We start from the raw sequence: 120,885 nt of genomic DNA on the forward strand, positions 1-120,885 counted from the left end.
CGGGGCCGCCCCCTCGCCCCCCGCCCGCCGCTCCCGCGGCCCGGCCGGACCCGCGGCTGCCCCGGGGGGCGGGGGCGCGCCCGGGACCCCCCGCTCGGGGCCGGTACCGGGGTTTGGGGGGGGTCCCGGGGAGGGGGGCGGCGGGAGGGGGGGGGGCGCGGGGCAGGGGCCGAGCGGCGGCACCGCATCAATCACCGTCCGCCCCGCCCCCCGCGCTGATTGACGCGGCCGCAGCCAATGGGGCGCGCCCATGCCCCACGCGCAGCCAATGGGCGCGAGGGAGGGCGGAAGGTCCCCGCTTGAAGGCGGCGGAGCGGCGCAGGTAGGAGCGGGCGGGGGGCGCGGAGCGGGCCGGGGGCTCGGGGGGCGGCCGCGCTCGGCCCGGGGGTCGCGGCCCCCGCCCCGCGGGCAGCGCCAGCCCCGGGCCCCGGCCCCGCCGTCCCGCAACTTGGCCGCGGGGGCCGGGCCGCGGCGGGGCCGGGGGGGCGGGCGGCCGCTCCCGCCCGGGAGTTGGGGGTCGCGGGCAGGGTCGCGGCGGGCGCCGGGCCCGGGGCGCCGGGAGAGCTCCGCCCCGCCGCGCTGCCCCGGGGGGCCGGGCCCGGCCGGCTCCGTGCGGAGCGGGGACCCCCCCGCCCGCCCCGCGCCTCCATTTTAGCCCGGGGAAGCGAGGCCGGGCCCGGGGGGCTTCGAGAAGGATCGGGGGTGGCGGCAGCCCCGGCCCCCCGCGCCCCGGGCCGCGCTGCGAGCGCCGCCGGGCCCGGCCCCGCCGGCCGGCCCGGGCCGGGATGGAGGTAACGGTGGGAGGGGGCGGCGGGGCCCCCTTGTGACAGCCCTTTCTGTCCCCAGCTCCTGCACTTTCCCACCTCCTCGAGTCAATAAATAAGAAACTTACATCCCGCCGGCGTCGGCGGAGGCTGCGAGGATCCGGAGGCCGTCCCCGTGCTGCCCACCTGGAGCGCAGGTGTGAGGATGGGCCTGGCCAGGATGCCCAGCAAGGTACGTGCCGTGTGCCCCGCTGCCCGCGCTGCTCGGGGCTCCCCGGCCCGGCCCGGCCCGCCCGGGTGTGCTCAGGTGCCCCGGCAGGTGCTGGGCTGGCTCCCGACCGTGCCGGATGACGCTGGAGCCCTGCACGTAGTTTCTTGGCTGATGCAGAAGTTTAAAATGGAGGTTTGGTGTTATGGCTGGAAGTGTGGATTCATCCTGTGTGTGTACAGGGTGTTTGCTCTCTCCAAAGCCATTCCAGTGCCTGTAGTGAAGAGATGTGGAGGCTCCTCTGGGGAGCATGTGTGTGTATTTACAGGTGTTACCTGTCCTTGTGTGCAGCAGCATCGAGACATCAAGGTATGACTTGCCCAGAAAGAGAAAGATTTCCTGCTTTTTTTTTCCTCTCTTTATTACATTCATCCTTAAACCCTAGGTTTACACTATAAGGTCTTTTTAACTTGCTGGTTTGATCTGGTTTGTATATGTATTTATAGTATCCAAAGAGTTTTGCGTACACCTATCAAAGGGGTCTTGGCTTTGTCCTGTGAAAACCAAAGGTCTGAAGCTGGAGTTTCTTGCTCACATTTCTGGTTTCCCTGTGTGTGAGGCAGCCGTGGTGCTGCTGGGTCTGGAGTGGAGCCTGGTGGGGCTTTGCTGGTGCTTCTTTAGAAAAGTGACCTCTTGCCTTGCTGATGTTATTGCACATTAAAAGTGTGTCCTAAACACTCAGGTACAGGAATTGAGTTTGGTGCATCTGAATAAAACCTGAAGAGATGTGCTAAAGGGAAGGATATTTCCTTCTTTTCATAAATCTACAAGCCAAAGCAGCCTGACTTGAGGTCAATTATTGAGGCTGAATTTAGACAAATTCTCTTGTAATGGGAAAACCAAAAATCTTATCTCAATCCGTTCACACTGACCTTACACAAATCTGCTGTGGTATCTGATCTCCAGTTGGCCAACACAGCAGCAAAGCTCTTGCTCTTTGTACACAGAATAACAGTGAGTTGTTTAGTGGGCTTTAAAAATGGAATTAAATCTCCCTGTTGTGGTTTTGGAGGCTATGGTGAAATACCTTGGAAATCTGTGTTGCTGCAGCTCCTGCTGACACTGCTGGGAATTAGGAGAGAACTTCTCTGGAGCGTGTTCTTCATTTCCAAAGTGCCACGTGCTGATGTGTTGGGGTTTGACAGGTGTGGCTGTGTGGAGCCTCACCCACACGGGCACTGTGAGATGTCCCATTTGTCCCCATCCTCAATGCCAGCTCCTTAGTCTCATGCTGCAGTCTGGGAAGCTGTGGAGGAGAAAACCCAGTAAGGTTTCAGAGAGCTGCAGGCCCTGTGGGATGGGGAGATGGGGCTGCTTTGGGAGGCTGTGGGAGGGCAGGGAAGGGCTCTGGGTCCTTTGTGCCTCCTGTGAGCTGGCAGGAGCCGAGGAAGCTGCTGGGGCACTGGGGCTGTCCGGCTGTGTGGCTGTGGGGTGTCCAGCCCTGTCAGGGTGTCTGTCTCTGTCTGGCCCTGTCAGGCTGTCCAGCCATCAGGATATCTGGCCCTCTATGGCCCTGTGTGGCCGTTGGGGTGTCCAGTCCTGTCAAGCTGTCCGGCATGTCCGGTGTGTCCTGTAAATCTATCACAGCCTTCCAAGTGGGTTGTCTGGCTGTCAGGCTGTCTGGCCATCAGTGCATCCGGCTGTCAGGCTGTCTGGCCATCGGGCTGTCCATCCGTCCGTGTGTCCAGCCATCGGTGTGTCCGCCCGCTGCATCCCCCGGCAGCTCTGCTGAGGGGCGTTTGCTTCTCGAGGGGAGGGTCTTGCTGGACCTTGATTTTTGGGAGTGTGTTGAGCATGTCACAGCTTGAATTGCTCTACAGCTCTGCCAGGACCTGTCTGAGGGCTGTTCTCACCGTCCCCCCCAGGAGCTCAAGCTCCTGGCAGCTGGTGTTGTCACACTTTTGCAATGTTTTGTTGGCACAGAAGGGACCAGCTCAGTTACAGCCCTTGGGTTCTGTGGAGCTCGTGACCCAGAGCTCCTCAGAGGAAGGAGGTTTGTGGGAGCAGAGGAGCAGGGAGCTCTCCCTGGGAATGTGCTGCTCCAGCTCTGGCTGTGCCGTGCTCACAGAACAGGGACTCCTGCCTTCTCCTTCCCATTGCCATTTCCCTGTGGTTGCCTGGGCTCTGATTCTCCCATGCTGGATTTTTCATAGGAAATATTTCATAGGAAATATGTCTTTTTTATTTCCTAGGAAATATGTGTTTTATAGTGGCCATCCACCTTTCCCACGTTCAGGATGTTTCCCAAACTGAAATAGCATGGTTTTAGGTTCAAAAGTCATAAATAATAACACCTCAGAGTTATTTTATGTACAGATATGCATGTACTTCTTGTATAGAGACTGTTCAATTTTTGAGGATGATCCAATCAGAGCAAATAATGAGGATTAATAGGTGGAAAGATGAGGTAACAATTAGGTGTGAGTATCTGGGTACACAGCCCTCACCAGCTATTGTGGTTTGAGTGTTCTGGATGCTTGGCAGAAGAGGACAATTCAAAGGATGATGCTGTAAAAATGGGGTTTCACTGTGGACAGCTGCTCTTGTTCATGGGGGGCATCTCCAGGTCAGGAACATCCAGTGTGAGGGACAGGTTGGTGGCTGGTCCAGGAGTGACCAGTTGTGGCACAGTTTTGAGTGGGAAGCTGAGACTGGCAGGGCCACACAAGAGGCCAAAGCTGTGTAATTTTACACTGCACAATTTTTGCTACTCTTCTCCAGATCAAGCTGGACCATGGAAGCTGCAGCTGTGTCTGTGCTGCAGGAAAATCCAGACCTGCACTGGAATGTCAAGCTGGAATCTGGGCTCTTGGTTTGTGCCTCAGCAGAAAATCCTGATCAGAAGCTTTATTGCACAGGAATTTCTTTTAATTTCCTTCACAACAGATTGTCCTCACTCTTCTGTGCCAGTATAAAACCACATTTGTACCTGCTTCTGCTTTTTAGCTGAGCTCTAATTCAAAGTAGATTAAAAAACCAATAATACCAGAGGTTTGCATGCCATTGTAGGGTCCTGGGTTCCTAAAGTTCTCTCCAGGTGAGACGAGATGAGGAGAGAGTGTGCAGCAGGGCTGTGGGGATGGGGAATGGCCATCACTGAGGAGACAGCTGGGACTGCACGGGACAGCCCAGGAGTGGAGCTGGTTGTCTGCAACTCCCTGCTAGGGCATAAAACCAGCATTAGTCTCACTGCTGTCCTTAGCTGAATATTTTTCTTGGAAAAACACTTAGGTAAAGCTGTGTTTTGAGCATTTGTGTGGTCACAGAGACCTCTGGGTGTCTCTGGCTGCAAGCCCAGGGGGTCGCACACACCCTTAGAAAAATGATGAAATGTGAATTTCCTGGCCCAGAAAACCCAGTTGTAAGGAGAGTGCCGTGATGTGGTTTGTTGAGCAATATATTGGATTTTAAAGAGTAACCGTAGTGCCTTGACTGTATCTCCAGATGGTTTTTAGAGGAAGGGAGCGTTGCTCAAGCACGTGGTGGGATTCCTGTGCAGGAGTTCTGATCCCTCCCAGCTCAGCGTATTCTGCAATTGCTTCTGTGGTATTGAACCGCCCTGTGTGGTGCTGGGGCTTGAATCACGGGGAGGAAATAAACTTGTGTGTGTGTGGATAGCACTGGAAAGAGGGTTCCTGCTTACCTAGCTCTGCAGTTGAGCAGGACAGGTTTTGTTTTCACTCAGTGCATCTCTCAGTGGCGGTGAGCACAGCTGGCACTGCTGTGGCTCTTTCCCTTTGCAGGCAAACCATGGCATAAAGCACTTTTATCTTGGCAGAGCTGCGTTCCTGCTGTAGAGGCAGCAGGAACGTGTTCTGTCTGAAGGAAGAGCCTTTGCCTGGCAGGGATTGCAGCGGGTTTGTGGCACCCTGAGCGTGCCAGGCTCTGTGCTGGGCACAGTCAGTGTCACCGCCTGCCAGGGGCCAGGCTGAAGGTCACAGAGGGGAAATGGTTTGTGCGGTCCCAAAGGAATTCTTTCTTGCTCTTGGTGTGTGATGGAGCTGTGAAGGGCAGGATCGGGGGCAGCAGGAGCATCGGTGCCCGGGCTGCCAGCCCTGCGTGCCCCGGCCCCAGACCCTACCCGGAGCCGGGGGGACAGCCCCGGAGCCCGGCTGGGGCACAGGGGGCTGCTTCGGCAGATTTCCTGGGCAGAATTTCTTTAGCAGATTTTCTTTGGACAGATTTCCTGGGCGGATTTTCTTTGGGCAGGTTTCCTGGCAATACCGCCGGGGACCGTGGCAGGAGCAGTGCGGGCCGGGCCGGCAGCGAGCTCCCGGGGCTGCACTGGGCGCGGGAGAGCGTGACGTGCAGTTTTGCGGGGAAACGCTTAACCGGCTAACGTTGTTTGTTTGATTTTTCCGGGGAGCGGGCTCGCGGTGGCAGAGCGGCAGAACCGTGCATTTTGGGCAGGAAACGGTTAAAGCAGCGTTAAACCAGCGGCGTTGCGTGTCCTGTGTGTCCCCGGCCGCGGGCGGACTCCAACTCCCGGCGTGCCCCGCGCGCCGCCGCGGGCTCCCCCTGGCGGTGTCCGGCAGCGGCGGGGCCGCGGCGGGCGGACAAAAGGCGGCGGGTCCGCCCCTCCCTCCCCTTCCCCGCCCTCCCTCCCCGGCGGCGGCGGCGGTGCCGGTGCGCGCCCCTCCCTCCCCTTCCCCTCCCCTCCCGCACTGCAGCTCCTCCGCGCGGCCGCGGCGGGCGCTCGGCGGGGCCCCCCGGCTGCGGGCGGGCGCGGGTTGCGCTGCGCGGCGCGGCCGCCGGGGGCGCTGCGGCGGCGCCCCCCGCCCCCCCGCCTCCTCGCCGTCCTCCTCCTCCTTCCCCCCGGTGCATTCTCCGGCTGACGGGAGGGGGAGGGCAGGGAAGGAGCCCGGCCGCCATTTTCGAGCCGCGCCGCCGCCGCGCTCGCCCGGAGCAGGGGGGGACCGGGCGCGCCGACGAGAAGCGCCGCAGCGCCCGCTCCGCCCCAGCGCTCCGACCCGGGGGCGGGGGGGCCCCGCTCCCCCCCTCCCCCCCCACCCCCAGCACTGCGGCCGCCGAGGGAGACGGGCGAGCCCATCCCCCGTTCCGCCGGGGCGGGCGGGGGGGGCGCCGGGGGTGGCGGCGCCGCGGCTGCCGCCCCTCGTCCCGGGGGGGCCCGCTTGGTTTGTTTGCGAACTGCGCCCGTTTCGCCGCGGCCGAGCCCGCCCGGACCGCGCTCGCCGCTCGTCACGTGGTAGGTGCCGCTCGCCCCGCGCCCGCCGCCCCGCGCCCGCCGCGCCTCCCCCGCCGCCCCTTTGTTAGAGCCGCCGCGCCCCGCCGGGCCCCGCCGCCGCCGCGCCCCAACTTCTGCGAGCCCCCCCCCGCGCTGCCCTTCCCCTCCCCGGTGCGGCGGAAAGTGCGGGGGTCGCGGCAGGAGAGCCGCCCCGCACCCCCCCCTCCCCTCCCCTCCCCGCCCGCCGCCCCCGGTGCTGCGTCTCCCCGGGGCGGGGGGGGCGCCGCGGGCGGGGGGCGGCGGCGCCGCTCGACATTGCAATCCCGGCGCCGGGGGTCCCGCAGGGTCGGGCCGGGGCCTCTCACGTGGCCGCTGCCCCCGGGGAGGGGAAGGGACGGACGGGAGGGAGGAAGGGGGGGCAGCGTTCCCTAACCTGGTGGGAAAAGGGGGGCTGGGGTGGGGGGGCACACGCGAAGTTTTAAAAGTAAACAGAAAAAAAAAATTAAATTGCATAACCTCAAAGCTTGCAAAACGCGTGGAGGGAGCAGGTCCCGCGGCCCCAAATCCGCCTGGAAAATAGGAGCGGAGCGGTGCCGGTAATCCCGGTGGGCTGTCACCGGCGGGAGCCGTGTCACCGGGCGCTCTCCCTGCTCCCGGGGTGCACAATAGCGTCATTTTCCAGGTGGCTTCGAGCTCCAAAACCATTTCCCTGTATTTACTTTCTAGCCGCATATTTTGTATTTTATTTATTTGGAACCGGCCCTGCCGATCCAGGATTATTTTGCCCCAAACAAGCTGGAGGAGTCCGGCTATCCTGAAATGCTTTCCGTGATCCATACGTGTGTTTACTTCCATCACGGGATTAGCATCTTCCAGTGCTTGGTTACGGAGAAATTTCCATCATTTGGGGTATAAATGGGGGTTATGTAGGAGGAAAAAATAAAGCAGCTAAATATATTGGGAACTAAACTTATTTTCCCCCCAAAAATCAGACCCACCTTCCAAACCGAGGTGTCATCTCTCCTCTCCTTGAATTTGTGTCCAGGTGGAGCAAAAGGCAGGCACTCCATAGATTATATTCCCTGTTATGTAAAATGCACTTGAATGACAAACTGTAGTTTTCCATGAAACCGGTCAGGATATGGGAGGAACTGCAGGTTTTTTATTTGTTTTGACTGACCATTATATTTTGAACTGCTTTGGGCCACGGCCGTGTCGCTGGTTACATCATGTCGTGTGTTGCGTTCGGGCTGCTTTGTGCCTGTGAAAATAAGGTGAGGAGGCAGCAGCCGGTCCCGGGCCGGGCGGGACTCGCCGTGGGTCGGTGCCGCTGCTGCGGGGGATGATAAAACACCGGGGCTGCCCGGGGTGTGAGCGTGGCTGTGTGTGTGCCCCGAACCCCTGCCAGCCCGGGCATCTGCCTGCGTGCAGGCGTTTTCTTTTTAAAACCATATTTGTCCTTTTTATAGCCTTTGTTTTCATGGAGGAACCTCTGATGCTCTTCCCTGCTTTAGCGTATCCTCTTGGATTTCCATTCTGGCACGGGAACAGCGACGCTCCTCAAGCTGATTTTATATATATATATATATTTTCTTTAATTGAGAAGTCAGCAGCGTTTTAAATCGGCCGAGGGGGCGGTGGAGCAGAGCGGGGCCCGGGAGAGCCGGGGGAGCCCCGGGTCGGTACCGAGCCCGGTTCCCCCTCGGTTCCCGGCTCGGCTTCTGGCCCGGTTCCCCTCCCGGTTTCTGGCCCGGTTTCCGGCCCGGTTCCCCCTCGGTCCCCGCTTGGTTTCCCGGCCCGGTTCCCGGCCCGGTTTCTGGCCCGGTTCCCCCTCGGTCCCCGTTCGGTTCCCGGCCCGGTTCCCCGCCCGCCCCCGCGCACCAGGGACGGGCGGCCCGGCTTTGGCGCGGCAGCGGGGATGGGGACGGTGTTTTGGTTCTTTTTTTGTTTTTTTTTTTTTCCCTGTATAGCCGCACTGCCAAGGTAGCACAGCTGTGTGGGGCTTAATGGATTGATATGCTGCAGGAGCAGTTAATTGTGGAACTTGGTTGTGGTACTGTTATAGCTGATTTGTAATGATTTAGCAATGAGGAATGACTTGTGTTCCCTCGTCAGAGGTGATAAAGCAGCAGATGACCAGGCAGATGTGGCTGTGGGTTTCTCTTACGCCTTTTTTCCCCCTCTTTTGCCTTTTATTTTTTTTAAAAAAGCTGTATTTCAGTCCCATTTGCTGTCGGAGATCATCCGGTAACCGGAGAGCTGGTGAGAGTGTGACATCATGCGAGGCAGGGGTGAAAACTGAGCGGTTCTGTGACCAAAGTCACTTCCTTTTGCCCTGTTTATAACTCGTGTTTTGGTGAAGGCCACTGCCATTATCTAATGAACGCCCAGAACAAAGCCTGTCTCTGGAGTTCCAGCACTCCACCCTTCCCTGCTCGGGCTCCACTTGCTGCCTGTCCTCAGGAACCTCAAAAGGCTTTTCCAGAGAGGATGAGACTCAATGGACAGCAAGGTAAAGATAAGGCTTGAGGATTCTTAGGCCCAGCCCAAGGGGAAGGGTAAAGCTTGGGGAGTGGAGAAAGGGCAAGCAGCACATGTTTTTATTTCTGGGCTTTTCCCCCACCCCCTTCCATACAATTTTTCTCTTATGGAAAATTGCCTTTTTCTAGCACCATTTTTTGAGAGTAGGTCAGTGGTATCTCAGCCTGAACCCAAACAGCACCCGATTTTGCGTTTTTCTGTTCGTTTTTTTACTGGACTGTGAGAGAAACAGGTGGGTCAACTTAGGCCTAAATGGGAATTTAATTCCTGGAAGGGTCTCAGGTGGATCACGTGGTGATGAGACCAAATAATGAGTAAGTTCTGCACGCCTGCCTCTCTTCCCAATGTTTATCCTTCCTTTAAAAAGAGCTCTGAGCACTGGGCAGTTGCAGTGGCAGGTGATCTGAGAAGCAGCGTTTCCGTTGCTGCATTTTATAAATACCACGTCCCTGCTCATGACTTCCAGGAATACAATGTCTATCTGGAATGAAAAGCAGCAAAGACTTGGTTTGAAAACCCTTCCCCGTAAACAGGAGTTTGGCTGCATGTTGGAGGATGCAGTTTTCTGTGACAAATCGTTTAAATTGGAATAAAAGCTTTCTGTTCTTTCTCAGCTGGGCCGGGAGTTGTCATACCCAAATCAGCAAGAGTCTGGGTGATGCAGAACTTGAGTAAACATAATTCCATTAAACCCTGCACATGTCCTTGTCAGCCTGAGTTCAGAGCTGTGTTTTTGGAAGAGGAGAGGTTGGATAAGGTCTCGTTCAGGTTTTTTAAAGAAAGTTAGAAAACCAGTCTGGATTTCTTCTGCCACGAGGTGCAGCCAGCAGGTGATTGCCAGAGTTTGGAGAGTGAGACAAATGAGAAATGGGAGATGTTAATAGTTGAGAAGACTTAATTCTGGAGCTCTGACAGTGCAGTATCTGAATTTAGTGATGAAACTGTGCTGTTTATCTGATAAAATGAGGGAGAAAGGTAACAAAATTGAATCTCAAGAGGGGAAATGGGGGTAGCTGTCAGCCTGAGCAGGCCTCGTCCTCATCTGTGCCTGAGTCAATCTCTTGCTGCAAACTTGTTTTTTTCACATTTGGTGGAAAGAAAAGTTTAATTGAAATATATATTTCTGTACTGGGAGCTGCTTCAGGCCTCAGAGGCCTTAGCAGAAGGTGGACCTTAAAGATTTCTAATTTTCAGCTCTCAAACGTTAGGAAGCATCTCTGTGAAATCTTTATAACTTCCTGTCAGGGTCTGCAGCGACAGGATGTGATGGGAAGGTTACTGCCAGGTTGCTCTGCACTAAATGAGGAAGAGCAAGCCCAGCTCAAGCTGTAATTAGGGCCGTGGAAGAGAACCTGTGATGTGTGAGTGAGCATCACCTTTGATTAAACTGCTTGGAGCTGGTGTCAGCCGTGCTGGGCTGTGCTCTCCTCTGAGATCAGTCAGCTGAGCTCTCTGTCCTGAGGATGCTGAACTCCAGTCAGAGCAAAATCTGTAAATTTGGCTGCCAGCGTGGGCAGGGGTCTGCTGGTTTGGGACACTGAGCTCTGCTCCCCTTTGGGCTATTTTATTTTATTTTATTTCCTCTTGAGGACACGGCCAGTTATCCCAAGGACTTCTTGTAGTGACAGCATGGTTCTAAAATACTAAGTATAAAATATGAAGTATTAAGGTGGTGCCACTTTGTGGGACAGGGGTTTGTTAAGGGTATGGCCACTTATCCCAAGGCACTCCAAAAGACTTCTTGTAGTGACAGCCAATGCCTTGTTCTAAAATACTAAATATAAAATATGAAGTATTAAGGTGGTGCCGCTTTATGGGGCAGGGCGGTGTTGAGGGTATTGGAAACAGTTCTATGCTTTTGAGCAAAGGTGGGTATGGCTGTACCTAGTGAATGAAAATGTATCTTTAAAATTAAAAGGCAATTCTGTTTTTTGTTTAACTTGCTCCCTGAGTCCTGGGTTCAGTTTTTCATATTTCCTGGGCAACTTGCCCAGATTATGCGAAAGAAAAACAAAATCTTTCTGATACTGGATGGGGGAGACCCAGATTTCACAATTAAAGCTTTCTAAAATTTTATTTTATTTTTTATTTTTTGTCTCTGACAGGCTGCTGCTTTCTGCAGATGTCCCATTATTATTTTTGAAACATATTTCTTTTGCTTTTACTCTAAACTGCAACTTTGTTCTGAAGAGTAGCTTAACAGCAATGGGTATTTTTATCTCCAGCCACTTAGTTTTCCAGGTGAAAGCATTCTTGCTTTTAATTATTCACTTTTCCAGATTTTTTTGGCAGTGATGACAGTTAATCTTGCTTTGTGGCTTCTGTTTTTCTTTCTGACATCATATTGATGAAACCTCCTTTACCTCAGATGATGCAATTGGTTTGGTTTATTTATATCCAGTGAGAGTTCACAGGCGTAAGAGAGAATTATTCTTGCAGAAGGAGATCTCAGAGTTGACCAGACCCTGCCACTCATGTGGACAAGGAAGTAGAAACAGCAGCTTTTAGTTTAATCTTGAGGGCTTCTCTTTGGAAACAAACAAAAGTGGAGCTCAGTAGTATTTCTGGTATGTTCTTACTATTAAAATTCTTGTTTTTCCCTGGGAGATTAGGTGCAAGTCTGTAGTGTTAATAGCTGTGGAATGCACTCATGTATGTGTTGTAAAAATCTGTGATTCCTGTGTATGTTCTTGACCATTTTTTAATTAATATTTAAAAGAAAAGAGCCTGTTTCCCAAATGTGGGTCACTGCAAGCACACAGTCTGCACGTGATAACTGGCTTATCAATAAGGTGATCGTCCTGTACTTGCCTGTCACGTTTCCTTAATTAAAGCTTTGAGAGTTGCTTCTCATGTAAATCCCTTTCTAAATTGGTCAACACCTGTCTTACAACTACAGAATGTTGAGAGGTGATAACAAAAGGCACGTAGAGAATCTGTTATGTGCAGTTGTAACTTCGGTAGATGGACATTGTGGATGTGGAAAATATTTGTAGGGCTCAGGGAGTTGCTGTGTGTTGTTATCTGCTGAGGTTAGCACAGATGATGTGTTTTACTTGCAAAATGAAGTGTAGAGGGATTTTATTTTACCAAGTTTGGGGTTTTTCATGTGCTTTGTTTTGGTTTTTTGACTGAAACATATTTGTAACCACACGGACTCAAGAGTTGGCTGCGCTGCTGATTTGTAGTGGGGGAGGAGAGGGGAAGTGGGAATTGGTATAATGCTCACTTCCTTGGGGGTAACTCTGCTTCTATTGCTTCTAGCAGCACCTTGGTGTGCGTCAGGAAATGGGTGTTGGGGGCAGCTTGGGCTGAAGGGCTTTCAGGGTGCAGCAGTGCAGAGTTTGGGGTCATGTCAGGGAGTTAAACCATAATCCAGGAGCATAAGTGTGTGAGGTGGGTGTGTGAGGCCAGGCAGTGCAGGGAGGGATGGAGGGCACGGGTGAGGGTGCCACGGTGGGATTGATGTGGGAAAAGAGCACACTCAGCCCTTGCAGAGGCAAACTGGTGCCTCAGAGCTCCCCATGCTTCTCACTGGAAGCACAGTGCCTGGTTCCTTCCACAAAGAATTCAGAGAGCCAAAACTTCCTGTGTTTGTTTTGGGCTTGTTTTCTGGGGTACCGCAAAAAATCACATGCTTGGAAACCCAGTTCTCCTTCCAATGTCCGATTGTAAAATTGGGTTTTAGAAGCAGAGGGTGTTGAATAAGTCAGCAGGCCGGGGGATTGTTTTCAGGGGTGTCACGACCCGGTGCTGCTCCCGGTGTAGTGTGACTGGGTGTGTTCCTGGTGCCCCTCTGCCCTCCCATCTCTGCCCCAGCCCTGTCCCACTCCTCCCTGTGCTCAGGGGTCCCCCGAGGAGCCCTGGTGGCTCTGCTGCCTCCCTGCCCTCCTGGGGAGCGAGGGAAGATGGGTGAGTTACGGTTACCCTGGTTTTACCTGCTTGCTGCAGCCTTTCATCTCGCCTCTGTTAATTACTGCTGAGTGCTCTGGCAGTGCTCTACTTCAGAAGGGAAAATGAAGAACGTTCATTCAGAATTAGCTAAAGACAGGCTGTAAACACCACGCTGGCCTTCCAGAGGCAGCTCCTCCTGGACCTGGCCATGCCAAGTCCAGCACAGGGCTTGTGCCAGGGCTGCTGGAGGCTGTGCTGGGCTTGAGCTGTGCTGGTGGAGCTGGAGCAGTGTCCTGGCACCCTGGCAGCTTGTTGGAATCCATAAAGTCAGAGAATTTTTAAGAAACAGTTAAAAAAGAGTATTTAAGATTTTCTTTTACTGACACCATTGGATCTCTAGCTACCCTGTTGCCCCGATAGCAGCTCTCTCACAGCAGGGCTGGGGCCACAGCAGAAGGTCTTGGTCACACATGTGTCACCTTGAGGGCTGGGAATTGAAGACCCTTGGCAGGGAAACAGTGAAAAGAGACTGTGGGTGCTCACGTGGATCTGCTAATACTGATGGGTGACAGCAGTTTCAGTAGAAATTGCCAGCACAGTTTGGGTCCCAGGAGCAGGCAACAGATTGGGGATAATTCTTGGAATTATTGTGAAACTTAGCAGAATGCTCTGAAAGTTCCTCAGACTGTGAATGACCTTCCCATTCTGTGACCTTTCTTTTTCTTTATTCTCCTTCCTCAGAGATGCCTTAACACCTTCTCCCCTCCAGTTCCCTGTTAGGAAGAAATTCCAGATAAGTGTAATACAGCTTTAATAACAACACTATAAACAGAGGGAGGGAACATGCTTACAAATGTTCCTTAATGTCTTTTCCAGGGTTGCTCATAAAAGTTGAGGTCTAATTCAGTGTTAAGAGCAGCCAGTGCTGTCCAGCACACAGAGAGTTTATAAGGACTTAAATAAAATACAAAAAATAGGCCCAATAATTTTTGGAGGTCATCTTTAAGCTACTAGAACAAAGCCTTATTCTTAGGGGAGGCTTTCCAGGCTTCCAGAGTACTCCAAATGCTGTCCACTCAAGGAAAAGTGGAGCCAAGGAGGTTTGCAGGAGCTTAGCAGGAGGATTTGCTGTTTCCAAGTGGGTTTGCTAACCCGGAGTTTTGCTTCCGTTTCCCACTTCTGTTAATTTAAGCTGATGACCTACAAATTAACTCACTCCAGCCTGCATCTCCTGCAGGCTCCTGACTGTTCATGAAGAGTCATTTAGCTCCAAGGAGAGGGGGATTCTGCTCTTTTTGCGCTTGGGTGTTTCCAGAGCTGCTGTGGATGTCAGGTGGGGGCTGTGGTGGAGAGCCCTGAGGCAGAGTTCCCTCTGGAAGGGAAACCCAGGTGTTTCTGCAGAACTGGGAGCCTGTTAGGGGCAGTCACCCCACTGTGTGTGTGTCTAGTGAAGGTCTTGGAAGGAGGCTGGAGGGGAGGAAGTCTTTATTCTGACAGTCTTCCTCCCTCCTCTCCCAAGGGTGTCTTAGTTACAAGTGGAAAGTTCCCTGCAAGTTCCTTTTTTTTTTCATTCTTCCCTGAATAGGCATGTTCAGTTTTTATTTATGGACCCAAATGGTGACTAAAAGCCATTTTCAGTGAATGTGGCCTAAACTTTTAGACATGCAGATCCTTTTTTAGTAAGGATAAAGTGTAGTCAATTACAGAATACTGTAAGTTCTGTGAGCTGGGGACTTGGGAAGCCTGAACCCTCCTCCAGCATCTCGATATTTCTGCTGCTTTTTTAAAGTGGGTTCCTCTGGGAGGGTATTCTTCCTTCCCTGTCTCCTCCTTCTGTCACCTAGCTGGATTTTATGGAGAGTGAGTTAGAGGGACTGTGAGCAGGGCAGGGACAGCCCTCAGCACCAGTCCAGGCTGGAGGATGAACAGATGGGAATCATTTTGGGATTCCAGGACTGTGGAGGGTTTGTGTTTTGGACCTGCTGAGGGGCTGGACAGTTGACCAATGTATTTACTCATTGGAAACCACACAGAGCAAATTTTGAGCCTTCCCTCCATGGGAATATGGGTTTGTTTCTCTAACTCGTCTTTGACTTTTCACAAAAATTCAGGTTCTAGTACTTTGATTTTCAGCCTTGATGTCTTTCTGATCCCTGTTATGGAGAAGCACCTGAATCTGATGTTGGGAGCAACTGGATGAACCCAGAAACAAAACTGGCTGTGAAATTTTCCTTGTTAAACATATTAAAACTTCAGCTAGTCCTTGCTTTTCCTGTAAAGTGGTGCATTAATATGGTCTTTGGGGTGTGTTAATGAACACAACAAGCTTATGCAAATTTATGTGAAATTAGAGGATTGGCATATCAGGCAAGAGATCAGGGCAACTTTTTATTATTAAGTTGACATGAAATATCCTATGAAAATGCTAAATAACTTCAGCAGTAAAAGGAAAATCAAGTAACTGTTTCACTGGCAGCACAGCTGGTGCTGTGGGTTATTTGAATGCAATTTAAAAAGACATTTAAAAACACTGACAGTTTTAGTGGTAAGGAAGGTGGGTGAATGACCAGAGACTTGTAGATGGGTGGGAAGAGGCTGCAGTGTAGAGAAACGAAGAGTTTTTAGTTCTTTAGTTATTTCTTTTTACTTGTTTGCTCTAGTTGGGTTAAACCCAGACTTACTCTGACAGTCAGTGTAGAGCTCCTCTGTGCGTGTGTGGGTTAATCTTTATCCATGCTCTTGAAAGAGAAATGGGAATTGCTCACACTGGAAATCACCTGGCTCATTCGGAAATGTACTTCTGGGAAAGTAGGTTTCGTATACACGGGGGAAGAGACTTTCTTGAAATCCCGGTTTCAGGGAAGCAGTGGGGTTCCTTCAGCCACTGGGAGTTTAGGCATATGGAGATTTGTTCCCCTCAAGCCCTGTCTGTGTTACATGTTATAGTCAAATTTGTCATTTTTAAGACCCCTGAGCTGGCAGTAGAAGCACTGAAAGCTATTTCATAGGTGTAGCTCAGGGATTTTAATGATGAAGTTGGTGAGCTGCTGGCATTGAGGAATAGGAGCATCCAGGGCCGGAGCTTTCATGGAGGCCTGGAAGGGTTCTGTGAAAGACGGGAGTAGCAGTTCCAGCCAGGCACCAACTGTGGGAGATGCTGGGTTCTGGAGGGCTGTGTGTTCCCGTTTCTGCTCCCTGGTGCTGCTCTGCTGAGCAGCTGGGGCTCCGTGGGGAGGAGGCCGCGCTCAGCGTGGCGAGGCGCGAGCGTCGCGTCCGCATCTCGCCGCCGTTTTCAAAGCGGGTTTTGATTTATTTCCCCCAACGCAGCGCCTGACCGTGTGTTTTGCCTTCCCCGTGCAGGCTGCCCTCGGGAGCGGCAGTGGGAGGCAGTGGAGCTGGCCTCGGCAGCGGGAGAGGCTGGACTTCCCGCGTGTCTGTGCTGAATGGCTGCGATGGCGCCCGCTCTCACTGACGCAGCAGCCGAAGCTCACCACATCCGATTCAAGCTGGCTCCCCCGTCCTCCACCTTGTCGCCTGGCAGTGCCGAGAGCAACGGCAACGCCAACAACATCCTCCTGGCTGCCAACGGCACCAAAAGGAAAGCCATTGCTCCGGAGGATCCCAGTCTAGATTTCCGAAACAACCCCACCAAGGAAGAGCTGGGCAAGCTGCAGCCGCTAGTGGCCTCTTATCTCTGCTCGGATGTAACATCTGTCTCTTCAAAAGAGCCTCTGAAGCTGCAAGGAGTCTTCAACAAGCAGACAGTCCTTAAATCTCACTCTCTCTTATCTCAGTCCTTTTTGAAAACAAGTGATCTGTTGGGGAGGCAACCAGTGTTGGAATTCACTTTGGAGAATCTAAAAACAATGAGTACCAATAGCCAGCCACCTCTCCCGCAAGCGCCTGTGAATGGCTTGGCCAAGAAATTGGCCAAAAGTACCAATTCAGACCATGAAAACTCTAGTTCCCTGAATGGTGGGAAGTGTGCTTCTCCTTCTGCTGCCCTCCAGACTGTTGACTATAACACAGGAGGTTCTGAATTGGGGGACTTGAAGACCGGCTTGACCAATTGCACTCTTCCACACAGAAGCCTTGATGCAGAGCACGCAACTCCCTTTAGCAATAATAGCACTGCAAATAAACCCTCCCTGAACTCCGCAGAGCAGCAGTGGGTGCTGGAGGGCGGCAGCGGGGACGCGCGGGTGCCCGGCGTCGGCAGCAGCAAGCTGGAGGAGCAGAAGCCCTCGGTGCTGCCCGCTCAGCACAGCGCTCTGGACTCGGAGATGAGGACGAGGGCCCTGCTGCGGCGGCAGGCGGACATCGAGAGCCGAGCCCGGCGGCTGCAGAAGCGCTTGCAGGTGGTGCAGGCCAAGCAGGTGGAGAGACACATCCAGCAGCAGTTGGGCGGCTTCTTGGAGAAAACGCTGAGCAAGCTTCCAGCCTTGGACCCCTTGAGGCATCGGAGCCAGCTGATGCTGACCAGAAAAGCAGAAGCAGCCTTGAGGAAAGCTGCGAGCGAGACAGTTACTTCGGAAGGCCTGAGCAACTTCCTGAAGAGTGATTCAATATCAGAGGAACTGGAGAGATTCACGGCCAGTGGCATGGCCAACTTGAGATGCAGCGAGCAGGCCTTCGACTCGGATGTCACTGACAGCAGCTCGGGGGGAGAGTCGGACGTTGAAGAGGAGGAACTGACCAAAGCAGACCCAGAACAACCCCACGTACCACTGTAAGTAGCACTCACTTGTTTCCTTTTGCTGGTGGGGAGCAAGATGGCAGATAAAAATACAGCTTTTGTAGGAACCCTAAATTTTGGACGGTGTTGCGTCAAAGAATTGTTAAAACTAGCGTGGTGTCGTTTGAAGCACGTACAGCGCTGAAGATAAAATTCCTCATGCTTACTTGATAATCTTTGGTGTTTTTGGAGCAGCAGGTTGTGGAAATAGTGGCTGGCTGGAGTAGTGTGAGCTGCAGATACAAACCTGGAATGTTTCTCCCCAAGATGCTTTGGTCCTGTCTCCTGAAAGGAAATGCTTGTTGTTTTCCAATGGGAATATTTGTTGTAAGCCTGTTGTGTAAAGTAAGGCCAGTCTGAATCTGTGTAGCTGACAGCATATTTACCATTGAGGAATTATTTTAATTGTTAAATGGACTGTCTGGAAAAAAGTACTCAGAAAGGATTTGGTTCAAGTGCCAGCGGAAGTGTGAAACGAGTGTGTTCCCTTCTTGAATCTGGGAAATTACTGCTGGGAATTTTCTTCTTGTCTGTGAGTTGCATTAAATGATGACAACAGCTTCATAATTATGTTGTTAACTGGATGCTGTTTGCATAAGTATTAGGTGTCAGTGTGTGTGTGGAGGAGGAAGATCCTTCTTCAGGCAAAAGGTCCTGAGACAGGTCAGGGAAGAAGGGAAATTTTTGTTCCAAACCCAGAATTTTCCCTGGGACTCCATATTTTTGCAAAAATCTTTTAAAAGGCTGTATTCTGAGTTTAGTCTGTGTGAAGTCGTGCTTGCATCAGTAGATGGACGTGTTGAACCTCAGTCTGTGTCATTAGGGTCAACAAAAAGTCCCAGCATGGGCACAGGGGTCCTGGCTGGAATGCCAGTGGCTTTCACATCCAGGCTGGAAATAATCACCAGGATTTCTGAATTCCTGCGCTGCCCTGGGGCTGTTCAGATCTCTCTGGAGAAATCTCTGAATGGATTTGGATACCTTTTGTCCAGACTGTGTTAGTGACTGGTGGAGGGCTGTGTGACACAGAATTTACTGAGCTGGGTGGGTGTGAGCTGTGGGCACTTGGTAACTCCAGCATCCTCTGAGAACACGCTCATGTGGATGAGTGCCGGTAACCAGATGTTACAGCTTTTGAATATCAAATTCCAGCTAAATGTCACATTATGTTTTGGGATGGTGGCGCAGGAAGAATTTCTGCATGTGAAGTTGTAAATGTGGTTTGAGAATGGGTTTCTCCCATTGCAAAGCTGGTAGCTGGCTGATCATGTGATCTCTCCTGGGTGGACATAAAGAGGTTCTTGTGCTGTTAGAAACAAGAATTTAGTAACTTTATTTCTGTTCTATAACATCCACAAACTTCCTGTTGGGATTAGTAATAGAATTGTGTTTCTAAGTCTTGTAGTAGTTATTGGAGGAGACATTTGACTAAAAATCTGTCCAAAATAATATTAAATTTCCCATATTGTGGGTTTCATGGCTTCACGTGTTGTCTAGCAAAGTGAAATTTCCTTGCCACTCCTTAATCCCAATAGGAAGCGCAGCATTCAGAGACACAGCGCGTGAAATTCTGTGCTGACTTTTCCGCCCCTTGCCTTAGTCATGCCTTCACGTTCTGAGCGCTCTTAAAAAGCCCAAGATTCGAAAGCTAATAAAAAGGCTGATCCCTCTGTTGTCTCTGGGTTCAGGATGGTGTGTATGCACACTGGCATCTGGGCCAGGCCCAGCAAAGCCCGTGTAAAGTTGGTGCCTGTGGCCATTCAGGAATGAGCCCTCCCTGCACTGACCGTCCTGTTGGATGGGTGCAGTGACATTGGCCAAGCTGAGCCTCAGTGCCTCTTGGTGCTTGTTAGTGGAGCTCCTCAAGTCACCCTTAAGAGCTGGTACAAGCTTCTGAGCACATGTAAATACCATTCTTCTCCAGCAGTGCTAGGAGCAGGAAGGGAAGAGCAGAGTTTTCCATTGGGAAGCTGCCTTGGGCCAGCTGATGGTACAGAGCCATGCTGGACATCTGTGTGAGGGCAGAGGCTGGAGTTTCTGTCTTTATGAATTTACTTCTTTAGAAGGAAGACATGAACCCTGATTATTTTAATTTTGATAGTGAGATGGAAAATATCAGTGTGGAATGGAGACATTCCAAACCCACCTGGATGTGTAACCAGCTTTAGGAGGCCCTGCCTTGGGTGATCTCCAGAGGTCCCTTCCAACCCCAGCAGTTCTGTGATTCTGCACACTTCTCATTGCTCAGTCATCATCCCTTGGTTCTGCATTGCTTCTGGATGCCCCTGCTTTCCCCCCCAAAAATCTGCTGTTTGCTTCTAGACCTTTGGTGAGAGTTGTGGCACCAGCAGTGTCCCAGAGCCTGCTGGCCATGAGTGGCCATGTCACTGACCACCTCAGAGATTCAAGCAGGAGCACCCAAAAGAGACAAAGACACATTTACATCATGCTTAGATAAGAGCTGACCTTTGAGTTTTTCTGGTGTGGTGACATTCCAGAACCGGTATCTGGTCAAGGACAGACTTTGAAGCATTTGTACTATTCTGACCTGCCTGATCTCAGCCACAGAGCCCCATCTCCCTGAGAAATTCTTCATTCCAGTAGTGTTAGGGATGTATCAGAGCTTGGTAGGTCCTTTTAAAGCACTCCCAGACCTGCTGCCCAGGAAGGTGCTGTCATTCAGGTGCATAACCAGGCCATCGTGTAATGCATAAACAAAGCAGGGAGGGATTTGTTACACCTTTGGGAAGCCCTGCCAGCCATGGGCTTGGTTTAAGGAGGTGCTCCTGGTTCTCAGGCTGCCCATGGGGAAGGCAGGTGTGTGCAGGCAGGGCTGGGTTGTGCTGAGTGCTTTGCTTTGTGTGCACCAAGGACCACCGTGCTGGGTAGTGCCTGCTGCCAGCTTAGCAATGCATAGGTCTGCTTCACAGCTGAGATTGCCTGGGGTGTGAGCAGTGCAGAGGGAGGATCAGGAGAGCAGGAAGGCAGGTGGGAGAATCCAAACTTCCTTGGCTGGGTGTGACTGGAGGCAGCAGCGCCTGAGAAACCTGTGCGACTGTGAAAGAGCCCAGGTGCCCCTTTGGGGTGGGCAGGCCCTGGCACAGGTGCCCAGAGCAGCTGGGGCTGCCCCTGGATCCCTGGCAGTGCCCAAGGCCAGGCTGGGCAGGGTTTGGAGCAGTTTGGGTCAGTGGAAGGTGTCCCTGCCATAGCAGGGGTGGCACTGGATGGGCTTTAAGGTCCCTTCCAACCCAAACCATTCCATGGTTTTATGTTGCTGTCAGCATGCTGGAGCTGCTTGTGAAACGTGGTTCAGAGAAGGACATGGAATTCTTCCCAGTGCTGGAGGGCTGCTGGCTGAAATCTGGTTTATGTGGCTGAGTGATAGTTTAGAAAGTCACCAAAGTCCTGTTGATTCTGTGTCCCTGTGCTAATACATTTAAATAGGAAATATTTCATGTGGCTTGTACACTTTTATAGTAGTTGCTCTTCTCAGAATGGTGGTTTCTTTGATTGTGTTGGATTTGCCTGCAGACAAGTTTAATCAGAATTTGTCAATTATTTTTGGCTGGTTGGTGACCTGTGCTATGCAGTGATGTAGACATGAGCTGGTGAGTGGTAGGTGATTTAGTTCAACTTGAGTCTGTACCATGGAAAAATTTTCTGAAAAGGTAATGAAACCAAATATTTAACTGTGACTTATCTTTTAGCTCAGGTTTTCTTATCTGGAAAGTCAGTGTTTGGTTGGCAGTTGCATTGAGCTGCTGAGAGGGAACTGCAGTTCCTAGTGACCAACTTCTCACACCCCTGGCTTCCCACAGAGCCTTTCCAAGGGTCACACAGTCCCTGCAGCGTTCACTTGTGGTTGTTATGATGCCCATGGCCACGATGCCTGAGCACACTTTAATTATTCCCATTTACTGAAGGGAAATCCCAGCACCTTGTGCACTTTGGTGTTGCAGTGAATCATTTCACAGCCCGTGTGTTGTCTCCTCCCTGCACTGCGTCACGTTGTGCTGCTGGGATTTCAGAGTTGCTGGCTTGGAGTAGTAATTAACATTTCTTTCCCAGCACTGATTTCCAAGTCCTGTGTTGGAGATGAATGCATGGGGCACTTGGGTTGGGGGTTGCTTGAGGGGTGGCTGCAGTTGGTGCATCAGCTGACTGAGAAATGGGATTTAGGGATTTTAAATTTTTTCCCTTGATTATGTTTTTCAAGCAAGAACATGATAATAAAGCCTGTATCTCAAGGCCCATTAAATAATATTTCTCAAATCCATGACTTTATGGAATTATGGTTCAGATGGCAGTTCCCACACATAATTCAGAAATCAAATCCCACACCATGAGGACTAAGGGAACTTTTCCTACTGGTCACAAACATGTTTCACTAAATGATTTATGCAGAACAATCCTAAAAGTTTGTCTCTTACTCGTTATCACTTTTTCAGTCACCTGCTCAACACTTTGGGTGTTTTTTGTTGAATTTTAGCTGTGCTTGTAGGTGCTGATGACAGCAAGGTGCCTAACTCTGTTTTTTAGCTGTTTATAAGAATTTACTTGTGTGTTGTCTGAGTTGTTAGGCTCAGCAGTGATGTGTTGGTCAGGAGAGAAGTCCTGCAAGCTCTTTCAGAAAGGGAGAGCAAATCCTGAAGTGTTTTTGCTTAGCCTTTGAAAGCAGAACAATGGAACAGCTGATTGTTCAAAAATGCTTAATCAGGTATCTGAAGTAAGTAGGACACTCCAAGTCCCTCTTGCTTTTAAGGAAAGAGGGCAAACAAGAATAGTCAGTTATTTCTGAAAGAGATGCTGGTCCTAGTACACTTTTTACAGATATTATGGGTGTCTAATAAGTTGTTTCTGACTTTTATTAGAGCCTTGATCCTCGTGCATTCTCAGTGGAGAATGGCAGGGAGGTTTGGTGTAGGTCAGTGGCCATCCACAGACCTCAGATAAGGCAGCGTGGTTGTCTTTCATCTGAGAGGGAGCTTGGTGCTTTGGTTTAAATTTATTTATCTATGCTGAAAGCCCCTTCCACCCCAGAGCAATCTGGGATTCTTGAAGCAGCACTCAGAGGTGGGTCCCACGTGCAAGGAGCAGCATTTGGATCAGCGCTGTGAGGAGGAGAACGTTTGAATTGGGTGTGTGGGGAGTTGAATGCAGACAAAGCATCTTCCTGGCAGATGCCTTTAGTGCCCCTGCAGCGTTTTGGGTTGTTCTGTTCAGAGCCAGGTCTTCTCTCCCTGCTTGTCAGGCTGGCCTGGTGTATGGAAGATAATGCAGAGGGCTGGGAATGATTTGTGTCTGCTGCTGCCAATAAGCTGCTCTTTGTCTCTCCAGCCCTTACCCAGTGGGGCAGCGAGTAACAACAGGCTCTAGTTCAGATTTTCTAGGAGTTGTGGGTGACACTGTGAATAGGGTTGTATAAATATTTACTTTACTTTTCATTGGAAAAAGCCTGTCACAACATCTGAAGCAGCAGAAAAAAAATTTTTTTTTTGGAAGTTTGTGAATGTGAACTGGTGTTGAAAACCCAGTGTGGTACTTATCTGCCTTGCTGCAGTCTCCTCTGAAATTGAAGTCAGTGTTTGAGCGAGGGAAAGGGGCCCTGTTTAGAGCTAATCTCCAATATTGAAGGCTAATGTACCTCTGTGGGGGATGGGAAAAGACTTTTACACGGTGTTACACCCGCATCTGCAAGCTGACCCAGCTCAGAGCTGCATTTTTATTCATGCTGGTACTGACAGAAGACAACAAACGACTGCATGGCTGAGATTACAAGTGGAGCAAGGGTGAGCGTGGAATTCCTTTAGGAACAGATTGTAAAGGTGCTCCCAGGTGTTTTCCTCAAAGATTTGGGGTTTCATTCTGCTGTGACATGGGCACCCCCCTTCTGTTCTCTCCGTTCTGGTTGCACTCGCTCAGCAGTGCTAGACTTCCAGCTGGGGGAAAATGTTTTTCTTGCTAAACTGGCGCTCCCCCAAGAGATTTTTCCACGGAGTGTGTTTTGGGCACACCCTGGATGTGGGGCGTTTTGCAAGTGTCTCCTTTCAAAGGCTTGGAGAGCTCGGTGTCTCTGCTGGGCCATCCTCAGATAAAACGCTTTAGGTGGGGGAGAATTAAAAGAATTGGCTTAGGTTTTATTTGCTGGATTTTGGAATGAAAGGAAGGGCTTAAAAATATGAATAGGTGAGGGCCTGTGTATTGACTAGGAATTCAGATGGGAAGTGGGAAGAGAAGCTTGAATTGCCGTTGGGTTTGTTGCAGTTGCCCTTCTCATCTCTGGAGCCAACTGGGACTGATTCAACTCTCCAGTGCATTTGGAGTTGTCTCTGGTTGTGGCTCTCTGCATTTGAAAGATCTGCTTTCACTTGAAGTACTGGAATGGTTTGCTTAAGTAAGATCCAGCTCCTTCTTTTCTTTACCTTTTTTTCTTTTTTTTTTCTGTCCTATTTCTTTTCACCCCCCTCTGACCTTCCCTGGGATAAGGTTACTTTCTGGAATGCCTGCTCCAGGCTTGACCTCAGCACTGAACAAGCTATTTATGGGAAGGGTACCTGGCACAGGCATGCCGAGTTAAGGATTTGCTAAGGATGCCTGGGATTTTCCTGTAAAATGTAAAATGTGCTGTTTCACTGCATTGCATCAGCACTGAGGGGCACGCTGCTTTGGTGAAGGGGAATGTTTAAAAGGGGACAGTCAGAGTCTTGTGCTGTTGAGACTTCCTGTTCACTGCTTTTGTTACGGGCTCCAAAAATACGGGCTCCTAAGCAGATCGGTCACGTGGAGGGTGTTTTCCCTTTTCCTGCCCCTCCCAAAGCAGCCTGAGCTCTGTGCCAAAGTGTGCCTCCCATGTGCCAAGGTGTGCCATGCCAGGGCTGTCCTGGCTGTGCTGGGCAGGGAGGGCAGAGCCAGGGAGGGTCAGCTTGGGTAGGGAGGGCAGATCCAGGCAAAGAGGGCAGCCCTGGGCAGGGAGGGTCACCTTGGGCAGGGAGGGTCACCCTGGGCAGGGATGGCAGCCTGGGCAAGGAGGGCAGATCCCCAGGTAGGGAGGGTGACCATGGGAAGAGAGGACAGATCCAGGTAGACAGGGCACCCTGGGCAGGGAGGGCAGCCCCAGGTAGGGAGAGCATCGGGCAGGGAGGGCACCCTGGGCAGGGAGGCACTGGGTAGGAGGGCAGCCCCAGGTAGGGAGGGTGACCATGGGCAGGGAGGGCAGATCCAGGCAGGGAGAGCAGATCCAGTGCCAGGTGTGCAGCCAGGATGTCTCGGCAGGGCAGAAGCAGGACAGGGAGGGTCACTGGGCAGGGATGGCAGCCCAGGCAGGAGGCAGCCCAGGAAGGTCACCGGCAGGGAGGCAGTCTGGGCAGGGAGGCAGACCCAGGTACTGGGCAGGGTGACCTGGGCAGGGAGAGGCAGCCAGGAGGGAGGCGTCCATGGCAGGGATGGCAGCCCCAGGAAGGTCACCCCAGGCAGGGAGAGCAGCCCCAGCATTGAGAGCAGACCCAGGGTGTGTTTGGGGCTGCCAGGGTGTGTCAGGTTAGCGAGGTGAGCTCCTGGCAGATGGCTGCTCTGTCCCCGTGCTCGTGGGCAAGCTCGGTGTCTCGGTGCAAAACGAGATGTTCCCTGCGATAGCGGTGGCACAGCTCGGCTGGCACATCCCGTGACGCGCCTGCTTCTGAGGCACTTCAGTCCCTGCTGGTTATGAATGAGCACAGGGTGCTCTCTGCACAACTCCTGATTCTGTGCTTTAAAGAGGTACAGCTCCTGTCTGTTCAGCCTGTGCATCCTGCCTCTGTGCATGCACTCACACAATCACTGAATGCTTTAGGTGGGAAAGGACTTCAAAGTTCACCCAGTGCCACCCCTGCCATGGCAGGGACACCTTCCACTGTGCCAGGCTGCTCCAAACCCAATGTCCAGCCTGGCCTTGGGCACTGCCAGGGACCCAGGGGCAGCCACTGCTCAGAATGGAATTCCAGAGAGTTTTGAATGTCATTTTACTGCCTCACAAGTGCCTCCTTACAGGGTGGATTTGTGAAAAGTGACTTCGTTTGGCTGCTGGCTTAATGAAATATTCAGTAATTTAAAGCAATGCCAAAAAAGCCCAAAACACCTCCCCGCACTATAATAGTGACTTTTTTAATATTAGGCTCAAAACATTTGATCATCAAATTACCCAAAGAGGGAACTAAGGATGATCAGGGTTCTCCTCATGCAGCAGAGCTTTAGGCTTTTGTATTTTGTGACATTTTTGCAGTTTCCATAGTAACACATAACGATGTTGTAAGAAATGTTGCAAGAATTTTATTTGTGTAAGGGAGGACTTTCAAATATTAATGGAAAGCAGTGTGAATTGGAGGGAAATGTGTGTGATGGGAGGCAGAGAAGGGTTTGATGTAGTGCCTGGAGTGAGCAGCCATCCGTGCATTGAACTGGTCTTGGCCAGCAAACAGGAAAATAAGAGAGCTTCAGTCATCTGGGGAATGTTTGCCACAAAGTCTTTCTGGTGCTGTAGGTGAAGCTTGGGAATATTTGCTGTTGTTCCTTCTCCTGGTCCAGATAAAGAACATTTTGTCTCCAGAGTGCTTCTCATCCCAGCCCATGTGCAGTAGGAGCTTCAGCTCTTTCCACGGTGTTGAAGATTTGGAGCTGTTACCCCCTGGCATTCATGGGGGGCTCTAGGTTTAGCTGAGATAAAATTGGATGCCTTCATTTGGAAGCCTTGAGGCAGCTCATAGGCTCAACCTGCATTTCCTGAATTCCCTGGTGGCTCCCCTTTAATACCCAGGGCTGAGCTTTGGCTGTTTCAGGGCTGGTGATGTTGCATTAGCAAATCCATTCCACTCCTGAGAGGGAACCAGAGAGGTTTTTTTGTGGTGCCATGGACAGACATCGGGACAGGGATCTGTCTGAGCAGGGCACAGCTTCAGTGCTTGAGCTCCTGGCTCTGCTCTGGCAAAATTAACCTGTTGTGCTCCCAGCTCCTCCCTGTGCTTTCATGGCAGGGAGGTGATGGCTCTTCCTGTTCTGGTGACTTTTTTCTCCCACATCCCAGTGGCCAGGGGGAGAATATTTCTGTGCAGCAGCCGTTGCTATTCCTAGGCTGGGCCAGTTGCATGAATAAAAATCGCAGCAGCTAAATCTGCCTATTTTTGTGTGAATTGGAGCCCTTCTCCATGTGACTTCTGCTATTCCCGTGCTGGCTATTGCAAAAAAATGAGACAATCAGCCTTCTGTAGATCTGCATTTTGAATGCAGAACCACTTGCAGGGCTCTTGCTCCATGTATGCAACATTTTGTGGTGTTGGCTTTTACTGTCTCAGGCTAAAACAAGAAAATTATTCTCTCTCTGCTCCTTTCGTGTCCTAGGTAGCTCTCCTGCCATTAGCAGAGATTTCTGAAAGTCAAAGGCAAGGTGCTGTTTATACTGAGACAGCAGAAAATAATGTTAAGAAACGAAGCACATTAGGAAATCTCCCAAGGCATTAACCACTTTTCCTACATCAGGGTGGATTAAATTGATACAAATTAATTTTCAAGTATTTTTCATTGTGATGGACACAGCTGAGTGTCATGTAATGACTTCTCCAAGAATCGTTGTGCATATATTGGTCAAAATCATCCCATTTTAAATAAAATAAATCTGTTTGAGTAGTAGCCAGCCACTTGAGGAAGATTCCTCAGTGTGGTGATTCATATTGTGCCTAAAGACTGCTTTCCCTGCTCAGCCCTCTCTCTCCCCCTACCATCCCCCTCTCCCTGCCTCTGGAAATGGGCAGGAAGCCCAAACCAGCTTAACTCTGACTTATTTAAGCCTACTTTTAATAAGTAATACTTGTAAAAAAAAAAAAATCTTACCTGAAGGCTCTGATTGGCATTGTGTTGTGTATTAGATGTTAACCTGGTTTATGAAGTGTGTAACTGCTGGTTTTTCTTTTTTTGGCTGCCTTTTTCCTGCATTTTAAATTCTTCCGAACAGGCTGGAATTACATCTGTCTCCAGTTACAGCGGTTCTGTGCTGGTTCTCTCTTTTGTGTGAATCTTTCACTTGTCAGAGCTGCCCCAGTGCCCCTCCTCGAGTATTCATGGCCAAGTCTTTTGAATGGAAAGAGTTCTGTTTCTTTTTGCAGCTAATTGTCCTGCATGCTGCCTCTTGAGATAGTATTTATTTCAAAATGGGATCCTCTGAGGAGCGAAAATTTTCATGACCCATCCCAGTTGTCAGTGGCACAGCTCTGCCTTTGTTTTTCGCCCTTTTCTCTCTGTACCAGGCATGCTTTGATTATGTTAAACTCCTGAAACCAAAGCCCTCCAGGCTGGGTACAGGTAAGCCCTGATCAGATTAGCTGCTCTGCAAATTGGGTTGGTTATTGTGCCAATGTTTTCCTGTGCTTGAGCAATGAATTTGTGTGCTAGGACAAGGTGCTCCTCTCTGAAAAATTAAAGGAAAAATTACTTGATTGTTTTAATGGCTTTAGTGAAAATTATCACAGAATATCTGGAGTGGGAAGAGGATCACCCAGCTCTGCACAGACCCCTGTGCCTCTTTTGCTCCCACAATAAAAAGATGCTCAAAGTGAAAACTTCGTAGTGCTCAGTGCTGCAGCTCCTGAAAGAGGAGGATGAGGAGAAAATGCAGTGGGTGTTTTGTTCGTTGTTGTCACGTCTGTGAGGATTCTGGTTGTAAATTCCCAGCTGCTTTCAGCTGTGATGCTCGGAACAGCACTGACTGCAGGGCTCCAGCAGGGAGGGAACCTCTGCAGCCCCTCACAGCCTAACGAGGGGCTCCCCACTAATGAGGGTCTGCTCTGGAGCAGCGTTACTGGAGGAATCCTCTCTTTATTGTTTTCCTCAAAATCCCTTTCATCTCCTTCTTGTCTGCTTGTTAACAACCATCTGCATGCAGAGGGCTTGGCTACTTTCAGTCTTTGCCTTACATAATTGAAATTTTCCCCCCCCTCCTCTTTTTTGGAGCTTTCTGGTAGGAGTTTTTTTTCCTCTCTGCTGTAGGTGTTTGAATTTTTCAGCTAGTCAAACTAGTACATAAAGTGATCTTCCTGTTCTGGGCTTGCTGCAGTTGGCATACTGGGGAGAAAAAAATTGGTTTTACTTAAATTTATTAGGCATGGGAGAAAACTTTGCTGCCCAGAGCAGCTGGGGCTGCCCCATCCCAGGTTGGAAGGGACTTGGAGCAGCCTGGGACAGTGGAAGTGTCCCTGCCATGGCAGGGGTGGCACTGAATGAGCTTTAAGGTCCCTTCCCAAACCCAAACCATTCTGTCATTCTGTAAAACTGTGTAATTTCCCTTCCAGTTTGAGAGACTGCAACCAAAACTTTCAAGAAAGCATATCCAGAGAAGCCTTTTCTCTTTTTTTCCTCTTTTTTTCTCTTTTTTCCCCTTTTTCTTTTTCTGCTGTTGGGTCCCACAGAGCTCTGCTGGAGTTTTAAAGTGAGTTGGATGCTCATTGCCCAGCCATTGGGGATTTTGTTTGGATGAGGAATAGTGGGATGTGCCTGTCCTGGCTGCCCTTGGGAGCTGCTGACCTGCTACAAATGGGAGTATTAATTGAAGTAATGGAGCTCTCCCGGGTTTCACTTCATCTCTGAGAGTAGCTTGTTCAAAAGCATCTTGGTTTATTTATTTAGCTGATGCTTGGTGGGATAAAGGGGGTTCTGAGAATTTGTGGTTATCTCCTTAGCTGTGGCTCATGCTGCTGTGTCAGACAGGAGACAGGTAGTTCTCCTCCTCCTCCTCTTCCTCCCTGCCACAGAGAGCAGCAGGATTAATCATCTCCATCGAACCTCTGATCAGGTTTTGACACACACTAGGGCAGAGAGCTGATGGAAAAGTGTTGTCTTCTTTCACAGAGAGGTCTTGGAGAATGTAGAAATCCATGCAGAAATTCTCTTTTCCAGTCACTGTAATTGCCTGTTAGCTCAGAGCTGGGCAATGTCACTTCTAAAGCTGCATTTATTGCACAAGATTGTGTGATAATTTCAGAGGGACATTTTCCTTTTTACCAAGGCTCTTTTCTTTTTTATTTAGATAGAAACATCCCACCCTCAGTAGTAGTCATGAACTCCCTGGCCCTTTGAGGGAGCTGACAGTGCAGAGTTGCATTGGCTGATCACAGCTCCAGTTCTTACCACAGCTTGTTCCAGCTCTTCTAATGAAAAAGAACTGTCATATCTCTTCCAGAGCTGGGAATCCTGTAGATGTGGGGAGGTGCAAATGTGTAATGGTTTGGCTGCAGGTCCTGCTTGGCCCTCTGGACCCTTGCAGGCCGTGCAGTAATGAACTCACAGCCACGGCTCTTTGTTCCTGCTACAATGACTTTTGTGTTGGCTTTTGTTGTGAAACTCTTGGCTTCAGAGGTTGTGAATGTGTGTGAAAACCTCCCATGTGTTGTTGGCTTTCTGACACGTGCAGGGAGTTGGATGGGCCGGGAGAAGGACTCTGTCCCAAGGCAGGGAACCCTCAGCTCAGGTTGGGGTGCCCCCAGATGGATGGGGAGCATCCCTGGGGTTTGCAGGGCTCTCAGCCTCTTTGCAGCACTCTTATAAAGTCCCCATGGGTTGAGAACCTCTGTTCTGTTCCTTTTGTGAACCCATTTTTAGTTTTTCCAAGCATTCAGGTCTGGATGATGTTGTAATACTCCAAACTATTCTCGTTTGCTGCCTTTCCTCATGGATTATTTGACTGAAGGTTGCCCCAGTTTAGTTTTTTGGCTCTTAAGCTGGCTTCTAGATATGTGAGTGTGACATGCTTTGTTTCTGCTTGTAAATAAAAAAAACTAAATGAAAAAAAGGCCTAGTATTCACATCTCTAGAAAAGCCCAACTCCTAGAAAGTGGTGACTGCAGGGTGAGTAATGCTCCATTCACTCCCACTCCCTCTTCCCCCAAAAGAACAGGAAAACCCTCCTGAACACATCTTTGATAAAAAATCCTCCTGATGAGATTGATGGCTTGATTTTTGAGAGACTGAGATTTGGGATAACGATGGAAGCTCTGCTGCTTGGATGAGATGTTTCAATGCCACCAATCAAAACATCTTCTAAAAATATCCCATCTTCAGGGAGAATCCATTCTTGCAAATTGGAGCCCAGTATTAAAGAATATACTGTTGGTTGCAAAGGGTCCAAATTAAAGAAACAAACTGATACTCCTCTCTCTTTTCTCCCTTTCCAACTCTTTATAGAAGTGCTGGATATTTATTGCAGACTTCACACAGCACGAAAATAAAATTAGAGTATGAGATGCTCCAAACTGTGGCGCTTGAAATGCAGTGGAGTTTGCTCAGAAGGTAGAAAGTGGCCTGGTTGCTCTGCAGATACTTTTGTTCTGTCCCTGCCTCGTGTCTTGGCATGAAACAAGCATTATCTAGTCCTTGTGAAAAGTCCTGGAGTAGAGTGTGTCTTGGCTGAACCTGATTGAAAGGGCTGAGGAAAATCTCTCCAAGAAAAATAAATTTCTGGTGGAGCAGCCAGCAGAGTGTGTGACATGAATCGCTTCTGGAGGGATGGGGGTGGTACAGAAAGGTGGTTTTGATTTGGCTCTGGGAAATATGGATGAAATGAGGGGATACAGACCATTTTTATGTGTCCTTACAGACACAATTAAGATACAACATCTCTTTATAACCTAAAATAATTCAGTTCTTGGTGTTTTCCCACCACTTCTTGTTCCCATGGCTTCTCTTTCCACCTTTTACCCTGAACTTTCTCATCTTCTCTAGATCTTGCAGAGTTGGCTATCTCAGATGGGGCAGTGTTGGCTTTCATCCCAGAGGGAGTTTGATGCATTGGTTTCAATTTAACTTTCTTGGGTGAGGTTTTGGCTATTTTGGGGCAGAGCAAAGAGCCTCATCCCCAAAGTGCCGGCAGGGACACAGCTCCACAGAGCTGCTGGTGTGGGTTCCTGGGCTGCCCCAGCTCTGGGGGTGTGGTGGTGCTCACAGGGGTCTGAGAATGAGGATCTCACTCTGTTTCAGAAGGCTGATTTATTATTTAATGATATATATTATATTAAAACTATACTAAAAGAATGGAAGAAAGGATTTCATCAGAAGGCTGGCTGAGAATAGAAAAAGAAAGAATGATAAAAGCTTGTGTCTTGGACAGAGAGTCTGAGCCAGCTGACTGTGATTGGCCATTAATTAGAAACAACCACATGAGACCTGTTGCATTCCATAGCAGCAGATAATCAATATTTACATTTTGTTCCTGAGGCCTCTCAGCTTCTCAGGAGGAAAAACCCTAAGGAAAGGATTTTCCATAAAATACCATGGCTACACGGGGTTATTGCTTTGCAGAGGTTCCTCCCAGGGCTGTGTATGTAGGGAGGGAGAGGAGCTGAAAATCACCCTTGGGTGTCAAGGGCACGGTTCTGTGCTGCTGTGTGTGCTTTCCCGGCCCGTGTGTGCTCTCCCAGCCCGTGTGTGCTTTCCCATCCCGTGTGTGCTCTCCCGGCCCGTGTGTGCTCTCCCGGCCCGTGTGTGCTCTCCCGGCCCGTGTGTGCTCTCCCGGCCCGTGTGTGCTCTCCCGGCCCGTGTGTGCTCTCCCATCCCGTGTGTGCTCTCCCATCCCGTGTGTGCTCTCCCGGCCCGTGTGTGCTCTCCCGGCCCGTGTGTGCTCTCCCGGCCCGTGTGTGCTCTCCCAGCCCCCGTGTGTGCTCTCCCGGCCTGTGTGTGCTCTCCCGGCCCGTGTGTGCTCTCCCGGCCCGTGTGTGCTCTCCCGGCCCGTGTGTGCTCTCCCCGCCCCCGTGTGTGCTCTCCCGGCCCGTGTGTGCTCTCCCGGCCCGTGTGTGCTCTCCCGGCCCGTGTGTGCTCTCCCGGCCCGTGTGTGCTCTCCCGGCCCGTGTGTGCTCTCCCGGCCCGTGTGTGCTCTCCCAGCCCGTGTGTGCTTCCCCATCCCGTGTGTGCTCTCCCGGCCTGTGTGTGCTCTCCCAGCCTGTGTGTGCTCTCCCGGCCCGTGTGTGCTCTCCCGGCCCGTGTGTGCTCTCCCGGCCCGTGTGTGCTCTCCCAGCCTGCTTTCCCGGCCCGTGTGTGCTCTCCCAGCCCGTGTGTGCTTTCCCAGCTTTCCCAGCCTGCTTTCCCGGCCCGTGTGTGCTCTCCCAGCCCGTGTGTGCTCTCCCAGCCCGTGTGTGCTTTCCCATCCCGTGTGTGCTCTCCCGGCCCGTGTGTGCTCTCCCGGCCCGTGTGTGCTCTCCCGGCCCGTGTGTGCTCTCCCGGCCCCCGTGTGTGCTCTCCCGGCCCCCGTGTGTGCTCTCCCGGCCCGTGTGTGCTCTCCCGGCCCGTGTGTGCTCTCCCGGCCCGTGTGTGCTCTCCCAGCCTGTGTGTGCTTTCCCAGCTCTCCCAGCCCGTGTGTGCTCTCCCAGCCCGTGTGTGCTCTCCCAGCCCGTGTGTGCTCTCCCAGCCCGTGTGTGCTTCCCCAGCCTGCTTTCCCTGCCTCCTCTCCCTGTCCCTCCCCGTGCCCCTGCAGGTGAGGCCGGAGCTCCCCTGTTTGCCTTTACAACAGGGAGGAGCCGTGTAGCAGTGGCAAACCTGCCACGTCTGCTCGCTGCAGACCCGCATTGTCCTTGACAAGGAAAGAGCTTTCCACTAACTCACCTTGCCAGCAAGAAATCGGATTTCTTTTTTCTTTTTTTTTTTTTTTTTGTTATTAAGAGCAGCTGAGTTGCTTGGAATCAGTGTGGTGTTTAGTGACACCCAAGGAGGATGTGCTTTTGTGAATAGAAAATGCTGTTTAATTGCTCAAGACAGCAGTTTATTCTTTGACGTTATGGAATTCCAGTCTGTGTGAACCCAGCAATGTGGCTCTGAACTCATTATTTTGATTTCTAACTCGCTGCCTTGACGTAGTAGGAAGCATCTCTCCCTTGCAGAATGAAATGCCGAATCTGTTTTAAATGAGATTAAATTAATACTGCGTTCTGGGGAGCTCTTTTACAAAGAATCAGCAGCATTCTGCTCTTCTGCAGGATTGTGTTAATCATCAGACATGAGTTGAAGGACTGTGGCCACATAAAGCTGTGTAGCAGCCCAGCAAAAAGCTGGAAAATGCTGAAGGGATAACTCAGGTATCTCTGGGAAGAGAAGCAGGCTGCAGGAATCCTGAGTCACAGAAATAAATGGAATTGAACTATGTGTTTCCCAAACAGCAGCTGAATCCGACTGTTCCAAAATAAAATGGTTTTGTTTTCTCTTTCACATGTGACGTACAGTCCTTTTATAGCTTCTGGTGTTTTTTAAGCTATAGGGAATTGTGAATGACTTGTGTGAATTTATAGTGAGTTTTGAAAGGCTTGAAAACATTTTGGAGTGTGTGTGTGTGTATGTACACACTCTGTGCGTGGTATACAACCTTTTAAACATTTTAAAGAAGCCTCTGTTTTGATTTAGATCCTAGCAGTTTGAGGCCCTTGCTCTCATCTCTGTAGCTACAGGTATGGTTAAGTTTGTTAGCTGCACGGAGGAAATCTGCAGTCTCTTTTTCAATGCAATCTCAATAGAATTTTATTAAAGCAGGTTTTAGGACAAGCAGGAGGTGAGGTGTAGGTCACTGGGTAAAAGCAAGCATGTTTTGAGAGCTTGGATATGCAATCTTAATGTGTGTGGTAGAGATCATCCATGTTGGTTAGAGGTTGTTCTAAAGTTTGACACACATCTCTTCTAGCATTTTTATCTTTATGTGGATAGCAGGATGCAAAATACTTAAACATGGTTCAATTCCTATACCTTGGTGCTTTGTTTCTGGCTTCTGCCAGAAACACCACTGGTGTTTTATCTCGGTTTTCTGACTGGCTGTGGCAAAAGCAGAGAGCTGTTAAATAAGGAGCTTTTAAAGATGGGACTTGTCAGTAAGAAAACAGCCTCTAAGCTTTGCTTAGTCAGCCTTTAGATGAAATTAAGTGGTTGCAAATTAATTTGTTCTTAATAAATTAAACTGAATGCAGTTACCAGTTTGTCCAGGACTTTGTTTATAAGGTCCAATAGACTTCTTGGAGCTTTTATTTTAGTTGTAAGTTCTGTTTTTATATCAAAGGACATAAATAATGAGTTCTTTATTGCCTTACGAAGGTCAACATCCTGTATCAGTCTGGGCTGGTGTCTCTGGGGAGGAAAGTTTTGCCCAAAACTTTTGCTGCTTTTTAGCTCACATCAGCCTCACTCTCCCCTTTTTTCTTCCACACTGGAGACTGTGGAGGCATCTGCTGCTACACTTGTAAATGAAAGAGGATATACTGGAGATGAAATATTGCCTGTGCATGCTCTGTGTCTCAAGCTGCAGTTGGAACAGCATTGCCTGTTGCCCCATATTCTCAAGGATGAGGCTTTCACAGGCTCTTAGCAGGAATAGTTGGCATATTTTGCATGCACAGATGATTCTTTAAAGTAAAATAAGTATAAATTATCCTTGACCAAAGCCCAAGTGGGTTTTCCAGCATTTTGTTTTTTTTTCCTTAGGGAAATAAGGGGAAAGTGCTGCTCTGGGAGGTAAGACTTTATCTGTGGAATGTGCCTAAACATCCTCTTGTAACTCTTCCCTGGTGAACACAGAGCATCCGTGCTGCTGTAACACTGCTTGCGCTGAGCTGAGGAGGAGCTGGGATCAGAAAGAGCCACGGTGGAGCCCTGGGGTTCACTGGGTCACTGTGGCCACCTCTGTGCACTCCCTGAGCCCTAACAGGTGTCTCCCTGCAAATATGTGCCAGTGTTTGCTGTCTGCTGGGGGAGAACAGAGTTCCTTTGTTGCTGTTTGGAGAGAGGAGGGAAGCCAGCCAAGTTCAGCGCTGCTTCATGGCAGAACACATCTCAGTGCTTTGAAGTTGTGTGCTTTGTAAAATCAGACCATCCAGACTGCAGCTCTGCAGTTCTTTCTTGCATTCACTGAAATGTGCTCCAGTTACAGACATGTTCTTCTACTAAGATTTCTTCTATTAAAATTCTGGTCATTTTTAATCCTCTTTCTGTTACTGCTCTGATGTTTGGGAGAGAGCTACTAGTTCTCTGTCGTTTTGGGGGACACACAACAAACCCAAAAATTCTGCTAATCGGTCATTTTCTTAGTCTCAAACACCACCTCTTTCAAATACCTGGGCTCTAACTTTGGACATCCCTTTAATTCCTAGGACATAAAAGCAAAGATCTTGATGCAAGAAATACTGCCTGTCAAAATAATTAATAAGAGCCTGGCAAAGGTTTTATTTCCTGGAGAGTGTTCAGCTGAACTTGATGGTTTTCCCATTCCTTTTGTGGGAGTCTCTGGATTTGGGTGCAGGTGGAAGTTGAAAAAGATCAGGGTGTCCTATATGGGGAGATTTGGGAAGAGGGTGGCAGTGGCAGCTGAGTGGTTCTGTGAAGTTTTTAGTCACTGGGAGACAGAATTCTCAGAACATGTAACAAAACATGGTCTCCCTTGATAGCAGCTGAATTTCCACAGGGGGAAGATTTGTGCATGTGTGTCCTGTTAAATCTGCCATTTTCACAGGGAGCTTTAGTGTGGGGTTGGGAGAGGGGTGCACGGTGTGCCAGGCTGCTGGAGCTGGCAGTGCCCTGAATTAACAACCTCCTCCCTGAGAGCTGCAGCTCCTGGGCATTGCCAGCACACACTGAGCTCCATTCACTCCATGGTGGATTCTCCTCCCTTCCATGCAGCAGGAATTTCTGTCCTGCAGGATGCACTGAGCACGTGATGGGGGTGCTGCCATTGGGAGGATGATTTCTTATGCCTCAAAGTGCTTCTGATCATTCCTGAAATAAATTGCTGTTATTTCTGCTCTTGCCTTGCCAAATAGCCCAAAGCTGTGTGTTCACCTTTCCCCAGCAGCTCTGGAGTTGTTGGGTAGAGCCAGTCCCCTGCTTCTGTTCCACTTTCTCTGAAAGCAGAGAAAGAAAGCTTAATGGGTAGTTTTTAATTTCCTCAGTAGACAGTTCAGAATCCATATGGGAGAGAGACTCTGTGATATCTGCATTTTTACTGCGTGGGGAAGATTTTACTTCACAGCTCTTTCCCTCTTAAACACCAAAGAGTCTGTAGTGAAGCTGTTTTATAGAGAACCATGCTTAAATGGTGCCATGAGCACTTGGATGTCTCTCTGCATGTGAGAATGTATAAAAGCTGTTACATTCTTCACTAGTGCACACCTTTCTGGGAAAATCAGTGTTAATAATCTCTCAGTAACTCTTGCAGCTGGAGTTTGTGGCCTCAGCAGCTATTTCTTTTTGCTGTGATTGTAAATACTTGAGCATCTTTTTATTCTCATGAGGCCAAGGATGGCTCCTGTTTGTCCATAGGAAGGGCTTGAATCACAAACTTGGGGTTTAAACATGCAAAACACTTGTGGTGACATAAATTGGTGGATTTTGCACAGGAGGATAAAGCCATGCTGCTGTTTGGGATGGGTGAGAGCCACCCCAGTGGTGCCCAGATGCTGCCCAGGGCACCCAGAGCAGCAGCCCCATATCCAAAGTTTGGGAATCACAGTAACAAGGACAAGATTCACAGCTCCAGCCAGGCTGGTTTTCATTAGGAGTAAAGAAAAATGTGAAGCCCTAGGAATTTTGTCAAGGCTTTTGATATGTGAGTACTCAGTGTTCTGCAAGAGGAAAATAAACTTTGATTAAAGACTAAACTCTGTTCCAGAAGCTGCCAGCACAATACAGAGAGGCTTGTTCAGATGGGAGGAGTGAGACCTGAGCTGGGTGTTTGGTTGGAGCCACTTGCTGTGGCTTTCCATGAGACTGCCATGCTTTTTGTGGAAACTTGGAAGCTTGTTTGATTGCTTCTTGCCTGAATCTCGTTTTGGAACTTGCTACACGTAAATATTTATATAAATGTTCAATGTTTATATATAATACTTTGGTTGAACCTTTTAGATCTTTTCTTTCGCTAAAGTTTCTCATTGAAGGGGTTTGGTGTCTCACTGTGAAGGTCAGAAAAATTTTATGGGCCTTAAAGTTGAACTCTGTGGGTATCCCATGACAAAAATGAGGCTGCTTTTCTTCCTTGTTTTGAGGATAATCTTCTGCCATTTAGGAATGGTTTTTGATATTATTTGCCTTTAGGAACTTGACTGTGTGGATTTCTGTCCCATGTCTCCAAAAAGCAGACATTTGTGGAGCTGTGTACTGACAAGCAGAAAGACAAAATCGGAGTGATCTGCTCTGGAAAGAATCCAAGTGTTTTAATTTGTGTGTATGTAATTCTAGTATCTCTCCTAGAGCCAAGTCTGCCCTTCTTAGACTTGATGATAATGCTTAGCACACAGAGTGTTGTAATCTTGAAAGCACTGCACAAACATGAAATAACCCGGCAGTTAAGCCTTAAACTTTTCTAGGTGACGTTTACTCAGGCATGAGAGACATTATATTATATATATATAATAATTATATATGTATAAAATTATATATATATATAGAGTAAGATGTATGATATAAATGTCTGATATATGAATAAATAGCTGGTGGTGGAGGAAGACTGAAATCCCTTTTGTGTGTGAATCACCTGATGTGCTCAGCAGCCCCGTGACCACTCTGAGCCCAGCACTGATCCATCCTCCTGGAGAGAGGCTTCAGATTTCCAGGGAGCTCAGGCTGATGTCATTGCTGTGAAATGAGGCAGCAGTGAGCTTCCCCTCCCTCTGCTTGGGAACTGGATCCCAAAGCTTTTCTGGCATCATTCCATGTTCCAGAAACCACTGTCCTCCCATTGCTGCCATGCTGCTGGTAATTACTTAATCTAGTCAGGCAAAGGGCAGAATTAGGTGAGCTGAATGATTGAAGGAAACACAGTTACAGAATAAAAAAATCCCAGACTGGTTTGGGTAGGCAGGGCCCTTAAAGCTCATCCAGGGACACCTCCCACTGTCCCAGTGCTCCAAACCCTGTCCAGCCTGGCCTTGGGCACTGCCAGGGATCCAGGAGCAGCCACAGCTTTTTCCTTTTTCTTTTATTACTTTTATTTTTTTATTATTTTTGTTTTAAAATATTTTAAATTTGAATTACTCTGCAGATACCTTTGTGAGGACCTGCAGAGGCCCTCTGCTGTTTTGTGTGGAGAATTGGGCAGCTTGGAGCTGCTGTCATTCCCAGGGCAGGAGGACACATCATGGGGTGTTAAATATCCTTGAGAACCGTTCCTGGCTCCCTCAGATTGTGGTGCAGCTTTAAAAACCTTTATCTTTGTGCTTTTGCTGAGGGTTATTGTTGCTTCCCTTAGTTCCCTTAGCAGAAGAGGTGGCCTTTTTCTTTGGTGTCTTGGCAGATTTCCTCTTAAGTCTTATTTTAGCGAGCTGAAAGAGGAAGAGAGGGCACAGGGTGCTTTTTGAAGCCATATTCACTGAGAATTTATTCCCACCAGCGTTGTAAAGTCTGGAATAGTTACTCTGAAATTCTTTGCTGTTTTGAAGCAATTAGTTTCTTGGTTTCTCAGTTGTGAAGTAGAAGGTGTTGTCCTATAAAGGAAGAATATATCCAGGAGAAGCATTGAAACACAGAAAGAAGGGTCACAGGTTTTACTCACTGCCCCAGGATTTATCCACTTTGTCTGGTGAGCTCTCTTCATCATGGAATAGCGGGTGATTGAACACAATTTCTGCATAATGAATTTTGATGTTGATTAAATTCCCTCCCCATTCCCTCACTTTTGTCCCTCTTTCTGTTCTGTAGCTTTGTGAAGTGCATGGAGAGCAGATGCAGAGATGCTCCACTGCTGCATTATCAATTGATCAATTATCTAATTGATAATGTTTCTGCACACGTTTTCTGTAAGAACAGCTGAAGATGGGCGCAGCCTGTCCTGCCCTGTGAAATCAACAGAGGCCTCATTTTCCTTTAAAAAAACCAGTTCAGTTATTACTAAATACATCTTAAAAGGCTCTGGGTTTTGTCAACAGTGAGCAGCAGAAAGGGAGGGAGGCAGGTGCTGCTGGTGGGTTGCTCTGCGGGTGCTGGAGGGAAAAGTGAGCGCTGATTTTGCAGGTCTGGCTGTGTCACCTCTGTCACACTGTGTCTCTTTTTCCATTAGCTGCAGGACAGTGTGAGTAATCAGATTCCCTAGTGAATGGGGGCTGGACACTTTCCTTGTTTGCTCTTGTCTCAGGGTGTGATTCAGAGTTTTGACTGGGGTGTTGGGAGGGTGACTGGCCTGGAGCTGTGGTGAAGAACTGGCATTGCTGCAAGAGGAGGTGCTTGTTCTGAGTCTGTTCCACCTCCCTGGTTTCTAATGATGTGTTTGAATGTCTCCCTGCCTAGCTCACCTGTAATAAATCAGACACCCACAGGTTACATGACCCTTTTCTCTGTCTCTTCTGATAAAGGTCTTTAAATGATGTTTCCATTAAGATTTTTAGCAAATTCGTGCTGGAGGATTGCTTTTAAGACCCTAGCTGTGTTTGAACTCAGTTTTATTTCAAGGGTAGGCCAGCCCAGGTATTTTAGCTGCCCTGTGCAGGTGACTGTAGGACTGTAACCCTGACCTGCTTGAAGCTCTCCTGGCAACAAATTTGCTGTCATGCTATAAATAACTTGTGACTTTCCAAACATAATTAGTTTCTTTATTGTCCTCTGAATAACGTGTGAAGCAGGTGTGAGCTCCTCATCCCCTTCCAGCAGGATTTCCAGGTTGGAGGGGCAGATGCACCTTCTGGCTGTGCCTGAGCATCTCTTGAAAGGTGTTTAGGTCCAAAGGCTCCTCCGTGCCAGCTGTGGGTGCAGAGCTGAGCTCTGGTTGTCACAATGGGGCTGGTTCCATGGAGTGATCCACACACTTGGCTCCTTCAACCACACCAGAATGAGCAGGGCAGTGTTTGAGTGCTGTGAGTACTTGCTGGGTGCTGGTGGTTGGGACACTTTGCTGGGACTGAAAACGTTTTGTGCTTAAATTCTGCTAAGCAAGCACATGGTGTGTGTGGACAGTGTGTGTTGATCTTCCAGCTGCTGGCCTGGAAGGAGCAGGACATGGATGGAATGGTGCAGGGCCTTGGGCAACGGGACAGAAACACTGCTGGGAAAAGACAAAATGATCCTGAGGGAACTGGCAGGAAAAGAAAGCAAGCAAGCTCAGAGAGCTGGTGTCAGGAATACTTGTTTTTGCCTTGGATCATAAGGCCAGATGAGATCATTTATGTGAGAAGACATCACTGTGGAGGCTGATTTAGCTGAGTAAAGCCTTGTTTGCTTGAGCTGGAATGGATTTTCCAAACCATTCTTTTCCTGCTTAGGTTGGTCTTGCAGGCATCAGTTCTTGTTTCCTCCCTTGCCTGTTGGGTTGGGAAGCCAAGGAGCAAATCCAGATTCTTGTGGGTGTGATCCTGTAGCCTCTTGCCATCTGAACAGAGCTGAATTTGAACTGGAGATGTGATGGCTTTTTAAGTCTGTTCTCATTTACTTAAAACTTCACTTAAAATTTTCTGGCTTGTTGATGGATCATTTACCACCCCTCTCTTCTCTTTTAGAGGAGGCTTCTTAGTGCTGTAATCCAACTGTGCTTTTCCTCAGTGATCCAAACTCATTTTTCTCTCCATCTTTTAAAAAACCCATAAATTCCAATACTACAATTCTGCCCTATATTCCTTTGTGTCAGCTGCATACCGTCAGAAGTGTTAAGAGTGTTTTCATGCTCTCTTTTGCTGTCAGTATCAGTGAACCATCTTGCTGTCAGTGATGCATCTCACTACTTTTTGTTCCTTCAATCAAGGTTTATTTAGATTTTTGTTTTGCAGAATCTACTCAAAATGCCTCCTGTTCATGGTCTGTCCTTTCAGTTGCTCATCATCTGGGACGTGGTTTGTGTGCTCTGTGGGTGAGAACCGTGCTGATGGCTTGGTCAAGAACCTGTCGAGCACCAAAGATTTTTTCAAAGAGAGTTATCTTTAAGCATTTAAACACATTTTATGTTACATATGTGGAGTTTTTGACGTGGAGAAACTTAATGTGTACAGGAAATATGAAGTGTGTTGCAGTTCTGACATATCTGGTTCTGCCATGAGAGGAATTTATTGCGACTGCTCCATCCCTGAAGTGTCCCAGGCCAGGTTGGACACTGGGGCTGGAGCACCCTGGGACAGTGGGAGGTGTCTCTGCCATGGCAGGGGTGGCACTGGATGAGGTTTGAGGTCTTTCCAACCCAAACCATTCTGGGATTCATGTCTGCAGATGAGATGAAGTCTGATGGATCACTGAATGTTCCACTACAATAATTTCTTTTAACACACACCAGGTGATGTTTTTCTTGTAAAGTTTGTACAAAGGTTGTGTTGGTGCTGGTGGGAGCTTTGCTAGCGTTGAAGCTGGCGTGTCCTTAATTCATGCTGTCCTTTAGACCCTAATTACCAGGGCACTTTGGCTCCATTCCCAGCAATGACCTGAATTTGAGGTGCTGGAAGGTGAGCAGCATCTGCTGCTTGGAGATGTGATTTCCATCTATGGGGTCCTTGTGAAAATAAAGTGGACTTCTTCCTGTTTGTGTTTCACCTCTTGTAAAGTTTGGAGCATGGAGCTGTTTAATCCAACTGGGATTTCATTGAAGAATTCCTTGGCTGCTCCTCTCTTGGCTCAGATGGTCTTGCCCCCTTCTTCCTCCTCGTCTCCTTTCGCTGTGCCATCTGTCTGTCATCTGCTTTTTCATTTCTCTGACCTATTTATGAAATATGTTTGCACAACCCCTTTTGCAGTGGCTGCAGAGGAGTGTTGGAATTGTGACCAGACTTATTTCCTGTTCCCCTTTGTTCAGTTTGTCAGCTCCAGCCCTTTGGGATCAGGGGGTGTCTCTGGTGACACCTCAGTGGTTTCACACCGGGGCTGTACAGGGAATTTTCTGGTCGTGGCAAGGCAGGACACAGCACAAACTCAGAGGTTGGGATTTGTCTGAGTCCTGGCAGGAGGTGGAGTCGGGTTTGGGTTGCAGCTCTTGCTTGTCAGAGTTCAACTCTCACAAAGAGGAACTTTATTTCCGAGGCTTTGGACAGAGGTTTCATTGTCCCAGCAGTGCCGGGCATGAAGGGGCTCATTGAGGCCCTGTCACCCATCCAGGTTCTGCCTCCACACCTGTCGAGGGCAGCAGCAGCAGCCTCAGCTCCTGCCCTGGCGTTCTCTCCGCTCTCATGTGCAAGGATTCAGGCTTGGATTTGCTGCAGCTGGTCCCAAACTCAGCCTAAGAGCAGTGGGATGGCTGTTGGCACACAAGGGGTGAGACACAGCGTGGGTGGGCCTGATTTTGGGGAATCCTGGAATTATTTGGGCTGGGAGGACCTTAAAGATCATCCCCTCCTAGTGGACACTCTCCACTAGACCAGGTTGCTCCTGCCCAGCCTCGTTTATTTTGCCCAGAATTGAATTTTGGGATGGCAGCGTTCTGAAAACCTCCTCAGTTTCCCTGGTGCCTCTGGGTAGAGGCTTTCTCAGCAGATACATCGAGGAAATTCTGCCACTTCCTTCAGAAGTGTTTGTCCAGTCTCAACTGCTGCAAAATCAGAGCTCTGGGGGAAGGGTGGATTTAAAAACAAAACAGCAAAAAGGCAAAATAACGCTTGATGCAGGCTTCTCTAGATCAGGTCATGTTTTCTTTTGTAGGTCAGACATGATAATAAATATATTCAGGATTACTATAGGGGAGAAATAGCTGCAGCTTTTTTGAGTTTTGCTTGTGGTTTGTTTTTCCTTCTGTTTTTTTGAGACATTGAAGAAAGAAAATGGAGCATGAGGGGACAAAAAGAATTGCTGAACACAGCGTGTCCTTTCCCCAGCTTTAGGGAATAGCCAGAGTCTCTGGGAAGAGCCTGAGCTGCAGGGAGAGAAGGAGGAAACATTCAGGAGGGTGTAACAGTTGTAACATGGGAACAGCTGCTCAGTCCTGCTCCCCAAATTCACATTGAAGATGCCTCATGTAGCTAAACTAATAAAAAACCCAAACAACAAGAGTTACTACATGAGTGCATTGTTAACCTGCACCTTACCCCTTGCTTTTAATCCCAATAAATGAAATCAAACCCATATAATCACTCCTAAATTTGTGTGTGTGTGTCTGTGACACATATTTTCCTCCAGAAGAGCCTGGCAGTGGGGAGGGCAGCTATAGGATCAGAGATGCCACAAGGTAAAACCCTCCCTTTGTTCTGCTTTTCTTCACCCACCTCCCCTGTGCCTGGGAGGGAGTGTGGGTCTGATCAGAGGGAGCCTTTTTGGCAGTGTTTAATTAATTAAAAGAGAGAAGGTAGTAAATTGATGGTTACAGTGGAATGTCTTCTGTGATGCTAAAACCATTCCACTCTAAAGTGATCCTGTGCCTGGGACAATAAATACCCCACAGATAACAGAGCCTCTTGACCGTGAGCCAGAACTCCTCTGGCCATTTAATAGATGAGAAAAAGATGTCAAGTGCCATGGCCAGGATCAAACAGCAGATCTGTGATGGAGCACGGAATTCGCAGAGTGGGGCTGGGGGCCCAGCTCTGGGCCTTTTAAACTGTAAGACTTTATTCTTCCCCCACGTTTCAAAGATGGATGAGAGCCCTCAGCTGGGATTCCACCTCAGCAGTGTCCTATTCCCTAAGGGAAGGGCTTCCTTTGTGATGTAGGAAATAAGAATTAGATTCCCTCCACGGATAGACAAACATGGACTCTGCTATCAGCTTCTTGCTTTTCTTGCTTTTTGTTTGTTCTTTGCTTTTCTCCCAGGTCAGATGTGGATTTCCTCCTTGGAGCCTACCTGGAGTTAACCCTTAACTGTGCTCTCAGTGGTAGCTCTGTGTTCTCTCTTGTGGGCCAGTGCCTTTTGGCTCTGTAGGAGAAATGCATGTTCACATGTGACTTTATGTATTTGGTCTCTGCAGAGTTCATTCATCATCCAGAGTCACTGTGTAAACCCTTCTGCAAGGAGTCCTTGAGGAGTGGCCCTGGTCGGGCTGTCCTTGTCCCGGGGGCTCCCTCAGGGTCCCGTGCAGGATCAGTGATTTGGATGGGTCCTGTCCAAACCCCAGCCTTTGGTGTGTGAGCATCGGCCTCCCCAGCTCTGCAGCCTCACCCAGATCCCCCTTCCTTCCCCCTCCAGCGCTCCTGTGCTCGCAGGGTTTCAATTACTCCCTGCCTCTTTCAGCACAGTAAATAGGGGATCTGTAAGTTTAAACATTAAGGCCTTTGTCAGCCCAGAGCAGCAGAGGCCTCCTGTGGCTGCAGCTCTGTTTGGGGGAGGCCCTTGTTTCACAGGGCGCTCGCTGGGTTGTGTTGAGGGATGGTTTGGCAGCATGGCAGCAGAGCAGGGCACAGGGGGAGCTCTGGCAGGAGCTGAGCTCCCCTTCAGCCACCTCAGAGGGTTCAGTCCCTGTCCCAAAGGCAGATCCCCTGCCAGGGTGGGACCCACAGATCAGCTGCAGCCCTCAGAGGAGCTGCCCAGTGGCTCCTTTTTGTCTCCATCACTTCCTGGTAAATCACCCAACATTTAATGTTCAGCTCCAGCCTCCAGTGTGTGCCACCTCTGCCGTGTGTTGGGTGAAATACTCCTCTCTACTGCCCACAAACTGCTGGGGTTTAAAATTGTTTCTGGCAAACACATTCAGAAGGTAGTTCAGGCTGAAATAGTGGCTCTTAAACTGTGCTCTCTGGGACCATGCAGAGGGATTTGCAGATTTATTAAATGAGATTCATTAAATGATGGAAAACTTGATAAAGGAGCCAGGAATGCCCGAGAAATTCACGGGTGTTGACAGACAGCCATTGGTGCCAAAGCTGTGATGAGGAGTGGAGGGAAGTGACACCATGTGCTGGTGGTTGAATGCAGATTAGAATGAGATGGGAAGCTCCCTGAAAACCCTTCATTAGTGGCCAGAGTTGCTCTTCTGGAAGATTCTTCCACCTGGTCAGAGCCCAGCCCTTTCTTAGAAAGCAGAGATGCTCTTTTATGGCTCCCATTTGATGTTTGAATCCAGTGTTTCTTCAGTGCTTTGTGTGCCAGAGCGTCGCTGATAAAAGGGGTTTCACGTGGCCGAACAATGCAGATTGTTCCTTTCTTCTCATGGAAATACAACTGGATTTTCACAGCCTTATTTTGGCCATCTCCAGCCACCCCCAGGACAGAGCTCTGGGCAGAGCTCCTTTCTCTTGTGCCCCCAGTTTACCCACCCCAAACCAGCAGCTCCCCCTGGGTTGCTGGTCTCAGTGCCATGAAACCTTTCTGCATCCTTGCAGTGGAACACAATTGCTAAGTCCATCATTTTTACCTTCTGCTGTGCTGCCTCTGGTGCTGCCTGGCTGGGAGCAGCTGCCTTTCTCCCTGCCCATGCCATCCCCATGCTCCATGGCCCCTTCCCACCGTGTTTCTCTGGCTCCACGCAAAACCCAGCCCAGCGTGACTCACATCAGTCTCCTGCTCTCCCTTTCCATTTCTCTCTGGACTTTTTCCATGCTGCTGTACTATGCAGCAGTCCTTCAGCCAGGATTATATTATCCCATTTCTTAGATAAAGGGCTCGGAGGCCAGAAATGTGTTATTTCTGTGTTAACTGGAATGGCTCTTTGGGTTGAGAGAGGAAAGTTTCCTTGGATTGGTGCCAGAAATAGCACGGCTGCCCCTTCCCTTGACGAAATGACCTTCAGATTGAATATTGATGTGTAGCTTTATTCTTGCTCTGATTTGTTGGACTGAAGAGGTGATCTTTGCTGGGAACTGTGTTGGGGAGGGACTTGTGCTAAGAGGGGCTGCAGAGGAGCAGAGCACCACAGAAAATATCTGCATCACTGGGTGTTCTCTTTCCCTAAAAGACATGGTGTTCCTGTTGCTTTGAACAGGGATGACCTCCCCATGCTTCAAGCCAAAAAAGAAAAGGAAATCTGGTTTTTCCTATGACTCTGAAGCTGCTGGGATTGAAGGCTTGGAAATCAGGGCAAGCCCCTGAGTGGGGTTGTACTCGTGGAACTTGCTCCCAGTGCTCTCCCAAAGGCTGGGGAGCAGATTGCTGCTCCCCTGGAAGGCAGGGAGCCTTGGGCCTGCACCTGCTTGGTGAATTCATACCTCTGATGCAGTTCTGCATTGATGTTTCTGTGCTGCTGTGTCCCCTAAAATCCAGTATGGATTCCCCCTTACTCCAAGCCCAGCCCATTTCAGTCATGTTTGGCCCTGCTGAGAACTCCTGCTCCTACTGGAAATCTTCCTTGGTTTGTCCTGATGTCATTACATGGGTCAAACAAATGTATTTTTTAGAATCATAGGATGGGTTGGGTTGAAAGGAACCTTAAAGCTTACCCAGTTTCACCCCCCTGCCATGGGCAGGGACACCTCCCATTTGAGCAGGTTGCTCCAAGCCCCAGGCCTTGAACATTTCCAGAGATGGGGAGTCAAAAATTCTCTGGACTTCTTGACTGGTGCCTTTGTGTGAGCTTAAAAATCCTCCTTACTCTAAGGTACTGTGAGGAACACTGGAAAAAAAACTTTTTAGGAGACTTCTGTGAGGAGGGTTTAGAGCTTTTGTGTTCCAGGTAGAGAGCAGAGTGTAGTTTTGTGATCTCAGAGCTGCATTCAGGAACACAATGTCGGAATTCTGCATTTGGAGACGTGTTTGCTGAGCTCTCTCCTCTTCCTCCCAGGACATGAAAGAGCAGATAAGGAGGGTGAGGTCATCCCAGCGGTGCAGAAATTTCCCAGGCCTGGAGCTGAGCCTGTTTCAGTGTAATCACTTATCCTGAAGCTTCATTTTGATCTTGGGCTGCAGAACCTGTGGCGTTAAACAAAAGCCCCCCTGGTCCCCATGGGCCATGACAAAACACCCTTTGACCTCAGGTCTTAACGGCTGCATAATGAGGAGTGAAGAGACTGAAGCTGCTTTTTCATGCCTGGAGAGATGGGAGTATCCGTGCTGCTCACTCCTCTGTCAGTGTGCACTGGGTGGGGGCTGAGAGGAAGGCTCTATCTCCTGTGAAATAAACCAAGAGGAAAATGAAAGCAGGTTTTATTTGTTGCCCTGCTCACTTCCATCCTGGAGTGACAGTGATCAGAAGTGGCTGAGTTGAAAACAAGTTTGTGCATCCTGTGTCAGTGTGCAGTGAGCCCTGTTGTTGGGAAATTTGGTAAAATACTAAAGGAATAGCCAATTCCTCTCTTGCAAGGAAGAGTGCTTTGAGATTAACTCCACTTTTTTCCTGGCTATCTCATTGTGAGATTGTTTTGCTGGCGCTGCCCAAGTGGGGAAGGTTCAGGACACTGAGACAGGTGTAGTGGCACTTGTTGAGATCGAGAGCAGCACAGCCAGGAAACACCTTTGTTGGTGCCATTCACCTTATGGCATGAGCTGGAAGCTTTAACATCCTGAGAATCATTCAGTAAATTCTGCTTCAGTAACTCTCCTGAACAATGAAAGCTGGTCCCACATAAGTCCTGTTCTGACACAGTGTTGTGTTGGTGCTGCTCACCAAAGCTCAGGGCTGCCATCCTCACCCTGGCTGTAATTTCTGTAGTTTCTGTATTATGGAATATTGATTTACTGTGGAGCATAAAAATGTGCCGTGCTCAGCAGAAGGGCCTCTCCAATTGTTATGCTCCAGGAACACTGCTGCTCAGGAATGTGAAATAAATTTTCCCTTTTAACAATGGATCCTGATTTGCATAGTCCCTATTCTTGTTCCCCGGGGACCGTGGCACTAATGGGCTGCAGCGAGCGCTCCCCCGCTTGGACACCAAACTCCTCTATTTGCTGCATACAAAGGGCTTTGCTGTGGAACAAGTGTAATAACTTCTCCAACAGTTTACTCTGTGCTGTTATTGTCTCCTCTCTGTTGTGCTCAGTTTTGTTTGAAGAGCTTAGAACGCTGAACACCCCCTTCCTTCTCTTCTTTGATGTTTTAATGGCATTATTCTCAGGGAAGCTTGTTTTCCAGCAATCCAGAAAGTCACATCGTCCCATGCTGCCAAGTGAGGTGATCTCATGAAGGGAGACCAGGAGCTGGGAAGTGCCTGCTTTGCTCTGCTGGGGCTTTGCTTTGGCAGCAAGCAGAGCTTTAGGATAGAAATGCAATATTCTAGATAATGGCTTGTGGCTGTTGCTGGTTGTGCTCCTGATGTCAAACCTCTGTCATTGCTTGCTGTATCCTCTTAGGGAACAGGAGTCACTGCCCCTCTTTGCCAGAAGGAAGTTTGAAATCTCTTGGTGAGATCCCACCTTGGCTTTGTGCTTCTGCCACTTTGTGCTTTCTTGTGGAAGAATTTTAACTGCTAGTGAAAAATCTTGGTCCAATAAAGGTAATGATTCTCCTGTGCAACCCAGATCTACTGGGAAGCTGCTATAAGCAAAATTATCATATTGATAAAGCAAAATTATAATATTGATGTCCTTCTCAGCAAAAAGAAGGATATGCTCCTGGAAGATTTTTGTTGAATTGTATTTTAGGTATTTTGAGGGAAAAGTGGGCATTCTTGGTTCATAATTTGTAATGTTGAGAACAGCATCTTTAACCAGAGCTTTAAAGGGAAAATTCTCAATGAACTGAACACAGTTGGAGCAAACTTTGGTGCCTTGTGTAGTGTCACCTTTTCATTCTTGGATTTAGCTGCAAGGGAGTAAGAAACTGCCTTAATTTCTGGAGTGATGGTGATCAGGCAGAGTCTGCACACAGACAGTTCAAGCTGCTCTGCCTGCCTCTGTGCCCATGAGTGTGTGGAGAACCATACTGAAAAATGGGCCCAATAAATTCCCTCAAAACATGGTATTTTTCAGCTGACTGCTCTGCTGAGCCTCTGCAGAGTTGGTTTTCCTGGTGTTCAAGGCAGTTTGTGGTGACCACACTTCTGATCCAAGCTCCTGTCCTGCACCTTCCCCTTCTCACACCTCTGTCCATGGGTATAAGCAGGGTTCAGACATGGCCCAAAGTATTGCATTGGCATAGCTGCAAGAATAAAATCCTGATTTTTGGCTATTGTCACAGAACAATTGTTGCTGCTGAGGGCTCAAGAGCAGCTAGAGCTGGGAATGGCTGTTTTTCAGTCAGTCAGCTGAATAAATGCTCGGGGCAGCGCATAAATGTCATGGTGTGAAGATGTGGGGCACTTGGATTTGAAACAGCGCAGAAGAACTTCTGAGAGAGCCTTCTGCCATTTCCAGGCCTTGGTGGGAGCTCCTGCCTGTCCTCTGGAGGTTCAGTGTCTGCACAGGGATTGTGGACGGGCTGGGGAAGGCAGGAGTGACTCAGTGTCGCTGTGAGTCACCCTGGTGCTCCGGGCAGGATCCCGACCCGAGGCGGATGGGATGGGATGGGATGGGATGGGATGGGATGGGATGGGATGCTGTGTCACCAGCCTGGTGTAGCACCTGGGGCTGTGGATTCCACCTGCACAAAGTCCTGCAGTGCTTTCAGTTGGAAAAGCCCTCTGAGACCATCTGGTCCAGCCTTGGGCAGTGCTCTGGAGCTGGGACCTTGACTCCATCCCAGACCCCAGCAAGGGCTGGTGGCACCGTTTGTGCAGGGGGTGATTCACAGCCAGCAGGGCTGTCTGAGCTACAAACAGGAGGAAAATTTAAAAAAAAAAAAAAAAACAGTGAATTTTAGTTTACTGCTGAGAAACTGGGCACTTCTGTCTTGGGGCAGGAGCTTGGCTCGGCCCTGCTCGTGCTTTAGGATTTGTGCTCCCAAGTTTGAGCAGTGAGGACTTTTCAGTGGGAATAAGCCTTTACTCCCAGCCTGTGGAGGTCCTGGATTTGTGTGAATATGGGAATGAATGAGCCAAGGGGAGGTTGGAAGGAGATTGAGCAGAGTGCCGAGCACATGCTGGGAATAAAGAGCCCTTCAAAGCTGATGGTTCTGTCCAGGGCTGGGGGCGGGTGTTGAGCTGAACAAATTGTTCACTTTGGCTTCTTTGCAGGCAGAAATGTTACGAGCAGCTAATGAGATTGTTCTCGAGCCTTGTGGGGTTTTCTCTTCCTCCCTCAGAGTCATCATGAGAGTGGGTTTGGCAGAGCTTTAACTCTTGCTCCACACACTGATCTGGTTTTGCATTGATCCAAAAAATGATAATAATAATAATAATAATAGTAAAGTTTGGTGAGCTGAAGAATGAATGTGAAGAATATGCAGGGACATGAGCAAAGTGGAAAATAGCAGCTGAATTGGTTTTCCTATTGAAGAAAGGTCCTATCCTGTACCTTCTGGGCTCTGTCCCAGTGCCAGGGTGGGAAGGGCTGAAATATTCCCAGTCTGCCTCTGGAAGGTGAGGGAGGCTGAGCCCCCTGGGAATACACAGTACACAGTGGAGGATGGGAACCATGTGGGAAGTGCCTGGAAAGCTGGAGTTTACTGCCTCATGTTGTGGCATTAATCTGTGAGTGTCCGAGCTCTGGGAGCTGCCCTGGGCTGTGCCACCTCCTGGCATCAGTGCCAAAGGCATTCTGTGGTTCCCAGTGAACCCTCCCATGGCTGTCCCAGCTCTCAGCCTGCTTGCCTGCCTGCAGAGCTCCTCAGTGTTTCTGTGCTGTGTTTCTCTCTCTTCTGGCATTGACTGTTTCTTGCAGCATGACCTGTTGTTCCTCATTGAACATCAAGATGGTTTGGGTTTGCTCAAGTGCTTGGAGTGGCAGAAACTTCATTCATTCTGCTGATTCCTAGAGGTGGATCTGATAATGTAGCTCCCCTCCAGCCTGGAACTTTTTTCTGCTCTGAAATCATCAGTTCTAGCTCCATTTTTCTGTGCTGCTCCATGTCATTACCAGGATGGTTTGGCAGCAGCTGGTGGGCTTGCTCTGCTCACTTTGCAGCTGGGCCTTTAGTAGGGCAGTCTCCTGGTGAAAAATCAGTCTGCTAATCTCTAATTCCCCCCGTTTGCTGGGGCTGTGTCTGTCTGCCTGGTTGGAATTCAGCTGCATGGGCTCAGCAGAAAGCAGCATGGGCTGGTGGGCGGATGGGCTGCCTGAGGGACTTGGAACTGAGGCTGAGATTGGATATTGGGGAGAAATCCTTCCCTGGGAGGGTGGGCAGGCCTGGCACAGGTGCCCAGAGCAGCTGGGGCTGCCCCTGCATCCCTGGCAGTGCCCAAGGCCAGGCTGGGCAGGGCTGGGAGCAGCTGGGACAGTGGGAGATGTCCCTGCCATGGCAGGGGATGGAACTGAGCAATCCCTGTGCCCTGTGCCAGGGTGTAACCACCCTCACAGGGAGGCATTTCTTCCCAATATCCAATGTAATCCTTCCCTCTGTCACTTTGCAGCCATTCCCCCTTTTCCTGTCACTCCATGCCCTTGTGAAAAGTCCCTCTCCATTTTCCTTGTGGACTCTGTTCAGATTTAGACAGAAGGGAGAGGGTTTTCAGGGTTTTCCTGTCCCCCAGAGCAAGTGGAGGTTTCACATCCCCAGTGGTCACTGCAGGACATCACACTCTGTGTTGTGTGCATGGTTACTCCTATCTAATGCTAGGTGAGAAAAGAATCATTTTCACAAATGCTTGTAGAGGCATTACAGCTGAGGAATATCCGTGGGTCCTTGTCCCAGAGCTGATGCCATGAGGGAACATCCATCCCGTGGTGTTGCTGCCAGCACCTCGCAGGGAAGGGTGGCACCGAGCTGGGAAAGGCTCCGTTCTAAATATAGAGCCACTACACTGGGTGCTGTTTTGGAAAGTGTGGCTGAGCCATCATTCTGCTCTTCCCCTCCTCCAGTGCTGCCGCAGGGTGTCAGAGGATGAAGTGTGCATTCCTGTGTTTCGCTTCCTTGGGTTATTTTTGCTTCAAATCCAGTGGGTTTTTCTGGGGTAGGATGTGTCCTGATTTTAAGGTGAGGAGCAGGTCTGCTGCTGCTTGTGTGCTGCCATGGCACTTAAGAAACTAAATGGGTTTTAAGCTATTCTTTTCATACCTAATCTCAATTTCTGTGTAATCTGAGCAAAAGAATAGGCTGTATTTATCAGCACAGGCCAGTGTTCCAGCAGGCAGAGGTGCTTTGTAATGTTGGGAGAGGCAAACTTAGGGAATTGGCACTTTGGGTGTACTCTCAGCAGCATTTGATTCTAAAAACTTCCTTCTAAAAATTCCTGTGGCTCCCCAAAGAGCAAACTGCTGAAATCTGGGTTTACACAGGGAAGGATTTGAACCCCTGAAGGTGTTTTGGAGAAGGCTGGGAGGGCAGAAGGCAGTGGATGCTGTTGCCTCTTTTGTGGGAACGTGGCTTTGCAGGGACAGCCAAGGGTCCAGCAGGAATATGGATAACGTGTCTTGTTCTAAATGCAGGAGTTTCACTTGCAGTTTGAAGCAACCAACTCCTCCTTTTCAGGGTATTTCTATTAGTTGATTTGAAACTTGTAATAACCCCGGGACTTTTCTGTATTTATTTCATTTTTAGGCAAGTGCGTTTGGTAACAATTATGCCTGAATCAGGTCAGAGGGCCAGGAGGTGCAGATTTTTTGAAGAACTCAATGATTTCTGCTCCTTCCCATCTTTGCAGCTGGGGCTGCCTCAGTACAAAACCTCATTTACCACGTGCTGCTTGTGCTGTCGTGGCTGCTTTCAGCTCTGAAATGGGTTAATCTCAGCAGAAGACTTTCTGGTTTGATTTTGGAGGGAACATCTGGACATTGCTGTGGCTCCCCTGCCCCACATGCTCTGGCTGGTTCAAAATTCCTGCACAGAAGGAGGGGGGGAGATGGGCAAAGGGAATTATTTTGTGATTAATTTCTTAATTGCTAAGCATCCAGATGTGGCAAAGGCTTTGTGCAGCAACATTGGATTTGTCAGCACTTTCTGCTGATGCTTTGTTTCCACACCATGTCGGGGTTTTCTTCCTTTCTGGGAAACCTTAATGTTTATCCACAGGAATCAGTGTGCTTAGGGTATATTTTCATGACACTGTGGCTTTTAACATGGAGAGTGGAGTTGTGGATTTATCCATTCCTCACCGTCTCTGTGTTCCTGTCTGCCCTGGAGTGCAGCAGTAGGGATTGAGGGTGGTTTGATGACATTTGACTTTATTTCCTGGCTTCTTTATTTGCTTGGTCCATCCATCAGATGCAGAAATCAGGGTTGCTTTGCAGCACACCATTGCAGGGAGCAGCTTGTGCAAGGTTGGCCCTGTTGGTCCTCTCCACCTTGTAAACCCCAGCAGTGGTGGTTGTGAACTTGTCACTGAGGTTTAATTGTGGTACACAAGTTTAATTGTGGTACACATGGTATGAGCTGTGTTCAGGTGGATTTGGGGACTGATGCCAGAGACTTTTTTTGAAGACTTCAGTCAGTGGGTGCCAGCAGATGTTGGAATATTGCTCTGCAGACACACAGCCCTTGCAGCACATCTGTAATTATTCGCAGTGGTGAGATGGTATCAGTCCTGCTATCCAGAACACAGCTTTTGCTCTGTCTGTCAGTTCTCCAGGATTTCTGTGTGCTGTGTAATTCAAACCACGCTGAGAAGAAGTGTGTGTGTGTTGCAGGAGGCGGAGGGCAGAGTGGAGGTGGGCAGCAGACCGCGCCGCCATCGTCAGCCGCTGGAACTGGCTGCAGGCCCACGTGTCGGACCTGGAGTACCGCATCCGGCAGCAGACGGACATCTACAAACAGATCAGAGCCAACAAGGTGAGGGGTGGGCATGGGGCGGGGCAGGGTGGGACGGGATGGGGCCAGGATGGGGCAGAAATGGACAGGAATGGGGTAGGGATGGGATGGGGATCCATGGGATGGGATCCATGGGATGGGATCCATGGGATGGGACAGGAATGGGGTAGAAATGGGGCAGGATAGGGCAGAAATGGAGTGGGATGGGGCAGGAATGGAGCAGGATGGGATGGGATGGGATGGGATGGGATGGGATGGAATGGAATGGAATGGAATGGAATGGAATGGAATGGAGCAGGATAGGGCAGAATGGGGCAGAATGGGGCAGGAATGGAGGAGGATGGGGCGGGATGGGTTGGGATGGAATGGAATGGAATGGAGCAGGATGGAGTGAGATGGAGCAGGATAGGGCAGAATGGGGCAGGAATGGAGGAGGATGGGGCAGGAATGGAGCAGGATAGAGCAGGATGGGATGGAGCAGGATGGAGTAGGATGGGGCAGGAATAGAGGAGGATGGAGCAGGATAGAGCAAGATGGGATTGGATTGAGCAGGTTGGGATAGAATGGGACAGGGATGGGGCAGGAAATGGAGCAGGATGGGACAGGATGGAGCAAGTATAGAGCAGGATGGGGCAGGACAGGGCAGGAATGGAGCAGGATAGGGCAGGATGGGATGGGGCAGGAGGCCTTTGGCCACTGTGCTTCTGCTTTGCCTCCCAATGCCTCCCTCTGACACCAGAGAGTGCAGATGTGAGGTCTGATGCTTTTCCCTCCTGCCTCTCTCCCAAAGCAGATTGCAAAGCTGTGACTAATTGTAATGCAATTTGGCATGGGCTGAGTGTAATTCCTGTCCCTGGTTCAGTATGATAACGTGAAGGGAGCAGTACCTTGCTTTAGAGTCAGTCTTTGGTGCTGTTGCATGTGTGATGCTGTTCCCCATCACTCAAGCCTTTCTCTCTGATATTTTTTTAAAACCTTCCCATTTTCTTTCTGGGAGTAGCTGAGGATGGGGATAAAAACAGCTGAGATTTAGTGGAAAAGGGAGTGGCCTGTGGAGGAAGTTAGTTCAGATGCTATCTGAACAAGCTTAAAATTGACTCTGTTCCTTAAAAAAAGATCATTTTTTGGTGCTGACCTTTCTCTGTGGAAGGTATTTTTTTTAGCATTGCTCTCAGATGGTGGGAGAATGGGGGAGAGCAGAGAAGGGACGAGGAAAGGATTGTTATGGAGACTTGTCCAGGCATGCACATCTAAATGTCAGGCCTTGGAGGAAGGAATGTCTGGAGTTTGTGGCAAGAAGGCTCCTGGTATTGCATCAACTGAGAGATGCTCAGGAATTCAGCCTGGCAAACGCCTTTCCCAAGATGTGTGCTGCTCTGGGGTGGTGGGGAGAGGCTTCCAGGGGGTGGAAAGCAGGGCAGGGAGGCTGGACTTTGATGCAGCTGTGCAGGAAAACAGCCTTAATTGAATGAGTGAGTGAGGGCTCTAAATGAGTAGGTGGAAGAGCACGGCTTGTGAGCAGAATCCATTACTGAGATTAGGGCAGAAGGCTTCTGGGAAGTGGGCAAATGAATGATTCTTCAGAAAGAATCATCTTCCTTCTGTCTTAGAGCTGACAGTGCAGCGTGGTTTTTAGTACAAAATACAAAATAGCTGAAGGTTTATATGCTAGAAGTTAAAAAATGAGAAAACTCAGGTAATGATGGGGAAGGTTCAGGGCTTTCACCAGGTGATGGCAGCTCATGAAATGGCCTGATAATGATTACAAACATCCCCTGGGCTTTTATAGGGCTACAGCTTCAAGGTCTGAAAGGAGGTTCTGGCCAACAGGATCATCCTCTCTGATTTGTTCAAACCAAAACTCACCTGTGGTACCCCAATACATGAATTTAAGATAAAACATGTTGCTTAAGGTGCAGGGGCATTCAGAACTTGAGAGTTTTGGGTAGTGGCTGTTCTGCCTGAAGAAGAAAAATCCAGAACCATGAGTATCACTACCCCATCTCTGATAGAGCTTGCTGGAGATTATTCTTGCACCCAGCTGTTGTTATCTTGATGTCATTGAGCTCTGGGATGTTGTAAAACAGATTCTGTTTGCACCAATGAAAAACTACAGACCATCTTAAAAGGGCTTGGAACAAGAATAGGAGACTGGAGAAACAACCCTGTGTTTCAGTAACACAGGAGCTTGTTGGAATGGATTTGGCTTCAAATTGTACAAGGAAAACAGTTAAAGAATTTGGAAACACCTTGTTTTTTCTATCAATAGAACTTAACTCCAGTTTATTGGGCCATAAGGAGGTTAAAATGTAGCTGCTGCAGGAATTCAGAGTTCTCCAAGTTCTAAAGTTCAGAGAAATTTTATTACATTCTTTTTTTAGTTTAATTACCTTTATATGTTAGAGTTTACATCCCAGTGTACCCGTCAAGAAAGACACATTGCTGTGTCAGATCAAAGCAAGGGAAGGACGAGGCAGTCAAAAATAACCCTGTGTTTTGAGGGTAAACTGCTGCCTGGGATTCTCAGCAGGAATTGTGCTCTCAGCACATTCACATCAGCTCAGTTGGTGAGAAGGGGAGGAAAACACCAAATCAGGGAGCGTGTGCTCAGAGCTGCTTGTGGAATACCCTGTTTGCAGGCACTTAAAAATAGCAGGGAAGCCTTGTGGCTGTGTCCTCTCTGCAGATAACGTGCCCAGGTTCCCTCCAGGCTCACTTTGCTGTGACACATTGTGCAGCCTCCAGAATGATGATCTGCCTGTTCTTGGTCTGAGCAGCCCCTTCACAGTTCCTTCTTTGACCAGATGCTGCTCCCTGGGGCATGTCCTTGTCCTGGGCTCTGTTTGATAGGTTCCATCAACTCCCTGATCCCTTGCACATTTTGCCCTGCTTTGTTATAATAATATAGCCCAGAATATGCATAATTACAATGATTTTATTTCACTTTGTGTTCTGAGAGCAAAGCAGTCGTGCCTTTAGGTTAAGCCTCAGTTAAACAGAAACAGAACAGCATCTGTTAAACCTGATAAAACAATGCTCAGCCACTGTGCTTTGTCCCACTAAGTTTATAGCAATGTCTTTCTTTCTTTATTGAATTTTTGTAAATATCACTTTTTGAGGGGCAGGGGGAAGTCTGCTGAGAGTAACAAGGTGGTTCATTTCCATCAGCAGCTCAGAATTGTTTGCTTGGCTGTGGCAATTTCCCCTGTGCAGGGGAGGGCAGGATGGGGACAGGCTGTGAGCTGGCTCCAGCCCTCTCTGAGTTCAGCTGAGATGCCAGGGAAGGCCAGGCAGCAGGGATTGGCTTTGGCATCACATCTGGAAGCCTTGGTGGGAAGGAATTCAGCGTGGGGGACAATGAGGGTGCAGTTTCCCTGTGATCACCAAAGGATCTGCAGTTCATTGCTGTTCCTCTCTTGCAGGGGCTGATAGTTCTTGGTGAGGCTTCGCCCCCTGACCCTGCAGTAGATGATTCCTCCCGTCCTGTTAGAGCTGAAGTCAGGCTGGAGCCTGGGGCTGAGCGCCTGGTAAGTGCCACCGTGGGGCTGAGGGCTCCAGTCTGGGGAGGGAGAGCTCATCCCTCAAGCTCTGGGGCACAGGATGCTCCAACCATGGCACTGGGCTCGTGAGCAGCTCCTCTCTGTGACTCCAGGGGGGAATCACTGGTCTTGGTCTGAGCTCACCCCCTCCTGTGTTGTTTTGGGGTTAATAAACAATAGGATTTAAACACCTTTTAGAACAGAGTTCCTGGGGGTACCTTTGTAATATGCATTAGCATTTTGTGAAGCTTTAAAATCCTAACTAATCCGTTCCCTCCAGCAAAAAAAGTACCTCAAACTGAGAGCAGCGTGATTAGCAAAGGCTGCTAAAGATGTGGCTATTTAATATCTGCCTGAGCATCTGAGCATTCCCCCTTGGAAAGGGCACTAATGATTGCAGTGAGATGCACTGGAAACTATGCAGAGTGCCAGGTATTTATTATTTAATACAGAAATGTAGGGCACAGACTGAAGGCTTGATCGTACTGTTCATCCTGCCTGTGATTGCTTTGGATCCTGGGGGATGCAGCAATGCATTAAAATGGAGGGTTTGCAACTTGTGGTCCCTGAAACTTGTGCAGGTTCTACTTGGCACTTTGTTGTGGCCACTCCTGCAGCCCTGTGTGCCTTCTTAGGAAGGAGAGGGTGTTTATTCTCCTTGCACACTCCCAGCTCGTCTGTGACACTGCTGGAAGTGTCACCCCTGGAACCGCCGCCTCCGGCACCCAGCCCCTGGCTTTGTGCTTAATTAGGGCTGCTCATTAGGGCAGGCTGTTGAGTCAGAGCCCTGATCTGCTCCAGCCAGAGATTACCCAGAGACTGAGGGCTCTTACTGGAAAGGGATCTCCTGGGCCTTTCCTGGAGAGCTGCTTATCATTTTGGCACCCTCCAGGCCTTTCCCCCAAACTGTAAGAGTTACAGACACATGTGCAGAGGGAGGAATCCATCCTGTCTCATGCCCAGCTCCCCTGGATCTCCTCCTCCCGTGAGTGCCTCGGATCCGTGTCCTTGGGCATCGCCTTCCTACGTGGGATGGGGCTGATAATCCCCAGAGGAACTAATCCTATCACCAGTGGAGGGAAGGGCTTTGCAAATAAGGCCTGGGAATATCTTGTGGGAAATGGAAGCTCAGTAGGTGAATAAATAGTTCTGTCTGAAGATGGAAATGACACGAAGCCCTGAAGACATTACTAGGCGGTTGATTTTGGTTCCTTGGATTGCTTGTCTAGTGAAGGGCTGCACTTGATATTGCCCCCTAATTAAATATTTCTAGTGACAGGTGAAGGTCTGAACCTGCCTGCTTTTGTTAGGGTTTTTTGGGAATCCAGGGGACATTCCTGCTGTTGTCTCATGACCTGCCTGCACACAGCTGCTTTGCTGCCCTGATGTGCAACAGCAGATGGGCTACAATTGAATCTCCCACGCCCTCCAAGATTCCCAGGGATCCAAAGGACCTGGGCTTGCAGACCCAAAGCTCACAGAGGAGCTCAGTCAGGAGCAGGGTGTGACCCTGGTGCTGTGGATGCTGCTCTGGATCCCAGGCAGCCCTGGAGGACAGCACAGCCTTGGGAGGTGCACCAGGAGCTGGCAAAGAGTGAGAGTGCAGGAGGTGTTGGCTCTGCTACACCCATCCCAGGGTGATAAAGGGAGCCTGGGCTGCTCCTGATAAATACACATTGGATTGATCTTTCCAGCTTCTCCACAGGAAGCTGAGTCCCTCTGTTCCTATCTTGAACCACCAAGACAGAGCAAACTCTTGGGGAAGAAGTTCCTCCTTTAAGACCCTTTCTGTAGAAGAAAATGAAGGATTTCAAAAGAGCTTATGAGTCATGAGTACCCGCCCTGCTGCGCCAGGGGTGCCTCCGGCGGGTGTCACGTGGAGGCTCAGCCCTGCCAAGCCTCTGGAAAGCAGAGGGAAAGTGCTCAGCTCCTGCATGACTTCACCTGGCTGGGCTGCTGGGTTTACCTGATGTCTCAGGTGTGAGCTGATCTCGCTCCTCCATCTCTCTGCATGGCAGAGTTGGTCTCATCCTGTCTTAGCCTCCCCCACAGGAGAAACATCTCTTTTAGCAGAAGTGTAAAAACCCCGGCAAAGTTCCTCAAACAGGCCCAGGCAGAGGTTGTGTGAGTTGTTGAAAACAGCCCTTCCCGGGGTGACTCAGGTGTCTGCTCCTCTGGAAACCGTTAATCCAGCAGTGCCATGGCCTGGCTTTGTTGTTTATTGAGTTGGGGGCTGTTTGCTGGGAAGATTTAATCACCACAGTCCAGATGGGTTTGGGATGGAGTCAGGGCCAAGCAGGGGGCTTGCCTGACCATCTGTGTGGTGACAGAGCTCTGCTTTTGCCTTTTTTCTTGGTGCTTGAACCACATCACCACTGTGTGTGCTCAGAGGGGGAACCCCAGCGAGAGACAGGGCAGGGAGTGTAGGAAGTACCACACAGAGGAAGAAATAGAGTTTAACCCCAGGGAGGAGCATGTCTGACACCAGAAACAGGGGGCTGCATGGGAGGGACTGAAGGTGATGGATGCCAGAGGTTTGGACACACTGGTGGGCTGCAGGGTGGGGAGCAGGAATGTCACTGGTGGGAGGTACAAGGCCACTGTGTCCTTGGAGGCTTGGTGACAATCGTGCTGCTCCCTGCAGAGCCTCAGGCAGAAGGGATTGGGGAGCACAGTGGTTTTAACTCAATTTTTACTCACTTTGCTCTACCAAAAAGGTGTTTCCAGCTTTGTGTTTATGCAGCACTTTCAGAGTTACAGACTCGCCCTGCTCCCATCCCAACCCCACAGCCTGGGTTCACACTCATTTAAAACACTCCCTGAAATGCTGTTAGGACTCTGTTTGCACAGGTATAAGTTAAAATGCAAATTCAGTTTTGCAAGTCAGTTCCCCTCTCCCTCCCTCCCTGTTTTCCCCCAAAGTGCTTCGGCAGGAGCTTTGGCTCAGACCAGAAACCAAACTGCAGGAGAGACTGCAGAGCTTTACAGGTGGTGATGAACTTGTTTGCCCCATGGAGACAAAATGCTGAAATCTCCTTAAAGCCCTCAGCCTTTCATGCTCCTGGTTGCCTGAGGGGAATTAAAGTCCTTTGGATCTTGCAATGAAAGAGCTGCCATGTATCCATGCTCTTGCTGTCCCTAAGATCTCCTTGTGTCCCTGCTCTCCTGTTCATGCAGTGACTTCTGAACCCTGCTTTGAAGTCCTGTGTGGAAACCCATGGCTACAGTGCAGAATCCTCAACCAGAACCCAGTTATACTAATTGTGGCTATTTAAAAAGTTTTTATTTACTTCTTTTTTTCTCACCCTTCTTTAGAGTGTGTCTGGATCCCAGCCCCTAGAAAGCTTGGGAATTTCTGCTGCAAATACTCCTGAATCCCATCCCACCAAGCCCTGTGGAGCACCAAGACCTGTCAATGGAGTTATTAACACGTAAGCTCTTGGATATTCTGGAAGAGTTTGCATTTATGATCTTTGCAATGTCCCGTTGGAAGCCAGGCTGTAACTGGGTTGGTAATGGTACAGATGGTGTCTTTTTTCAAAAAAGTACAGTAGTAGATCATGCCTGGAAACATTTTGGAGGAGATTGCTTGCTTGAGGTTTTCTGCTGCATTGTTTTGCTGAAAATGGAATTAAACTGAGCTGTGTTTACATGAACAAGCCCTGCAGGCAGCTGTGCACTGAGCATGGGCAAAACTTGTTTCTTTATGAGTAGTTTTAATACATCTGCAAATTGTGTGATTCAAAGGTACTAATGCCCTGCTCCAGAATTATCTGTAACCACTGACCCACTTTATTGGAGTTATGTAGGAATCCCATTGATTTGGGGAGTAAAACTTCCTAAATTCTTCATTTCTCCAGGCTGCTTTTGTTGACAAAGTCTTGAAGTGGGTAAATGAAAACAAGTGAAAGACATTCCTTGATGCTACAGGGTTGAACCACTTGAAAACCCTTGAAAAACGTTGCACTTGCTCAGTGCCTTGAGGAGGCAGGGATGAAGAGAGGGGAAAAGGGAAGGAGGAGGGAGGGAGGGTTGGATCCTGCACCGATGTAATGCGAGCAGATCAAGGAGCCCGTGGCTGCAGCTGGAACACTGCAGGCTGTAACAGAGCCCTTTGTATCCCTGCAGCCTTTGAACTGCACAGCCTTGGACCACAGGGCTTTAATGTTTTGCATTTTTAGAAATGAAACACTTGCAGAAGAGACATGAAAAGGTTCTGTAGATGAGGTGCTGCTGCGCTGGGATCTGCTCGGGGCACGGGGCATTGATGCCAGGGCTGCTGCAGCCTTTGTGCCTCGCAGAGGTTGATGTTCACTCTGCACCTTTCTGGGGTCACTGCTGGGAGCTGGCACAGGTAGAGATCTCAAATATCCAGCAGAACCAAGTTTACATCGGGGTTAAATATTTTTTCTACAAAATTATATGTTCTCTGGCATTTAGACTCAGAAAACCTCTTGTCTAAAGATTCCCCAAATTCTCATTCTGGAGGAAGCTGTATTCTAGGGTTAAAGCTGTTCTGGTCTAGAGTGGCTTTTGCTCTGTGGCTTTCAGTGCTGTTTTTTTTTTGTTCAGAGCTTCCAAAGGTATTTGGTCAAAGGTTCAGTCGTGGGAGAGTGGAAGGTGACAGAAGTAAAAGCAAAAAATGGAGTTGGTTTAATAAATCCTGTTGTGCCATGAACTGCAGAGCTCTAAACTCAGCTTAGGTGCAAACCACGAACCTGCTGTGTGAATAACTGGGGTTTTCCTGTTCTCCTCTCCTGCGGGGCAGTCTGCAGCCTGGCCTGGCAGAACACGCTCAGGGAGATGGCCAGGAGGCCGAGGAGCTGCTCCACAAGAGGCAGCGCCTGTCGCTGGTGCCCGCGGACGGGACGTGCGTGGCCGCTCGCACCCGCCCCGTCCTCAGCTGCAAGAAGCGGCGCCTCGTCCGACCCAGCACCATCATGCCCCTCTCCAAAAAGGTCAGTCGGCTCTTTTCTGCTCTTATTTGTCTTGTAAAGATGGAGAAAGCAACAGGAAGGAAGAGCAGGACAGCAGGGCTGTAAAGGCTGTTGGAAAAACAAAGGAGAAAAGTGGTAAAGGGTTGGAAGATTTTTCTTTGCTGTCACTGGGGAGGGAAGATGCTGAACTCGTGAGTTTTCTTAAGCCAACCAACCTGAGGTGAACTCAAGGCCAGGTAGGTCAGTGTGGCACAGTCTGAGCAGGAGAAAGAAGCCCTGAGAAGTGAAGTATCAGGAAACCTTAACTCTGAGACAGGAATTAGCAAAGCCCCAAGAACTCATTGCTGCTGCTCAAGGGAAAACCACATTCATCCCAGGCATACGTGGGATGAATGCCCTGTCTCTTCCTGTTTTGTTTTCTTTATTACTATTTTTTATACTCCTCTCCCTAATGCAGAATTCATTCAATGGAAATGCAGTTTATTGCCTGCATGAAGAAGGGCCATGTTTAATTCTTTTTATTTTCTCTTAGGAATACCATAAACTGTCAGTTGGAGGGAAAATAGTGAGAAATGAAGGAAATAAGGGTCTTTATTTGTGCATGCAGAACCATAATGGCAAAAATCCACTTACCTTTGAGACAAAGTGTTTCAAGTCTAACTTTCCCACAAGGGCTGGGGGGTTTTCACTCTGCGGATGTTTTAAAGAGAAGCTCCAAAAGCAGCATTTTTCTGAGCAAAATAGATTCTTCCTCAGCTGAGTCAGCTTTAACTGATCACTTATCTGCAGTTTTATCTGGGGTATTTCTGGGAGAGCTCTGCAGTGATTACTTGCAAGATCTTCAGTGATTTGGAAGTTGCTGAACATTCTCGTGGTGGATGCTGCCTTGTGCACTCAGTGCTTGAAGAATTGGCTGTAAATTCTGTGTTAGATCTTTGTTGTTGTCATCATCAAATACATTTGGTAATCAGAGATGGTTCAGAAGAGCAGTTCCAGGGATGAAAGCAGCAGAGAGCAGGGGATTTCTGAGCCCTCCTCCAGTCATTCCAGAGACAGCTGAGTCATGGCCAAGTCGTGCTCCAGAAATACCATGTCCAGTTCCCTCCACTCCCAGGCCCAGCAGAAAGTGGCTGTGGATTGAGCTTTGCCACCTGCACTGTGGAGGTTTTGATCTTGTAATGTTTTTGTTGTTTTCCTCACAATTTGGTGCACAAATTTATGGGAATTTCTGCCCAAAGCTGGGGGCAGCCCTTCAGCTGACACGTGGGCAGAGTGGCAGGATTGTCTCTCCTCTTGCACAGCCATCCTGGTTAGAAAGCCCTGTGGGCTTAATCTTTAGTATTTTTTATTAAATAATTAGTTCCCAGCAGTGGTAGAGCACTGCTGATTCATGCTCATTTTTGGATCCATCACAACCTCCACATCCTCTGGGCAGAACTTGCAGAGGCAGCAGCACAACTGCTCAGTTACCCCTTCCTTCTCTTCTCTGGGCACTGCCTTTGCTTCTTGCATTTGCCCTCAGTGAATCACATGTGATTTATTTTAGATAATTTCTCTTAACTTGTAACCAGGAGTGGGTTTCCAGCTCTTTGCTTCAAGCAGCCCTTCCCAGTTTAGTGGTATTTGCTGTGGATATTCTCTCCCATCCTTCAAGTCATTCATGGAAATTATTTGAATAATTCTGACTCAGAACAGGCTTCTGCAGGATCCAGTTTGATCCATTCTTCCATTTTGGTGGGGAATCAGGGGTTGTTTTCTCTGCATGGAGTTTATATCCAGTTGTGTGTCTGCTTGCAGTGGTTTCACACAAATTAAGTCTTTATCAAGTCTATAAATCTGTGAATTGTGACTCTGTCCTGGATTAAGGAACAAGGTTGAGAACCACCTTTGTCACTCTGTAGATGTCCCTGCAAGTGTCAGCTCTTGGCATATAATGATGGCTCTGACCCACTGGAACTAAAAATGGCTTCTCTGCCCCTTCTCTGACAGCAGAATTGTGCTGCCTCATGGTTTTTATAAATGAGGTTTCAACCTAGATAAAATTAAACACTTTTAGTCAAATTTAGCAGCTGTTAAACTGTCTGTGCTGGTAAGTTGTAGTTTTCAGTTGTGTTTATGCAAAGTGAAAGCATCCTCTCGTGAGGCCAGACTAAATTAACACATTCTGTACAAGGTAGAAAAAAAAGGGGGGGTGTGTGTATATATATATATATATATATATATATATATATATATATATATATATATATATATATATATATATAAATTATCTATATATAATAATTACCTATATTGATTATATTATCTATATATATATATAAATTCTGTACAAGAGAAAAAAAGGGGTTGCATGTATGGGTGCATATATATATATAAATTATATATATATAATTACATATTATATATATAATTAATTTTGAATACACTATATAATTAATAATGAATATACTATATATTGAATGTGCTATATATACTATATACTATTGAATATAATTAATATTGAATATACTATATAATAGTGAAGATATATCATTAATATTGAATATACTATATTATTAATAGTGAAGATATATCATTAATATTGAATATGCTATATAATTAATATTGAATATACTATATAATTAATAGTGAAGATATATAATTAATATTGAATATACTGTGTATATATATTATGCATAATAAGTATAATTTTAAACATTATTTTTAAAATGTCACATAACAGCTATTTAATATTATAAATAATTTTGACAGTGTTTTAAAATATCACATAATAGCTGTTTAATAATAAATTCTATAGAAATAAAATGAATTTATTATATATTAATTGATAATCAAATTTAGCTATAATCTCTAAAATGCAGGTTGATTTTAGCTATTGTATGTACACGTACAGTATGTATTTATATATACATGCAGAAGGAACATTCAGACAATTACGCTGCTTTTTGGGTGTTTTCAGTGAGCTGTCCCGGGGATTGTGCTGTGTCCCTGGGCTGGCTGTGACGTGTCCCTGTGTCCCTGTGTCCCCCCAGGCCCAGCGGGGCAGCCTGGCGCGCTGCAGCTGCGACGTGAACCCCTCGTGTGCCCTGTGTGGGAGCCGCAGCCCCAGCACGCTGGAGATCCAGTACGACGCCCCCCTGCTGGAGCGCCTCTCGCAGCTGGACTCCTGCATCCATCCTGTCCTGTCATTCCCAGACGGTGAGCACGGCTCCTGCTGCCTCTGGGGAGGTGCAGATCTGCTGGGGCACAGCCACACCTGCTCATCTGCAGCTGGGTTGGAGAGGGGAGCCTTGACTGGAGTAGGAGGTCACAGCTGGGCTCTGTTGAGTTTTGGGAGTCTCAACCTGCAGCCTCACTCGTGGTGGGGAAACCGAGGCCTGGGAGTCTATTGGAATATGTATCCCAATATAACCAGTTAGATGGTGCCTAGGCCAGTTCTGACCCTCGCTGCTTGGCCAGAGGCAGCACTGTGGTGTTTTACCCCAGAGATACCTTGGCTGGCGGCAGAGTGCAGCGGGGCACAAGACAGGACTCCGTTCTCCTCAGGAGAGAGAGCTTCTGGCGATAGTGGAGAGAAAGGGAGTGGATTCTGCTAGAAGGTTGCCAGATGTTTATTCCATGAGTACAGAGATGTCTGCACTGGGCCACTGCTGCTAACAGAATGGAGGCCGCATGGTCTCATTAACATTTTAAACTCAGGGCAGGGGAAGGGGAGGGGACAGGTGAGCCACCCACCAGGTGAAGGGGCAGGGTCTCAAGGGACTAGGGACACCTATCACACGACGCCTTGCTGGTATGTTAGCCTGATTGACAGGGCACACTCAGCGAGGGGCGAGGGGGAAGGGAGAAGGTAAAACAGGACATTGCAACACACCACAACAGGAGTCCTTCCTGGGAATTGCCTCTGGGGCTCTAAACCACTTGGGAGATATTTGCTTTCCATGAGTTTGTCCATCTGTGTAGAATGATTTGTGGATTGGTTCGTCACAGGAAATCCTTCTGACCTCGTGAAGAATTGAAAATGATCTTCCATGGTTCGGTGGGCACAGCAAGAAGGGATGTTCCTGTTAGGACACTCAATTTCCTGTGTTACAGCTTCAGGGTTAATCAGCATTAAGAGAGGAATAATTAACCAGCCCTGACCGTGGGCTATTCACAAATTCCATGTGTAGGGACTTTTCCCGAGGGAAGAGTAGTTTCCAGGGTCTTCTTTAACTGGTGCTTTTATCAGGAGAGCTGGGAAATGATTGGGTCACATGGTTCCTTGTCTTGGTGGGAGTTCATGGCTGCTTGGGGTGGGAAATTGGGGCTGCCCCATCCTTGGAAGTGCCCAAGGCCAGGCTGGGACAGTGGAAGGTGTCCCTGCCCCAGCCATTCTGGGATTCTCATGCTGGCAGGAAGGTGTGTGGCCTGCCTTCCCATGGAGGTGTCAAATGGTTGGTCTGGGATAAGTCACTGAGCTAATGTGTGTGCTTGGGTTTAAATTCCACTTTTCACAAACTTTTTGTGACAGTGGGAAATGCAGGGAGTGTCTGGGAGCAATTAGTGTGGCCTCTTTCATTAGCACTATATTTAAACCAGACTAAAATAGTAAATTGGGGCTATTTTTAGCTAGATCCCTCCCCTCCCAAAGACACAGCTCTGATCAGGAGTGCTCAAGGAGCTTAATGAACTCCTGAAGCAGGAATTTATTTTCTGATTTCACAGCACTTGTGATCCTCTATAGTGCTAAATCAAATATCCTGGGAAATGGGGAGACAACCTGTTGGGTGCTATTGCAGCAGAGGCACCAGGCAAATTATCCCATATTCTTCCCATTTTCAGAGCTCCCTGCAGCTTCCTCACAGGGTAGATGATCAGTTCTGGCTGCATAAGATTAAAAAACTTTGGATTTAAAACTAATTGGTGTAAAGCTTAAACACCTGTGCAGGAATACCCATTTCCCAGTACTGGTGACCTTTATTTGCTTCAAGCAGTTGGCTGGGGTTGATTTTTGGGATGGGGGTGATCCCTGTCCTAGAGAAGAGGCAGGTAACGTGTTCGGGTGGGGAGATGGCAGTGCCTGGTGCTGTTGGTGTGCTCTGAGGTGTCTCTGCACAGCTGTGGGTGAGCCCAGGGTGCTGCAGTGTGTGCAGGGTTCCTGCTGCCCAGGGCACAGCTGTGAGCATGTGCTGACTTTCACTTTGAGCCGGCTCTGGGTGCCAGCCGGGATCTCCAGAGCAGTTTGCCAAGGGCAAAACTGCCAGGCACTGCAGGAGGAAAAGATCATTTATTCATTTATTCCCCTGGCAAGCAGGACCCAGCCAGCGAGGCCTTGAACCCCCTGTGCTTGTGCTCCACCAGAGCTTTGTCCCTTTCCTTTCAGGGTGTGTGGGGTTTTTTGTTGGTTTTTTTTTTTTTTCTGGTTTGATTTCTCGCTGGGAATTTTTGGATGATGTAATAACCTTGGAGGGAGGATGAGCGCTGGGCTCACTGTGGTTGCCATCTGCTGGTCCCTGGGAGCCCTGCACTGCTTCCCGAGGAGCAGGGGGAGGAGGGATGCTGGCACTGCTGCCAAACCAGCAGAGAACTCCCTTCCTGCTGGCAGCGTTTTGTCCTGGCCTGCTCCCCCTCCCTTCAACCTGTCCCCTCCTTCCACAGATGGTGTGGGATGGGAACTGGGAGGAGAAAGCAAAAGATGAGCAGAGAGCAGAGGCCATTTTGCCCAAGTCTGGCCGCTCCAGTGGATGGCAGCATCCCTGAAGGACTGGCCTGGCCCCCTCTCTGGTTTTTGGGACATGTCCCCACAGGCAGCAGTGATGGCCAGAGAACTGCCATCACCCTGTGACTGCCCTTCCTTAGCAAGGGGCTGGCTGACAGCTTTAACCACCAGGGTACTTGGAATGGAGCTGTCCTGGCTTTTTCCAGGGAGCCAAGTCCCCCCCAGCTCCAGCCCATGCTCTGCCAGCTCCATCCTCTTGGCCTGCCTGGATCTGCTGGGGCTTTCCAGTCCCTGAAATTGGGAGGGAAATACTGGACAGGGGTCCAGCTACCAGCCAGGGGTTCCTCCTGCCCTTGGGGCCTCTCAGGTGTGGTCACACACAACTTCTCATGGCTGAGGTGCCACTTCAGGCAGATTTACACGCTGCAGTGCCTGGCTGGCTTCTGGCTTGGCTTGAAATTGAGGATTTAGGCTGAATTTCTCTTTTCCAGCCCAGATTTGGTGCTGAGATACCTCAGATTCTTTGAGGTAGCACCACATGAGATACCTACAGAGGTGAAGACGCTAGAATTTTCTGACTTAAAAAACTTTGCCAGGATATGCTTGGGCTGTGAAACCTGTAAGAATTTCACAAAGACCTGCAGATTAGAAATGTTGGGACCTATTGCAGGTCCTTCCTGAACATGGGGAGAGTGTGAGGAAGCCTGACAGTCTGTGCTTGCATGTTCATCAGGGGCTGTTCTTACTGGGAGCACTGGGGGACATTGATGGGACCACAGCTCTTTGTGCATGATTAATTTGAATTAACGCTCTGTCCCCCTGCAGATGTGCCGACGAGCCTGCACTTCCAGAGCATGTTGAAATCCCAGTGGCAGAACAAGCCCTACGAGAAAACTAAAGCTCCCAAGAAGCTGTCGCTGAAGCACAGAGCCCCCGTGCCCCCCAGCCTGGCTGACCCCGCGCGCAAGGACCGCCACAAGCTGGTCAACTCCTTCTTCACCGCGGCCAGTAAGTGCTGCCCCTGCCCCACGAGGAGGAGGAGGAGGAGGAGGAGGATGCCCTTCAGTCCCGCTCCCAGGGGTGAGGCAGGGCTATGGCAGGGCTGCAGGTGAGCTGTGTGCAGGTGCAGCTCAGGTTTGTAGGGACCTCCCCGTGCTCGGTGTCAGCCATGCCCACAGCAGTGCCACAGGTCTGAGCACACCTCCCCAGCCACCCCCGTGGTGTGGGCAAACTGTGCCCCAGTCTCCTGTGCCAGCAGAAAGAGAGGTGAAAGCAGGCATTTCATAGCTCTTTCTCTGTTCCCCTCCTCAGAGCGCTCCCATCAAAAAGCCCAAGCAGACAAGGCACACAGGCCGCCTTTAGACGATTTTTCGGCCGTGTCCAAGGCCGAGAGAGCGCCAGAGCGCTCTGCCCAGCCTCCTGCCTTTGACAAAAAGCGATTGCGAGACTGCTCATCTGAGAGGAGTGAAGGTAGGCCCCCAGGGGCAGGCGTCTCGGGGGGAGCTTGGGCTTTGCTGCATCCCCAGCCTCTCTGCCCCACAGAAAGGGGGCACGCACTGCTTCGGGCCGAGCCGCCACCACAGCAACGCCTCGTGTGCTCTAACCTGCTTCTTCCCCAGGGCAGCCCCTCAGAAGGTGCTTCTCTTTCCTGCAAAGTGCTCCTCAGTGCACATGGTCCTTTCCACTGCCACCCCTCGGGTGGGCTGGGTTGTTTTGCTAATGTTGTTGTTCGTTTTCTCCCCCTCCCTGTGCAGTGTTGAAGCACCACACGGACGTCGGTGGCCCGAGCTACCTGTCAGCAGCTGTGACCCCCACCCCTCACAGCCCCATAGCTCGGCAGCTCTCCACCTCCTCCGAGGGCTCTGCTCCAGCCAGCTCTGCTTCCCAGGGCACCTCTGGCACTGCTGTGAGTATCTGCTGCCTTCCCAGGGCTTCTGGGCTCAGTTGGTACACAGATTTTGGGCTGGGAGTGCTCAGTGTTCCCCTTGTCACGCTGGACCCTTTGGTTCAGCTGCTGCTGGGGTTGCTGGGTGGGTGTTGGGGGTGTTGGCTGTGCTGCAATTCCAGGTTCACCATCAGCTCAGCAGCTGCTGGTGAATGTTCCCCTCGGTGTCACCAGGCTGTGGATGGGATTGGGGTCACAGGGCCAGGGCACAGCAGTGGTGCTGGGGATCTTCCACCTCTGCACCATCTCCAGCAGTCTCTGAACTCTGACCATCTTCTGAGACACACTGACACTGCCACAGTGCTTGAGGGTGGCACAGTGTGGGACCTTCATGAGCTCTGTGAGTGAGCAGAACCTCCCTCCCACGTCAGCAGAAGCCCTTCAATGAAAGACTGAATTCTGCTGAGCTCACAGGTGTCCAGTGAAGGATTTGGCTTCTTTCTGTCCCCGCCCCCCCCCATTTGGTAGTTGGGGCCAAAGCCTGAGCTGGATGTGACCCAGGGAGAGCAGAGCAGGACTCATTGAGCCCCCTGCTCCAGGCTTGTTGCCATGGGTGCATCTGGGTCCCCACTGGGTTCCTTCACTGCAGAATTCAATTGTTCCATCACCAGCTGTGACATCAGGGTGTCAGAAGAACCCGGTGGTGGTTCAGCTTGAGTGTGCTTGGTGTTTTGGAGGAGAGGACAGCCCATCTCAGCAGCTCTGCCACCTCAAGGAGGCCTTTCCTTGGCTCTGCACACCCACCCTGGTTTTCTCTTGCTGCTTTTCCTGCTGTGCTTTCACAAGCTCGTTCAGAAATGCCAGCTGAAGAGGTTTCCCTCCCTCAGCAAGAGGATTCCAGGCCCTGGGCTCCACACTCCGGGCTCAGGGGTGGAGCTCCTGTGTTCAAACGTCCCAGGCAGCTGCGGGTCTGTGGGGGCTCCCCAACCACAGGGTCAATCCTTGCTCTGGGCAGCCACACCTTGGGATTTGGGTTTCCTTGCTGTAGATTTTGGGTTGGGGCAAGCAGTAGGGGAACTCTAGTCTGATCCAAATTGATGTTGGCTCTGAAGTGTCCGTAGGTCAGACAAGGTCATTCTGTCCTCTTCCCATCAGTGACTTCCTGTGATGACTTTCCCACGTGCCTGACCCCACATCCCTTTCTCACATGGTTCTTTCTCCCTGTTGCAGCAGCCGAGGAGGAGGAGGGGTGAGAGCTCCTTTGACATAAACAACATCGTCATCCCCATGTCCGTGGCTGCCACCACCCGCGTGGAGAAGCTGCAGTACAAGGAGATCCTCACCCCCAGGTACTGCCCCAGCCCCAGAGGGAACCCACAGTGCTTTGCTTCTTCTTGGGAATAAGGGAAAGGCTGGAAAACTGATCATGCCATTGCTGGAGACTGGCTAAGTTAGGGAGTGTTTTCTGTGAGGGGCCCTTGGCCATCAAAGCCTGCTCAGCTCAGTTCTGCTCAGTTTAAAGTCAGTCCTGGTTGTCTCCTTGTCTTGCTGCTAAGTCAAAGGTCCCAGTGGTTTCCCAGCTCTGCAGGTGCCTGGCCTGGGTTAACCTTGCAGTTCTGCCTCTCCCCAACTTCCCTCTGTCTTCCTCCTGGTCGTCTGTGCTCTTCCCTGGCCCATTTCAGCAGGGCAGGAGGGAGCCTGTGGGAGAAAGAGAAGGAAATGCAGCAGCCTCTGCTCTGCTTCCTCTGCCCCTGGGGAGCTCCAGCTGTGCTGCCAGACCACCGAGGAGGTCTGGTGCTTCAAACTGAGCCTAAGTGTGTTGTTCCTCATGGCAGGGTGGAATTTTCCCTTTCCCAGAAGCCAGTGTTGGGAGGGGAGGGGGATGTGCAGCTGGTTCTAGCTGTGCCCTGAGTGATGCCCATGGTTGTGTTGCAGCTGGCGTGAAGTTGATATCAGTGCTCTGAAAACCAACCCTGAGGAGGACAACGAGGAGGTAAGGATTTTATTTCCCAGGTAATGTGGGATGAGGCTGGTGGTAAATGAGCAGTGTCTGTGGAGGGAACAGAGGCAGGGACCTCAGCAGGGAACCAGCAGCTGGGGTTGGTTCCTTTCCAGGGCTGCCAGAGCTCCAGGAGTGTTTGGACAAGCTCTGGGGCACAGGGTGGGATTGTTGGGGTGTCTGTGCAGGGCCAGGAGCTGCACTGGATGATGCCTGTGGGTCCCTCCCAACTCAGGACATTCTACAACTCAATGACAAACATTTAAATTCTCACTGCAACTAGTTCTGGAAAAACTATACAGAGATGGTCGTTTTACAGGAGAAAGCTCTGACCAAGCCCTCTGCCCTTCCCTTTCCAGGTTGAGGATTTGTCGGATTCAGCGTTCGCTGCTCGGCACGGGAAGTGTGAGGAGATGGAGCGGGCGCGGTGGCTCTGGAGCACGAGTGTCCCCCCTCAGCGCCGGGGCAGCAGGTACAGCCCTGCCCTCCTGCCCTCAGGGCCACATGCCCAGCACTGGGTGCTCACTGGGACTCGTACAAATGGCTGAAAGCTGCTGCTGGTGTTGAAAAGTTTGGTGTCATCCAGCTTGAGGAGCCCGTGTGGGAGGGGGCACAGCCTTGCTTAGGTGGGGCTGAAGCCACAGCCCAGTTTGGCTGCAGCCAGCTGCACCAAGTGCTTCCTCAAGCATTTCTGCTGCTCCAGAAGTGTGGGAGATGCTGTGCCAGCCCAGAGTCCAGGGGAAGGCACAGGGCTTGCAATGCCATCGTTCTGCAGGATCAGGGACACTGGCACTGGGCACTCAGTTCCCTTTCTGCTGTGTCTTTATGAGTGGGTGGGTGTCTAAAACCACCACTGTTTCCAGCTGTTGATCTCACCATTAACCTGCTCAAGAAGAGATTTGCTCTTCTCAGTTCCATCACCAGGGTTTGGTTGCCTGGAGTCACTTTGTTCTGGGGCAGAGCCACAGCTCTGTCCCTGCCCTCAATGCTGCTTTGGTTTCAGTTCCTGCCCTTGTGGGGGTTCCTGCAGGTGCAGACCTGGCCTGTGGCAAACCCCCCTCATGCTGCTGCCCTGTTTCCTCTGCAGCTGCAGTTCCCAGTGCTCCTGGAGACTGGGATGTTCTGCTGTTTCTTTAGCCCATTGCTTACCTCTGAAGTCCTTGATGGCCACTTGCTGTTGCATTTCATCTTGGAGAGTTGCATGTGGATTTGGGAACTCAGTTATTGTTTCTCTGCTTTAGCCTGTGGGTTTTTATCTGGACTCTGTGTCAGAGCTCAGACTTCTGTAATTCTTGGTTGAAATCTGAGATCTGATGTCTCAGGGTTTCACTGTGCTCCTCCCACTCCCAGCTGCTGAAATTGCTGCATTTCCAGCATTGCTGATTCCCTGCACTCAGTCCCTGAGCTGCTGCCAGGGGTCACCTGCTGTGAGGAGGGGGAAACACTTGGAAGTGTTTTGATTCCATAGGGAGCTTCTGATCATGGTGTTTGTGCAGCACTGGGAATGTGAGAGATGTGTGGGACACAGAACCTCAGGAGAGCAGCACCAGTGATGCACCCAGACACTGAAATGGGGCAGGGATGGGTCTGGGTGGATTTTATCTCTGGGCTGTGGCATTCCCTGCTCGTGTTCCCATCAGGGCAGAAGGATCCTGGGGTAGGATCAGGCAGCAGGGGGGAGCATGGCCGGGCTCTCAAACTTGCTCCTGTCTCAGGTCCTACAGGTCAACAGATGGACGGACAACCCCCCAGCTGGGGAACCCCTCGACTCCCCAGCCAGCATCCCCTGAGGTGGGCAACTACCACTCCCACTTGGAGCTGTCCCACACCCACTCACCACGCAGCCCCATCAGCCCCGAACTGCTCTGTGCCCCCCTGACCCCCCTGTCCCGGGACTCCCTGCGGCTCCTGTCCAGCGAGGACACGCGGTGCTCCACGCCCGAGGCCGGCCTGGACGAGCAGGTGGGTGCTGGCTGCGGCCAGGGCAGGTGGCACAGGTGTGGGGACACGGGTGTGAACCTGGTGTGGGGATACAGGTGTGGCACTGCAGGTCACCCTGCTGTGGGGACACAAGTGACCCTGGTGTGGGGACACGGGTGTGACACCACAGGTGATCCTGGTGTGGGGACACAGGTGTGACACCACAGGTGATCCTGCTGTGGGGACACAAGTGACCCTGGTGTGGGGAGGCAGCTGTGGCACCACAGGTGACCTGGTGTGGGGACACAAGTGACCCTGGTGTGGGGAGGCAGCTGTGGCACCACAGGTGACCTGGTGTGGGGACACAGGTGTGACACCACAGGTGACCCTGGTGTGGGGACACAGGTGTGACACCACAGGTGACCCTGGTGTGGGGACACAGGTGTGGCACTGCAGGTCACCCTGCTGTGGGGACACAAGTGACCCTGGTGTGGGGACACAGGTGTGGCACCACAGGTGACCCGGTGTGGGGACACAGGTGTGACACAGGGACCTGGTGTGGGACACAGGTGTACACCGCAGGTGACCTGCTGTGGGGACACAGTGACCCACAGGTGCACCCTGGTGGGTGGGACAGGTGACCAACTACTGGTGTGGGGTCATCAGTGACCCGGTGTGGCCGTGTAGTGGTGGGGAGGCAGACATGGCACCACAGGAGATCCTGGCATGGGGACACAGGTGACCCTGGTGTGGGGAACAGCCTGGCAGCTGCCTGTGGGCAGTGCTGGAGCGCTGGCCCAGGTGGGATCAGGGCATAGGAAGTGCTGCCAGCAGCTGGCTCCCTGTGGAGCTCCCGTGTCCTCTCCTCATCTGCTGAAGCTTCCCAGATGCTGCTCAGAGCTGGGAACCCGCACCAGGACCAGCTCTGAGCTCTGGATCCATGCGGGGAGTGAGGGCACACAGCTTTTGGGGGATTTTCTGGGGATTTTCCATAACTCCTCTGTCCCTCCCGCAGGCCGTGCAGCCCTGGGAGCGCCGCACCTTCCCGCTCTCGTACGACCCCCGGACGGAGTGCGAGGAGCAGCCCGACCCCCAGGACCGGCTCTCGCGCTGCACCCGCCGCACGTCGGGCAGCAAATCCTCCCGGGAATGCGATGGCACTTCGGCTTCGCCCAGCCTGCCCAGCCTCAAGAGCCGAGCCCCGCTGGCCCCCCCCTCCTCCTCCTCTTCCTCCTCCTCTTCCTCCTCCTCCTCCTCCTCCTCCTGCTCTGCAGTCCTGCGGCCAGCGCACAGATAGAGACACACGGGAGACATGAGCAAACCAACACACAGAACTAACTCTTGGCATTAAAGCTTCCAAAATCTGCGTTTGATATTCAAACATCCTGCCGGGAATTTTCACAGTTTTTAGTGAATTTAAGGAGTTTAGAAACTGTTGTTTTCCTTTTTTTTTTTTTTTTTTTTTGTTTTGTTTCTTTTTTTTTTTTTTTCCTTCTCCATGTTTCCTCGTCACATGAATGAGCCCCCAGATTCCTCCCAGCGGAGTGAAGCCTCGGGAGGGGAGCAGCCCACCAGACCCCCTCCCCTTTCCTCCCTCCTTTAGGTGTATAAAACTAGAGCACAGGATTTAGCTGACTAGCAGATTTCGGGGATAGTTTTTCCCACCAAAAGGGTGTCGTTTTCTCTTAACCCACTCCCCCCACCCTGAAAGGTTTTAGTGGAGTGAAATTAGTGGTGAAAAGTGATGTCTTGGGATTGCAACCTTCACTGTCTGGCTGTCCTCACCTGCAGAGTGCCCACCTGCACTTCACCCTCCTGCGTTTTCCTGCCCCAGGTTGTAGTTCCAGGTATCCAAAGGGGGGGATTCTGTCCCTCCCTGGTCCTCGCTCTGCCCCTGGGGACACCTCTCCCTTCCTTCTCCCCTGGTTTGGAGCAGCCTGGCTCTGGCTGCATTCCTGGCAGGGGGAAAGGAGGGACCTTGTGGCTGCTCCACACTCAGCTTGGCAGGGGTGGGAGTTGGGGGGAAGCACCTTGTGCACACCGGGTGTGTGGCGAGGGCAGGGAGGGGAAGAGCCCCCGATGCTTTGAGCAGGAGCAGAATTCCCGGAGCGCTTGGATGATGCCCTTTGGGGTGAGGCTGTTCAGCTGGGGCTGGGGGAGCTGTGAGCGAGGCCGGGCACAAGGGGGCAGAGAGAGAAGAATGGAGGCAGCTCCTGGTGGGGGATCGGGCTCACCACAGCTTCGCTCCACTCCCGCACCGTCCCAGCTCCGGTGCCGGTTCCGTTTCATTTCGGGGCGCCCGCCGTGCCCCCTCCTGACAGGTCTTTGAGTTTGAGCCCAGTTCGTTGTTCCTCCCCGTCCCCTCCCGCAGCGATCCCGGACCCCGCACACCGTCCCCATGTCACGCTTCCCGCTCCCGACGGTGTGGCTCCTGGGCCCTGTCCTGTTGCTAGCATTGTGCCTGTCTTATGTATAATCACATCACCAAAAAAAGAAAACGGGAAAAAAAAAAAATACAAAGGACTTTTTTTTTTTTTTTTTTTTTTTTTTCCATTTTGTAATCGTAAAGAAATAGTCGCTGAACTGCTTCATGGTCGGGGTTTTCACAATTTTCAACATGATCTCGTGGTTTTGGTTCTGTTCTAGTTTAAAGGATCCGTCATCGTTTCTTTAAAACAAAAACCCAACAGACAACGGCGCTACCATATCCCTCTGCAGAAGTGCTTTTCTATTTATAAGGTTGAAAATTCTGAATAACCCTTTTAGCATTATAAAAACCACACAAAAAAAAAACCCACCTTGTATTTTGTAAATATTTTCTTTTCCTGCTTTGAGCTGTGTAATGTCCTTGTTATATAGAAATGCTTTTCTTCCGAGAAGCTGATCTTTGTTAATGTCTTGATTCTGTTGGCAAAGCACAAATGTGCTTATAAAAAAAAAAAAAAGAAGAAAAGATTAAAAAAAAAATTAAAATGTAATATTCCATTTGATGAGTGTGAAACGCTGGGCTGGGACAGGGAAGGGGCCCTCAGTGCACTCAGATCAACTGCTTCCCTCCTGCGTTTCAGTGGCCTCTTTTTTGCTGTGTGATGTTATTTTACAATTCTGGGATTGGGAGTTATTTTACATTTCTGGGGTTAACTGGGTGCTGCTGGTTCTCATCCAGGGAAGCACTGTTATGTCCTTTCTGGCTCCAGCAGGCAGAGGTGTGGCAGCTTAAAAAGTAAAAAATTGGAACCCAGTCCCTGCCCCTGTCGATGCCTCTGTGGATGGATCCCTCACCCCACATCCCCCCATGCAAAAGAGGTGCCAGTTACCATTATCGTAGTAATGACTTTATTTCCAAATTCACTTTTACGGCAACAGTGTAAACCAGTTGTTAAACACACGATACACTATGGACACCCACAGACAGAAGCTAAGCTAGAATGATACACTGAGATCAAACCTTCCCTCCCCTCCCCGGCGCGGCGCGGGGGGCACGGGGCTGCCAACACCACACAGGCTGGCACCGACCTTGGCTAACACGCAGAATCTTTTGGAGTGCAGAAATACGATTTTTTTTGTTTTGTTTTGTTTTAAATCAGTGCCGGTTTTAACCCTTTTCAGACCCAAGATGTGTGTGGAGTAAAGGAAAAGCCGGGGGTCGGGTTTTGTCCGGCTGCTCACCGGAGCCTCGGGCCTGGGTCTGAAGGCAGGGTTGGGGCAGGGGACGTGGCTCGGGCTGCTGGAGGGGACAGCGGGTGACGTGGTGGCTGTAAAGGGCTGTCCTGGCTCCCCACAGCCCCCGGGGGGGACAAGAGCGGGGCTGAGGACACTCAGAGTGGGAAGGGGCTGCTCACTGGAGCTCGGTGCACCGAGGCCGTCCCACCCTGGGTGCTGGTGTCCCTCAGGGGCTGCACGGAGGGGACAGGGCTGGCACAGGACGGGCGAGCTCAGCTACCCCGTCCTGCAGCCCAGAGGGGTAAGGAGGTGATGCTTTGAGGGTTCTCCCAACTTGCTCGTTCTACAAAGGACAAAAAGCGCGGCGGCTCCTACAGCGCTACAGAGTCAGGGACGGAGCACAGAGTCTTACAATCATGGAGTCAAGTGAACGGAGCGAGTGACAAGCTGGACACGATGGTGCTGCTGGACCAGCCTCTCCCCAGCAACAAAGCAGCTCCTGGGGCTGCACAGAGAAGGGTTGGACCCCCCAGACCATCTCCATCCACAGCCAGGCCTGCGGGAGCCCAGCCCTGCAGAGGGACAGGGGCAGCAGGGGGTTCACAGCTCCCACAGGTCCTGTCCGGGGAGGAATTGCTGCTCTGCCCAGACACAGCTGCTCTGGCAGCCTCGGTGGCACCCAGCCACCACCCCAAGGACAACCAGGGGCCCTGACCCCCCGCCAGCCCTGTCGGACCAGGATTGCAGCCCTTGCTGGGAAAGCACGGCTTTCCCTGCAGCACGGCCCGGGGTGCAGAGCCCCCTCTGCCCTCCCAGCTCCAGCTGAACCCCCAGAGCTCGGCTGGGGCCCCTGGGGGAGACAGGAGGACAGGGCAGGACACACAGCTGCTCTGGTGGCATCTCGGCCTCTTTGGTTGTAGAGGGAAGGGGCAGGCAGGGACAGCCACGGGACCCCCTCGTGCTCCCAGGGAGCCACAGGAACAGGAGCAGCCAAAGCAATAACTGGAGTGGCTCCTGTCCCCGAGTGTGCTGGGGCGGTCAGTGCCGTGCGAGGGGTGAGATGCTGCCAACTCACACCGGGGAGCGCCCGCAAAGGGGCTTCAGTGCCAGGGAGCAGCCGCTGGCCCCGGGCTGGCGGAGCTGCTGCCGCCTCCCCCGCGTCCTGCCGGGGTCTCACCGCTGCCACCGGCACAGCAGAGCCATGGAGCTGCCACCTCCGCCATCGCTGGGCTGACCTTGCAGGGAAAGAAAAAGAACAACCCAAAAATGTCACAAGCTGCACCCAAATCCAGGAGCCATCCCAGCCCTGGCGCTGTGGGTGCCCCTCCTCCGGCAGACATGCGGTGCCGGGCTCCTCCTGCGGCACCGGGGCTGGGCGCGGCCGGAGCCGGCGCGGGGCAGCTCAAAACTACTTACAGCATTTATTTTTCAAACACATGCTCGTTTATGAAAACAATCACCCTGGCACGGTCCAAGCATATACAGACAAATCTACTCTACGACACGAGGGGCTGCCAAAGGAATGGGGAAAAGCCTCTACTCATCCACTCAGCGGTTCCAGCACAGCCACGGAGAGGGGAACGGCCGCCCGGGGCCCCTCGGAGCGGGCACCCGGCCTCGCCGGGACTCCAGCTGCCGGAGCTGAGAGCGGGTTAGGGGGTACCTGGCCGTTATCTTCATACACATCTCGGCTTTCGGAAATAAAAACAAAAGGTTTCTTCCAAATCAGCAGGCAAATTTAACGCGGGGAGCAGGGAGGGAGGGAGGGCGCCTCCCCGCAGCCCTGGCCAGCGGCAGGACACGGGCTGGGCCGGGTCACAGCCCCGTCCCGGGAGCGCCACCCGCTGCCCCGGGCTGTGGCCGCCCCTCGGGCCCCCTCCCCGCCTCGCCGGGGCCCCGGGCAGGGCTGGGACAGCGAGGGCAGGAGCGGGGGCAGCGCGGGGACGCGACGGGACGGGCTGTGCGCTCCGAGGAGCAGGGGGAGAGGAGGTTTTGTACCTCATAGTGTCACTGATTTTGAAGTCCTGGAGCTAGAGCTGAATGAACAGTAAAAGCAGGTTAAATCATTAACCAGTTAGGGACGGGGAAGCAGCTGTAAAAGGAACAGAGGAAGAAGGCCAGATTATTATTTTTGTTTCTTTTCTTTTTCGTTTCCTTTCCTTGTCTTCTCTCCTGGTGGCCGCCGCGCCGCGATCACAAGCCCTGCTTGGCCAGCGAGGCGGACACCTCGTCGGCTAGCGTGGCCAGCTGGGGGGAGTCCACCAGGTTGATGCTGCCGCTGGAGGAGACGTTGCTAAGGCGGCGCGGGGAGGCGTCTCCGGAGATGGTCGGGGACTTGTAGACGATTTCGGCGCCGTGGTCGGTCTTGGCTTTGGCGTTCTCGCGGAAGGTCAGCTTGTGAGTCTCAATCTGAGAGGGAGAGGAGGGCGGTCAGGGGCAAGGCCAGGGGACAGAGGGATCTGCCAGGTGTGCACTCAGACACGGCTGCTGAGAGGTGGCAGCAGAGCTCAGTGTCCCCAGTGCCCCAGGCCTCGGTGTGGCACCAGAGGGGACAGCAGGACCTGAGCACCTGGGTGCTGCCAAATCCTCCCCAGGACAGCAGGACCTGAGCACCTGGATGCAGCCAAATCCTGCCCAGGACAGCAGGACCTGAGCACCTGGGTGCTGCCAAATCCTCCCCACGACAGCAGGACCTGAGCACCTGGATGCAGCCAAATCCTCCCCACGACAGCAGGACCTGAGCACCTGGGTGCTGCCAAATCCTGCCCAGGCAAGGTCCTGGCTCCAGAGGGCACAACCTGGGCTGCTCCCACTCCCCTGGCAGAGATCATGGGGGCACACAGCACGTGAAGCTCCCCCTCAGCCCACGGAGCTGCTCCCAGGAGCCAAACCCCTCTCCCGCTGAACTGGATCTGGTTTGCTACTTACAGGTGCCCTGCCCAGCCGAGTGCAAGGCTGGGGGCTGGCTCTCCATGGGGCTGAGTGGCTCCAGCACCAGGGCCTGGAGCCCAGCGGGGTCTGGGCTCGGGGTCCAGCTCTTGTCTTCCTTGCCTTTCTCTCTCTACAGGTGAAGAAACCCACCCAGGGCAGTGGGGGGCAAAAAATGCATCAGCAACAAAAAAACCATGATCCAAGAAATGCCAGCCAGAAGGAAAAAGACGAAAAAAAATATAGAAAAGAAATAGAAAACTGGGGAGAAAAAGATCTGAAAAACAGGGCCATTCACTGACGCATAGAAAGAAGAGTGGCTGCATTTGGAGCCTGGGAGGAAAACTCCAGGAACAGCACAGGAGAGCACAGGGACTTGGGCAGAGCACAGAGCACCCAGCTCCCCAGGGCACACCCAGCACAGGAACCAGAGCTCAGCCCAAAGAGCTGCGGACTGTGAGTCCCAGTGTGGATCTGTGTGTCACAGAGCAAGGAGGGACCTGGGGACATGGGCAAGGGGCAGCAGAGCTGCACCTGCACTCAGTCACACCCAGAACCTCCTCCAGGTTTAGGCAGGGGAGGAGCAGCCACCAGGCTGGAAGGCCGAGGTGGTGATGCCACTGCTGGGTCAAAGCCTTGCCAAGAAACGCAAAAAATTCCCCTGCAAAGGGCAAGATCTTCAAACTATGGCCCAGTGAATGTGCCAGGACGTGACAGAGCCATCACTGGATCACAAAACCGATGCCAAAGGCTCAGTGAAGCACAGGGGAGCTGATGCACGGCAGAGAGAAGGGTAAGGAAGTCAAGCGGTCCCGCAGTCAGAGGCCAGCTGGAGGTGAGAGCTGGAGCTGCACAGAGAACACGTGGCCAAGAACAAAGTGCCAAAATACAGGAGCTGAAACAGAGCCTTCCCCTCCCATTGAGACCAAAGTGCTGCAAAAACAAGCAAGACAAAACCCGCTTTTCCCCGGGGAAGCTGAACCCTGCGTGCGGCCAGGCTGGATCTCAGCTCTGTGCTCACCTGATGTCCTCACCCCCTGGCTGCTGGGGACTCGGTGGCCTTGAAGCCCAGCTGTGGGGCTGCTTTACTTGGCCAAGACTCACTGAAATCACCATCAAAGCCTGGCTGGGAACAGCCCAGCCCCAGCTCACCTCCCTGACCCGAGTGCCTTTTGTCTCTCAATTTAATCCCCCAAACACTCCCTCCCTTCACAGAGCCCTGGGTCAGGAGGGAGAAATCACCTCCTGAAGGGCCAGTTTGCTGCAAAGTCACCTGCTCTAAATAAAGCTGAGCCTTTAATGCTCCACTCTCACTGGGGAGCCAGCACCTCTGCAGCTGCCAGCTCGGTGTCACAGCAGCAGCAGCACAGCACGGCACTGGCTGATTGTGACACTTGGTGGGGATGGTTTGAGACACAAAAATCTTGAGAGGCAGCAGAGAGAGCAGGAAACCACAGCAGAGGCTGCCCCTGGCTGGTGCTCACTCAGGGGCCATCCTGGGCAGTGCCACCACTCTGTCCCCTGTCCCCTCACACCCACCTGTCCCCAGGGCCCCTTTACCTTTTTATTGCCTCCTCCAGGGACGTGGCTGATGTTATCTAGGGACCCGATTTTCGACTGCACCTTATCTTTGAAGTCCAGTTTCTCAGATTTCACCTCCACCTGGCCACCACCTGCAGGAGAGGGGTGAGAGGTGGCTCAGGAGCTGGGGCAGCACCCAGCACTGCAGGGCTCACTGGGGTGCTGCATTCACCGCCTCCCTCAGCCCCTGCCCAGCCCTGTGCCCCTGTCACACCCCCTGAGCCCCAGGGGTACCTGGTTTGTGGTGGATGTTGCCCAGGGAACCACATTTGGATGTCACATGGCTCAGGTCCACTGGCTTGTAAACGATTTGCACCTGCCCGTGGGAGAGAGGAGAAGGGGATGAGCTGGTGGCCAGCACGGGCAGCTGGGGAGGGGGAGCACAACACACAGCAGCACCTGAGCTGGATTGGAGGGAAAGGACAGCTCCAGCCCCGGGAGGATTAATGACACCAAAGAAACTGCCATCAGAAATGGGAGATCATTAATGCCCGTGTGCAGGAGCCTCTTAACATGTCAGCATGCACGAGATCACCTCTCCACAGAGGGGGGAGTAGAGGCAATTTTTAAGTGCTCGAAGTGAGAGAGAAAGTGGAGTGGTAATTAATTTAAGATTTGCATACACATCATCCAAAAGGAGGAGATATACCAGAGAGAAAAACGTAAAAAATAAATACCTTTTCTGGTGTAAAACATAAAGCTTATGTCCACAAAAACTGAAAGAACAGAAATGATCAATGTGCACAGAACTTTCAAAAGAGTGACCAAAATATGCATTTCTGAAAAATGCTGTAATGGAAATAAGGGTTAAAAGAATAAAAAAAAAAAAGCAAAGCAAAATCTAAATATCTGGAGTTGACATCATAGAAATTAAAATGGCAATTATAAAGTATTGAACCACAGCAGCATTTTGTGACATTCAAGCCCTGTTTTTTTTGCTGTGCTTTGCCCACGATGTCTCTGAGTTGGGCTCCAGCATTGCAGGGATCCCCCCCCGTCCCCAGAGCGCTCGTGGCACGGACAGGGGGACACGGGACAGACACAGGGACAGCGCGGGGCTGCAGGGCTGGGCAGCAGCCACACAGCAGGGAGGAGCCTCAGGGCAGGCACACACACGGCAGCCACGGCAGCAGCACGAGACAAGGGGGACAAAACACCCCCAGAGCCCCCCAGGTCACCCTGGAGCCTGGTGGGGGGCTCCCCCAGCCCTGAGGGGCAGCTGCTGCTGGGTGAGTGGGGCTGGGCAGGAGAAATGGCACCATCCACCCCTCAGGGTGGCTCTGGGGCAGCCTGGCCTCTCCAGGGAGCATCTGCTGCTCTCGGTGCTGCCCAGCAGTGTGGTGCTCTCAGCAGCCCCAGCAGGATGGGCCAGCACCAAAGGGAGGTGTGAGAGGAGCTGCTCCTCCCAGCAGCCCCCAGATCATCACCAAGGATCCACTGCTCCCCGTCCCAGCACCAAAGCGCCAGGGGAAGGTGCATCCTGCAGTCCTCACCTGGCCCCAGCACCCTCAGTGAGTGCCACAGCCCTGAGAAACAACCCCGAGCCCAGCCTGGAGCCAGGAACAGGAGCACGAGCCCCAGGCACAGAGCCCTGCTGCCCTGCCTTGTCTCTGCTGCTCACACAGACCAAAGGGCACGTTCGACAGGAGACAGAGAGGGAGGAAAGCAACCCCTCGGGGTCTGGGAGCACACCGTGACACAGACGTGGGGACAGCGCAGGGAAAGGTCACAAGTTTGATGCACTTGGGCAGGAGAGGAGCTGGATTTGGTTGGAAAGCAGGAAACAGACCCAAAAAGGGCAGCTGGGGCCTTTCTAATCCCAGCTGTGACCCTGAAGGGTCTCTCAGCAATTCAGGCACCACTGAGACCTGGGACTGAAAGTCCTCTCGTTTCCAGAACAAGCAGTCAGCAATTAATGGAACTTTGTGCCCTCATTCCCAGCCCCTTTTGTGACAGACAGGACTCTGTCATCCCTTCCCATCCTGCTGGGGAGCAGAGAAGGATCCTCCCCGTTTTAGCAAGAAAGGAGAAGGAGAACAGAGCTGTTTGCCTGGGAAAGCAGTGCCAGAGACCTGGGGATCCCACCCTCAGCACCAGCAATGCCAACTCCTGCCTGGGGCATGCCCTGGGCAGAGCACCCACAGCTTCAAAGCCCAGGCACCAAGGCCAGGGAAGCAGGGATGGCTGGGCAGGGGCTGTGCCATGTCCCAAAGCCCTGGGGTCTCTTGTTGCCCCCTCCCAAGGAGCCCCAGCACAGCCTGACACTGCCCCTGCTGCTCCCAGAGCTGCTGCAGCCACATCAAACAGAGCCCATGGGGTTTTCAGCTCTGGCAGGGCCCCCCAGATGAAAATCCAGGTAATTCTCAACCCAGAGCAGCTGCAAAGGCCCACGGGGTGAGCTCTGTGGAGGAGGGACCAGCTCATCACCAGCCACAGCACTGGGGGTTCATGGCCAGCACCAGCTCCTGGCCCAGCTCACCCTGGGCAGCCCAGAGCAAGGAACAGGAACAACCATGGGGCTGCTTCACAGGGCTCTGAGCTCTGCACAGCAGCTCCTCTGGCCTGGCAGGGAACTGCAGAGTGACCCCAAATTTCAGCCAGAGGTTGCAAATCCAGCTGTGTCCCTGTGTTCACCTGCCAAGCCCTCTGCAAGGCTCAGCTTCTCAGGGAGGGCGTCCACAGAGATCAAGGAAAACCCACGGGGAACATCTCAGAGCAGGCCCCACAAGCCCCAGTGACACAGCCTGGGGCCTCAGGGATGTGCCTTCCTCGGCCCAGCATCTTTCCTGGACCCAAACTGTAAACCCACCGACCTCTGTGGAGTTTCTCCAGGTTTCTGGCACAGTAACTGAAAGCTGAGTCTGTTATTTATGTGGGAACAGCTGGAAATGCCAGTGCTCAAATCAATTAGCTCAACAATACCTCAGGCTCAGCCCCCGTGGGCGCTGCTGGACACATTCATTAGCAAGGAGAAACTCAATATTTGCATGGATCATACTTGCCTGATGGGAACGGGCACGTTCACATGTTGGGCAGGATCATGTCCAATTTAGCAGCACATTGAGCAATGAGGGCTGGGTCTGCTCATAAACCCACCCATCTCCTGCATCACCCAGTGCCAGGGGCCCATCCCACAGCCCAGGAGGCTTCCAGGCAGTGCAGAGCCCTGGGGTTACTGGGATCTTTGGTTACAGACGTGGTTTGGACACGGGGCAGTTAGTTCTGTCCATGGCAGGCATGTCCAGGACTCGTTAGGGTTCATTTTTGGGTTAAGGGGTTAAATGACAGCACGTCCCCAATGGCTATGTGACAGCAGCGTGGCTGCAGATAGCATTGGTGATTAGTGTAACAACATGCCACTAAAATCAGGATTATTACAGAGCATTCAAAGTGTGAAGGTACTCACACTGCCTCCGCCCGGGATGTGTTTGATATTATCCTTTGAGCCACACCTGGATTGAACGCTGCTAAAGTCCAGCTTCTTATTAATTATCTGCACCTTTGGTAGCCAGAAAAGAGTCATTGCACGTCACCAATAGCTATCTGCTGGCAGGGACACTGCAGATAGCATTGGCAGTTCAGTGTACACAACATGCCAGTTATCATCAGCACTAAGATAGAGCATTGAAAGTGTGAAGGTACTCACACTGCCTCCGCCCGGGATGTGTTTGATATTATCCTTTGAGCCACACTTGGATTGAACGCTGCTAAAGTCCAGCTTCTTATTAATTATCTGCACCTTTAGTAGCCAGAAAAGAGCGTGAGAAACAACATGACCATCTGCAGCTTGACCATGTGTTACAGCCCTAAAACCAGGAACCTGCCTTCCAATGCCAGCAGCAAAAAGGAAAACCTAAATCACTGCCTTGCTGCACAGATTTGTCTGTTGCTGGGCTGGAAAGGGAAGGTGGAGGTGGGCAGGTCATAGCTCCAGACTGGACAGGCTGGGGAGTGCTGCAGCCCTGGGTCCCAGGCTAAACACCAGCAAACAGCTCAGCCTGGATCCTTCCACTGAACAGAGCAGGGAATCAATGGGCAGCACAGCAAACCCACTGGGAGGCAGGGCTGGGGCACCAGCAGGGCCCAGAGACCCCAGCAGGGCTCACAGACAGCCCCTGCACAGCCAGTGGAATGACCAGGGATGGAGCTGAGAGAAAAACGCCTGCCCAGCTCCAGCTCCGTGCCAAGCAGCACAATCCCCTTCTGGGCCAGGCACACCCGGCCTTGGGCAAACAGAATTAATCCTGGGGAGCAGGAGCTGAGCATCCAGCAGTGGGAAAGGACACCCAGCTCTGCTCTGCACTCACACTCCCTCCACAGCTGCAAAGAGAAAGCCAGAAATGCTGCCAGGGATGCAGCCCCAGGTCCCATCCCAGGGATGCAGCCCCAGCACAGGGATGCAGCCCCATCCAAGGGATGCAGCCTCAGGACAAGGATGCAGCCCCATTCAAGGGATGCAGCCCCAGGACAAGGATGCAGCCCCAGGACAAGGATGCAGCCCCAGGACAGGGATGCAGCCCCAGGACAAGGATGCAGCTCCATCCCAGGGATGCAGCCCCAGCACAGGGATGCAGCTCCATGCCAGGGATGCAGCTCCATGCCAGGGATGCAGCCCCAGGACAAGGATGCAGCTCCATGCCAGGGATGCAGCCCCATCCAAGGGATGCAGCCCCACCCCAGTGCTGTGGCACATTCCTAACAAGTCCCTGGTGGCTGGGAAGGGCTGGGGCCACATGGCCACCACTGTTAGCACATTCTGCAGCCCCAGAGCCTTCCCTGCATGCTGATCTCTGTGCTCACAAAGCTGCCTCCACCCAGGGCTTGTTTCCCCCCTGGCTGTGTCGGGAGCTGCCCTGGAGCCACCTCAGGCACCTGAGCAGCTCCTCCAGACAGCCCCAGGGTGGAGACAACCCCTGCTCCTGCCCCACACAGCCTGGAGTGCCTTCACAGCCCCCAGAGCTGTAAATGCAGGTGACAAACCACAGGTCTGAGCCTGTGAGAGCCCCCAGCAGTGTCACCTTCCCCAGGGCTGAGCAGGCTCCTGGGCTCCATCCAGCATCCCAGCCCCAGCCTGCTCTGCCAGGAGAGCTCCCTGCAGTGCCCAGGCTCTCCAGCACGGAGCACCATGGCTGTTGGTGTGTGCCTCCAGCAGGATTGTCCCAGTTTACACCAACTAATCCACAAATCAGGGCCCAGCTGTGCCAGAGCCACGCGGGGTGATGCAGCCACAGCACGAGTGCTCAGACATGCAGCAGCACAGCAGAGACCCGGCCTGGCTGTTCCTCTGCCTGCCCAGCCTGGGGTCTGCACAGAGAGCAGGCTCCAAACCCATTTCTGATCAATGCCTGGGATCAGCCCCTTCTGCTCCAGCTGCAGCCTTTCTGCTGGGAGCACTCTACAGAATCCCCAGCAGAGCATCCAGCCATTGTCCCCTGCAAAGAGCAAGGGATTGTCCCAAATTGAGCTGTCCTTACTCTTTCAGCAGCAGCAACAAGCAGAGAGGGGGGAAAAAAAGCAACTTTTAAAAGCTGGATTTAAAAAGAACAAGCATATAATTTAACTGTTTTCCAGTAAACAAGGGCTCCTTCTAAAATCCCTGGAGAACAGAGTTTGTGGGGGTGGGAAGAAAAACCCATGTCTTGTGCTAAGTGGGCAGGAGGGCTGAGCCCCCCCAAAAAGGACTCTGCGCTCATGTGCTGCTGCCTCATGACCAAGAGCCCTGCCCAGGCTCCAGAGCCCCCCTGGATGGTGGCACAGAGCCAGTGAATCGCCAGCCACGGCGGGAAATGCCTGGCAAGGCCATGGAGAAGCAGGCTGCCATTTCCCAGGATGCAGAGGAGCCAGCCCAAAGCCTCCCCCCCATGCCAAAGGGGAGCATCCAGAGCCACCGAGGTAGCTGCTCACACAAAGTGCCATGCACAGCACTCAGGGAACGTTTGTTGTGGCTCTGCAAGGTCTGCAGCCAGGCAGTGCCACCCCAAGGACAGGCAGTGCCACCCCAGGACAGGCAGTGCCACCCCAAAGACAGGCAGTGCCACCCTTAGAACAGGCAGTGCCACCCCCAGGACAGGCAGTGTCACCCTTAGAACAGGCAGTGTCACCCCAGGACAGGCAGTGCCACCTTTAGGACAGGCAGTGTCATCCCCAGGACAGCCAATGCCACCCTTAGAACAGGCAGTGTCACCCCAGGACAGGCAGTGCCACTCTCAGGACAAGCAGTGCCACCCCCAGGACAGGCAGTGCCACCCCAGGACAGGCAGTGCCACCCTCAGGACAGGCAGTGCCACCCTTAGGAAAGGCAATGTCACCCCAGGACAGGCAGTGCCACCCTTAGGACAGGCAGTGCCACCCCAGGACAGGCAGTGCCACCCTCAGGACAGGCAGTGCCACCCTTAGGACAGGCAGTGTCACCCTTAGGACAGGCAGTGCCACCCCAGGACAGGCAGTGTCCCCTGCCAGGCTTGCAGAATTTAACCCAAGACCCTCATTCCCAAGCCCAGAGGTCACTTTGCTCATTAAACAACTTTTCTGGGAGTATTGAAAGGATAAAGTGCCACCAGTTCTGGCCGTGCCACCCTGCACTGTGTAGCACAACACAACCCCAAACCTTGCCAACAGAGCTGGATCCAAAACCCCAATGTGGGCAAAATGAGGGGTCTGAGCCCGAGACCCTCAGAAGGAGCAGACAGACCCTCCTGTGCCCTGCTGCGGGCACAGGGTGGCACTCACAAACACAGCCCTGACCCTGCCACCCCTCAGGGCTGCAGCTCACAGCCTGCTGGGCATTGGCACCACCAGGGAATGCCATTCCCCCATGAGATCCTCACCATGAGCTCTCCATGAGCTGAGCAAGGAATTGCAGGCCAAGCTGAACAAGGAATTCCAACCCCAAAAACCCTTCCAGGTGGAGCGGAGCCATGCTGGAGCCCTGCCCATGCCCATGCCCAGTGCTGCAGCTCCAGGGAGGCCGTGCCAGCCCAGAGGGAGCCTCCAGCACACGCTGTCCCCCCCAGAGCAGGAGCAGAGCCCGTGTTTTTACCTTGCCACCTCCGGGCTGGTGCTTCAGGTTGTCGGTGGAGCCGATTTTGGACTTGACGTTTTTCAGGTCGGGCATGGGCGCGGCGGCGGGCGGGACGCGGGTCTTGGCCGAGGCCGGCGACTTGGGGGGCGTGCGGACCACTGCCACCTTCTTGGGCTCCCTGGCTGGTGGGGTGGGCAGAGAGGGGGTGCGGGAACGGCTGCCCGGAGTCCCGGGGGAGCCGGGGCTGCTGTAACCGCTTCTGTCTCCGGACTTGGGCTGCTCACCTGCAGTTTGCACAGAGCACGGCCCCGGTCAGGACCCCTCCCCTGCTGCCCCTGGGGGGCTGCTCTGCCTCGTCCCAGAGCCCACCCAACAGCCCAGCGCAGGGGGAGGCTGCTGGCTGCGCTCTCTGCTACTCCGTTTTGAAGGCAAAAACTGCGATTCAAAGGCAATTTCCTAATTATCCCAGAAGGAAGATGGTCTCCACTGCCTGGATCGTCAGTAAGACTCCCCACCCGAGCGTGGCACGGACAAAAGACACTCAGAACCACTTTTCTATTAGAAATTTGGAAGCGCTTTCACAAAATTATTTTCTGCAATTAACTAAGGCTGATCGCTGAGCAGCTTAGCACTGTCCCCAGTTTGAAAAGGAAATGAAAGAAAAAAAGAAGACCCTTAAACATCACCTTTCTCAGTCTTTGCTGCTGCAGGAGGTGGCTTTTTCTGCTCCTTTCTGCCTGTTTAGTGAATGAGAAAGATGCTTAAACATAATAAAGCTGGAAAATTAATTGATTTAAGGTTTTATGCAGCTCTGGTTAAGTATGAAATATATGTATACATCCAGTGAAATGCACCATTTTAATGGAAATTCACAATGCCTGATGCTTTCTGGGGTTTTCTTCTCTGAGCATAATGGGCTAATCTCCATTCCTGTAATCGAAGAATTGATCCTCTTGCCCCTGCTCTTTGCGAATATCATCAGAGAGAAAACGAGCAGATGGATTAAAAAAAAAATGGAGCTGCCTAAATCTTCCAAATTTGAGGAAATCCCACGGGACAAAGCAATGGCCTCTGCTACACACCGGAGACTGCAGGAGCACAGGCACTGAGGGAGGGCTGGGTTTGCCATGGACCCCTGGCACTGCCCAGCAGCAGCACCCAGCGCCCGGCACGCGCTGCCACCGTCACCTACCGGAGCTGGGAGGGGTCTTGGGGGCCGTGGGGGTCTTGGCCGGGATGCGGGTGGCGTTGGTGGAGTTCCGCTGCGCCTGCCCCGCGCGCGCCGCGCCCGTCTTGGAGCCACCGCGCGCCTCCGGGCCCTGCGGACACAGCGGGGTCAGCGACAGGGTGGCACCCCTGGGATCAGTCAGGGACAGGGTGACACCCCTGGGATCAGAGACAGGGACAGGGTGACACCCCTGGGATCTGTCAGGGACAGGGTGGCACCCCTGGGATCAGAGAGCCAGGGACAGGGTGGCACCCCTGGGATCAGAGACAGGGACAGGGTGGCACCCCTGGGATCAGAGACAGGGACAGGGTGACACCCGTCAATGAGAGAGACAGGGACAGGGTGGCACCCCTGGGATCAGTCAGGGACAGGGTGACACCCGTCAATGAGAGAGACAGGGACAGGGTGACACCTGCCAGTGAGATAGCCAGGGACAGGCTGGCACCCCTGGGGACACAGCAAGACATCAGGGACAGGCTGGCACCCCTCAATCAGAGAGCCAGAGATGGGCTGGTACCCCTCAGAGAGCCAGGGACACGGTGCCACCCCTCAATCAGAGAGCTAGGGATGGGCTGGCACCCCTGGGGACACAGCAGGACATCAGGGACAGGGTGACACACCCCCATCAGAGAGCTAGGGATGGGCTGGCACCCCTGGAATCAGAGAGCCAGGGACAGGCTGGCACCCCTCCCACTTTTCCTTGGGATTCCCCACACCTGGAATGTGCCTGTTCACACCTTGTGTCCCACACCCACAGGCAGGGCACAGGAAAGGCTGTGACCTTTCCCAGGTGAGCCCTTGGCTTTAGCTATGCCATGCACCGCACCCTCACACCTGGCTTGGCCACACCTCTGCTCTCTGAATTTCTTCCTTTGGTTTTCCCCGTTCTGCCAAAATTTTGTACAGAAGATAAACTCTGTATTTATGTATTTATGTATGTAATGTAACACATGTATGTAAAAATACAGCATCTGTGACTGGCACAGGGTGCCCAGAGCAGGATCCCTGGCAGTGCCCACGGCCAGATGGGACAGGGCTTGGAGCACCCTGGGACAGTGGGAGGTGCCCCTGCCATGGCAGGGTTGGCACTGGATGAGATTTAAGCTCATTTCTGACCCAAACCATGCCAGGTTCTGTGTGACCTGCACCCCCTGTGCTTCCCCCATGGGTGTGTGGATGTGTCTGAATGGCACAAAGGGAAAAACCTCAGGTTCTTTTCACCCTGCAGGATTGGCCATGGAATGTGCAGCACCTGCAGCTCTGGCACAGCTCCAACCCACCTGTGAAACACACACAGAGCTGCCAAAGGAAGGGCACAAAGGGGCAGGGCAATGGGGGCACACCTGCAGCACGGAGCCCTTTGTGTGCTGTGCCCTCCCAGCACCAAACCCGGCTGCAGGGAGCACATTCCCCTCTCCAGGGACAGCGAAGGGCCTGCAGCAGCCAGGAATGCCAGGAACGCCTCCAGGTGCTGCCCTGGCCTCTGGCCCAGCCCAGCCCCTTACCTTGGCTCTGCTTTCCTGCATTCCTGTGCTGGCAGGCCGGGGGGTGGCAGGACAGGCTCGTTGGGAGGCACTGGCAGGGCTGCAGGGTGCTTTGGAGGCACTGGGTGCTTTGGAGGCACTGGCAGGGCTGCAGGGTGCTGCTTTCAGAGGGGCTGCGTGCTGGATGGGGGCAGTGGAGCCACAAGGGTTGGCAGGGCAAGGTGAGGATTTCTTGGACGTGGAAATGAAATGAAATAAAATGGGAAAAAAAAAAAAAAACCACAAAAGAAAATCAGCATGGCAGGGAAATAAAATGGGATCGGCGACATTAAATGGGATTAGAAGGTGCAATACAGAGCTGGGCGTGGGGTAGGGACTGCCAGGGCTGTACATAGAGAAATAACCAATTTCAGTGTTAGAAAGTGATTCTGTTCCTCATCTTTAACTCTTCACCCGCTGCATTTCCCCTCAGCTTGTCCATTATCCCACCCAGGAACTAACCAGGATAATGGGCAGCTGAGCTAAACCTCCTCCAAATTACCAGTGTGACAGATATTGTTTAACTTCTGGGATTTACCCATTACTAAACTCTGTTCCTCACCCACAACACAACACAGCATCTTTTTGGGGTTATCCTGGGCAAGCCAGGAGCTGGATTTGATGATTCTTGTGGATCCCTTCCAACTCAGGATATTCTAGAATCTGGATTATTTAATTTAATGTTTTAATTCCATGTTTTGCTCTTTTCACAGTTATGCCTGTCCCCAGTGCAGTTTTGAGCCTGCCCCAAGGTCAGCTGCTGCTTTTCAGCCCTGGGCTGATAAAATGCTTTCTCCAACCTCCCCCCCAGGCCCATGAGCCACGTGCTTGGTTCAGATTTGGATCATTTCCTCACCCTCAAAGAACCCATGGATTGCACCATCCAAACCCAGGGGAGGGAAACAAAAATAAAAACAAATTTATTGTTTGAAACAAATGGAAAAATGGAACATAATGGGAAGGTTTCCTGAGAGGCAGGAGGGCAGGAGAGGAGCCAGAACATGGACAGGTGTCACCCCTGGTTTTGGTTTTTAGCTTACCTTGGGTTTCTTTTCATCAGCTTCGGTCCCTTCCTTGTCAACACGACCTGACAGATGGAAACACACAGTTACACCTCCTGGGACTGGTCAGAAACTCCAGACCCTGCTGGGGGTGTTCTCTGTCCCTCAATACTGCTCTCAGAGATGTGACAGTGCCACCACCTGCTGCAGAAACCCCTGCACACCACATTCCTCCTGAGCCAGCAGATGATGCTGTGTTAGTCAGCACTGGGGACCAGACACGCCAGGGAGGTTTGTGAGGGAGAATTCCGCCCAGATTTCCACCCAGCTCCTGCAGGATCCATCCAGTTCAGCACAGAAAGTTCCCTCCAACCCTCTGGAACACCCACTTGTTCTAACGATTACATAAACAGAGACCCAAACTGGAGGAAGCCCCAGTCCAGCAGCGCTGTGATCTCATTTAAGGGGTTCTTCAGTTGGTGTTGCAGAGCACTTTTACCCCTGGCTGCTGTTAATTCCCATCTCTCCTGGCAGGCTGCTCTCTGCCTCCCAGCACCGTGCCCCTTCCACCTGGGTCAGCCTAATCAGGAGATCAGGAATGGGGAGGGGATGAAGTTTGTACTCCGAGGCACTCACAACAAAGCCATTTTCACCCCCATCTTCAACTAATTGGGAGGAGAAGCTGCTGGTGTTCTCCCCAGTGCTGGGAAACTCATCCTGGGGGATCAGCCCTTTCCTGATGACATGAATGCTGTTAATCCAGCCCTGACCCCTCCCAAATTCAGCTGAACCGGAGCCAAGCAGCCACCAAGCATCTCTGCCTTTAAGGGAATACCATTAAATAATTGAACTTTTCCTCCTGAATCAGAGGCTGGCTGGCTCTGGGCAGTGCCTCCCCACCCTGCTGTGGTGCCAGGCTCCAGTGCAAGCCATGCCAGTGCCTGCAGCACACGAGGGAAGCTGCACGCTGCAGATCCCACAGGGAGCAAGGAGAAATGAGTGATGAGCTCTGGCTCCAGGGGAAAAAGCTCCATCCACAATTCCTGCCTGAGCCCCAAGCCCAGCAGCATCCCCAGGCCAATGGGAGCAGCCAAGCCAGCCTGTGGGATGTGTGGAGCTGGGGGAAAAGGCAGAGCTGCCCCCAGGACCTGGCCTGGAGAGCCAGGGCTGAGGTACAACAGGTGAGACACCAGCACGTCGTGTCCTGCTGCCCTGGCTCCTCACCACAGCTCCCAGTAACCTGCCTTTGGCCACTGAGCTGGGCCCCTGGGGCATTCCTGAACCCAGGAGAGGTGGAGGACACAAAGGAAAGGTCTAAGGGATGCTCGAGCACTGAGTGGTGAGCTCAAAGCTCTACCCAAGGCTGCCCTCCCAGCCCCACACAGTGTTCCAATGCCTCACAGGCAGCTCCTGCTGGGCCCCCAGAGCCAGCACTGAGCTGGCACACCCAGGGACACCCATCCACAGCTGGGGTGGCAGCAGGATGCTTTGGAAGAGCAATGGACATGCCTGGCAGTGGGAAAAGGCCCTGCTGCCTCCAGCAGCAGTCAGCAGCGATATTCAAGGGGAAAGTACAAGAAACAGGAGCAGCGTGGGAGCTTTTCCATGGTTAGACCTGCCATCCTTGCCTGTTTTCCTCCTCCCTCCTCTTTAGGGAAGCCAGTCCCAAGAGTTACTGGAGCAGACATGCAAACCAGATGGCACGTGTCCTGCTGGAACAAGCTGCACACGCCAGGTGAGCCCCACGCCACCATGCCAGAGCCACGTCCGCGTCCTCCTCTTCTCAGGTGGGACTTAAGGCGCCCACCCAACAGATCCAAGGGAATCAAAACAAAAAAACAGGTGAAAAAAGCATGATTAGGGACACGGCAGCACCATGCAAGGCACGGGGAACCGCAGCACAGGGGTCTGTCAATCCAGGCCAGGATTGAGTGAGGAGGGAGGGCAGGCAGGGAGCAGCAGCGCTCTGGGTCAGTCACAGCTCCAGGCCAGCTCCAAGCAGCAGCAGCAGCAGCCCCGGTGGCAGCACTGCAGTGCTGGAGCACACACCTTTGAGCAGAGGGACACGGCTGCCCTTGTCCGTGGCAATCCCAGCCGGCTTCCTCCGGGGCGGCCGGCGGGCCCCCGAGGCTGGCACAGCCTCTCCCAGGGCAGCACCTTCATCCTTCACACCATCTTCTGCCTCAGCAGCGAGTTTGGCCGTTTCCAGCACGGGCCCAGAGTCTTCTCCCTCCCTGGGCTCAGCCTCTTTTTGGGGGGCACTTCCAGAAGGCTCTGGCAGGGGGGTGTCTGCACCTCCTTCTCCCCCCAGCAGCTCTCGCTTCTCCTCTTGGTCCTCTCCTGCTTTATGTGACTCAGCTTCGCCCACAAGTGCCTCTCCTGGGGTGTCTCTGAGGACACCTTTGGACTTGTTTTCTCCATCAGATTCTTCACGAGTCTCCTGGGCAGCTGCTGGCCACGAGCCCTTTTCAGGTCCTGGAGAAACGCGCTGATCCACGAGGGAAGGCAAACCCTGCCCAGGAGTTTCATCAACATCCCGCTCCTCATCCCTCTGCCGTCCACCAGAACCTTCCTTGATGGTGGCTCTGGCACACAAAGGTCCATCCTTGAGGTCACCTGTGCCTCCTGCTCCTGCCAGGCCCAGCTCTGGCTCTGCACTGCTGCCTCCAGAGCCTTGGTACATGTCCAGGGGGATGGGGATGGTGACCTCGATCCTGGTGGGAGCTGCTGCTGGAGCCTTGGCTTCACGGGGCAGGGGCGGCTGCTGAGGGCCCAGCCCCTGCTCTGGGGGCTGGCTGGCACCTTTCTCTGCCTCTCCCACACGCTCCTGAGGGCCAGGCTGGAGCTTGGCACAGCTCGGCTCGCCCGGAGCTGGAGACGTGGGGTGTGAAGCATGGGCAAGAAATTAGCACAGGCATGTCAAACATCACGGAACGGGAGAGATTCAGCATTTCCACTGGCAATCAAGGGTAAAAGAGAGTCCCACCCCGCCCCACTGAACAGACAGCTCACTCCTGGAGTGGCTTTTGCCTTTAGAGAGCTCTGATCCCCACAGGAATCAGGAACAGCACCTGAGATCAGACTCCTGCTGGGTTCACCCTGCACTCCTTAAGCTGGTTGAGCTGTAGAGGTCTCCAGAAGCCAGGAACATTCCCGTTTTCCCCAAAACCACCACTGGGCCATCAGTCTGGTGCCTCTCCTGGGGTGTCTCTGAGGACATGCCCATTCTCATGCCCAATGAGAACATTCCCATTTTCCCCAACACCACCACTGGTGCCATCAGTGCCCATCTCTTCCTGCCCCAAGGGCCAGAGCTCTGCCCTCCCTCCTGACCTCACAGAGCCCTGCTGGCCTCCCCTCCCCTTGGGAGATGCTCAGGCACACCCAGCCCTGGCTTCAGGGCTCAAACCAGCTCTGCCCTGCCCTTGGATCATTCCCACTGCCCAGGAGCTTGGGAAGGGCACTCCCATGCCCTGCCAGAGCAGGGCAAGGACTGGGGAGAAGAACGTGGCTGCAGCCACAGGGCCACAGCAGTTTGGGACCCCTGAGAGCTCCAGTGCTGCTCTCTGCCATCACTTGGGCTGGGTGACATTTGAACCCCAGAACCTGAGGCCACAAAGGCAAAGATTTGTCTGATTCTCTTTTCTTTTATGGTGTGTATGTGTGAAAGAGGGGATTCTGTTCTGTCACTGCTCTGTGTGTGACACAGATCTTTACAATCCCACCCCACAACTGCTGCAGGAAGCCAGGTCTTCAAATTGAGCTGGAGCTTTTCTATTGGAAACCCTTTCAGTTGAAGGAAAGATGCCCTGAGCAATGGAGGATTCACCTGGGTACATTGCTTTGGAGCCACCAGCCCTGGAAGAATGTGCCTCTTGCATTATGAGCTGGTTCAGCTTCAAGGACTCTTTGTCTGAGCACTGATCAGGTAAAGAGCCTAAATCAGAGCCCTGAGATCACAACTGTGGCTTTGGCAGATTAACAAACAAGACGGAAACAAGAAAAGATGAAGTCAAGACCGACTTGGTCTTTCATCAGTGTCCTTCCTAATTAAAGAGAATATCACAGTTAAGTGAAATAACCAACCCAAGACCTTGTATGTGACAGCTGAAAGATGCCAGGACAAGGCAGAAAGGGCTTGGTAAAAACCTGGTGAGAAACAGCACTAAAACCAGGGCAGAGAGAACTTCAACCCCTCCACTAACAATCCTGATTTCTTTTTTATAACGGAGCCACTATTTCATATTTAGAAGAGCCTACAGTCCAAAAACCACTGGCCAGGCAAGCAAAGGTTTTATTCTAATTGCAGGGAGCAGAGTGCACAGAATTGTGCTCATCTCTGTGTGGAAAGCAACAACAACCTGAATTCTGCCCTGAGCTGAGAAGGCAAAACCTATTTATTCTGTAAAAGACATGGATGTCTAAGTGCACTAATGGAGCCATGAAGAGGAAAGACACTGCTCAACTGCATTTGTTGTGTTTGCTGCACAGCAAACTGCTTCACAAAATGGCTTTTGAGTAAGATTTTAAGCAGCACAATAAATCAGTGCTGTGGGGTGCAGTGCAGGCAGGACAGAAACAGCACAGGGACTCTCAGCCCCTAAGTCGTCCCCATGGAATCAAACCAGCACTGGGGGCTTTGGGAAAACCAATTTTCCATCAAGTCTGAACTGAGGGGAGTCAAGAGAAACTTTCCAGGTAGCCAAATGGTCCCTGGGTGGTTTTCAGCCCTTCCAAGCAGACACAAAATGAATGCTGTGAGAACAGAACAGAACACTCACTGCCCACTAGGCCTGCCTTCCTCACCCACATTCCCCAAGACTGGGATGAGGAGAAAACTCCCTTAATGTTGAAGCCAGGGTATGAGTGAGCAGATTTGAGTCCTGTTTTACTCTAGAAAGTCACAGTAATTAAACAATTTGCTGGTTTCATGTGGGAGAACAGGGCCTGCACTGCCTCTGCTCAATCTGAGCAGCTCCTCTGGCCCCAGCACATCCCAGCTCTGTCCATCAGCTTTCCCAGCCTGGAGAACACCCTGGTTTTACAGCTGGACAAACAAACACCGTGACTTTGACCATCTGAGAGGGAAATGTGGTGTATGAGGAGCTGGAATGAGTGTGCTGGAACATCCCACGCGTGCATGGCCCTGCTCTGCCAGGAGCAGGCAGAACTGCACAGCTGCAGAGCAGGGCACAGCATTTCCTCACAGAACAGAGCCCCCAAGGCACCACCAACCAGCTGCACACGTGGGCAGCGCCAGCTGGTGCCAGGGGCAGACAATTCACCCACCTTGAGTGGCATCTCCTGCAGCGTGGTCCTCCAGGTTGGGAGTGGCTCCCACGCCCGCCTCCTCAGCTGCTCCCAGGCCGGAGAAAGAAGGGGAAAAACATGATCAAAACAAGAGTTAAGGTGAAGTGCGTGGAGGATGAATGTGCCTGCCTGCTGAGGCTGCCCTGCAGAAGGAGCAGGATCTCTGCTGTACCACAGAAAGGAGCAGGATCTCTGCTGTACCACACCGACGATGGATCTGGGTAGCTCTGTTCAGCCCCTGCTCTACAGAGCAGAGCAGTGTTTCACCAGCTTCCACATCCTAAATGGCAGGTTAGCACAAGCTCTTCCAGGCAGAAAACAGGCTGTTAAGGAGCAAGGAAACTCATGGATGCACATCCTCTTCTACCCCCACCTGGCCTTTACATGGCCAGCAGCACTCCTGTGAATGTCTCTTACCTGAGCTCACCTTCTTGGTGTCTGTGACCCACCTGTGAACCCTGCCAAGGCTGTGTGAGACCAGCAATTCCAAGCCTGACACAAAGCTAGAGAAATCCTGAACTTCAGCACTACAGGTGCATCAGAGAAGCATGGTTTTCTTCACAGTGATGATGGTTTGTCTCCACCAGCATTTTTTTCAGTTTATTCTATGGCTACTTTCAAACTAGCTTAAACAGTGATATTGGTATGCCACAGTTCTCCAGTCACACTAGCACTTCTTCTGGTTTCTCCATTATTTTCCAGGCAGTTCAGGACACACTGGGACAGTCAGATCTTGCACCAGAGCCCCCGTGTTACAGCCCAGGGCTCTGCCAGCAGCTCAGGGACTGGATGCAGCACAGAAATTTCACTGCTGTGAGTTTGTTTCAGTGCTTGGCACTGGCAGAAGCCCTTTTCTACCTGCTGCTTTTCTCAGGTCCTGTCTGATGCTGCCACTGGCTATGGCACAGGGGACATGTCCCCATTTCTCACACAGACCTGCCCTCCCGGATCCTGCTCTCCCACACACAGTCCCTCCCTGCTCTGCCTCTGGAAGGCCCATCCTTCCCTGGAAAACCAGGGAAAACCAGGCCCAGGTGCAGTGAGTGCCCACAGGGCTGAATCAGTCCCTTCACTCTCTCTGCATTACCCTCAACAGCGCTGCTGCAGTGGCCTGGTTTTCACCTGCCACTCCAAAGACACCACGGGGCTGGGCAGAGCCCAGGAGCTGCAGGACAGGCACCCAGGGGCTGCTGGCACAGCAGCAACCCAGAACTGCAGGTGGGAGCCTGGAGGTGGGAGCCAGAGCCACCACAGAGCCACCAGGCAGAAGGATGGTCAGATGTGGAGCAGAGGAAGAGAGAAGAAAAGGCTGCGAGCTCCCCGAGGATGGGGAAGGCAAGAGGACAGCTCTGAGTGAGGAATGCTCTGCAGAAGAAGGAAGCAGCACCGGGAGCAGCGTCCCTGTGAGAGGTTTGGTGGTGCTGTCTCACAGCACCGACCAGGCCAGCTCTCTGCTCTGCCTGCAGCAAGAGATGAAGCTGCACCTTGGTCTCCCTCACCTGTGGTTCCTTCTGGGATCTCCCCGTGCTGTTCCGCACCACCCTGCTCCTCGTGGTCTCCTTCCTCCACTAAAGGTGCTGTGGCATCTGAAAAACAACACAGCTTTCACACAGCTGCTGAGGGGCAAAGCCCTCTGGAGGCCAGGACGGGCCTGAAGAACTTTCTGCTGCTCAGAGAAGCACTCAGAGCTGGTGGAGGGAACAACTGAGCATGGCACAGCAAAGCCAGAGCCACGGGGACACCGTGAGCTGCCCCCTGGCACACAGCGTGCCACAATGTTCTCCCTAGGCTTCTGAAGGATTTTTGGCCTTTTTGTCCAGAAATGCAGCACTGAGAGCAGCCCCTGGTGCACAGCAATGCTGCATGGAGACATGGCTGGGCTGGAGCAGGACAGAACAGCTCCCCTGACTGCACCAAGCAGCCCAGGGTGGCTGCACCGTGCTCTGGGACACAGGGACACCCAGCTCCACCTGGCTGCTTGTCCTGGCAGCCCCACTCCAACTGCAAAGCAGGATAACATCCCCTCCTGCACCAGATGGGTTCTGTGTCCTGATTTCCTGAGGCACTTTCCCAACAATCACTCAGCCCACGCCTCCAGTGGGACAGGGCTGGGACTGCTCAGCATTTCTGCCCAGCTTTCATTCCTTTCAGAATAATTCTGCCAGCTAAAGCCTCTACCTCACCTCTTCAAAGGCAGATTCTTGGGATTAAAGCAGCAAAAAGTGAAGGTAATTACAACAGTGAGCAAGTCTCTGGAATGAGAGCCTTTCTACCCACGAGGCACTCAGGACCTGGGGAGCACAGTGACACAGAGCTGTGTCACTCCACACAGGACTGCACTGCCAGGGCCTTGCAGAGCCCCTGCAAAGGCTGCAGGACACAAACCACCAGCATCTTCCTGAGAACAAGTCACCTTTCTGCTTTCCAGCCCCCTCTGCACCTCATCCACCTCCTTCAAACACCACTGGCGATGAGACCAACAAAGGGGATTCTCCTCCTGAGAAACCCCACCAGGACACGGCACGGGGACTCTGTGGTGAGGTTGAGCACGACCCCATCCATGGTGGTTCCCAAGCAGAAAGTCAAAGAGCTCCCACCTTCCGTAGTTGGGGTGCTCTTAGCGTCAGAAGTTTCAGAAACAGGCTCATCCGATCCATCATCGACTGGTATCTGAAGGGGATAGCCTGGAAAACATTCAAATACTTACAACAAGTCCTTGGCTATCACCTGGGGCCTGGGGTTACCAACTGTCATTGCCCAGAGCCACAGCTGCAAGAAGCTGCAGCTGGAGAGTGAAAACCACCTGAGCTTAAAGCAAGCAAAGCGTGAAAATGCCAACCAAAAGCGCCAGGGTGACCACCAAAAGGAACAAAAGGAAACAAAAGAAAAGCCCGGTGAACCGGGCAGGCAGAAACAGCAAAGCATGGCACAAGCAGGCAAGGAGATCTCAGCAACATAAGAGGAAAGATGTGCAGCTTCTGAGCCTCTGTTGTCCTCTCCCTCCCTCCCAGAGCAGGCTGAGCACTGCCAGGACTGCAAACCGGCCCGTGCTTGTGACAGGGCTGGAGCAGGACAACGTTCTGTGCCAAGAAACGGTGGCAAAAGTCCTCTGGAAGAGCAGGGCAAGAGGCACAAGTCTCCCCTCAGCAAGGGTGCGGGCAAATCAAATAATGAGAGCTGGGAAAAGTGATGTGGGGAAGAAGAAGCGAAGTCCCTGGGAGCCTGTGGCGTGTGAGACAAGCTGAGAGGAGCTGTCGGACCGCAGTGCTGCAGAGCCAGGATGAATGGAGGCTCTGGATGCTCTCCAGGACAGAGGCCATCCATTTATCAGGCCAAAGAGGCGTCCAAAGCACCTCAAGAAAAGGAAATTAAGATGATGTTTACATGGAGCATAGCCAGGAGTGAGTCCCACCAGGTTTGCTGGCAGTGCGGGTTTCCAAGCTCAGCTGTGGAGCACGGTGGAATGAGAAAGGAAAAACTTCTGAAGGAATGCAGGTCTGAAATATGGTGAGGAAGACTCTGGCATGGCCCCCACTCCCAGAGCTCCCTGCTCAGCTGTCCCCAGGTCCCTGTGCAGGTGAGGAAAGCAGGCAGCAAGCTGTGACCCCAAATAAGTGACCCCAAATAAATCACCCCAAATAAAACCAGTGCCGTGTTTCCTGAGCAAACTGAGGAGTGGACACAAACACACACTCGCAAAGCTGCAGCAGTGGGATCCCCCCTAGGCTGGGCTTGTTCTGCTCCACGAGCAGCATTCTGCCATCACTGTGCATGTTGGAGCACCTTGTGGGCTCCCTGTGGTGCCCTGGCTGACCCTCAGTGTCCTTCCAAGGTCCCCTCACACCACCAGGGTGTTCTCCCTCTCCCTCCTTGGCCCAGGCAGGTCCTTCAGCACCTCCTGGACGTGCTCACCTGATGAGAAGTGTTTTTCCTGGCCAGGTGCGTGATCCTCCATCATGGTGGTGTCCTGAGGCTGCTCTGCCACCTCTCAGCAAAGGTACCTGAAAAGGGAGAGTAAAAACTGACACCCATTAGGCAAAACCTGACCCAAGAGGAGCCAAGGGAAGGTCTGGGCAGTCCTGCACAAGCAGAAGCACGTGCCAGTCACTGCATCCCTCACAGCACACACAGAGGCAGCTCCTGCCAGCTGCATTCAGGTTCCAGGAGTATTCAAGATGTGCCAAGCAAAACGAGCACCCTGGTGCACCCAGGACGCTGCTCTGGCACAGCTCTGCCCCTGAGAGCAGCAGGGTAAGTGCTGGCTGACTCCTGTGCACGCTCCAAACTCTGCATTTCCCAGTTTAACCCGTCTGCCAAGAGCTGGGTTTGCTGGTGAGGGGTGATCCTGCCGTGGGAGGGGATCCTTCCATCCCTGTGGGCACACCAGCAGGGATACACAGCTACCACAACACACCCATCACCTTAAAAACCACCCAAAAGTGACAAATGGGGGACACCAGGACTGTCCAGAGATGGATTTCGGACTCTTTGGGGAGAGGGTCTGGCTCAGCTGTGGCTGTGAGGGGACAGCACAGCCCCTGCTCTAACCCCAAACCCCTCCTGCAGGGCTCAGAGAGCCCCAGCACAGCACAGAGCAAAGCAAACAGGGCAGGGGTGGGAGCAGGAAGGTGCCAAACCTCCCAGCCATCGATCTGCAAAAGGAAATGAAACCTCCAACAACCATTATCTGCCCCCGGCGCAGGGTGCTCTGTGCTGGATGGACAGACAGAGCTTTTAGCTAAGAGCTGGTTAATTACAGCCACTGGCAGTGATTAATAATCAGCTATTAGAGTGATCACATGCTCAGCAGTGGAGCTCAGGTTTCCAGCAGCAAGGAGGAAACTTGTGGTTTTGTCTGCTGGCAATAAATTAACTGCATGTATGGAACCACACAAGGGCCAGTAACCAGATCTCTCACCCGGCTTTTTTTAAGCCTTAGCAAGATGACTCTGCAATTTAATTACTGCCTTAGAGAGCTACAAAGCCATTGGACAGGACTGGAGAACCAAGGCTGCGCTGCAATGAAATCACCCATAAAAATGGAGGTATAAAACAAGAAAGAATTAAGTATCTAATTTTTGCTCTAATTGGTGGGCCCTAATTTTTTGGACATATGGCTGCCAAGTGCTGAAAGGATCATATGGATTATATCCAGGCCTCATTTTGCTGATGCTTGATATTATTTACAGCACTGAAATACTAAAACATTGCAATTCTCCTGGGCATGCAGGGCTGCAGCCTGGGGGAAACATTGCAATTCTCTATGGCTGCAGCCCAGGGAAAACCCTGCACTTCTCCTGGGCATGCAGGGCTGCAGCCTGAGGAAAACATTGCAATTCTCTATGGCTGCAGCCAGGGGAAAACCCTGCACTTCTCCAAGGCATGCAGGGCTGCAATCTGGGAGAAACATTGCAATTCTCTATGGCTGCAGCCAGGGGAAAACCCTGCACTTCTCCTGGGCATGCAGGGCTGCATCCTGGGGATGTCCTTGCAATTCTCCTGGGCATGCAGGGCTGCATCCTGGGGATGTCCTTGCATTTCTCCTGGGCATGCAGGGCTGCAGCCCAGGGAAAACATTGCAACTCTCCTGGGCATGCAGGGCTGCAATCTGGGGGAAACCTTGCAATTCTCCTGGGCATGGAACCTGGGGAAGTCCTTGCACCTCTCCAGGACATGCAGGGCTGCAGCCTGGGGGTGTCCTTGCATTTCTGGGCATGCAGGGCTGCAGCCCTGGCGCTGTGGTTCAGGGCTGGTGTCCCCTGCCTGCCCTGGCCAGCCAGTGCCAGGGCTCTGCAGCACAAAGGCAGGGCCAGGGCAGTGCAGAGCAGCTGGGATGCTGCTCCCTGCCTGTGCTGCTCAGGGCCAGCCCCCACTCCCACCATGGCACGGCACAATGCGGCTCGGGAGGATGCTGACATTAATTTTTCAGAGACGATCTGAGAGGAAGAGCTGCCTCCCTGTTACAGGGGAAGAAAACATGACTGAGAGCACGCAGGTCCATCACTGAAACACTCAAAGCCAGCTGCAGCCCAGGGAACGCCCCAGTGCCCCTTCCTTCAGACACAGAGGCCTGGATGGCTCTGGAGAGCAGAAACATCTCCCAGCAGATGGAGCACAGCGCCCTATGCTGCTCCTGAGAGCCCCCCGTGCCCCAGCCACCCTCAGAGGGGAGCAAAACCACCTCCAGCTGGCACGGGAGGGAGGGAAAGCCTCAGCTTGGCCTTGGGTTTTCACTCAGGTAATGAACTCCTATGACCAAAGGGAATTTATATCTTATTGAAATTCTAAATTCCAATTCTCAAAGATGGACTGAAAATTCTGAAAGAAGCCCACAGTGATAATCCTCTTTGTTTTTCCTTTTGAGTGGGGGAAGGGGAAATCCTTCTCGGAGAAAAACATAACATCAAGGGGGAAAAAAAAAAATTCTAAAATATTCTTAAAAATGTAAAACCAGCCCCGCCTTGAAGCAACGGCTCAGTGATGCATAATTAGAGCAAAGAAAGCTGCACAGAGATAAACTTGAACAGCACCCTCCTCGTGGCAGATAAAGCACAAACCCTCCAAAGGACCTTATCCATCCCCAGCAGAACCATTCTCCTTAACCAGGGACACTATCTAAAAAGCAACAGCCCATCCCATAATTAACAGCTCCTCCACACCTCACATTTTCCAGACTTCCTGGTGTTGGAAGGGAACTCAAAGCCCATCCAGTGCCACTCTGCCATGGCAGGGACACTTCCACTGTCCCAGATGCTCCCAGCCCCAATGTCCAGCCTGGCCTCGGGCACTGCCAGGGATGCAGGGGCAGCTGCAGCTGTGCCAGGGCCTGCCCACCCTCACAGGGGAGAAAATCCTCCTAATATCCACTCCAAACTATCTCAGTTTGAATCCATTCCCTTGTCTCATCACTGCAAGTGCTTGGAAATATTTCCCAATATTCCCATTTCTCATAGATGCAGGAAGGCCACAATTAGCTCAGCCCAAAGCTGCTCTCGGTCCCCAGCCCCACATCCAGACTGCAGCAGCAATTCCTGCCCTGCACCAACGAGGCAGCAGGGCTGGGCACAGCCAGGACATCCCAGAAGAGCCCTGGGGAACCCAAAACCCCCACACAAAGCCTCCAGCACCCTCAGAGCCCAAACTCTCAACCCTTGGGCACAAAGTGGGAGGGAGATAAAGCCCAGGCTGCAGACAAGGTGAGCCCAAGGTGCCCCATGGAGGAGAGGGCAGATCCAGGAGCACCCAATCCGTGCCAGGCACCACCAGCCCTGGCACAAAGGAAGGGGGAACAGCCCCCCAGAGCCCCTCAGTGGGCACAGCACAGGGGACACAGCCAGGACTGTCCCCAAGCAGGGCAGGGACCGTCCCAGGATCACAAGGCTGGACCAGGGGCTCGATTTACACAGCCCAGCCCAAAATAAACCCGGCCTTGGCAGAGCTGCCTGCGGGTGCTGCAGGGGCCCCGGGGCACAGGGGCAGGAAAATACAGGAAAAGGAAAGGAAATTTCAGCAGCAGGAGGGTGAGACACCCGGGGAGATGCTGGCTGGAATTGCACACTCTGGGACTCACCACTGCCCCACCAAGCAGCTCCACCCCTCATGCAGCCACAAAATACCCTCAAAATACCAAAAAAATACCCTCAAAATACCCAAAAAATACCCACAAAAAACTGACAAAATGTCCACAAAATACCTTCAAAATACCCCCCAAAAATATCCAAAAAATACCCAAAAAAAATACCCAAAAAAACCCCAAAACCCACCCAAAAATACCCACAAAATACCCTCAAAATACCCAAAAAATATCCACAAAAAACTGACAAAATATCCACAAAATGTCCACAAAATATCTTCAAAATACCCCCCAAAAATACCCCAAAAAAAACCCCAAAAAACACCCAAAACTCACCCAAAAATACCCAAAAAATACCCACAAAATACCCAAAAAATACCCACAAAAAAACCGACAAAATACCCACAAAACACCCAAGTGATCACCCAGGTAACTCCCAAGCAGCTCCACCCCTTATGGAGCCACAAAATACCCACAAAAACCTGATAAAATATCCATAAAATATCCACAAAATACCCACAAAATACCCAAGTGATCACCCAGGTAACTCCCAAGCCTCTAGGCTATTGTCTCCTGCTCAGCATCTTCCTTCCCCATTATTTAATCAGAAGGGGCACAAAGCACTCGCTCTTGTTGTCAAAAATGAAGATTCAACAAACACCAGCTAAGCTAAGTTACCTCTGAAAGGTGATCAAACACAAACAGGGCTTTAGAAAAGCTTCATTCCGTCTGAATTACATAATTAAAACAGAGTGACAGCACCGTGAAACAACATCGGCCTGAAAGGCTGTTCATAATTCATAAGCAACTTCCTTTTCATCTCCTTTGTGCTCTTCTCCAAGTACTGTTCTTCCCAGAAGCTGACAGAGGAAGGAATATGGACGATGATCTCATTAATTGCAGGCACTAATATGCAGTGAGCTGAGAAATTACACGGAATTTCAGGATGTCTACTCAAGAGGATGGAAAACTTCTTTTAGGTTCAAAGACAAATAATGCCTGTTGGAGCAATAGGACAGAGCTGCAAAAGAAATTGTTTCAAAATTGCATGTTTTCATTTTGCTTTTTGCTTTTAATAGTTATTATAGTTTATAGTTATTATAGTTTAAGTATATATATATAGTTATTTATATAGTTATTATAGTTTAAGTAGCTCCTTGGAGGTGTGAAACTTTTGCCCCTTTCTCCAGGGGCTGGACACTTTACATGGAGACACGAGATGGTTTTTGGGCTCACAGCAGAACAGCTTTTGGGGCACAGGAGTCTCACCACAGCAGCATGGACACCCATTTCCTTCTCCTGTCACTCCATTCCCCCAACACAGCCCTTGCAAATCAGAGCTGCTCACAGCCCAGAGCCCGGCCAGGGTCACCACAGGGGTCTCCAGAGCAGCCTCGTGGCCAGAGCAAAGCCAAGGAACACTCACTCACATGCTGGTAAGTTCCTCAGGGCTGCTGAGCATTAAACTAACAGAATTTGCCATCCCAAATCAGCTTAGGCCCAGTTCAGCAGCTGCCTCGGGGCAGGGTAGCAATTAGAGACCAGATTATCCAGCACAAAACCCCAGCCCACGGCCTGAGCTGCAGGACAGGGGAATGGGTTTGTCTGCACGTCCCCTCTGTGCCCCAATAAAACAGCTGTGACCTGCTCCACCTTCACCCAAAGCCTGAGCATCTCCATTTCCACCTGCAGCATCTCCTGGCATTAAATGCGTCTTCCTTCCCTCATCTTCCACCCCTTCCTTATTTCCTTCTCATTTCTGGCCTGGTTGACCTCACCAACCTTTCCTCCAGCCTTCCCCGTGAGCTCTCAGAGGGCATTTCAGGGAGGTGCTGGCACTCCGGATCACCCAGCTCATTCCACAACACGATGCAAAAATCAGGCTGCCCCTAAGTCCCCTAAGTTTAGGTAGATTAGAGCTCTGCTCAGCAGGGCTTACGTGGCAGCACAAAAGGAGGCAGCAGCAGTTTTAAAGCAGCCCCGTGCGCTCAGCAGGCTCTCTGCAGAGAGGGGAGAGAAGCCTCTTTGGCAGGGATTTGCCAGGCTCTGCCTGAGGATTTCTTCTTCCCACCCCCTGCTACAGCATCCTGCAGCTCCACCGAGCCCCGAGATGGTCGATGGGGGGATAAATTCCTCCTCCCCAAAATCCTGCTTGCTTGGGAAGCCTTTAAGCAGTTGAACACGTAGAGCGGATCAGAGAGAAGGCAGATCTTATTTAGCAGCTAATTCCCTTTGACTCTTCCCATCCCAGCCTGCTGCAAACCAGAGCCTCCCCGCTGCTGCTGCCGCAGGTTTAAGGCAGGCTCGACAGCCCTGGGGCTTGTAGCAGCCATTATTCACTGAACAGAAAGTGCTGGAAGGCTGATATATTCCCCAGCACTGCCTTCCCAAGGCTGTGGCTGCAACACCAGGCACCGTCACACACTGCTGCCCCAGCCACCAAAAGGGATGGGGAGAAGGAAAAGAGGTTCCCAAAAAATGTCCCTGGAGTTTTAATGAATTGAGGCAATGGATGGCACAGCAGCCGCTCTGCCCCATCGAGTGCCTGCTTTGCCCTGGCTGGCAAACAACACCGTGAGGAGGCAGAAATGGCTTTAGGAGAGATTGCACTGCCTGAAGGGAGGAAAGCAGACAAGCATCCATCCCCGCTGGCTGACACTGCCACACTCCCCTGGTGGCTCACTGGCACTGTCACGGGTGTGCCCAGGATGGGCAGCAGAGGACAGAGCTGCTGGCAGAGCACTCTGGGGACACGCAGGGCTCACCTGCTCTGGGGACAACTGCCACCTCACAAACACAGGGCAGCTCCTGTGGCCAGCAGGGTCTCATGGCTATCACAATCTTCCTCATTAACATGAGGCCAGAAACAAGCTGACAGAACTTATTTCATGCTCCAGTGGGTACCAAACCAGCTCCCAAGGCGGGGCCAGGCTGGTGGATTCAGAGCACCCCCATCTCCCCTAGTACAGCCCATCTGGGAGGGCACTGAGCACTGCTGCACCCATCCTGAGCTCCCTGACACGTAATTCAGCCAATCAAGGAGCTGAGAAATGACCCAAAAGTCACTCTGTCCGTGAGATACACAGGGAACAGCCTCACAGGACCACGGGTGAAACGGTCTGCATTGGACTGCAAAAACTGCCAGGCCACTGCTGTGCCAGCACCAGCCACCGCCCTGCTGCACCTGAGCCCCACCAGGTTCTGCCTCAGGCTTGAAAAAGACATTGTGAGACACAAGGTGTGTGTTTATTGCTTACTTTGATCTCAGCTGCTCCCCTTTCTTTGATTTCACAGTGCTGACAACGTTTGCTGCGCCCTGACAGAAGTTCTGTGAATATTCAATGCTGCCACATTAATGAAGATATTAAATATGAAAGATTCTTCATGCCACAGCTCCAGCCTAGTGAGCAATCCCAGCCAGAGCAGATGAGACACAACCAGGAGAGCCTTGTGGCCACTGATGTTGCAGGAGATTTTCTCAGGGCCAGGAAAACATTCTCCATGGATTGGGCCATCATATGTGAAGTTATTTTTGAGCTGTTTCAGCACATGGATAGAAAATAAAACGATGACAACGGCACCATCTGCTGCAGCTACTGTCACGCCACCATGGCTGGCATGGCTGTGGCAGCCACAGAAATCCTGTCCCAGGGGAGAAGCCAAGGTGAGGCTCCCCAGGGATCCCTGCCTTAATCCTGCAGGGTAAAATCCCTGCTTTCCTCCTGCAGGGTCCCATCCGTGCCTTAATCCTGCAGGGTAAAATCCCTGCTTTCCTCCTGCAGGGTCCAATTCCTGCTTTCCAATCCCTGCAGATCCAATCCCTGCCTTTCTCCTGCAGGGTAAAATCTCTGCTTTGCTCCTGCAGGGTAAAATCCCTGTCTTCCTCCTGGAGGGTTCAATCTCTGCTTTCCTCCTGCAGGGTCCCATCCCTGCTTTCCAATCCCTGCAGGATCCCATCCCTGCTTTGCAATCACTGCAGGATCTCATCCCTGCTTTCCTCCTGCAGGATCCCATCCCTGCTTTCCCATCCCTGCAGGATCCCATCCCTGCTTTCCTCCTGCAGGATCCAATCCCTGCTTTCCCCCTGCTTGATCCCATCCCTGCTTTCCTCCTGCAGGATCCCATCCCTGCTTTCCTCCTGCAGGATCCCATCCCAGCTTTCCCATCCCTGCAGGATCCCATCCCTGCTTTCCTCCTGCTTGATCCCATCCCAGCTTTCCCATCCCTGCAGGATCCCATCCCTGCTTTCCTCCTGCTTGATCCCATCCCTGCTTGATCCCATCCCTGCTTTCCTCCTGCAGGATCCAATCCCTGCTTTCCTCCTGCAGGATCCCATCCCAGCTTTCCCCCTGCAGGATCCCATCCCTGCTTTCCTCCTGTAGGATCCCATCCCTGTTTTCCCCCTGCAGGACCCAAGGCTGACTGCAGGAATGGGTTCCAGGGTGCTGTATCAGGGACACATCCCAGAGGAGCAGAGGGGAAGGACAGGGTGTCCAGCAGCGGAGCTGGAACAAACATTCCCAGCCTGGACCAGCCCAGTTCCAGCCTCCCCTACACTCCATGCACTGTCCTGATTTCACCAAGCCATCACTCCCAGCCACTTGACACCCCAAACTGGGCACCAGCCAGTCCCTGGCCCCCGTGCCCAGCTCCAGCTCCCCAGGGGTGACTGGCAGAGCTGGAATGCAGCAGGAGCTCACCAGGACACTCTGTAAATACAGAGGGAAGGCTCAGGCATTCTCGACACGCTGGTTCCTTAGCCTAGAAAGCAGCAAACACGTCAGATCTCACCAGTTTTCGGGGCTCCAGCAGGACCTGTCCTCAGCCCAGCAGCCAGCACGCCACCAGAGCAGGCTCTGTCACGCCTGTTTTAGCTCCTGTCTGGCTCTGCTGAATTATTTTTGTTTTTCATGACTCAGAGGCTCTTCAGATGAGGTCAAAAGTCACAGTGTGTTTCCTGAACATCATCTTTCATTCTTTAGTGCCAAAAGACAACAAACAATAGGACATTCATCAAGTGTCTCTGTTTTGCTTTTTATGTTGTTGCATAACAGCAGAAAAACACTGTTCCCTCAAATGTTCACAACTGTATTTACTAAAACGAAAAGCTCCATTTTTTTATTAAATCTGCATCAGGTCAGTAAGAAGATAAACGCAGGGGGGATGGGGGGAAAGCCTAATCTGGAAAAGCTCAAGAGAGAAAACAAACAAACAAACAAACAAACATCAGCAGGAGAGCTGAGGGTGGGGATGAGAGAATCCCCAATTTCTGATAGGGAGGGGAGGGACTGGGACACGCCAGCCCAGGGGAAGCAGGTGGGCACCCCAAAAGGAGCACCTGGGAGCTCCAGCCCTGCTCCCAGGAGTTGTTGATCCCACAAGGATCAACAAGGCACCAGTGCCTGTTTCTGCCCATGTTCTGCATGACACGAACAGCAAGGGACTTACTTGTGATGGGAGATGGCTGTGGCTCCCCACACCCTGCACAAGATCACACAATCTGAGAGCCAGAGCTCTTCCTTCTAACACAAAAACCCGACAGTAGCTGCATTTGTACCTTTATTTCTCCTAACAAGGGAGCACAGTTCGTGCTGAGGCACAAGACAAACGAGGGTTTTACAGTAAGGATGAGCAGCAAATAAAAACCTTTACACCAAAACATCCCTACTGAGCTCTTGGATGTCTCTCCCCAGCTGGTCTTTGCCCAGTTTGGGCCACTTGGGATGACAATCAAGCAGCAATCTGTCTTGTCTTGATTTTAGTTTTATGGGGCCGACGAGCAGATTTGAGCACAAGCAGATGCAGGCAGTGTGACTAAGTGACAGTCCACATGGGAACACGCACCATAAATTCAGCCTAAGAGTTGTAAAACCATTATTTCCCCTCCTAACCCAAAGGGTAAAGGAAGAGAAAGTTTAAAAAAAAAAATCCATAATCCACATGCACTTCATCTTCCCCAGGAATTAGCCCAGTTGGTGCCAATCTTTCTCCTCACAGGGATGAGGGAAATTGTCCGAATTTAAGCCTGCCCCAAGTCTCGGAATCCCAGCTCAATCTCCCCCAGTACATTAGTTAAAAATAAACGAGGTGCAATCAGCCTCCTCGGGGATTTTATTCTCTTTCAGCTCTAAATGCAGCTCTGCTGTCACATGTGTGCCATGTACAAAGGGGCCGCCTGCCTCCCAGCATCACTCCTGCCCCAAAATAATCTCACGCCTGCCCTCTGCTTACCAGGGCTCCATTCACGTTCCCGGGGGTCACGGGCTCTCTCTCAGTCACTAAAACAAAGGCTGGAAGATGCAGGGCCGCTGGTGTGTCAGCACTGCTTGTTTTCATCGTGGATGAATGAAGCCAGCCTGTTTGGAGAGGCTCTGACCACACCTAAAGCCACGGCTTTGTCATCCCTTACCGAGGGAGGCAGGAGCCTTCTGCTGTCCCCACCGAGCCAAAAGCTTCACCCACCCCACACAGCTGCCCCTTTTCTGAGGAGAGGCATTCACGGCTTTTTTTCCTGGCTGCAGCAATCCTTACCCAAAAAGTCACTTTACTCCTAGCTCCCTCCCAAACCTGGCATTCCCCAGTGTTGCTCACCTGGACACAAACACCACAACCCCACAGCAGAATTTTTCCATTTAAGAAAAACAGGAGAGGCTCCTGGATGCTGAGAGAGCAAACAAGCCCAAAAGTCCAAAACTCCTCTGCTAAGGTGAGCAGCAGTGGGTAATGAAACCTGCTCTGGAGCTGAGCACGGGCCTCAGACAGCCCTGACAATAAGCCCTGCTATTAGACACAAAAGCAGTGACATATTTGAGAGATTAGGCATTAAAAAGTGCCTTCACATTAAAGAGTATTCATTCTTCACCTCCTGCCTGGAGGAACCAGGGGGAAGGGAGGAGCTGGCAATGCAATCCAGCTACTACTGACATGGGGGGGAAAAGCAGAACTCAGGCAAAGTAAGCTCCAAAACCATGAAATAAAGAGGCAGCTCAGCAATTCCCAGTGCTGGAATTCCACATCCTGAAGGGTTCTGAGTCCCCACCTTGCTCTCAGGTAAGCACCAGCTCAGAGCTGGGGCTGCCAGGCAGGGTTTAATATGGAAGGGTGAGAGGGCAGGAACAGGAGAGATGGATGAGCAAGGAGAGCAGACAGGACAGCAGGCCCAGGTGTGCCCAAGATGCTGCTCAGGATGAGAACAAAACCAGGGACTCCTCCTGCTCACAGCTGCTCTTTTCGGATCACCCACCCACCACCAGAACCCTGCAGGGCTCCACAAACCCCAGAGTCACTCCCTTTGTCCAACGTCCTCATTCTGGTCCAAATATCTTCATTCTGGTCCCAATACCCTCATTCTGGTCCCAATACCCTCATTCTGGTCCCATCCTCTCTAAATCTGTTCTCCCAGGCAGTGACTCCAAGCCATGCCATAGTTTGAACAGATTTTACCTGCTTTCCTTTTCACCCCCCCTCCAACAGCAATTTATTTTTTTTCTGCCTATTCACGCCTGCCAGGCTCTCCATTATTACACCGGGAAATGCTGAGGGAAAGCCGTGTAGTTTTCTGTCCAATTTGGAGACGTCCATTGTTAAAAGCTTCTCGTACAAATCCCTCCAGGCAGCTCCAGGCAGCACCCTTTGTCATGCTGATGAGGCAGGAGGTAAAACCACACATAAGCAGTAACTTCAGAGGGCAGAATTTGCTCAGGGTGGAATCTGCCCTTGAATTCAGAGTCGGTGGGAGCTGAAAATCGACCACAAAAGGCAATTCCGACTTTGGATTAAATCCCAGCTTTGGGTTCACGAACACCACAAACTACAGCTGCCAGCAGAGAGCACGAGAAGCTCCAGTTCTGCCACATCACTCAGTTTCCTCTCACCTTAAAGCCCACAGGTAACTCAATCCCAGCCACTCTCAGCCCATCAAACAGGATCTGAGGAGGGTAATGAAGCACTGGCTCCTGCAGGGAGCAGTCAGCACTTTGCACCAGGTGGGTCAGCACCAGCCACATTTCCAAATCTTACATTCCCTTCTCTTCTCACCATACCAAAGTCAAGCACAGCTGCAGATATAAATGCCATTTTTATACAAAGGCTCCTCACATAACCCTGAGTGGGCACAAACACAGAGCAACGTCCAGGAAGGAATCCCTGCAGATTATCCCTTCTCTTGGGACAGTCTCCTCTCATCCCGTGGTCTCCAACTAACACAAAGAGCAGGAACAGCTCCTGCTCCCTCTGCCTGAGGCTCAAACTGAGATCCACAGCAGTCAGACAGGACAAGGCTCATTGCCCATCACTTGGCCTCTCAATTTGAGTGTGACAGCGCTGGCCTGCCTGTGGTTTTGGCTGAGAACAGCTGGCCAGATGTGCCCCCTGCCCCAGGAATCCCAGGTGAAATGACATTTCCATTCACAGAGAAGGAGCACCACACACATGCTCCATATTGAGACCTTGCACAGCTGGCCAGATGTGCCCCTGCCCCAGGAAACTCAGGTGTAGTGATATCTCCTTTCACAGAGAAGGAGCAAAGCTGTTTCTGAGCACCGCACACGCTCCACATTGAGACCGCGCCAACAAACCCAGGATTCAAGTAACCTTTAATCAAAGAAAAGATAAAATGTTTCCTAGGACAGGGAACAATTTAACCACTCTGAACACCTCCCCTGCTCGCGCAATTTCAGCTTCGGAAGCGCAAACGCGTCTTTGCAGGGCACGGAAAGCAGTTGGTTTATCTCAGAAGCGAATCTCCAGCCCTCCCCAAACAGGCCGAGCTGGATGTCCTCAGGAGTCACAGGAGAGGCTTCTTTAGATGTTTCGAGTCATTTACAAACACCTCATGGAATTTCATTCTGCGGCAACTGACTTGAGCCCGCTGATGAAATCCATCTGAAATTACATCTGGCACTTCCAGGCAGACAGCCCGGGGCAGGGGCTGCGGGGGAGCCACAAAGTGCAGCTGATAAGTGGCACAAAGCCCTTCAAGTCCCACACGTGCTATTCAAACCCCTCAATACGAGTGGTTTCATCACCTCTCTTGATGTGCTGAAGAGTTAACACAGCCTTTCCTGCCCCTCCACGCCCCACATCAACCTCTGTCCTTGCCTGGAGCATCACCCGGAGCTGGGGATCACAGAATGATGGAATATCCCCATCTGAAAGGGACCAAAGCGATCATCGATCATCGACCCTGCACAGGACATCCCCACAGTCCCACCCTGTGCCTGGGGGCATTGTCCAAACACACCCGAGCTCTTCTTGGGGACAAACCCCTGCCCAAAGTGAGAAAATCCCACTGCTCTGCAGCACAGCACGGAGGGAAGGCAGAGAGGTCAGGGCAGGTAGAGCGGAGAGGCCGCAAAGATGGAAATAATTAGCCCAAGTGCAGCAATAATCCTTTGAGCTGCACAGAAGGTATCCCCTGGTGCTCCCTTTCCCTGGGTATTTAAAGAAGGGACACTGAAAACAGGAGCCACGCCGTGTGTTATGACCACCTTTACTAATTGGTCTGCTAGGAAAGAAAAGGGGAAAACCAGTGGATTGATTTCTGAGGAGCAAAAAAGCTCATTAGACTTGCAAAGAAAACCCACTCAAGTCTAAAGGCACAGATACTTCTCCTCCAGACTCCAGTGTAAACCACACATGCTTTCCACAGGCACTTAAAAAAAACCCCAGCCTACAACCAGCAGATTTCAGTGTAAAACAAAGCTCCAGCTCACAGATGGAGGAGGGAGATCCAAGAGAGACTCGGATTCACTCAGTCCCTCACAGCAGAGCTTACCCACCTTACAAACCTCACAAGGGTTTTCCTCAAGGGCCACAATTCTGCTGCATCCAGCACATCCTAGGGTGACCTGCAAAGACATTTTGGGACTGAGGGCTGTTCATGATGAGCAGCCAGGAGGGAACAGCATTGCACAGAGCAGGAGCTCCACATCCCCATGAAGGAGCAGTGATCCAGCGTGGGGACTGCACCTCTGGCAAGGCACATCTGAGCCAGCCTGGTGCTCAGGGAGGTTTTCCAAGCCCACCCTGCTCTGCTCCAGACCACTCACCCTAATCCTGGTGCTCAGGGAGGTTTCTCCAAGCCCACCCTGCCCCAGACCACTCACCCTAATCCTGGTGCTCAGGGAGGTTTCTCCAAGCCCACCCTGCTCTGCCCCAGACCACTCACCCTAATCCTGGTGCTCAGGGAGGTTTCTCCAAGCCCACCTGCTCCAGACCACTCACCCTAATCCTGCTGCCAGGGGAGTGGGGACACCTCTGTGCTGCTCTGCAGGACCAGCAGCCCAAGCCACTTCTGCAACCGCTTCCTTTTCCATCTCCAGGGGCAGGCAGCACCCAGCACTTCCCAATTTACTGATGAGCACCCCCAGCCCCGGGATGTGCCCTTGGGGTGAGCCCCAGGCACCACCCAGCCAGCTCTGGAGCCTGAGCAGCACAGCCCAGCCAGCAGAGCCCCTGAGGTAGGAAGAGATTACACTGCATTGGCAGAAAAACCTAGAAAGCCAGCCCAGCCACTGCAGCAGGAGGGAGAGGCCCTCAGAGAGCTGCTGCTCCTCGCAGCTGAGGCTGGGAGCAGGCAGGATGCTGAGATGGGGCTCCCCGTGCTACAGGACAGGTACAGAGGGGAACAACCCCCTCAGCTACTCCAACACATCCAGAGAAGCCCCTTCTGCTCCAAGAAAGGGCTTTTCTACAGACTCGTGGGTTTGCAGACCTCAGAACGAGCCAGAAAGCATCAGCCATGCCCATTTTGCTCAGGGTTGGCTGCTTTACCTGCGTGCAGAGCCACAACCCCCCTAAATTCCTTTTAAACCCTACTGCCACATTCCAGCAGCCCCAAGACCCTCCCAGCATCACCCAGAAGGATGCCACAAGCCCAAGGCACTGCACTGCAAGCTCCCACCTCTCAGTCCAGCCCCACACCTTAGCACACAGCCTAGGAGTCAACCAGCCAAACCACTAGCCCACTGAGCAAACTGGAAAACACTGGGAGCCAGGTGGAAACCATTGCCCTGGCTCCTCCCTGACTCATTCATCAAGTGTCAGAGCATTCCTACAGCTAAATTAGCAGCACTGCCCCAAAGGACACCAGCACCACAGCCAAGCCTCATCAGCACGCTGCGCTGACAAAATAAGATTATTCTGCTCGAGACAAACTCAAATCTTTCAGCTTTTGAATAATCTTGCTTTTGGGAAGAAAGGGACTGGCCACCCTGAGCATTTCCCCTTAGCCAGTGCCTCGTGATCCAATTTTCCACGCTCTGCCAACCCAGAGGGATTGTGTGGAGGTCTGGGGTGGGCACGGCCGGCACCAGGTTGGGCCCACCAGCCACGGCTGTGCTGCAGGATGTGTCAGGACAATTTGTCACTCCCGTGCTGATGGAGGCAGCATTTCAGGAGCTTCGGCATCGACACCAGCTCCAAAACATTCCCAGTGTGGCTGTTCCATCAGCCCTGCAATGCTGGGGAGCCCAAACTCCACGTGGGGACACAAAGGTGACACAAATTCCCTCCATCCCTGCTGCTGCACCCTCAGCACTGCCCAGCAAAGTGGTACCCAAACCCCATGCCTGGAAAACGCTGGAAAAAAGCCCGTGGTGCTGAACAGATCAACGAGCACTCCACGAGGAACACGGCTCTCTGAAATGCAGCAGAGGAGCACAAAAGGCAGAAGATGAAACACCCACCTCAGCAGCGTGCCACGAGCATCCCTGACTGGCTACACCCAGCTCTTCCTCACCGAGAAAGGGCAGCTACACTGTCACATTTTCCTCCTTTTTATCCTATGACCTTTGGCCAGGGGAGCAAAATTTCTTGTGTTTTTTTGGGAAGGAAATGACAAAGATACAGCATTCCCTTTTCATACATAAAATAAGTGAAATAAATACATTTGCTTGGTCCTCCTGAGGCTGCAGTTCTTTAAGCACAGAGGGGATGGGACAGTTTGGATGGAACACCTTGGGGAGGCAGAGACTGAGGGCAGCAAGGGATACAGGGGAGTGGGAAGGGTGAGCAAGCCCAAATTGGAAGCCAGAGCTGTAAATACTTCACACAGTGCTAGACAGAGGGAGACACACCAAACCTGCACTTGCACCTGCAGGGGCTGGGCCCGGGGAGCCGCACACAGAGCTCCCACCACCGCTCTCCCCAGTTAATCCCTGCAGGATAAACATCCCTCTCTGATCTGTGACACCATCTGTGGGATGGGCATCGCGTTCCCCGGGTCTCAAAAAATGAACCCCACCTCAAAGAATGAGAAAACGCAATACTTTAATCAGGTGTGAACCATCTGCCAGCGGATCGCCATCCCTGGAAGCTTGGAGTGCAGGCTGGAGCAATCTGGTCTAATGGAAGATGTCCCTGCCCATGCCAGGGGGGTGGAACAACATGGTCTGTAAGGCTCCTTTCAACCCAAACCATTCCATAATTCTATGTTCAAATCCTCTACAAATCACAGGTAAATCAGCCAACACTTTGCTTTTCTCCTTAAGCTGCTCATCTTGGGGTGAAAACCAAGCATTTTGTGTTTCAAGAGTGAACAAAGCATAACTGGGTTAGGCAATTCTTGACTCCTAAAGAGAACGAGGTTTTAATTTTTCTCCCTTCAAGAGCAGCCTGCAAACGCCCACCTGAGACCTGTTCTGATTGACCACCCTAAAAAAAATAATGCCAAGAAAACTGAAAGCCATCAAACACCCCAAATGTGAGGTGCTGGCAGCAGAGCCAAAACCCCTTCCACGGATGGAAGCAGGCAGCCATTGCTGGACAAGGCACATTAACGATTGTCAGCAGCAAATTCTGTTCCACTGATTCACACACGCACCCAACATCTGCCCACATCCACGCCGGGGAAGCTCGGGAATACTCTGCATACAAATGGTGACAGCTTAGCTCATCTCAGCTGCTCCTTCCAGCACGAGCAGCAAATGGAGCTGCACCTCGCGGGGTGGTACCGCAGCAAATGGAAGGAGAAACTCCCTCTGAAGTGATGGCAGCTGCCCTGCAGGATTGCGTTTCTAGGTGTCCAAAAACACCAGGAAAAATCGTCTTCCCTAAGCCAACCTTCCCTCGTGCTCGTGTGGCAGTCGGGGATGCAGGCAGACATCTCCATCCCTCACCTGGAACGAGCTGTTTCTGCTCCTTGCAGGGTGAATTGCTCCAAGGCAGGAGGGCAGGTGGGTGCTCCTGGAAACACCTGGCCAGGAAACTTCCCTTTTCCCAGCTAAGTTATATTTAAAATAAAGAAATAGCCAACAAGCACAGGTAAAAAAGGCGAAACCCAGAAAGGGGGGGCAGCTCCACGCCCCACCTGGTGGGATTTGAGGACGAGAAAGAAGAGACAGCATGGGAAGAGGCAGATGGAAGGGACAAGGGGGCAATTCCAGCATGACAAGGGCAATCCCAGCATGGCACTGCGATGCTTGGGATGTGCCCGGCACATCCAGGGACCAGCAAGGAGCCCCATCCCAGCCCCAAACCCACGAGGATGGACATCCCCATCCCCATCCCGGGGCTGGAAAACACCCGGGATTCAACAGGATGGGACCCACCTCGTTCACGTTAAACACCGAACCCCTCGACACGGGCACCGGGGGGTGCAACAAAGCCGGGCAGCGCCGGGGTGCCGTGACCTCAATAACGCTTCCCCCCACGCAAAATTTAGGGCTGGGCGTGTGCAGCTCCTTTTTTCCTTTTTTTTTATTCAAAACGCTTTCTCGTTACGGTTTCCCATTATTGATTAATTTACCGTTTTTAATCACCGCTTCCTCCCCCCTCGAGGCGGCTGCAGAACATGGCCCCGCGCTGCCGCCCCTCCTGCCGCAGCCCCGGCCCCACCTGCCGGGAGGAACGGGGCCGAAACGGGCTCAAAGCGGGGGGAAAGCCCCAAACCCGCCCTTCTCCATCGCTCCATCCCTCCATCCATCCTTCCATCCATCCATCCGTCCATCCCTCCATCCCTCGCCGCCGCACCTGCCCCGGCCGCCCGCGCTGCCGCAGGGGCCGCGCCTCGCGCTGCCGCAGCCCCGGGGCACCGGCACCGGGACACGCCCCTCCCCTCGCTTTTGGGATGAAATGGACGGATTTTGCTTCTCGGGGCTTGATTGATTATTTTGGGTTTTTTTTCTCTCCTCCCTCCCAGTTCTCCGCGCGGGACGCGGTGGAGGGAGAGCGCGCCCGGGGGTTCAGCGCCCCGCTCCAACCCACGGCAGCCTCCCCTCCCCGTACCTGCCGCTGCTGCGGGGGTGTCCGCACCGGAGCCGGCTGCTGACAGCGGTGGCGGTGACGGTGACAGCGGCGGCGGCGGCGGCGCGGGCGGGGCGGGGGCGCGCGCGGGCTCCGGAACCTTCGCCGCGCCGGCGGGGCGGGAGCGCGCGCGCGCGTGCGCGGAGCGCCGCCGAGCCCCCCCCCCCCCCCCCCCCCCCCGCCTCTCGCGGGGAGCGCTCGCCCCGCCCGCGCTCGCGCGCCCCCGCCGCCGCCGCCGCCCCATTGTCTGCGGGGAGCGGGAGCGCGCGCGCCGCCCCAGCCGGCAGGGGGCGCTGCCGCGATGCCCCCGGTACACGCGGCCCGGCCCGGCCCGCTCCGGCCTGCGGCGGCCGCGGTGCGCCCCGAGCCCCGGTACACACCGAGCTCCGGTACACACCGAGCCCCGGTACACGCGGAGCTCCGGTACACACCCGGTACACACCAACCCCACTGGACTCCGCCTCGCCCAGCCCTGCCGCCCGCTCCCATCCCCAACACTGCCCGGCCGCGCGTCCCGCACACGCTGCACCACTCAGTATCTGCTCAGCACCACCTCAATATCATCTCAGCACCCCTCTGGACCTGCTCAGCATCACTCACGACCTGCTCAGCACCATCTCTGGACCTGCTCAGCACCATCTCTACACAGGCTCAGCACCATGTCTAGACAGGCTCAGCACCATTAACTACCTGCTCAGCACCACTAACTACCTGCTCAGCACCATGTCTAGACAGGCTCAGCACCATTAACTACCTGCTCAGCACCATTAACTACCTGCTCAGCACCATTAACTAACTGCTCAGCACCACTAACTACCTGCTCAGCACCATGTCTAGACAGGCTCAGCACCATTAACTAACTGCTCAGCACCATTAACTACCTGCTCAGCACCATGTCTAGACAGGCTCAGCACCATTAACTAGTGCTCAGCACCA

General features: G+C 51.9%; 2 protein-coding genes across 24 annotated transcripts; one reads left to right on the top strand and one right to left on the bottom strand.

Annotated features, from left to right (window-relative positions):
* Positions 1–305: 305 nt before the first annotated feature.
* KANSL1 (KAT8 regulatory NSL complex subunit 1) lies at positions 306–76,855 on the top strand. Of its 5 annotated transcripts, XM_064733464.1 has the most exons (16): positions 306–322; positions 847–996; positions 16,013–17,381; positions 53,776–53,917; positions 57,319–57,423; positions 60,751–60,866; positions 62,204–62,393; positions 65,405–65,570; positions 68,899–69,081; positions 69,385–69,543; positions 69,828–69,979; positions 71,189–71,307; positions 71,894–71,951; positions 72,317–72,429; positions 73,673–73,919; positions 74,893–76,855. In XM_064733464.1, the coding sequence occupies exons 3-16, from the start codon at positions 16,096–16,098 to the stop codon at positions 75,172–75,174; spliced, it is 3,318 nt and encodes a 1,105-aa protein (XP_064589534.1). In that variant the 5' UTR covers positions 306–322; positions 847–996; positions 16,013–16,095; the 3' UTR covers positions 75,175–76,855. The 5 variants fall into 5 exon arrangements, with proteins under 5 accessions (XP_064589534.1, XP_064589536.1, XP_064589533.1 ...); XM_064733466.1 differs by lacking the exon at positions 306–322 and having other exon boundaries at positions 778–996; positions 71,192–71,307; XM_064733463.1 differs by lacking the exon at positions 306–322 and having other exon boundaries at positions 779–996.
* Positions 76,856–77,196: 341 nt separating this feature from the next.
* On the bottom strand, positions 77,197–120,080 carry MAPT (microtubule associated protein tau). 19 transcript variants are annotated; one of them, XM_064733474.1, is made up of 16 exons: positions 119,932–120,080; positions 102,045–102,133; positions 100,730–100,816; positions 99,632–99,718; positions 98,112–98,177; positions 94,872–95,693; positions 92,862–92,908; positions 91,804–92,013; positions 90,263–90,389; positions 89,757–89,807; positions 89,089–89,252; positions 85,696–85,788; positions 85,456–85,548; positions 82,284–82,365; positions 82,029–82,141; positions 77,197–79,949 (listed from the first exon to the last, which is right to left on the bottom strand). In XM_064733474.1, exons 2-16 carry the CDS (start codon positions 102,088–102,090, stop codon positions 79,734–79,736), a joined length of 2,304 nt encoding a protein of 767 aa, XP_064589544.1. In that variant the 5' UTR covers positions 102,091–102,133; positions 119,932–120,080; the 3' UTR covers positions 77,197–79,733. The 19 variants fall into 19 exon arrangements, with proteins under 19 accessions (XP_064589544.1, XP_064589538.1, XP_064589539.1 ...); XM_064733468.1 differs by having other exon boundaries at positions 89,089–89,354; XM_064733469.1 differs by lacking the exon at positions 119,932–120,080 and adding an exon at positions 110,497–110,547 and having other exon boundaries at positions 89,089–89,354.
* Between the last annotated feature and the right edge of the window lie 805 nt (positions 120,081–120,885).

The sequence above is a fragment of the Zonotrichia leucophrys genome, chromosome 27, assembly GCF_028769735.1.
Source record: "Zonotrichia leucophrys gambelii isolate GWCS_2022_RI chromosome 27, RI_Zleu_2.0, whole genome shotgun sequence".
In the NCBI taxonomy this organism is placed as follows: domain Eukaryota; kingdom Metazoa; phylum Chordata; class Aves; order Passeriformes; family Passerellidae; genus Zonotrichia; species Zonotrichia leucophrys.

What these genes read in the sequence shown, in the direction of transcription:
- KANSL1 (XM_064733464.1), top strand. Translation starts at nt 16,096, where the DNA reads ATGGCTGCGATGGCGCCCGCTCTCACTGACGCAGCAGCCGAAGCTCAC. An exon ending in CTGAGGAGGACAACGAGGAG is followed by an intron (nt 71,952 to 72,316) that starts GTAAGGATTTTA and finishes TTCCCTTTCCAG; the next exon opens with GTTGAGGATTTGTCGGATTC. An exon ending in CCTCAGCGCCGGGGCAGCAG is followed by an intron (nt 72,430 to 73,672) that starts GTACAGCCCTGC and finishes CTCCTGTCTCAG; the next exon opens with GTCCTACAGGTCAACAGATG.
- MAPT (XM_064733468.1), bottom strand. Translation starts at nt 102,090, where the DNA reads ATGATGGAGGATCACGCACCTGGCCAGGAAAAACACTTCTCATCAG. An exon ending in AGCAGCAAAGACTGAGAAAG is followed by an intron (nt 89,355 to 89,756) that starts GTGATGTTTAAG and finishes TGCAAACTGCAG; the next exon opens with GTGAGCAGCCCAAGTCCGGA. An exon ending in CTGGAGGAGGCAATAAAAAG is followed by an intron (nt 79,950 to 82,028) that starts GTAAAGGGGCCC and finishes TCTCCCTCTCAG; the next exon opens with ATTGAGACTCACAAGCTGAC.